The sequence below is a fragment of the Electrona antarctica genome (genome assembly GCF_951216825.1).
Source record: "Electrona antarctica genome assembly, chromosome: 23".
NCBI classification, from domain to species: Eukaryota; Metazoa; Chordata; class Actinopteri; order Myctophiformes; family Myctophidae; genus Electrona; species Electrona antarctica.
In genome coordinates this window covers 25,884,913-26,027,196 of record NC_136804.1, presented here as the reverse complement: position 1 = coordinate 26,027,196, position 142,284 = coordinate 25,884,913, and the positions used below count along the sequence as shown (strand labels likewise).

Below are 142,284 nucleotides of genomic sequence, written 5' to 3'. Positions count from 1 at the left end.
GGCTCCGTGGCGTGGAAACCAAACTAGTGAAAATAGCAGATCTACAAGCTCACGACGTGTCGCTTCTCGACACGTTGTGAGCTTGTAGATCTTGCTATTTTCACTCCTTCTTAAACCTTTTGTTTTCTAATTTATGGAATTTCTTAGATTTTTCTTTTATTTATTCATGGAATTATTTATTATTATTATGTTTTAATTCAAAACAAAATATAGGAGGGAAACAAAAAAAAAGAGACACATAAAAATGTGTCCGTGACCCACAAATGGGTCCCGACCCAGTGTTTGGCAACCAGTGCTCTATCCACAAGTCTCAGACATAAAGAGACAATACATTATCTATTCATTCTACACAACAGCAGCACACTAATACAAGCACACAAACCACCGTAGAAATGTTGACACATTAAATCCCAATTCATCACACGGTGGTGTTGCTCACCGAAATGAAATGATGACGCCACGTCGTAAGCTTGAATATCAGTCACATTCGACATGCAACACCGTCGTCATCTCTGTAGGACGAATCAGGCTTTACGGCCATGATGTCCTCATGTTTGTTAGAAACATAATTTCTAAACAAACACCAGATTACTTCTTCAAACAGTTAATTAAAATCAAGTGACAGACATAATCATAACACCAGAACTGCCAGCCTCGGTCATTTAACACTCCCTGCTCCAAAAACGAACCTCCTTAAACAAACAGTTATGTATCGATCAATATCATTTTGGAACATGTTACCACCTCACATTAATATAACACAAAATAAATTATCTTTCAAATATGCTTTAAAGGATCACTTGTTACAGCTGACCACATGACCATAATGTTATTCTTATGTTGCATTTAATTTTATAGAATACATTGTAATTATGTATTTTCATGTATTTAATCTTGTTGAATGTATTTGTAATTATGTATTTATGTACGGAGTCAGCTAATGGGGATCCATTCAATAAACAATAAACAATTTCATTATGTTCAAAGTTATTACCACTATTATGGGACATAATATATGTATATACTGTTAGGCTTTACGCCATGATGTCCTCAAAGATACCAACACTATTATGGGATAAACGGACTGTAGGAACAGGGGAAAGGAAAACAAAGCAAAGATCGAGGCGTGCGATGCATATTATCTAAGACGCCACACTGGTTATCATAGCACCTGTGGTGACTGGTGACCACAGGTAGACTATAAATACATCTAAATGTACATCCTTTGTATTAACACATCTTGTGCCCAAGACGTCTGTGGACGTCCTGGGTATTGCGCAACGTGCATAGCCCAAGACGTCTGTGGACGTCTTGGAAAAAAAAAAAAAAAAAAAAAAGTTTTTATTTTTTATTTTTTTTTATTATTTTTTTTATTAAAAAAAATCAGAAAAATCAAAACACTTTTTTTTTTTAAACACGTGGTGCCAAAGTTTGTTTTTTTCGCCATTGAGAATGCATTTGGCGTTTAAATTAAATAACTCAGAAACTATAAAACATTTCAAAGTAAAAAGTTCCAGCATGTGTCTCCACAGTCAGCTGAATTATAAAAAATGTGAATGGATTTTCTAGGTGAAAGTGATTTTGGGCAGTTAAGCGTGGGCTCTCAATGTGTTAAGTGAGTGAATACACCTCCAGGTTCAGTATTGGCACAAAAGCTGCAAGCAAAGACGGGAGACTGTGTAAGTCTGCTTTCCGTCAGATATAATACTGATATATATAATTATGCTCCATTCATTCGGCTATTTACTGGGTTGTGCGGCCGAGCTATTACGCTTATTTTATCAGGTCAGGCCATTTTCCAATACACCATGATAGAATGGTTTCTGAGAATGGTTAATAACTGGTTTGGCTCCCTTTGTCTGGGCATGGTTTAAACCATTCAGGGTGGGAACCCCTTTTGGTGTTTTAAGCATTGAAAAATAGCAGATCTACAAGCTCATAGTGCGGCACCGAGTGCCACGTCAAATCTTTGATATTCTTTCACGGTGAACATTTGTAACTCAAATCTTTGCTTCTGGGGGGGTCCCTGGAACAACATATTTTCAGACGGGGGTCCGCGGCCAATTACATATAATTCTGGAGGTCCTTGACATGAGATAGTTTGAGAACAACTAACATGGGTTTTTAAAAGAGGTTTAGAAAAGATTTAGAAGGCATTTGTAGAGTCGGCCTCAGGTCTTATCAGGTCAGGCCCTTTTCCGATGCACCATATGATAGAATGGTTTCCAAGAATGGTTAATAACTGGTTTGGCTCCCTTTGTCTGGGCATGGTTTAAACCGGCACAGATGGCCTCAGGAACCTCATTCAAAGGACATGTTATATAACAGTTAAACATGCAATACTATTGAGGTTCTTGCAAATGTGCACACATTAATTACAGCAGTGGTTCCCAAAGTGGGGTCCGGGGACACCCAGGGGTCCTTGAGGGAGTGCCAGGTGGTCCCCAGCTAAATGATAGTTTGGAACCAAATGGACCCTTATGGGTCTGTAACTACAAACGGAACCATTTGTACACTCTCAGAGTTAAAGGAGCATTCAGTGATTTGGGGGGAAAAAAACGGTCCGCCCCGGTAACAAGATGTGCACATGCACGCACTACTGTGGGGGGACACGCGACAGGCCAACAGCACGCACACCAAGGCACCCCCCACTCAATCATGATTGGTGGAAGGCCCCTCTCTATCCTGATTGGATGAAGGCTGGGCCACCTAGCCAAAAACGAAACCTAAGGTTTTTTGACCACAGGGGTTAACTGGGGACAGGGAGGAACTATACTTATATGGTCAGCACACTCTATAGTAGGGAGGATTATCACAACAAAACAAAAGAAGTGAAATCTCTGAATATACCTTTAAATTAACATTGATTTTACAATATAAATTGGGGTCAATTTGGGGGTCCTTGACATGAAAAAGTTTGGGAACCACTGAATTACACAAAAACATGCAGGCATATGGGGAGTGAGACACACACACACACACACACACACACACACACACACACACACACACACACACACACACACACACACACACACACACACACACACACACACACACACACACACACACACACACACACACACACACACAGTACTCAGGTGTTAGAGCACATCACTGCATCATGTCTGGCTGACTGACATCTCACGGTGGATGTCCTCTCACCACCTCAAGCTGAACCCAGACAACACTGAGCTTCTCTTCTTCCCAGCTAAGTCCTGCCCCACACAGGATCTAACCATTTTCTTAAGCCTCTATATTTTCACATGTCTCCTGTCGGTCTGTCCAAATCCATTTCTGGCCTGGCAAAAATCCATACAATGAGAAAAAAAGAGGACAAAAACAAGACCTGAGAACTATTAATGGACAGCTGATTGGCCGTTGCTGATTGGAATGTAAATGCATGCCTTTCAGCCTTTGTATCCTACTCGTCTGGCAGGTATATCTCTTTGAAAACCTTTAGTGCTACGATTGTGCGCGGGGAGACGACAATTAACACATCTTGTCTGCCCAAAACGTAATTCCTGGATACGCCACTGACACACACACACACACACACACACACACACACACACACACACACACACACACACACACACACACACACACACACACACACACACACACACACACACACACACACACACACACACACACACACACACACACACACACACACACACACACACACACACACACACACACACACACACACACACACACACACACCAGAGTACAGGCCAGGTGCTCTGCAGGAAGAAGGCCCCCAGATGATAGAATAGTCTATGCACAGTCAGAAGGGATATTACATGGCTGTGACACTGATGGACATACTGTGAGGACAGACAGAGACTCTAATCAGGCCATCTGGCACCCGCAGTCTGATAAAGCAAACCTCACTAACATTCTTTTCTGAAACAAAGAGATAAGAAAGGAACTCGTGAGTCGTGAGCCGTCAGTAGCGGGTGTGCTTGATCTACGGTTTATTATAATGACATTCTTGTAGACATTACGTAAGCAGTGAGGTCAAATTGCGCACGCACGCACGCACGCACGCACGCACACACGCACACACACACACAGGCATGGTGCAACACGTTTGAAACTGCAACTGACTGTCAAATATCACAACCCTTCCCTGTTCTGGTAAGCTGCTGCTGCAGTTAAGTTGATGTATCAGCATGTCTGTAGTGTATATGTGTACTGTATACCAAAACAACATCTCTGATATGCTATAGTTATACATCCTATCCATCTGAAGGAATTCATTTCAGCCCTCATCATCCATATAATAATATCTTTCATCTTTGAATCCAGTCAACAATCTTATGTTCAGAATGCCATGTCCTGACAACATTGTCATGAGACAGTTCCTGGGCATGAGAAATGGGTAAGGCAACTCATTGGCAGGAAAGGTGGCTCTTCGTATCTCTCTGAAATAAACAACTCATGACATGTGACCACCAGGTCAAAGTCTGCACATGAACAGAAGTTAAGGTGCAGAAGTATATGATGCTGATTGCATGTGACTCCTCAGGGCAATAACCATGTTTCATAGCTTCGTGTCATTCCCCAAAGAGAGAGCTAAAAGGGCTGCTGCATATATAAACAGAATGATTTAGACCAGTGGTCTTCAACCAGTGATCCAGGGACCACCAGTGGGCTTTGAGGGGGTTCCAGGAGGTCCCCAGCTAAATGATGGGGAGTTGGTAACCAAATGGACCCTTATAGATCTTTAACTCTTGAGAGCTAATTTATTGTTAAACATCTGCATTAGTTCATTTACAAGAAGTCTACACAATTAGAGAATGTAGAAGAATTGTTATTTTGATCAACATTTGCCTGTTATCTCTCCTAATGGTACCAACAGCAATACAGCATGGAATTGTGGACAAAGTCTTATCCAACGATAAGATCTGAGAGGCTAAATGTCATCAAATGGTGGTCCGTGGCTCAAATGCTGAATAAATAATGGGCCTTGATATGAAACGGGTTGAAAACCTGCACTGTAGACAAACACAAATAAACACAGACAGTGGTGCTTCAGACATCGATAAAGTATACAAACAAGTTTTACCTCTGTCACATGAATGAGTGGAATGGTGCTGACGTGCTTCCTCATCTCTCCTCTTCCTCAGAGCCTGAGGACATCAGCCACCTTCATAAGACTCCTCCACGTCAGGGAGCGCTCTTGCTCTGTTTAGGGGCTACCCTCTAAGAGAGTTGTGCGTGTGTGTGTGTGTGTAAGACAGAGAAAGCGCAACCCTGTTGCTGTGTTGTCAGAGGCTTCCCTTCCTGCAAGTGGAGATAAGTGTTAGCTGCCACCTCGCTCAACTCACACCCCACCCCCATACGCTCCCACACCATAACTCCCTGTCCAGAGTTTGAGTACACTTACATCCCATCCTATAATTCCACCTTGTCCCGACCTAAGCAGTGTTCCCCGGCTGCTCCGCTCTGTACTTTTTCTTAAAGTGCTCTGCCTCCTTTTGCAGGGGAATTGGGCGGTACCGCCTTATAAGGCATGAAGCTGCCCTGGGGCTGAGCTTTCAGATCCTTATCAGCCACCCTCTCCACTGGTCCCTGGCACGCTACACCACAGCAACGCCACCACTCAATCATTTACGACCTCCTTGGCCAATCGGGGGAGAGGGGCATTAAGTAAGGTGTCAAGAAGGTACTGAGAAAGACGGGGAGGCGAAGAGGGAGGCACCGAGGAAAAAGGAAATAAATAAGTCCATGACAGGATACAGGAATCTCTTCCCAGACTCCCTGCCTGGAGGGAATACTCTACAGAGCACTCTGACCGCACTGTTCCTCTGCTCTGCCAGATAACAGCCTCTCAGGAACTGTGTTCCTACTCCCACACACACAAACATCATGTGGATTACCCACATGGGTACTCCTCAATGGTACTTGTACTAAGATCTGCCACATTTGATCAACTCTCTTCCCTCACTGAGAGCTGTGTGGGGGTGCTTAGACGCACATGAGGAGTATGCACCGCATAATTGGGCTTCTGGTATTGTTACTGCACAATCCCTCTGAAAGGGGCTGGAAATCATCAATGTAGCAACGCAGTCATCTATTATAAGTCAAATTAATATATGAAAAGCGGCCAGCCATGAATAATGCAAGATAAGAAGAGAGGTAAGAGAAGAGAGAGTGAAACACTTACACAAGACACTGATGTTAAGGGGAGAAGACAGAGGAGGTTTAGGAGTTGGCAGGTGGCAAGGAGATGAAGTGAAGCAGAATGTTGTACAGAAAAGGTGAGTTCCTATCCAAGATAACGCTCTTCTGCCTTTCTCTGGTCTCTGGTGCCCTGCTGACATCACTAGCAGAGCCGGCTGACACTATTACAGTATAGCATTGTCAACAAAAAAAGAGAAGGGAGGGGGGCCACAAGAGAGATCATCTCCACTCCATGTGCACTGTAAAATTAATCAGACTGCGAATGTGATATACTGTATAGAACAAGCCTAAGGCAGTGCAACACAGAAACTACCACTCACAGTAATTGAAAAATGTGGATCGGAGCACAGTAAAACTAAAACTACATTATTTTAAAAGGTATGGACAAAAGAATATACGGCCTTTCCAATGTTAAGTCCCAACTGGTTTCTATAAAGATGGTCATTTAGAAAGCAAAGTGTTTGGCAAATATTTAAATGCTGCTTTAAGAGAATACCAAAGTCCTTTCATGACTTTGGATCATAATGGAACAGGGGTGGCACCACAAAAGGAAACAATGCCCCCTTTTGGTCACTTCAGAAAATGCAACAACAGGCAAAACAATGGAGCCTCCAGCAAAACTGCTGCCCCATCTGGCGGAGTCAGGTTAGCAAAACAGTGCAAGCCCAGCACAGAACAGAACATTGCCTACACAGCGTATTATCAGCAGTTTTCATTTAAAACTTTTAAAAATAGAAAATTCACATACCAGATTATTCATCATCAGTTATAGGGCTTCCTTCTGCAGCAACTTAACACAATACCATAGTTTCTAACAGCTAACATAAATGAAAACATGTTCGACAAACACCATCTTGGACATGGCTCTGCAATCAATCATTGATCAAGAAATCAACAGTGTCAACTCACATAGATGAAAGTGTCGGTCTAATTTAGGACTAGTCATCCTCCCTAGTGTTGTTGAATTGGTCCAGCAGCCGGTCGGTCCTATGGACTACACTCACACTGATGCCTTGAACATCTGACATGGAGTCAGCACTAAAACACCCAGAGCACCTAGGTGTGAAATACTGCAAGTTGCAACTGTCTCAGCTCAGCATAATCCTACTAAGTGTGTGTGGGTGTGAGTGCACGCGCGTGCGTGTGTGTTAAGACTTACCTTGTACCCTGAACTTCAGGCTCGCTGTAACACAAAGGCTAGAAGAACCTATGGTGACAGTCATAACAAATATATGTCGTGCAAACAAAATAGCAATACATCATTCAAACGGTCAGTTATTAACCCATTCTGGACGGGAACCCATTTTGGGGTTCTGTAGTGTACAGTATGTACAGTATTGAAAAAAAGAAAAAGAAAAAAAAAGCTTAGGTCAGGGTTTAGAAGGCGTTTTTAGAATCCGCATCATGCCATGCATTGGGTAATTAGGAAATACGTGGCCACAGGAGTTTGACAAAATGGACTCTGTAAACAATCAGAATCATCTGTACAGATTTTATTAAGGTTACAAGTTGGTACAGGAGCGGGATATTATAATTTACAGTGAGGGAATTAATTGTCACAATATGTGGCAGTCTCAGTGAGGTCATTGGGCTTCAGCTTTGGGAGGAACCCATTCATGGATCTTCTTGCGTGTGGTGGAGTACGGCACATACTGCTGGGCTGAGCCACTGACGTTGAACTGGTGGATCTCTGCGAGGAACTTCTTGGGATCAGGGGGATGTGTGGTTGGTGGGTCATCTGTCATGCAATGCAGCCAGCGATGCCTGATGGAAACATCATGAAATGAGTGACCGCCGACCGGCTTGACAGATTTAAACCCTCTCCATGGTGATCCACTTAATTTAAAACATTTAGTTTTTATTGTAACACACAAAACATTATGATTATTGTGTAGATTCATTTTGTGAATAGAGGGTATGCGCATGCATAAAGTGAAAAAGTTAGTTTAATGAGGACTTTTCTATTTGTATGTATGGGCTGTCAAGGCTAGAAAGTTGTTTGTGTTCCCGCATAACATCCGGGTATGATGTAGCCTCGCGTTGCGATAGGTATAATGATGTCACGCACATTCCCTCCTCCATTTAGTGCATTCACCTTGTTTATAGGCTGCCAATACTACACAATATCTATAGTACTCGCAAACATCAACATCATCATCATCATCATACTATAATTCTGACAATGTCTGAATGTGTGTCTGTCAGAAACACCGCCGTATCTCCTCAATGCCTGCACCAATCACTCCCACTTTTCACACAGGCATTGACCATACTAATATGGAGGTCTTAACGAAGCCCTTTTTTGATTTTACACATTGATTAATAATGAATTTATTAGTGAATTAAAAATGCGCTCAGGGCGCAGTACCCCCGGGGGGGGGGGGGGGGGGGGGCAATATCTCACAACGGGTAAGGGCTAGTTATAAAAATAGACTATTGGGATAGAGGACAATACTAGCCTAAGATTTTTACTCTCGTAGATGTATTTATCGATTCTGACATCTTCGATAAATACATCTACGAGAGTCTAAATCTTAGGCTAAGACAATACCTGCTATGTATGAAATTACACTTTGGTAGGTTTGGATTGTGTTGCGCACCATGTCATGCTATGCCAGATGTTTTGTTGCTCTCTTGATTAGTAACGGATATTACAATATAGCCAAAGCTTTTATTTCTGAATAACCTCTCTCTTTACGACAAACGCCATACTAATTTCTGGAAGTTTCAGCCAATCTATGATAGAAGGTGTGAGTGCAAATAAAAGGGTGTCACTTCCCCCAGATATGTACTTGTTTCAAAACATTCCAATTAATATTCACACACACACACACACACACACACACACACACACACACACACACACACACACACACACACACACACACACACACACACACACACACACACACACACACACACACACACACACACACACACACACACACACACACACACACACACACACACACACACACACACACACACACACACACACACACACACACAAGGTTTAAGCGGTTAATAGTGATTTAAGCTGTAAGTATTGCTCTCTCATTCTCTTTCCGACTAACATAAGGCATGATTACATCAAATGTAGCTGCTGGCTATATCGTGTGTGTGTGTGTGTACATGACCAAAGGAATACAAGAACGCGCGCCCCAAAACACGCTCACCCGGGTCAAACCACGGAACGGTCACCAGCAACACCAGGTATTTCTAAATGTAACATTTATAGGTTTAAGCAGAGTTAAACTATGCCTAAACCTCACCTTATTCGGAAAGTATATCTAAACCTAACCTCAGTAAAGCGATGCCTAAACATAACCATATTCTTCATCCTAACCTCAGTTAAACTATGCCAGCCTAACTAAACCTAACCTCAGTAAAACAAATACAAGAATACAAGAACCGCTGGGGGCGAACGGTCCACGGAAAAAAATGGGGGCGAGTGTGTTTTGGGATGAGCCTTCTGGTTACTCTATAAAGTAGTTGAAGTACCATTCAGCAGGCACCATGCTGCCATCCACTTCCCACATCGTGTTCTTCCCATTCATCTCAGTGGTGTAAAGCACCCAGCGGTGTCGTCCTGAAAACACAGAATACACACCTTAACACTGAACTCCATTCATTTTTTTTTATTCAGCTGACTGTGGAGACACATGTTGGAACTTTTTACTTTGAAATGTTTTATAGTTTCTGAGTTATTTAATTTAAACGCCCAATGCATTCTCAATGGCGAAAACACAAACTTTGGCACCACGTATTAAAAAAAACCAAAAACATTGTTATGATTTTTTATATACCAAATACGTCCACAGACGTCTTGGGCACAAAATGTGTCACGGAGACAGAGTAGCTCTCAGTGGATATAAACACTAAAGACAAATGAAAAGCAGTGCTGCGGTGCTTGACGTAAATCACTTTACATGTCTACACACACACACACACACACACACACACACACACACACACACACACACACACACACACACACACACACACACACACACACACACACACACACACACACACACACACACACACACACACACACACACACACACACACACACACACACACACACACACACACACACACACTTTACAAGAAATTCTTGAACACAAACAATAGTGGATGCGCAAACTTCAAAACTCTACAGGTGCTTCAGGATACAGATCACGGCCGGGTACAGAAAGCATCACCTTCTCCATATATGGCGACTGCCAATTATTGCAGACACTGAACAGAATTTTGCCGATGCCTTAGCTCTTGGTTTGGGCATGCCTGCAATCTGCAGGTCCCTCACGACTGATTTATGGACTTTACAGAGGCTTCCAAATATGAACACAAGTAGTTTACATTTGTAGCCAAGCTGTATAATAGCATCCTTAAGACGCTGGCACCTTGGTAAGGAATGCCTCTTCCAGACTGTGGTAAAAAATGCCCCTTCCAAAATGGTCACTCTACTGTCCTCATCAACAACAATATCTATTAGCTGTGACATCTGAACACACACACACACACACACACACACACACACACACACACCTCAAGTATGTTATTCTAATTTCTGCGAGTCCTTACCAAAGAAATAGCGCTTGTCCTCAAAGTATTTGTTTCCATACTTATCCACACCAACCAATGGTCCAGTCTTAATATCATTTGCCCTGTCAACGTGAACGTAGTGATAATAATGTTAGATCATGGTAATATAACAAACAAACACATTGTCGCCTGCGCTGAGCTTCTACAAGGTATTTGGGGTTCGTGAAACAAGTCAGGATAGGAAGAATGACGCTCTATCAGAACCATCTAAATAAAACATGTTATGAAGTCTCATAATCATAAACTTTGTTTTAATACTAGTCAACATTGACAAAGCATCCTGTTTTGCTAGTAAACAGCTAATCCGAACTCCGAAGTACTTGGCAAGGCAGCATACTGTTTTGCTCATTAAATCAACACACACAAAACGTTGTTCTACACCGACAGGCCAATCACTTAATATATTATGTATATATATTTTAACAACAAACTAACCTGAAGAACTGAACGAGAAGGCCACGCAGGCCACCGTGACCTCCTATTTGCCCGAAAGCCCTTCGGACGATATTCACATACTCCGCCATCTTCACGACGGAACTATTATCAGGACGGACTGTTCTCCAAGTAAATCTGTCCCGAGTATCGGAATAACCTATGGGAATAATAGTTCCGTCCGTGGTTTGATTGATTGATTGAAATATGTATTAACAGTTTGCAGAATTACAGTACATTTCAAGCACAAACTCAATACAAAGGCTGTTAATTGTGAGTGGACGACCCAATTAAGCATTACACTTGTTTACAAGAGGGTCCACCATGTTCAATTCATCAAAATGGTCTGTGTACTGTTAGTCTGTTATATATTATAATCAGTATAATAATTATAGTAGGCTATTGCTTGTTATTTATTTTATTTTTCATTTTTACAAATTACAAAACATTTAGCCATTTAATTGTCTCTAAAACCACAAATCAGTATTTTCAGCAAAGTGAGACCCTCTACTCTGCCTGCAGGGAGAAATGACTGTAAAATAGCAATTTGTGCTTCTTTCTTATGTTATTTGACCATTTGGCCAATCATGTTTGGAAAATGTTAAATCGTGTGGGGACCCCCCTGGTGGTCCCGACTCCGGGCTCAATCCGGGGTTAGGGTTTCAGTGAATGCAGTTCTGTCAATGCAGGCTCCAAATGATCCACACCATCCCCCTATTCAATCAAGCTTCACTTTACAATTCTCTACATAAAAATCACCCCTTGACGATACAAAGAGGAGATCATAATAAAACACAGGAGGCAAAGTTATTGTACTTTTTAAAATATTTTATTAAAAACTGTTGCCTGACAGTTCAGAATAAAACTTTACAGCTGACTCTATAACTCTGAAATGGAGTGGAGGTTTTTAAAGGATTTTAGTGTACAATCACTGCACATTAAAAAAAAATCATACATGCCTGCTAGCCCCTGGCTAGCAATTCTGCCCTGTCCAGGCTAATGCAACAATAATCACCTGCCAAAATTAAAGAGATTAAAAGAAACCATAACATGGTATAATATCTCCACATTACGGAGATCAGATGGCAGCCAATAGTCTTTATTAGACTAGCAGCTGATGTTTTGCCTTGGCCATAATGGGATAGTGCAATCTATGGCGACAACATTGGTGGTAGGCCTACAACTGCAATACACTGAAGAAATGGACTATAATGGATATTTACTGGATAGCTAAATGTCCTTATTCGAATCAACAATTTCAATCAATGCACCAATCACTTTTGGAAATGTATCTGATAACTGGAGGCACATTGTGAGTTAAAACTGTTAAAACTGTTCGAATTATCATTTTAATTATCTTTTTTTTCCTTTTCGTTTTTTTTTAACATTTCATGAGATATATAGATACTTCATGTATACTTTACACGGAAAATCAAATGCTCGTTTTGTAAACACTTTCAGTCTAATTAAATACAATTAAAAAAAAGAACGAATGGTCTTGATAAAAAAAAATCTATGCTGCAGTTACAAAACAAGTGGCAACCTGTGCTTTTAAAACCGCTGTATCAAATAAAATAAAACTACTCCTCCATATTCAAAAGTATTATACAATTCCATATAAATATTAGCTCTCGGCTTTGACAAAAAAGGGTTGAATGTTGCTCTTCCAATTGCATATACACAGTATTACCAATGGGCCACTTCTTATGTGGCTAAAGCAAACAAAAATACCTGTAGTGAAATAACTACATTTCTGACATTTCCAGTTTTCTCCAGTATATTGTTTTAGCCATGATTTGTGTGTCATGTCAATCGATCCTACATTTTTAAAGATACTGTATATATGAACAAATGTCTCTCTCATTCAGAGATATAAACCTCCAGACTATAATCTACTTCCTCTGTCTTTGCAGAAGCCTGTTTTTCACAGTAAAAACAAAAACACAACCTTGATATATCGCTCAACACATAAAAAGATACTTTCAATAGTTCAGACAAAACATCTCGTCATTTTGAATTATATTTTACAAGGTTGCGAATTTGGTTTTCATCTTGGGGAAAAAGAGAAGCAAAACAAATGAACAATGGAAGTATTAATATGCTAATACTTGAATGTACTGATAGAATGATCTAGCTTGGGCAGTTACCATGACATGATTGTTTTGCACAAATGTGATTCCTTCATTCATTCTCAGATTAATTACATTTCTATGTCCCAGATATTCTCGGGTTTCCAGTTACTTTAAAGCTGCAATCCCGGATTTATTTGAATAGGCCTACTATTTAGAGAGGACATAAAAAACATACTGATTGCAGCTTTAAATGATCCTGACATCTTTACGCAGTGACACTTCCACACACATGCTTCTGGACTTGACCTTTGACTTGCATCTGAAATACAGAACAGTCTCACTGAAACACACAAATCTGCAGATCCACCATAATGAGGGCAAGAAATCCCCCATTGGTTCATAAACTCCACTCCACAGAGCATTAGTGGCCTTATCCACCGGGGCCTTGCAGATAGAAATATGTCTCAAACAGCACAACCAATCCATTGTTCCTCTGAGGAAAACAGTATGATCCTGACATCAATGTAATTTTGACAGGGCGAACGGATATGTTTGTAGGCTAGACGGGACCATCTGGAGTCTTTCCTGAGCTGGTGACCTTTGATCTGTGACCAGGGGTCATGAGTCTACAAACAACTGACTCCAGATAACGACCGGCAGCTTCACTGCAACTGATACGGGGATTATTGTTCAAGAATCATGGCCTCCTGGAAGGCTTCAATCCATCTGAAGAAACAACAACAGAGAGACATTAGCCACGGTTACAAAAAATACATCAAATGGAAGCAACTTCAAGAATTAAGTAAATGTTCATAAATAGCACACTTTGCCAACACCTGTAAGAACTTGTAAAAAGGACACTATTATTTTCTTCTTTCTGTTTTTTTTTTTTAAATATATTTTTGGGGCTCAGAGATGGGGAGTGACGGGCAGCAAAGGTTGTCGGGGATCGGGATTCGAACCCTCGACATGCTGTCAGACTGGATTAACTAGGTGCCCGGACGTCCACGGCAGACGTCCGGGCCACTATTATTCTCATTTAATTAAATAGCAGCAAGTCCTGTCAGCTTCACTGACTGGCTTGCCAACGTAAGTGGCAGCGTGTCAAGACAAACAATGACTACATCAAGTAAAGCGGCGGCGTGCGAGTATTACCGACATTGGTGACATGCATCGTTCCCGAGTAGGTTATACCAGGGGTTCTCAACGTTTTTGGCCGGGGACCCCCGGAAATGCTTTGGCAATGTCTCGGGACCCCCGCCCCGCCCCCTCCCGACCCCCAATATAAATTGACTGCTACAATAACCTTAAACCATTTTGGGCGGGAACCCCTTTTGGTGTTTTAAGCATTGTTATAATTTAGCTATTGAAAAATAGCAGATCTACAAGCTCATAGCGCGCCACCGAGTGGCGCGCTACGAGCTTGTAGGTCTGCTATTTTTGAAAAATCGTGAAAATAAATTTAAAAAAATATCTTTTTTTTTTTTTTTTAATAATTTGGGGACCCCCTAAAATAATTTGGCGACCCCCCGAGGGGTCGCGACCCACGGGTTGAGAACCCCTGGGTTATACAACACTAGAGAGTACAGATTGTAATACCTCTGTGCAGTGGGGATGTCATCTGCCTTAAACATGTAGAACAGGGTGTTTTTGTGGTACAGTTTGAACTGCAGCTTCTGAGCGGGTCCATACTTCTCTTCTCTCAGGAAGAAACCCAACAGTGGCTGACTCTCCAGCGCCGCGACATCCTGAAAAAAAACAATCACACCCGTGTGAAGTGAGGGGCACTCTTATCATCGTACATAATCATGACGTAAAATAGACACTGCTTATTTGCTCAGACACTATGACATAGAATTCTCCATTCATTGTCAATGGGAATTTAATGTTTGTGTAAGACAAAAATAGCCGATTTGCTCAGACACTATGATGTAAAATTCTCCATTCATTGTCAATGGGAATTTAATGTTTGTGTAAGACTAACATCTACACCAATAGCTGAATATAGTGACCACTGAATGAAAGCATCGTTAGACCAATTCAAATACACACTTGAATGTAACAGCTTTGAGTGAAAAGGATTTGGGTGCAACATTGTGGGAGCGTGATACCTCGCTGGCGGCGTAGGTGTACAGGACTTTATTCTTGATGACGAACCACAGCCTCTTCCACTGCTTCTTGTTGCCTTTAGACCTGTTCAAGTAGCCACTCATGGAGGAGTTCTCTGTGTTGGCGGACACCTGATGAGGATCATGGGTGAAATAACATGTCAAAACAACCGCATCATATGTACCTGCTAGCTGAAGTGGTTCTTTAGTTAGAAGGGAAGAAACGGTAATGTCACTGTGATGTGATGAGTTGGGACAGGGCTGAGCCTGAGGGTTGAGTGGATAACACTCTGCTCTTGAGCATATTAACCTGTTTATTTCAAAAAGCTGTTTATTTGTCCACAAATCCTCTCACTGTAAAATCGCTCCAGTCCTGCAGTTGAAAACTGAGGTCACTAACAATATCATCTAATGCTCCCCACCTCTTTCAGCGCAGCAGGAATCTTCTTGTGTTTCCTTGAAAATGAAAAGGCTCCTGATTTCCCAATAGGTGAAACTGATGTTGAGGCACAGCGGTCGCCTGGAAAAAAAACACGTTCAAGTAATTTAGCGCCATAAATGATATTCTGATACACAATCTTCTTCACGTAAAAGTGAACAACATTATACAAAGTATTTATTTCTTGTTGACTCAAGTGATATAACAGATATTACACTGGGGACTTACTGTTCTCCTGTAGCTTGGAAAAACAGTGGTCACACACACGGGCTGGCTGGTTCTTGAGGTACTCCAGATAGTACTTATTGGACGAACACGCCTGACACACCACCTACCACATAGACACAACTATGGTGAGATCAGGGCTACATGGCATGGTGTTAATGCATTGAGAACATCTGTGAACGTGTTAAAAGGACCTTGCCACAGGCACGACAGTGATGTCTCCTCCAGGTTAGAGTGAATTCACAGGTGCAGATCATGCACATGGTGGCCCTCAGGTCTGGGATCCAGATCGGAGCCTTCGATCCCAATGGCGCGCCGCTGTCCACAAGACCATCAGGCTAAGTTGAGAGAGTGAGGGAAAAAAGGTGCAAATATGTATAACGACAGCATCATTGCCAGAACAGAAGACATTGGCTTTAAAAACAACTAGGCAAATGAAATACAGTACATCAATAGGTTGGAGCACTTATACAGCTAAATCAGCTAAAGACATAAAAAGGGTAATTCTTACCTCCTCCTGACTACGACTTGATATAAAACTTGTCTTCTTCTTCGTGTAGTCATCTATGGCCTTGGCGATGGCCTCCAGCCACTCGTCTCTCTCTGTGGCAGAGCTGCAAGCATCGAAAACAATTAGAACGCACAGAAACCCAATAGCAGCCAGCCTGAATCAAATAATAAGCTTCACACACAGTTAATGCTCATATTGTGCAGAATGACATATGTGTGCATGTGGTTGTCCGTTTGCTAAAGCTAGGTACTGACCTGGCTGACAAGATAAAAGAACGCTCAACGCTCTCAATGTTTATCTCATTCTGATAGGCCTCCTGGCTGGGTTTGCTCACCTGCAACGCACCGAACACAGCAACTCAGTTTATCGACGACCACTCAGTTTATCAATGGCTGCTCGATCACACTGTTCAGCACATGGTTTTGTGGTGTTTTACAATTCACATGATGATCCCACTCACCTTCATCCCAGCCAATGACAGCATGCTGTTGAGTTTATACTGGCCAGACTGCACCGGCGTGGTGTACATGAGTGCATCGTTAAACTGGGGAGGACAAAGACAACGGAAATGTTACCACGTTGAAACTAGGGTTCGGTATCGTTTAGGTTTTATCCAATACCGATGTTAAGTTTTTGTTTTTTTCTTACATTTTTATCCCACGATTTTGCAACCCAGTTTTTTCACCCAGTGCCAATTATCTAATGTAATCCTGGGCGCTACACTTCCTCTGCCAACCTGGGGGGGCAGCGGACTGACCTCATGCCTCCTTCTATGCATGAGGAGTCCAAGCTGCTTCTTTTCACCTGACAGGGGGGAATTTCCCTGGCCGGACGTAGCGCGTGGAAGGAACACGTTATTCCGACCAGTTCCTTTCCCCTCCATCAGGCGCCCCGGCTGGCCAGGGGGAGGTAGTTTTAGAGACCAGGATTAATGCATGTTTTTGTGAGGGTACCTACCCTAGGAGACACGGGGAGAACATGCAAACTCCACACAGAAAGGCCCTTTCGCCAACCCCACCTCGGGTATGGGCACTGATGACGAGGAGGGAACACGCCCCCAGCGCCCACAGTGTCCCCAGCGGGAATCGAACCTAATGTTAAGTTAAACCAGTGCAGTCAACTCTGTGTATTGCTGTGCTTTCCATTTTTGAGGGACACTAGCCCTCCTATGCACAGCTTTGTGTGTTTGTGTGCATGAGCCGTGTTTGTAGCACGGAATGTGATGATTTGATTGGTTGAGCACGGAATGTGATGTGTAATGAGACCCTTGTATGATAAGAGCGCCCCGCACTTCACACGAGTGTGATTTGTTTTATTCTGCGCAAAAAGTAGTCTCTGTGACACATCTAGGGGCCGCAATCTGCATTCAAAGATGTTCCTAGAAGCTTTGTCATTGGTCGACAAAAACCCGGTCGCAATGACTAACCAATCAGGAAGCAGACAGGCAAATCGACCAATGACAAAGCTTCTAGGAAAATATTTGAATGCAGATAGCCCCTAGATGTGTTACAGAGACTCAATTTTCTGTGGGAGCATTCTATCCATCGCTGGCTATCTGAATACGATCTGGTATAGCATTGTGTGGACTGATGTGAAGTGCAGCTTCAACTGTGTCATAGACAAATCACACCCGTGTGAAGTGAGGGGCTGTTTGTGTAAGATGAAAATCTTCACTATAGCTGAATATAGGACTCAATTCTTCAAGCTTGTGTGTGTGGGTGAGCATGCGTGGTACGAGCACGAATGTTATTATGTCACGGTACGGCGCCCACTTGTAGTTCGGCCTGTCAGATTGCTCGCACCTGGAAATTAATTTCCAGGTGCGCCAGCTTGCTTGTTGAACTAACCGTAGCCTACAAGCTGCTGTCAGAGCAGGTGTCATCACTCACCAGGAAGAACATCCGTGGCTGCATGACTTTCCTGGACAGCTTCATCAGTGTGCCTTCCTTCAGGAACACCTAGAAGAGTTCGTGGAGAAGTAAGAGAGATTACGGTACAACGGGTTTAGGGGTCTTTTTGACACTTGTCGGGTTTGGTTCAAATGGACTTGTTCAGGACTGAAATAAAGTGACACTAGGGCTGGGCAATTCATGGAGTTGCTACCCACCCTGCCTGGCTGAACAATCTCGTGGTGGCCGTTCAGACTGTATTGAATGTGCATCAGCTTTTGAAAGTTATCCTGAAACAATATGAGGAGAAAGAAACATGAGCCTACAGTAGATGTATTTTCTTTTTATTGTGATGCTCGGAGAAAAAACAAGGTGTTTATCTCTTACCCCTTGTTTCATGATATCGTTAGCATGGTTAGCCACTTCCTTCACTATGCCCAGAGCGGCTGCATGGATAAGAATTAAATATTAGCTACCGTGTGTGATTTCTCTTCATGTTCAGTATAACGTAATTAACATGCCAATGTCTTACCCTGTGTGTCCTTATAATCTTCAGAGTCCTCAGGCAGGTTCTTCAGATAATCTGTTGGGGGAGGGTGGAGGGGGGTGCTCTTACTATGGTAGCTGAAATCATGTGTTACTTACTTGTGTGTTCATACAATCACTACAATGTGACCTTTAGGAAAGATAATGGCATTCCACAGGTCTATGTTACCACGTTTGTCCACTAGGTGTCAGCGGATTACTGACAAACGGCATCTAGGCCAAAATGGAACAACCACACTTGTGCTGAGCTTGCATCCACGCGCTGCCAATAAACAGTGGCATGATTCAATCAACTCTGACCCGTAGTGTGCATTGGTAGGAGAGACAGGCACAGGGACAGGAAAATAAAGAGACATCAGAGTGTGTGTGTGTGTGTGTGTGTGTGTGTGTGTGTGTGTGTGTGTGTGTGTGTGTGTGTGTGTGTGTGTGTGTGTGTGACTGTGTGTGTTACCTGTAAGTAGCAGCTGATACTGTGGGATCCTCTGGACTGGTTTCAGCAGGTAGTGCTTCAGAGCCAAGCTGGCACATCTTGGACTCATCTGAGACAAAATAAAAAAGACAAAGCTGTCATTCACACAGTCATGCAAACACACACACACAGCAACAAAGCACTCTCAAACGTGTGCACTCGAGGCAGACAGTCCATGTTTATATATTAACAACCACACTTTCAACCAAGTATAACGTAAAACCACACTGTCTGTGCAACTCGTTTAAATGACGACTGTTTCACCAATGCACAAATGCAAGCAGGCCTACTGCACCACCTACCTCAAATTCCCGGACGACAGCAGAGAAGCCGGGGTTCTTTCTGCACTGCTCGTCCAACAGGGCTACGTTGTTGTCAAACTGGCGAATGTAGGTGGAGTACATCTTCAGATAAGGTCCCTTCTGGACGAAAATGTCCGACAGTCTCTGGTGATCGCTCCTGTGAAGCAGACGGAGGAGAGAGAAGCGTTTATTTACAATTACACCACACGTCTTCATTTTAAACCAACGTGTGACAGAGCTACGGATTGCATGAATACTCCCTGGAGGAATGGAGGTTCTCCATTAGAGCTACGGATTGCATGAATACTCCCTGGAGGAATGGAGGTTCTCCATGAATACTCCCTGGAGGAATGGAGGTTCTCCATTCTATACATGTTTGTATTGAAAGAACAGTCTTCTTTTTCTCCTTCTGAAATGTACACTCTGAAGCGATATTGCCCTTTGCCCCTGTTAAGTGTTGACTTGATGCCATATGTGGTCCTGAAGAAAGCAAGGATGTTACAGAGACACTGGAGATGGAGTCACTTGGAGGGGGGAGGGAGGGAAGAGGGGTGAAAAAAAATCCTGGGAACTGCACTTGTGTCCTATGTATGCATAGAAATGCTGTTATTGTACTGCTTTTTCCAAATAAAATAAATATTATATAAAAAAAAGAAAGAACAGTCTGAAGGGTGCGTTAATCCATTTAGACGTCTGAGTACGATTATACAAATGTCTTCTAAATCCTGTCTAAATTCTATGTCAGTGCTCAACCTTTTTCATGTCAAGGACCCCCAGAATTATCTGGATTTGGCCACGGACCCCCATCTGAAAATATGTTGTTCCAGGGACCCCCCCCCCCCCCCCCCCCCCATATATTCAAAGATTTGCGCCACATTTTCACGATTTAAAAAAAAAATAGCAGATCTACAGTGTAAAGTGAGCTAAAGTGTAACATAATGCTAAAAATCACACCCGTGTGAACTGAGTGGTGTAAGGTTTTATATAGCATGATCAGCTGTGGTCTGACGTAATGAAATCACACCCGGATGTGATTTCACAACTGGCTTTTTCTGCGCAGAGAAAATGACCACGGTTGCTACGGTCATCCAGTTCACCCGGGTGTGATTTAATTACGTCAGAAATTATTTTTAACATAGCAACCATGGTCATTTTTTTATGCACACAAAAGCCAGTTATAGGAGTGGTTTACACCACTCAAAAAACACCAAAAGGGGTTCCCGTCCTGAATGGGTTTTCACAATTCCGGTTTAGCCGCTTTCTTACCGTAATGTAATTACATTAAATCCAATAACGAGTGGTACAGGTGAAAAATTACATAAATATCACACCCGTGTGAAGTGAGGGGCGCTCTTCTTATCATCATACATCATCTCATTCCGGCCAATCACAATTTACGTCCTCACCTTCGTCTTCAATGTTTGTGTTTACGTAATGTTTGTGTTTACACAAACGCTCAAAACTGGCCATTCATTGTCAATGGCATTCAATGTTTGTGTTAGGACAATGTTTGTGTTCATTTGCACCCTCAAAGCTGGACATAGGAGGGGCTAGCACCCCTCAAAAACAAACATCCAGAGCGCAGCTCCGATTGTGCGTGCGTGCGGGGTCTTAGGCTAAATCGCTTATTTTGATCGCTCGAACATTATTATTATTTTTTTCACATCTGACTTTCATAATGACCAAAAGGCCTTCTGTATCAAGGCGAACGAGCCTAAGACCCAGCGCGCATGCCTGGTCCAGAATTTTAGTGTCATTCTAACCATAATTTCATACTTTTTTTGTGAAATATTTGTGTGAAAATGTGTGCAAAACATTTTGAACTCAAATCTTTCCCTCCCTGGAACAAAATATTTTGTTCACGGCCCAAATACATATAGTTTTGGGTGGTCCTTGACGTGAAAAAGTTTGAGCACCACTGAGTCACAGAAACGTAGATTTTTCAGAAGCTTTAGAGGATTTAGAACACATTTGTTTTAATCGGCCACTCCTCAGGTCTTAATGAGTAAAGTATAACACATACCAATGAGCCACTCTCTCCTCCAGCTCCCTCAACAGATCTCGGTTCAGCTGGTAGAGCTGAGGCAGGTAGTAGAGGATCTGGCTCAGAACACGCTCCTCCACCACCGGCTTCCCGTTCTGACGAGTCGCCTTGGCAACCGCATCCCGGAAATCCTGCAGCAGGGACACAGAGTTGTTGAAGGTGACAAATTGCAGGAGTATGGGTGGGGGATCTAATAAGGAACAGAAACATAGACATACAGCCAGCAACTATCTATTATTTTGGGGCGCCCACTGGCCAAGTGGTCCAGGCGCATGCCACATATAGGCTTTGGCCTGACAGCGCGTCGCGTGTTTGAGTCCCGCTCATGACGACCTTTGCTGCATGTCTTTCCCCGTCTCTCTCTCCCTCTTTCCTGTCAGTCTTCACTTGTATCTATCAATAAAGGCAAAAATCTTAAAAAAAAAACAAACTATCTATTATTATCTTATCGATTACTTTTTCAATTAATCGATGAATCGGTTAACCACTTAAGCGTTATGTTATACTTTGAATCGTTGCACAACTGTGTCATGCAAAACTAGTGAAGATAGTAGATCTACAAGCTCACAACACATCACATCGCAGTGCGGTATGAGCTTGTAGATTACTCTAACTATTTTTTTAATGTTCTGAATTGTTTTGAATACACTGATGACGTGCCAAAAATAGGGATAGATTTTGGTGAATCAATTATGTTATTAAATGATCTACTATCTATATTTCTTTTAACTGTAGCCTATATACATGATACAACATAGAGACACGTCCATCCCACAGGCGAGCGCGTGCGCGCACGTGCACACACACACAGCTGGGCAGGGTGCGCTGACACATGACAGAACAGGAACACCTGCTTATCACCTCATAAACATGCCTCCCAACTCTCTGCTACCTCGCAGCACACGCACGCACACGCACACGCACACACACACACAGACACACACACACACACACACACACACACACACACACACACACACACACACACACACACACACACACACACACACACACACACACACACACACACACACACACACAGCTGAGTCAGCGGCAGCGTTCTCACACTGCCCTGTGTGCCAACACACACATCCACCTGGAAGGAAGTAGAGAAAGGAGGCAGGATCCAACTGTCTTAGCCTACATACACTCACTCTCAAACCCCATACAGGCATAAACACACAGCACCAAAGCCCTCTCAAACATGTGCACTCGAGGCAGACAGTCTGTGTTTTGTTTATATATTAACAACCACAATTTCAACCAAGTATAAAGTCAAACCAAACTGTCTGCAACTCGTTGACAGTCGTCTGCAATGACGACTGTTTCACAAACACAAATGCAAGCACGCGTGCAGGCGATCGGGAAGGCCACCCGTGTGCGCGTGCACGCTCACACACACACACACGCACGCACGCAGACACACGCACGCACGCGCCACACACACACACGTATGAAAACAGCAACAAATGACAAAGGAGGGCGGAGGTCAAAGACAAATCTACTTGAATAAAGTGACACACCACAAACGTTCTCAAATATGGACACAGTGGACAATAAAAGACTATTGTCAAACGCAATTCAGTGGAACATTAATCAAAAATAATAATACCTAGTGACTGACAAGCACACACAAATCGTGCACAAACTTTTCCACCACCCACCCACACACACACAGGATTAGCTAAGGCATGTTGTGTATGTCTAGGGTCCACTCAGTGGCCTGAGGAAGCAGCTGCCATGTGTCCAGCGCCAGCCATGGAGAGAAGAATGTCATCTGACCCCCTCTCTTTCTTTCATAGGACGTCTCTGCCTCTCCCACCAGCGTTTTAAGCTAATCCTGCACTCGCTGCACTAAAGCCACATCAGAGACAGACAGACGGACGGACAGGTGGAGCCCTGGCCTTGACCTCCCGGCATGCTTTGGACGAACTCTCTCCACCTGAGATTCCCCAGTGGAGACACTCACTCTGTAGGAGGTATTCCCAGATATGACAATTAATCCACTGGTGTGCTATAATCATGTAATATATAAGGACACCAGCAGTTACACCGGCACAGACCACACATAAGTAAATAAAGACAAGAAGCCGGTAGGGCTTATTTTTGAATGTCACAGGGAAACTCTGGTGTTAAGCTCAACTTTATCAAGTTGAGTTATCATTTATTTGATAGTTACCCGTGAAGAAATGTGTCCGCAGGCCCTAGTTCTAGATCTAAAGAAAGCCACCAGTGCCCCGGCAGGAGTACATCTCCAATATATGCATGCATTCGCATGGGAGGCAATCTGAGCATTTGGAGGAAAGCTAGGTGAACATGGGGAGAATATATATACCGGTATGTGTAATTATATAAATACTGACCGAGACAATACCCAAGACAGGTTCGAATCCAGGACCTTCTTGCTGTGAGCCACTGTGCCACCCATATCTTTGTTAACTGAAATGAACGCTAGTATATGCTATAAGTAATTGCTGATTCAAATATTTACAAATTAATTTCACAACATGGATTTAAGATGAAAAATAAAACGGCTAAGCATTAACAAAAACTCATCAACTCGGTACAAGCCCCGACAGTATCCAGGCATCAGACTGCCAGCTAAGAGTTCACCAGGTAACCTGGCTGCACAGCTCACCTCCCCAGAACAAAGCCAAGACTTAACTATCAACTGTTATGAGCTGGGAGGCAAAACTGATATACTCCCGTCTGCCGCACACACAGCTTCTCCCTCGCAATCACATGAATGCATACACAGATTACGCACGCACGCACACAGACACACACAGACACGCACGCACGCACACAGACACACACAGACACAGACACGCACGCGCCGTCAAAAGTGACCTTCTGTCAGTGTCCATATACTACTAATGAATGGAATGATGTGATAGATCAAAGAACTTAAGCTTAGTTGCAACCATGGGCTGGCTACCTGACCAGAATGGCCCCAGGAAACTACAGTACCGTCCAGCACAGCATGTTTAAAGATCAACAACATTACTCAACTCCTTAGAAAGCTCTTCAGGAGAGAGCCCACACAACCCAACTGCTCCTTCATTTATCTCCATCCAACACTTTGATCGCTGTTCAATACAAGCGAAGTGCCAGGGGGAATATAAGACAAACAAACAAACTTTGTTAGGTCTGTGGAACAAACCCCAAGTGATCAAACTTTCATTAAAACAACCACACCAGGGGCACCCGCGGGCCTAGTGGTCCAGGCGCATGCCACATATAGGCTCTGGTCCCGTTCATGACGACCTTTGCTGCATGTCTCTCCCCTTCTCTCTCTCTCCCTCTTTCCTTTCTGTCTTACCTGCAACTACCAATAAAGGCACAAAAGCCAAAAGCAAATCTTCAAAAACAAAAACAAAACAACACACCAACTGTTCGTTCAGGAGAAAAGAATAAGCAGTTTACAACCGATGGTTTAGAACATTAGACACTTACTATGTGAAGCAGCTTCAGGACATCCACAAACCTGTTTGAGAAGGCAGAGGTACGTGTGTCAGTCACAGTCCAAAATAAAACAAATGTCTTGACTATTATTATGGCACACATGCACGCATGGAGCCGTTGGTGGGGGCTAGCTTGCTACATTGCTAAAACACTCACACTTTCTCAGAACTCATGATCTCCTGGGCTATGTGCACCACCTTCTTCCTCTTCATCTCGTCCTCCTGCTGAGGAAGGAATCGGACAACACAGTCAGGCAATGTTAGTGCAAGTATGTGCAGTGTGTACGTTCGGTGTGTGCAACTGTGTCAAACATAATGTCCACGATTACGGCTACAGTAGATGTTAGGATTACAGGATCATTACAATTTATTAGCCATGACTCGGGTTGAAAAATGGGTTTCACACACCATCTGAAAATCCAAATTATTTCCTCCTTCAGCATGCAACCCTTGTTAATGCCACACGAGACATCAGAGCACTATTATTCACGGGGACACACAAGACGACATTCACTTACAGCGTCACTGCAAACCACCATGATCAGCCTCAGTCTTGCTTAACTGTTTAAAAACATGGATCCGGTCATTTCACCTCCCAGACAAAAGCTCAGTCGGATATGGTGTCTGAAAGCAGAACACCAGCTCTACACTCTGCCCTTCGCCTGCTCTCCTCTCCAATTGTGTGTGTTGTGGAATGGTAATGGGGGGCGGTCTCTCGCTTTCTTAATTTGGACAGCAGCCTGGCCCCCTGGTTGACTGAAAGGGCCTCCTGCTCCTAATTGTGCATGCACGTGAGTGTGCGTGGGGAGGGAGTGCATGACAGACATAAGCTGTTTGAGGGTATCACAGACGTGTGCGCCGATAGCATCACACGGGTCAGACAGGACAAAGCCATTTTAGGAACAGGTCCTAAACACTTTTTTCCCATACATCTCCATATCGCACACACCCACACATTCACACGCAGTGTGTTAACTACGACAGTGACAGCTCACTTCCTGGCAGTGACATTGCTCTGTCCCTCGCCCTTCAGCACAGAGCCTCATACCAGACAAATAAACTGAAGGCTCGACTATCAAGGCATTACTTATTATTAGCAAACCTCACACGCTTGCTGTGCATTCCAGATATTGAATTACCGCTTTGATTTTACAGTATGTTAATGTTTTAGCGCTCTCTCTCTCTCTCTGCGCGCGCACACACGCGCGCACGCACGCGTGTGTGTGTGTGAGTGTGTGTGTGTGTGTGTGGTGGTAAATAAATGGTAAATGGTGCATTTATATAGCGCCTTTATCCAAGGCGCTTTACATAGATTGTGCATTACATTCACCCATTCACACACATTCATACACAGATTGCGGCGGAAGCCGTGCAAGATACCAATCAGCACATCGGGAGCAATTTGGGGTTCAGTGTCTTGCCCAAGGACACTTCGACATGTAGACAGGAGGAGCCGGGATTCGAACCGCCGACCCATGGATCATTGGAGTGTGTGTGTGTCTGTGTGTGTGTGTGTGTCAGTTACCTGTCTGTCCTCTGCCAGGTCCAGGTGCTCCTTGCTTGAGGTGGAGCTGTCGTCCTCTTCATCAGAGCTGTGAACCTCCTCCTCTTCAGAGTGAAGATCCAGCCTCATCCAGTCCCTGGCCAGGAAGACACCGACAGACGCCATCATTCAATAATAAAACATGCCATGAAATAATGTGATGGAAAGTAAGGTATACTGGCCTTTTGAACAGATCTAGGTAGGTAGGTATGCAATTCAAATGCGTGCATTAATGTGTGGAAAATGAATGAATTCCAATATTCCATGCATATTTAAAACAAAAACAACAGCATGTGTGGGAAAATTTGACGGAGTGTAAAGATTACATGGCTGGCCTGGTAAACAATCCCAACAATCCCAGTCACGTGAATTCACATTATCCATCAGCGTGATTGACAGACCGGTCTTCTGAAGACAGAAGACATATAATGTGAATTCACGCAACAGTTATGGTTTACCAGGCTACATTTTCAACCAACTTGAAAATTCACATAGATTTTCCCCAAAGCCCATCCATGCTAAAGGCAATAATGCACATCTCTGCTTAAAATACCTAAAATGCCTGTCTAGTCTATCTTGACAAGTTGACATTATGATACAGCATTACACTCTGTTGTTTGTCTGTCACTGCTAGACTGAGGTCTAGTCTGCTGGCAGGATCACAACATAGTTCTACTGGCTCTAGTCTGTGCTACCCTGATAGTTTTATCTGCCAGACTAGCTACAAGTAGCAACATGTGTATTGTTTGTCACCAGCGATTTGATCTGGGCCTCTGACTTTCCCATGCTAGGATGCAATTGCTATGATTTGCTACAAGGATCACAAATGCAGAGTCAAGCTGCAATTTCTTATCTATCCATGTTTTTATTACATCTTCGTGTCTGTCAGACACTATACCTAGCTGTGACACTATACCTGGCTGTAGCTACTAGCTAGTAGCTACTATAACTTAGTTACAGGTTATTGTAATAACCTTCGGGAATCTCAGCATCATCATCTTGTGTGTAGACCATTTTTGTTAATCTTTTTACATTTTGGAAGAAAAAAAAAGACAATTTGATATTAAGGTGCCCACAATGTTTATGAGCTGCCTACTCTTCCTGATATCATGCCTGATAGTTCTCTCCTGACAGGTTAGTCTTTAGTCTACTTTCTCAACCTCCTCGTTTTGCCTGTTTCTTTCTCACCTAAACCTGACGACCCCACCTCTCTCTCACTCACACACACACACACACACACACACACACACACACACACACACACACACACACACACACACACACACACACACACACACACACACACACACACACACACACACACACACACACACACACACACACACACACACACACACACACACACACACACACACACACACACACACGGACGTGCACAAGCACACACTTCTTCTTGCCTATTCTCAAACTGTCTCTCCCCTTTTCTATAGACAAGCATTCCAGCACACTGGGTCAGGCACAGAGCGCCACTTGTTTACTGCCCAAGGCTGGTTACATAAACTTAACAGGCTTAGATGCCTGGGAAACACTGCAGATTCACTCACTCAACTCACTCACACTCTGCCTGGGAAACACTGTAGATTCACTCACTCACCTCACTGGGAAACACTGCAGATTCACTCACTCAACTCACACTGGGAAACACTGCAGATTCACTCACTCAACTCACACACACTGGGAAACACTGCAGATTCACTCACTCACACTGGGAAACACTGCAGATTCACTCACTCAACTCACTCACACTGGGAAACACTGCAGATTCACTCACTCACACTCTCTCACTCTCTCACACACACGCACGCACACACACACACACACACACACACACACACGCACGCACGCACGCACGCACGCACGCACGCACGCACGCACGCACGCACGGACGCACGCAATAACAAACCACTTTGCATACCAGACAGATTTAAGAAGCAAGCAAGGTCCTCTTCATTGCTTTACTTGCCAATTTTTCACCAGTGTTCCTGGACAATACCTAAAGCCTGAATAATTGTGTGTGTGTGTGTGTGTGTGTGTGTGTGTGTGTGTGTGTGTGTGTGTGTGTGTGTGTGTGTGTGTGTGCAGTTCAACACGAAAAAAAGTTTTACTTTTTTCCAGTTGAACACCACTCTGTTGAGCGACACGTCATATGACACTTTGTTGCTGGAGCATATCAAGCTTCGCTTGGCCTTGAACTCAATAAAACCAGTGAATAACAACAGATCACTGTCAGACATGTGACTAAAGCCAACATTTAAGTTGGCATTCGTTCAATGACCCCAGAACCACCCCCCCCCCTCCCCCAGGCAGACTCATTAATGTACCTGGATGGAATAGACGAGGGGTCATTAGCTTTCTCTCTTTCACAGGGAGAAAGAGAGAGGGGGAAAAATAGAAAGATGAGGTTAAGATGAGGCCGGACACACAGAGAGGGCGGGAGTCCGGAGCAACGGACTCCCGTTAGTGGTTGGATGGTGGAAGGTTTATTTTCTCTGTTCTAGAGTGCTGTGTGGCGTTTCTGCGATTCTCAGACATTTCCTGCCCTGGCCACTGAAAATAACCCACAGGAAAACAGCCCAACCTGCTGCCGCACATCAATGCTCTATTCAACATTCTATGCTGCTAGCTTATGGGCTAACTTTCACCCTCCACTTAAAGTACCACCCACACTAAAGCCAATATAGCACACAATGGTTCCCACACTGTAGTTACAGGATACCTGGAATCACTGGGTAATAACACGGTTTGGGCGGTGAATAGAGGCCAGGCCTCGGCCGACATTAACCCAACCACAGGTTAAAGTACAAAACGCACACACAGCGTGCACAATACACCAACCTATATCAATGTGGTATTGTTCTAGAAATACGTCTCTCGCTTTCCCAGGAAAACAAATTCATAAAGGTCATTAGTCAGACGACATACTCTCAGTCTGGGACTCTTGGTCTGTGGTAACAATAAGTAACAAAGTGATGGCATGACTGAGTTATTTGCTTTAGGCGACAAATTGTTGGGAGGATGCGTTGATCTCTAAGGCTACATCCTCTTTGAAACCTGTCACCATCAACACAAGACACAATGCTACAAAACAAGATACAAACGCAATGTTGTGATCTTAGCCAGGCTTATTTTCCCCCCCTTATGAGTAATTGTTAATTGAAAAGGAAAAGAAAGAGTAGCAGGGTGTCTGGGGAAGACATTTACATGAAAAGTTAAACATGCACACATTCCAAATATGCCTTAAACACCATACCCATCATATTCATTGCCCAGGGATCGCCGATAGGGGTCTTGCACCTCATAGATGTCTGCGTCATTTAGGCCATTAGGCCAGCCGGGTCGTGCACCGTGAAATGGCAGGTTCATATACTCCGGTATCTCCTCATACAGTGGCACGTTCTCGTACTCCACAGATTCCTCCCCACCCTCCCCACAGCTGTTATCGTCACCGGTGCTGCAAGAAGTTCGGTCCGGGTTTTTATCCCCCGTGCTCGACTCTACGCTGGTGCAGTCCAGAGACTGACCTCCCTTGGCCAACAACTTTGGTAGCACCTTGACTGACAGCCTGAGTTCCAGCAGCTTCCGGAAGGAGAGACTCCTCTTCTGATGCTCGCCACGGATCGCCAGGTCGGCCGCAGAGAAGGACTGCGCCCTCTGCTTGTTCCCCAGAAGTGGGGCTCTGCCCTGGGGAGGGACGCTGCTCCTGGATGGAATCTGCCTGCTGAAGAACGTCACGCAAGGCTTACGGAAGCGCCATGATGTTCTCTCCTGGGGCGGCGCGGGAAGATCCCGCATGGGAGTGCTGGCATGCGGTGGTGCAGGGGGGTACATGAAATGTGGAGGGGGGGCCGGCAGGCTATGCCTCTGGGGTTTCCTGGGTGGTGCCCTGGGCGACTGCTCCTCAGCAGAGAAGGCCTTCCTGGTGTTGGCCAACGGTGGGTGGCAGGCCAGTTTGATCTGTTTGGGGAGGCTATGCGCGATAGGGTAGCGCTCGAAATCCCCATAACCGTCCTCTTCGTAATCCTCCACCCTCTGCTCTGCCCCTTCTTTTTTGAGGGTCAGAGCATCAGGTTCTGGTCGAGAGAGCAGGTCCAGCGAGTGGGAGGCGTTCCTGTTGAGGGAGGGGGATGTGTAGGGCATTCTGTGAAGGCGGGGCGAGAGGGAAGTCTGTCGAGGAGGGGGCACTGGGGCATCGGGCTCGTCCTCCTCCAGGCCTGGAGCTTGTGGCGGTTCAGGGCTATCAACAGAGGTTACAGAACCCTGGCTGAGCTCCTCTCTCTTTGAACCGAGAGACAGACCAGCGAAAGCTGACGTCCCCTCAACCTCCTCAGCCTCGGGTCCCTGTGTACGCTCCTCTGCCACCCCCTCCTGGGCACTGCCCTCCAGGCCATCCTGCCGGACCAGAGCCGGTTTCCTGGGTTTACGTGGATGAGGGACTGGCAGAGGCTTACACGGGGCTGCAGGGACCTGCACATCAGTGGGTGCCCTAGTGAAAGGTGTACTGTCTATGTGGGGATCGCAGCAGTCAGGCTCACTAGTGTATACCTGAGAGGATTCAGAGGAGGTCGGCGGGAGAGTCAGTTGTGAACGAGGCCGAATTGGGGAGGTGACGTCGCCATCTGCAGCAAAGCAGGCTGCTTTAGAGTCTTGGGTTGTTGTTTCCGTGACTGAGGCATCTGTTTGCAGGTCACATTTTGTAATCTCAGGCTTTGCACCCTTAAATGACTGACCTGTAGTATTTTCACTGTATCCGAATACCTCTGATGCTTTCATCTTCTGCTGAGCCTCGGTCCCGAGCACCTCCCTATTCGCCTGTCCTCTGTCGATGTGTTTCTGTCTCTGGGGTTTGTCTTTATGCTTAGGGAGGCGGTTGTTGGTCACACCTCCACCTCCCTCCAAACCCCCTTTCTCTTCCCGGCCATCTGATTTCTCACAAGGCTGAGTCACAAGTCCACAGTCTTCCGTAGAATTCCCATTCTGCAAGGGTTTGCTGTGCAGGTCGTTCCCAAGATCTGTGACATTCCCGTTGCCCATGTGTTGACACTGGGAGCAATCCTGGAGCCCACACGAGCAGGTGGGGATGACATAGTCTAAATCGCAAGTTTCAGGTTCAAATAAAATCCCATTTTTGGAGTTGAGGAGGGACAGACTGTCACCTGGAGCATCCAGGTGCTCCTGAGATGTGATGTTGGGGACACTGGGTTTGGTGGGTGGGAATGAAAGAGACAGGAGTGAGGCAGAAGGCTTGGGGATGCATGGTTTGGGTGCAAGAGCAGGTTTCTCTCTCTTCTGAGCAGCAGGGGAAGGCTGTGACACAATGGAGGGCTGAGGGAAAAGGCCTGGCTTGGGGGCAATGGGAGGGGGTAAGGGTTTGGTGGCAGCAGGGAGTTTAGGTTTGGGAGCCAATGGAGGCTTCTTCACACCTGCAGGAAACAGAGAAGACATTTACAATCAGAATCTGTGGATTGGCCAAGTATGTTCACATGCAAGGAAGTTGAATCAGCACATTGCTGTCCAACACATGAATGAAAAAAGAAAATAGCACAGCAGCAAAACAATATAACATATAAGACAGTAATATATACAGTATCTGCATGGAAGCTGTGTGTGTGTGTGGCTATAATTTAAATCACAACACTTCACGGAGTCTGACGGAGAATGTAAACTGATTTGTAAAGCATCAACATCATTTCCTTGAGCGGTACTTCCGCCTAAAATCCCGCAACTACCACCCAAAAGAATGATAGCGTCTACAGCTTAGGTATTGCCCAGTGTGTGTACCGGAGGGACATGGGCTCTCAACGGGCATGTCCCAATGGGCATCATCACCCTAGTATACTTTATTAGAGATCAGAGAATAGAAAACAGCCATGTGCACAGCCACACACATTCTGAACGCAGCACAAGAAGTGCATGAAAGCACTGACTGTCTGACCCTCCCCTGGTATAACTATAGACAGCTGCAAGATGTCATTCAGACTAGGGTCAAAGGGTGATTCTTAGGGTCACATGGGACAAATGTAGCAAAAAAGAGAAATACAAAGGCAATGGGAATTTGTGCATATTATTCACATTCTGAACAAGTTAGGTTGTGGATACAAATCAAATATCCAGAGAATGTGCTATCGAATTATGTGCTGTCGAATTAATGCTAACTTTGTAAATGTGAGCCTACTACTAGAGCCTACTACTAGAGATTCATATAACCACTTTGATTCAGTATATAATGAAATTAGTCTATGAATGCCTTGCCCAGTTGAGTATTGGGTGGTGCAGTAAGCATCTTTCGATGGAAGCAGGATTCACACTATATTCGGGGATAACTGGATTACAAACGCAGATTGAGCAAGCATTCACACTATTTAGGAGTGCTGGATATGAATTACAGTCAGATGCAACATCGAATTCACCTGCCAACTGTTGAAGTGACTGCATACCACATTGGCATGTCTGATATGGTGTGTACTGTGTAGTTTACAGGAGATTATTCATGAAGTATGGATGGCATTCACCATTCATATTCTCTCGGTTCATTAATATGATGCAAAAGTTATGACAAGTTTATGGCAGGCATGGCCTGGTGGAGTCATATTTTAGGCCTTTTCCGTTATTATACAAACACAGTAAAATCCCTGCCAGTACTGTAACTCTTTAGTGTATATCTAGGCAAATTGTTACATCTGTACACTCTCGGAGTCAAATATTAACACCGAGGATTTTACTGTGTACACTGACTGGAGTCACTGGACTGCATGGATCAAACTGTCGTCTCGTCGACAGCACGAGAAGCGGAGTCATCGAGCGGATGTTCCCGTAACCTGAATGACACAAAAACGCTCATGCCCCATGGAAAAAAAATAACTGTGTAAAACGGTGCATGCATACATAGGCTACATAAACACTCACTCAATGAAACAACCCCGCTTCAGCCAGATAAACGTTCATTATAACACTGTTGCGACTGCGAGATGTTATGATCGAGAGTTGGTTTATAACTTTTGTGTGTTGCATCAACAGCAGGGCAGATGTTTTAAAGACAAAGGAAACATCTCCCCCCCTTTGCCCCCTGACACTGGCTGCAAAGGGGTATATGAAAACGGAATCAAATTCATTGTGTTGATTATTTTTAGTATTTTTAGTACCGAGATTGAGGTCAGCTCATCCTCTCTCTTGGATGTATTTTGAAAGCTATCATTAAGAAAAACAGTAATTAACTCTGGTTATAACTAAGAAGGAAAAAAATAGACACAAAAGTTAACGTCGGGCTAGAATTTAGTGTAGCTTTTTTCCCCTTCATTTTCTGTAAAACACGCCAAAATGCAAACAATATTGTCGTTATAATAATCACACAAAACACACTTTGCAAAGCACGATTTCGCTAACTTAGCAGCACCCCCCAGCCCCAGGAAACAAACCTGTGCTCATGACTCCCGACTTGCTCCGTTCTCCATGAGTAAAATTTACTTTCAATGGAAAGGCAAGGAATTCGGTGTTTTTTCCCTCTTCGACAGCATTGTCAGTCAGTGGAACACACCACCACCGCGACGTGATCTTACTTATCCACAGCGGTTTCCCCTCATTTCGACGACGGATGCATGAATCAAGCCTATACGCGTGTTACTTTTTCCCATTTTCCCCAAGTTTTTCCAGCCACGGCGCTGCTTCCTTTCCTTTCCCTCTGGCTCTTCGGTCGGTGGTGGTGGGACCCCGGCACTCCCCCTCTTCGACCACCAGGGGCGCGCTCTGCTTGCTTGTTGTCAGTTACCATGCCAGAATTCACCCTTCGAGGAAGGACGAGGATAGGGGGGGGGGGGGATTCTGGGAAGTGTAGTTTTTCCCAGCCACCGTGCTCCTGCTGCTTTCTTTACTGGCTCTTCGATGGGACCATAGATGGTTCCCAAAGTGGGGTCCGGTGACCCCCAGGGGTCCTTGAGGGAGATCCAGGAGGCCCCCAGCTAAATGATATTTAGGAACCAAATGGACCCTTATGGGTCTGTAACTCAGAGAGTGTACAAATGGAACCAAATGGACCCATTTGTACACTCTCAGAGTTAAATTACGGTAAGTTTGATTTTACCATATGTATTGCTGTATTGGGGTCCCAGAGATAGAATGCCATAGGGGCCCGTAGCCTAATTCAGGTCAAACCGGGGCCCCTAGAGCCATAAAAATCTTCTCATGTGGGGGTCATTGGCATGTATTTCCAAATGGGGGGTCCGCAGGCTAATGAGTATCATTTTGGGGGTCCTTGACATGAAAAAGTTTGGGAACCATTGGACTATGGATGGGAGCGGCTGAGCAGCAATGGCCACTAGGGGCGCCCCTGCTCGTCACCATATTTCTCCCGGGGGGGTTGTGGGAATTGTAGTTTAACATTAGCATCTGTCCTGTATGTTTAAACACAGCTAGCAACTGTAGCTAGCAGCAGCAAGCTCCAAGCCTCCAACTTGTTATTCTATCGACTACAGAATGCCAGAACAGTAGTGTGTCTAGATGGCGCAGAGCAATGACTGAGGAGTTTGATGAAGATGTGGTATTTGAGGTTCGTGTTACAACCACGGGTGTTGATTTGAGCATGTTTGTCATTGTGTGCACTTGTTATAGCATGTTAATAGCACTGTGTCACTGTCTGGTTGCTGGTTGTTGAAATGACATCTTGTGGCTGTGCTGAATGAGGCAGCTAAACCCAGGTAGCTTAGCAGACACAATAGCCTTCCCGTACGGTTCTGTTTGGCTTGTTGCACTGTGTTGATGATACACACACATGTGGCACAAATGTGTCTGGTTCCTTTTTTTTTGCTTTGGTGGCATTGAGGTTGACTGGGCTGTGGCTGCGTGTTGTGTTGTCGGGTGTTTCATCATCATCATCAGCATCATCATCATCAGAGGCTGAGCTGTGTGGGGTGGGGACCAATGGGTCCTCTGCGTCGTTTTTTCAGAAAAAAAGAAATAACATAATATCTGAACAGTGACAAGATGCTGTCTGATTTCGTCCGACAATGGAAGTGAGTAATCATCAGCTTTACTGCAGCAATGCCGTGCATAAGGTATCCGTCTACTTACTACTACTACTTGTACAGCTGTCCAGATGCAAACACAGCTGTTTTCTCAGCCACGAAGATTCAGCATCTGCCATCTGGCAAAGATCGATCTCGGTCAGACATCATTCGGTCAAATTGGAACAACTTGTAATGCTTCTTCTATTTGGCTATTTATAATTTAGTATGACACTCGGCTGCTTGCTTACTGAGCCTTCTCTGTTCAATCTATAATGTGTTCAATGGACAAAATGCTGCAGCTGTCTCAAACTAGCTGGAAACGGACACTGTATGTGTCTTTTGCTTTCTCAAAAAATAATGTAACTGTAATTAGATTAGATGCCTGGCGGAACGAAAGAAGCAATGGCGGGTTGTAGAAGCAAGGCAGGGCAGAAAACACAGTCTTGGCAAAATGTGTGTCTGAGACTGTGTGCCAGTTGTTATACATGAACATCACAAGCGAAGCATGTGAGAGACAGTGGAGATTTGATATCGGCTGATGGCTGCTTATACTTTGAACCTGTGTGCATTTGTAGTGGGACTGGCAGCACTCTAATCTCCACATTTTCTCTCTCCACACCACACCCTCCATCCATCTGGCACAATCATCCCCACTTCTGCTTATGTCCTCCATCTCTGTCTGTCCATCTCTCTCCTCCCTCTCTTGTCCATCTGTATTTTTTTTTCACCGTTGCTCCCGTTTCTCTGTCTCTCCATCTCTGCAGAACTCTCCTCTTTTCCACTACCTGCACGATCTAGGTCACACAGACTTTGAGGCATGTCCAACTTCACAGGAGGAGGAAGACCAAACTTCTCATCACGATGCTCCCCCCAAAACCTCAGTGAGTTCCACTCCATAACACCCCCACCCCACCTCTCGCCATACCCAAGCTTTCGCTAATTTACAGTGCTGCCTCCCAAACAGCCAGTCCAAGAAACAAAACAATAAAAAAGAAAGATAAAAACAAAGATCATTTAAGGTTCATATATATCCAAAATTCGTCCCATGTCTCTTTCGTTTTACTTTCCCCATTCACCCTGCCCAACATATATTCATATGATGTGATTTTAATAATTTCCTCATTCCATTCTTTGAGCCCAGGTGTTCTAGGGACCTTCCAATTACGCAGCAGTAGTATTTAAATGAGTTATTGATGAATCAGCACATCTGTACTAAACAATGCACACTAGTGTACATGCTTGACTTCCATCAGTGGACACGAGGCTGGATGGCAGCGATGGCACAGATTAAGATATTTTGCTGTAGATTTGATCAACCGCATGTTCTTTTCTCCTTATCGATCGCACAATGATCGACAAGTAGTACGATCGTTTCAATAGATTGAGCAGACATTGCATTTGACCAAGAACATAACTAATTCTTCCGTAGCAAAGAATATACCCCAGACCCAATTCCACCCATATCATGTCTGTCTTTCACATGATGCACCTTAATTAATAACGTTGATGGGTTATTTTGTGGTGGTGGTGGTACTGTTTGGGTTTTTCTTTTTTTAACTTTGTTTATTGGTTTTTTCACAGAAGCATTATTTAAATACTGGAGTTGAGAAATAATAAGTGGTGGCATTAACAGCTTCTCTTAATAAACCCCACAAATATAATGCTTTGAATTTTCACCCCAAAGAAAAAGGACAACAGAAAACAAAACAAAAAACCTTAAATACAGGATCAATAAAAGTTGAAAAAAAGGTCTGTTTGGGTTTTGAGCTGTTCAATGCATGTGCAATTTGGTTCAGGATGTGTGCTGCGCCTCTGTAGTTAAAGTCTTGTACGTGCCAGTGTTAAATTAACACTAATGACCTATAGCTGTGCAACAATAACTAAAATCTGACTCTGTCCTCAACTCAAAAGCCGGTCTCTAAATTCTTCTCTAAATGCAATCTCTAGAAGAGACTGGTGACAAGCAAGCAGCCTTTGTTGCTGAAAATGTGTGGAAACTGAAAAATCTGTTGATTAAGTCCCAGGGCGACTGTGGCTCAGGAGGTAGAGCAGGTCATCCAATGATCCATGGGTCGGCGGTTCGAATCCCGGCTCCTCCTGTCTACATGTCGAAGTGTCCTTGGGCAAGACACTGAACCCCAAATTGCTCCCGATGTGCTGGTTGGTACCTTGCATGGCTTCCGCCGCAATCGGTGTATGAATGGGTGAATGTAATGCACAATCTATGTAAAGCGCCTTGGATAAAGGCGCTATATAAATGCACCATTTACCATTTATTTTATTTTAAGGCTTGCAAAGACTTAAGGGCAGTCTTTCATATTGGGGTTCAGGATTGTTGGGCTTGGCGTAGGTTTTCTAGCGAACGTTCTCACACGCAGTTTGAACTTAGATGTCCCCACCAGACGCCAGGCGGAGATTTCCGATGATCTGGCCACGACGAACTCTATCCAGACAAGGAATTGTCCCGATGATCATGAGTTCACTATTACCCCACCACCGCCACCATACACAAACCACCTTCAACAGGAAATAATGTTGCATTGGCTTCGTTCAGGAACTTTCCGCATATCTGTGTGTCATACTTCCTCTCTGTGAGCCTGTTTTTCTGAGGAGTGTTTGAGGATTTGGGATTTCTATGAGACAGGAAAGCTTTTGGTTCGTCCCTCTGTGTCTAACTTCCTGAAAACAAGATTGTGTGTGTGTGGATTTCCAGGCAACCAGTACAACACTGGTTATCTTCACATTTATTGTTGAACACAATTTACGTGGGCCATCTGAAATGCAGCTGTGTGTGAGTGCATGCATGTGTGCACGTATTTGTGCTTTGATAGTATTATGTCGATTTGACTGTGCAGAATTTGAGCCACAGTCAGCGTTTAGGTCTGCTTATATTCCTAGTAAGAATTGCTTAATACATGCTGTCTGCTGCCACCAACCCCCCCCCCACCCCACCCATCCCCTGATATTGTATACTGTATATATTATATTCATTACAATAATGTTTTACAACATGACCTCATTATGTGAACTTGTACAGTGTTCGTCAACCGACAAACTGCATTACGGTCTCTCTCTCAATCTATCTTTTCACATAATGGCCGTAACAACATGGCCATGGGCCCGTACGGACATACTTTCACTTGTGAAGATCTTGGCCAGGTGTTTCCATTCTCTCACTGTTATGCACCTGGCCTAGGGGGTGCCAAGGTACACAACAAAAAACAGGGGAGATGCAGTTTAATTAAATAATCAAAAATAAGAAATCAAGGAATAAATCATAAATACCCAGATGAGGTGTGGAAGTCAGTAGTGTAGTGTGTGTCTATGTATGAGTGAAGTGTGTGTTGCATGTATTAACCAAAATGTTAAAGGGTGCATGGTGGGAGAGGTGCAAAAAGGCAACTGAAAAGAACAGAACTGGGGAAGGATGAGAGCCACTCATTGGCTGATCATCATGATTAGGTTCTGCTCCCCAATCCTATTGGACAAAAGAGAACAGAAGTTACTATAGGGCAAAACACAACATAAACCATAACCATATATATATACAGGGAACCGTCACACTCACATAGCAGCCATCACACAAAGACAGTCTGGGGTGTTCCCTGTGCCACAGCAGCAGAATACCAAAGAGCAGGACGGGAGCACCAACCACTTTGTGTGTGTGCGTGCCTGCCTGTGTGTGTCTGTGTGTCCTGCCATTTGTGTTTTATATCAAGTCTAAGCTTTTGACACGTTGATATTTTAGAGAGAAGAATGACCACTTACTACAAGGGCATGCACACACCCAACAACTGTTGTTGATGTCGATGGTCATTGTTTGTTTTGTTGATGCTAGTTCTGCATCATAGCCACCATCTGTAATCAATATGGTTGCAGCCTTTAGAGTCTTGACTAATGAACCCCCCCCTAAGAGAAGGGTCATTGTGCAGACTGCCAAGTCTGGATCAATAAGATAGCCCTCCCTCCTCCTCCTGTAGGCTGTAACACACACACACACACACACACACACACACACACACATGCACATGCACACGCACACGCGCACACACACTACAGAGGCAGACAGAAACAGGATGTTATGATGCAGCTGCCATAGTAGTCTAACGTTCCTTTTAAACAAGATGTATCATACTTGTGGAGAAACACTTTAAGCAGATTAGTGAGTGGGCCCATTTGGGATTACAACAGACTGCTTGGGGATATTTTTGCATAACCACTTGCATCATTTCGAATAGCCTTATTACATGTATGCCCGGAATGCGTTTAAATGGCTGTGGATTATCAAAAGCAGCGCTCCCGATTGGTCTGTGTGTTGGTGTTTAGAGAGTCTGTCCGTAATGTTTAGACTAGAGTACAGTGAGTCTCTTCTGCTGGGACAACCTGGAAAACTGTGAAGCAAGACTGTGTAGCACAGTAGCACTGCTCTTATATGAAATTGTCATCTCCTAGACAACGTTTTTCATTTTAATTTCCTTCTTTCTTTTCATGACGTTAGAGACATGCTTTGAAATGGAGAAAATTGGTTTGTTTAACCATAAACAATAACCATAATGCCAGTCCCTCTCTGTGATTGTCAGGGAGGACGGCTACGAAGACTGGCCGATGCCCTGTGGCGGTGGATCCCGATTCCCCAGGCTGCCCCATCTCCTAAACTGGAGCAGCAGCTGGTAAGTTTTACTATTGAATTGACACTGGGGTGTCAGAAAAGCATCGGTATCATGAAATTGCAACATTGTTTCATATGAAATCAACCAACCCCATATGATTTAAATCTGCTGTATGAACATGGGCATCTTGACTGTTCAAATCCTCTTCCCTCCTCATAGGACAGTGTGTTTGGTCAGTATTCGGTGAGGTGTATCCTGGACCAGGATGTATTGCTGCAGGAGGATGTGGAGCTGATAGAGTTGTTGGACCCCAGCCTACTGACCCTGGGATCCTCAACCTCTTGCTCTCCCAGTCGCCCAAGTGCCCTGCCCAGACCTAGCCTTCTGGCAAACCCCTCACTATGGTACGAACGGATCCACTTTAACCCATATGCTTTGTCATACAACATCTAACAAAATAATTGCTGATCTACAAGTACCACAATGAGCTTGTACTTCTCACTATTTCATAAACATTTTAAACTTTTTTTCAAAATAGGGCGGATGCCAGGGATAATGTGGTTAAGAAAGTTATACGTACATAAGACAGAGAGAGAAAGACACACACCGTTCACATACACACAAACATTCACACATGAGGTGTCACTGCTGTATTATCGGATAACATCCTCACCAGGTGAGTTAAATCACCTGGTGAGTTAAATCTAACCTGTTTGTCATGCCTGTACTCTATAGACAGACTAGCCTCTGTCCAAATTCACTGCCTCTGAATAAAGTGATTATAAACAAAAAAACATTCCCTTCTCTGTCCTTTACTTATTCAGGGACATGGCTGGTCTGGTGGGCCTGGCTGCGGTGTTGCTGGGCCTGTGCTCTGCCTCTGAGGGCTTGTGGTCCCTGGCTGCGCCCCCCTGGGGAATCGCCGTGCTGGGCTGGATGGGTCTGAGGGGTGTCAGTCTGTGGAGACAGGGACGCATGCAGAGGACTGTCCACACACGGGCCACAGAAATCCAGACACTGGTCCAGAACAGCAAGGCTCTGACTGGCCTGTCACGCAAAGCCTTGCGTCTGGTGCAGGAGACCGAGGTCATCTCCAGGGGCTTCACCCTGTAAGTATGCTGCTCCGTTTCAATGTGATTATTTATTATTATTTGTTTTTCTTTTTTTCCCTTAGAAACAAATATTAAAATTAATATAATTTCATAATATGAAAAGTAATTGAGAAAACACACCCCCCTCACCTATTAGGAGGGCAGCATGGGTCCCCACAATCAAGGACAGGTGTTATCGATGAATCTAACATGGTTAAAATGGAATTTGAGGTTACAATTGGGTTTGTCTGATAAAATGAATATCAAATATCTAAATACTAAATCAAGCATCTTAAAAACTGTCCAGGGTGTTCCCAAACGGAGGCCACGATACGATATGTTCTAATCTAGACACCTATTTGACTAATATATTGTCAGAAACGTTTCCAAATCAATTTGAAAATGTTGGTTGACAACATTTGAACCAAAAGCAAGGAAATAAATACAAGTAGAAATAAACAATGTTTTGATTGATGGATAAATGCAAAAGATTTTATCATCAGTATGGCAGGCACGTCACCACCATTCACTTACGTTGTGACACTCTCACAGATAGGTGATTTCACCCCCCCACACTTTTGAACACCCGACTGACTGTTTTTTTTCTTCTCCACTTCAGCACTTCAGCAACACTCAGCAACAACTAGCAGGGAATTTTGGCTGGGAATAGGCTAAAAATAGAACAAAAAAAAAAATTATACGCTCACCCCCCCCCCCCCCCACCTTCAGATACCCTGTGACACCCCTGCAGTATCGTCACTGTCGGGCAAAAACTGATTTTTCTGAATCAGTGAGATTTTTCTCTCTTTAAAGCTGCGTCACACACAGCATTTCCTGCCGTATCGACATGGTAGCCTCTGTATCCATACGATTATCGGCAAGGATTGTGATACGATTATTGCAGAATCAATTAATTGAACACACCCCTTGACCACCATGTGTTTTTATCATTTGCCTTTTACTCATCAAGTTTTAGTTCGTTTTTATGTAAAGCATTTTCGTAACATAATTAATTTGAATAATAATAATTAATTACGTTTATATAATTTTGTTTGTCTGCTTGTTGAGTTTAAAAAGTGCCCACGTAATTCTGTTCACATAAAACAGTTTTGAGTACAGGCCAGTCGCACGGGCACACCTGTTGCATGTTAAAGCGTCACCGCAAATGGCTTGTATTTCGTCTCTAGTGTTGTGTTCGGTGTTGTGTGTGTTTCTCTGCCTCTCTGGGACGTCTGCACAGTTGTATCACATTTCACTTGTCAAGTTTGCTCGACAGGGTGAGTGCGGCCAGCTCCTTTAGCAGGGCCGGGCCCGGGGCGGTGCCACGGGGTCAGCAGCTGATCGGGCTCAGGAAGGCCCTGTACCGGGCTCTCCGCTCGGCCTTCAGAGCCTCACGCAGAGCCACCTGTCACATGCTCAAGGCATATCCTTTACCTTGACCTTACTGGAGAGACACGACTGGATGTAAAGGAATCAGACATACTCTAGGCCTAGGCAGGGAGAGATATTGGTGGAACGCGCTTCAGTGTGTATACAGTTTACATTGTCCATTAGGGGTGCAATAGTTAATTGAACCAATTAATTTAATCGATTGTAAAAAGCTATCTACAAGCTCACAACCTGATGTGATGTGGTGTGATGTGGTGTGATGTGGCGTGTTGTGAGCTTGCATATACGCTATTTTTAAGATTTCTTTGCACAACACTGTTATGCGACAAAGTATAACGTGGTTTAAAGTGGTTTAATAGATAATAATTTTCTCAGTGATTAGCCACAAACATTTTATCCATTTTGCTTATTAGGCGTTGGGTTTCCCACCCCTGAGTGTACTGTATACTGTATGTACATCATAGAATGTTACTGTACCCTCGGGGGGTTTCAAGAGTAAAATGTCGTTTGAATATGGTAAATGTGTCTAGACGACCGCATGTGAGAGCACAGCAATAGTTCTATGAGCTAAAGAAAATCTCTGTGTTGTGAAGATTTGTACACATTCCTGTCACAGAAAGCGATGAGTCCTTAACTCCTCTCCACATTCCCGCTGAACTCTGAGATTGACAACGTGTACAACTATGTGTCTGCAGTGCCTCTGAAGGAGCTAGGGCTAGGCCTAGGGGTGGAGCATCTGGGTGACGAACAGGCCCAGGAGCTGACCGATGACTATAGCCTCCCCGCCCTGAAAGTAAGGATCACTGAGGCATTAACCTAAAGGAAAACAGAAGAGTACAGAGGGAGAGGCTTTGAAAGCTAATAGCACATTTCAAAGGCAATGCCATTAGAAATAGAATGGGGGAAAAAGGCATGGATATCATCGCTGTCAGGCGGAAACCCTGTATGTCCAAAACCATTACTTTTCAATAAATAAATAAAATAGCCTGTGTTTTTTAACTTTTTTTTAATGGATCCAATGTAGTTTTTATTTATAATAGTCACAAACTGTTGTTAATACTTTTCATTGGTTAAATATATATGAAAACCCACAGACAGACCTTCACCCTGGCGCCCCTATCTTGGGCAAGTGATTATATGTGTCATTTAAAAATAATGTTATGTTATCGCTATAACACTGTTATACAACAAAGTACAACATCGGGCACAAGGTTTCACAAGGTTTCTGCCCGACAGCGGCGATGTGTAGAAAATGCAGGACATGTAAACAAAGCTCGGCAGAGAGAGGTGGTGGTTCAGTCACTTGCCTTCCTGTAGGTGCTGTTCCAACTGTGGGTGGGGCAAAGCTCCGAGTGCTTCCGTCGACTGGCCCTGTTGCTGTCGCCGCATCGCCTGGAGGAGCCGTTGGAGGGTGCGGCCGATGGCGAGGCCCCTCTTCAAAGTGTACTGTACAGTTCCATCGCAACAGTGACTGAGCCCCTCCATCTTGCCCTGGCCGGTTGCCTGAGCGAGGTACAGCGTAGCTACGACTTCCACCGCTACTTCGAGACCCAGCCGCGCGCTCAGGGCTCCGACAGGGTAGGCGGTGCCAGGGAGAAGTGCCGAGAGCTCAACACCTTGCACACGTCCATCCGTAGCCTGCAGCTGCATCTGAAGGCGTTGCTCAGCGAGTGAGTCCCTAACACTCTCAACGCGCACCCAATGTCAGACCTAATTTACACATCCTATAGTCCGGCAGCTGAGGTGGACGGGTGGTTAATTTGGTATATAGTCTTTTTTTATTGGCCTGAAATATTGTCTATATTCATGAAACCACTTGCTGACCGGCAGTTAGTATTGGGCAATTATTTTTATAGGGGTTTCTTGTGACCCTACCATTAACATCCTATGGCAGGCAAAAATGTCAAACTTTCCTTATGCTTTAAGTAGCATGTGACATGTCAAAATAGGGGGTTTTCATGATTCTGAATCCATTACAAGCATTAGTTTTGCACAAAAAACAGCCATAGCCACAATGTGCTGATCTCATCACATTTGTCATGACGTCTATGGCCATTTTTAGCCCAAGGAGTGTTTTTTGTGCAAAACTAATGCTTGAAATGGATTCAGAATCATGAAAACCCCCTAGTTTTACATCACACATGCTACTTAAAGCATAAGGAAAGTTTGACAGTTTTGCCTGCCATAGGATGTTAATGGTAGGGTCACAAGAAACCCCTATAAAAAAAATTGCCCAATACTAACAGCCGGTCAGCAAGTGGATTCATGAATGTATGTATATAGACAATATTTAAAAAAAGACTATATACCAAATTTCCCTCTTGAAACAAAAGAAGCCTGTCGGCTGCCGGACTATTACCTGGCTCGCATTTTTCCCCCCATTCTGAATTCCCATAGACTTTTTTTTTGAGTGGTGCAGCCACTCCATTGCCCAGCAACGTGTGTGTGTCCCTGGCTGGCTGGGTCCGTCCGAGCACGGAAATAGCATACAGCACCACTCAGTTCAGACGGGTCTGATTTGATTTTTTTATATTGTGTCAAATAAGAACTGTGTTCCAAACATAAACAAATGATCCCGGCAGTTTGACTCATGCATATGAAGAATCAACTGATGAGAAAATGCTAATGTTACTGCTGCGAATTAGTAATATTTTCACTAGAAACGGAATATCAAATTTGAGTGACTCACTAGTGTAATTGTAAACGATACAGATCCACCTCCCCGACTACATCGCCAAGACGCTATGTTTATTTTTGGACCACAATGCTTCTATGAGACGTTGTTTTTCTAAGATCACCCAATGTTATTATTAATAGAGTAAACCTTCCGCGACCCAGGGAATGAACATGTGACGTCAGGACTTCGGTACTCCATACTGTACTTCCATAAAAAAAATTGAAAAAAGAAAAGTACGACGACAAAAATGCATTTTCTCATGAACATTGTTCCACCGGTCAGGATGATCATCATGGAGGATGACCTGGAGAAGCTGATGGTGTCCAAGCAGCCAGTGGAGCTGACGTGCGAGGGCTATCTGGAGCTGAGTAAACGTTTGCATCACCTTCAGCCGCACATGCAGGCCAGTGCCAGCTGCTGGGACGATTCCATGTGCCAGGTGGACCGCATGCTGAAACGGGCCAGCTCCTGTCCAGGTGGGCAGCGGTTCTCAAACCTTTGAATTGTACGGACCCCCGTTTTGATGCCCATTAGGCCATTGACCCCCAATTGTATATCTCGGGGACCCCAATCTACGTTATTTTGACTCGGAGACTGTACAAATGGAACCAAATGGAACCGTGATTTGTACAGTCTTTGAACTCCTCGGGGACCGCTGGGGGTCCCTTGACCTCACTTTGAGAACCACTACTAAATAGTACGAGCATGCACATTGCACACAACCCTGCCATGCAGCACCGTTATGTTTCAGTGGGCCATTCAAGCCATGTTGTGTGCATGTATATTAAACGTGGAACGTCTTTATACATACAATGCATGAAAACGGAAAACTATCAATTTATGTTTTTTTCTTCTTTTTGTTTTGTACATACCATCCACCCCCCACCTCTCCTCCCAGTCTGTACATTTCCATGGTTACAGTGAGGTTATTTTTAGCATAGACTTCCTTCTTCCTGCCTTGAGACTATTCCCAGTCATGGAGGAAGTAGCTCCTTCAGAATATATAGGACAAGAAACCGACGAGAGAAAGATAGAGGGACACAATATACTATGACCTACTTTCAGTAAAGAAAATAATAATAATAATTATAACCATATTATGTTGTCCTGCAGGTACAGAAGAGGAGCACTGTGCCGCTCCTATGGCCAATGTTCCGACCCCTACACCATCATACCCCTTGATCTTGGACAAGGACCTTGTGCCTGAGGAGCTGGTGAGAGAAAGCGTTCCTCCTGTGTCTTTCTGTATCTGTGTAACATACGATAGGCCATTGTCATAATCGACCTCCCTGCCTGCCCCTTGTGTTTAACCAGGAGTTGGAGGCCTACGTGTCAGACTCTGAATCAGAGGGTGAAAGGCGAGAATCGTGGTGTGACATGCTGTCACCGGAGGAACGAGAACGGCAGAAGCGTGAGAGAGAGGAGTCTGGTCGTGTCCTGTCAGAGCTCAAAGCTGTGCTGGGCTTCCGGGCGTCCGAGGGGGAGAGGATGAAGTGGAAACAGCTGCTATTCAACGACCAAGGTCTGCATTGACCCATAATGCATCTCTCTCTCATACTGTGATAATACTCCTCCTTCGTAAAGTTGACATACGCCTTCCTCTGTCCCTCTAGCTGCTGTGAAGCCTTTGGGTAAGGACAGTTCAGACCCTCAGACTCCCTCTGAACCATTGGACACTCCAGCCTCTGAGGGTGTGACAGGAACAGGCGCCGAGGATGGAAACCACCTATTGGAATCCACCCAGGGAAACGAGAGGGAAGAGGACGAAGCAAGGGCGAGGGCTGACCTCTCCCCGACAGAGACGGAGAGCGACGCGGAGCCGTTGACCGAGTTCTGCTGCGGCCTGGAGGAGGTGAGAGATGAGGCAGGAGGTGCTTTGCTTACAGACCGCGAGGGGAGAGCCGAGCTCTACCAATTTGACGGGCTCTCTGAACAGGGCGCTGAGCAGAATGGGCTAGACTGTCTCCTGAAACTCCGGATCCCCGCCGTCTCTGTGATGGACAGGCTGACGGAACTCCACGGCTCAGAAACGCTCAGCTTCAGCTCCTCCCTAGCCGCCCAGGTGGTGGCTCGCTCGCACTCTCTCGCCAACATGGAAGAGCAGACGTTCGGTGACGATGGGGATGATGAAGAGGAGGCAGATGAAGAGGAGAGTGGCAGCAGACAGAATCCTGAGAACTAGAACCTAAAAGAAATGCTGCTTTAACCAAGCAATGAACAGTGGCCCTCCCCAACAGTGTGTTCAGCTTAATTTAAACTTTGTAATATGACCACTCGCTGACAAGAACCGATTTCAATTAAATGGTAAATGATTTGCATTTCTGTAGCGACTTTATCCAAAGCACTTTATTGTGCATTACATTCACCCATTCACATTCACATATCGACGGTGGAGGCAACCATACAAGGCACCGACCTGCTCGTAGGGAGCAGTTAGCGGCTCAATATCTTGCTCAAGGACACTTCGACATGAAACCAGTAGTAGCCGAGATCGGGATCAAACCGGGAACCTTCTGGTAACCAGACCTCCTGTGCCAGTGACGCATAGTACGCCTAAGTATAAATTGGGCTTTAGGCCATAGTATTTATGTGTGATTGTCCGGGAGTCTCTTGATGGTTAACACCTGTTACATCTCTATAACAGTTTGCTGTGCAGGAGAATGATTTCATTGTTCTCCTTCACCCATCCGTCCAAATCGCCTGCACTCTGTACAATTCTTACCGCTCTCTCGCTGATTCTACTCAGGTATCAGAGCCACTTAGCAGAATATGACCTTACAGTGATAATATATGACCTTACAATCATAAGATCCCAAGTTCAGGATGTCTACAGTTTACCTGTTTAATCACCCACATACTGTATATTGTTCACACCTTTACACAGTATCTGTGTTGAAGCAAAGAGATTTGATCGTAAGCAAGCACCTGTGTTTTCCAAATGATTGGCTTTTATAGGTAAGATGCTTTTTATTTTATTTTATTCCAATTGGTTATTACTGCCCATGCGGATCCCTAAATATAATTATTATATTTTTGGACATATCAGTCCAAGCCCAGAGTGGAGATTTGTGGGCTGTACTGGTGTGTGTGTGTCCAACACAATTCAACCCAGCTGACCATAGTCACAGAGAGAGATAGAGAAAGGGGGTAAGGATTAGATTAAAAGGTAGTGGAATGCTATTTTTGCTACAACTGTTTTATTTTTTGTCAGGCTGTTGTTTCTGCTGTCTGCCTCCCTGTTCAAACATTGAGGCAGAGAGACAGTGGTGTGAACTTAGTAACCATCCATCCATACACACATGATTGTATTTGAAAATGAAATCGTGGCATTAGCTTTATCTGAACACCATTGTCTTGTAACTATGGCAAATCTGTGGAGACCCCAACACGCCTACTGTATGTCCTGTTATCTGTGTTTACAAGGGAGCACTCATCTGACTGTTCAGGATTAGGACTGCAACAGTTAATCAAACTCATCGATTTAATCGATTATAAAAAAACGAATCAATAATTGATAAAAGAAAATACAATGCATTGTGGTGCGACACATTGGCAGCTTGTAGATATTCTATTTTTTGTAAAACACACCTCAATTATTCAATTAATTGAAAAAGTAATCAATAGAATAATTGCTATGAAAATAATCGATAGTTGCAGCCCCATTCATGATGCCTCCCTTTTCAACTTCAGCACCTAATGGGACCTGATGGTTGCCTTGGGTATGGCTTGAAGAAACTGCACTTGTACAAGGCTTACGGTTAAATGCCATACCTGTTTGGTATGTTATTAGATGTTTGGTGGATGAATGAACGTATCTTGTGCTGGGTTGATCGAAACCCTACTGTTTCAAATGAAGTTGCTCACAAAAGTATGCCCCCATCCCACCCCATCCCTGTCACCATGCTCTGGCCCCACCTGCATCATCCCTGGGGGTGAGGTCTACCATTCATTTCATGTGTGAAATAAAATGCTGTTCCGGAACTGTATGGGTGTTCTGTGTCTACTTCAGTCGCCTTTGACCTAAGAGTCTCATATTACAGAGACTAACCGTGACCCTTGGAGGAAGAGAAGCGATAGAGTGGCCTTGCAGAGGTGAGGGTCTGACCCGAGTAAGTGTTACTTGATATCTTTTGTGGAGTTCTGCATGTCAGACTCACAACAGCTGGTGCCGCACCCATATGTTCTATCCCTCTCTGGCTCACTAGCTGCAGTGCACTAATTATGTGAAATCCTGGTTGTACAGTAGCTTATCCTGGGCGTCTGTGGAACCCTCAATTTTAATATTGGGCAGCATGAGGAAAAAAAGTGCCTGGCGTTTGATGAACAGCATCTTAACAGATGATTATTAAGATAAGAACGATTGGTTCATATCGCATAGAGTAGTGGTGCTGCCATCTAGGGGTCCATTCAGTAGCTGTCATTGCAAATCAAAAAGACCACCCTGTTGACGGAGGGTCGGTATCATTCGGAAATGCGCACCGGGAGCTCACTGATCGCCTATTATTATTTATTTATTTTTGTATTAACAAATCTTTGTAACAGTCATTACAGTCAAATTGACAATACATTACAATAGGCTACAAGACAAACAACAAAGTTTTGAATACAACAATACAACATCAGACCCAGGGGGGATTACAAAAAACATTAAGAGTGAACACAAAGCAACAGTGCTCGCAGCTTTCTTATTTTTTGAGTTATAAATTGTTTTAATGTACTGCTTGGCCTAAATCTCAAATACAATGAAAGGTTTGGAATGACTACATTTGGATTTATGTACCGGTATATGACATTTAGCTAGAATAATGATCAAATTAATTTTGTAAGTCAGAGTCAGATGATGTGGTCCTGATGGCACCATCGGTCCAAGACCTTCAGCTCTCACTGGACCGGTTCGCAGCCGAGTGTACGGCGGCTGGGATGAGGATCAGTGTCTCCAAATCTGAGGCCATGGTTCTCAGCAGGAAACCGGTGGATTGTGCAGTCCGGGTAGGGAATGAGGCATTACCCCAGGTGAAGGAGTTCAAGTATCTCGGGGTCTTGTTCACGAGTGAGGGGAGGACGAAGAAGGAGATCAGCCGGAGAATCGGAGCGGCAGGGGCGTTATTGCAGTCGCTGTACCGCACTGTTGTGACGAAAAGAGAGTTGAGCCAGAAGGCAAAGCTCTCTGTCTACCGAGCAATCTTCGTTCCTACTCTCACCTATGGTCATGAAGTGTGGGTCATGACCGAAATAATAAGGTTGCGAATACAAGCGGCCGAAATGAGTTTTCTTCGACGGGTGGCTGGCATCTCCCTTAGAGATAGGGTGAGAAGTTCAGTCACACGAGAGAGACTCGGAGTAGAACCGCTGCTCCTTCGCCTGGAAAGGAGTCAGCTGAGGTCGTTCGGGCATCTGTTTAGGATGCCTCTCGGGCGCCTCCCTAGGGAGGTCCTTGACGCACGTCCCACTGGGAGGAGACCCCGGGGCAGACCAAGGCGCAGTTGGAGGAAATACATCGACTCACTGGCCTTGGAACGTCACTAATGTTGCTCTGGAGAGGGAAGTCTGGAGCACTCTGGTGGAGCTGTTGCCCCCGCGACCCGACTACGGATAAGCAGTTGAAGATGGATGGATGGATGGAAGTCAGAGTCAATATTATCAACAATATACCGAGATACATCCTTCCAAAACGTGTTAGTGTGGGCATGCAGTTCCAAAATAAGTGCAGCATTGTCTCTGGATTATGATACATTTCACACAATGAAGAAGATAAGAAGATAATTGACTTGTAGGATAATCTCTCCCTCCCATTTCCTGTCACCTTAACGCCCAAATATTAAAATAAATAAATAAAACAATACAATATATAGATGTATATTTTTAATTCATTGTGGATTTATTTAATTGACCATGCACCCCCAGTCCCCCGGCCCCAACCCAAACACCTCAGCTGACCTCGCGTGACTCGCGTCACCAGGCTTTCCGCGGTACATGTGGAAATCGTGATTTTCATTTCCTAACGTCTGATCGGTGGTGTAGAGCCCCGCCTACCGTATCCGGTAATTTGCACGCTCACATCACATGCACGCATCGTTTCCGTATCCGCTCCTGACCCAGACCGGATTAGCAACCATGCAAAGTGACTTCGAGCCCAGCCTACTCTCAGCTGAATCGGCAAGTTTCCCCCAGACACTGCGCCCCCATAAACCATTGCGCTTCCTTTTCCTTAGCGCCTGCGAACATGGCGGATGTGGTACAGGAGCAGGCACCGGACCAGAAGCCCGACGAGGACTTGGTCCTGAACGGCGAGGCCGACGAGAAGGAGGACGCCGAACCGGCCGAGGAGACAGCCAAGAAGAAGAGGAAAAAGAAGAAGAAGAGCAAGTCTGCAACAGCAGGCAAGAGGCTCAAGAGCTCATAGTAGTAGCTGACAGTCTGACTCTATGCTAGCTAACTAGCTTGGCTACTTCCATGCGGGGTTGAGGGGAGAGTACAGTCAGTGTGCTTTATTATGAGGCCTTATTATGAAACACACATAAATGCATGAATGCAAAACACAGGCATGACAAGAAAAGCCGTAGTAGCAGAGATCCACACGGTTTAGGGTTTAGCCTGTCTGGTCTCCGTGGCAGTGCCAGTGGCGCTGTTCCTCAGCCAAGTTTTCAAGTTTCATAATGCGGGCTCATTACCAGTTACACAATAACAATAATGTCATGTCATGTAATTATGTCATTAAATACGCCCCAAATATTTAGATAACACAACCGCCGGAGAGCAAACGAGCTTGTGTGAAATGCACTGAATCGGCGTTTGTATAAGCCAGATCTTGGCATATCCCAAGCTCGCAGTCTATAAGTGAAGCGTAAGTAAATGGGAATTAACGTTGCATTACTGTGACGGACAGACTGTACAGTTAACTGGGCTGCTCCATGCGCCCTGTCCCCTCACTTTATTCTGTAACAGTTAACAGTAACACAATGACTTAAGTTATTGCCCAACTTATTTGAATGCATGTGTGATTTAATCACTCATGCTTATATTGTGTGTGTGTGTGTGTGTGTATAAGGTGTTGCAGCTACTGAGGGAGATGGAGTGGCCAATGTTACCAAGCAGTTGGAGCAGCAGGCACTAGATGACAAGGAGAAAGAGGAGGACGGAGAGGATGGTAATTGACCTGTTAACATACAGTACACACAGTACACAACAAAACACACAACAGTACACACAGCATCATATATGATCAACTAAGGGGCTGTGTCCACCAATATGTTTACCTGAGTGCACTCACTGCACTGTAGCACATGTTTTTAGTTGGGATCAATGGGATCACTGTGTTTTTTGGAAACGCCAGCAGCCCTAGTTGCTGAGCGTTTATTTTGCGCTGCCCGTTAACATCTGGCGTTTTCATCCGGGCATTTGGAAGCGTTTATAGCAGAGTGATTTGCGTTTTCAGCTGGGATAAAAGTATACTACACCACCGCTCATCCGTCAAAAACACTTGGGTGAGGTGCTGTAGCTGAACATTAGCATGGTGAACATTAACAAAAGAGAACGGCAACCGCACGCACACTCACTACCTGCAAGTATCCATAAAATGCTTTGGCGGACACACAGCCTGCGATGACAAGGAACACATGACATGTCCTAGATGAGGTACAGACCTCGTATAAAGGTGTTGCTGTGTTACAAATGTTTTCTTAAATTCTATAACACCCTCAGATGGAGATGATGGTGAAAATTCGGCAGGGAAGAAGAAGAAGAAGAAAAAGAAGAAGAAAGGACGTGAGTTGGCCAAACATTATTTTTTGTTGAAGCTGCAAGTCATAATGTTAAAAGCTAGGATTAAGAGCATTCTGCTGAATGACTTGATGGGCACTAAAATTGAATAAGTGCCCTTATCAGATGTACATATAGCCTGATCAATAAGTTGCAAATGACTGGCTTTCTGCCACACTGCTGCACTCTTGATTGCAATTATTCTACAAAACCCACCACTGACTCACACACATACCCACACATATTTTCTTGCCATCTACGCTTATATACGTAGCTAGGCTATTGGGACCTATCTATGCCAGCTACGCTTATAAGCGTAGACAACCGCTTAATCCATATATGAACGTGCCGAACGTTTGTTTACCTTTTTGCATTTCTCCGGGTAGAATAGCCCTCCTCGTCACCACCAGTGATGCGATTTCTAAATCCAGCTCCGTTGAGCCTCCATTATAACCCAATTTTCAAAGCGCTGTATCTCCAAAGGTTAGAGAGCTGTCCATGGTGAGCCAGCACGCACCCGACGATCGTAAATCATTTGTGATTTTTGTATCGCATCGCTGAGAAAATGTAGCTGGTTGTTCTGCTAGCTAAAGGCTGTGGGCTGTGTTGTGTGGTGTCGTTCCACTTCCGGAAGCCCCCACCTTCCTGTTTAACCCGGAAGGACAACAAGCTCCATAGAGTGGGCCTGGACGGGCTGCTCCTGGGGCAGTACAACCATGCTAACACTAAGGGCAGTTAATGGTTCAGGCCTACGTTTAATTGTGATCTATGACATTGACTTGATTACAAACCTTTATAATCGGATTACCCTGAATGCTAGTTGATGTTAATTATCTATTTTCCCCCAGCTAAAACTCAGACTGACCCCCCATCTGTGCCAATCTGTGAGTTGTTCCCAAATGGAGTATTCCCTATTGGACAGGAGTGTGAATACCCCCCCTTGCACGATGGGTAAGAAATGTATATACACACACACACCAACAAAATGTTTGTCTGGTCTGGTAGCAAAGTGAATTTGCATGTTCTGCTTCCCATTGAGTTAAACTTCGAGTTGTCTTCTCTCACTAGGAAAGCCATATGCAATGACGGCCAATAATCATAACCACTGAAACGAACTGCAAGCCAGCAAACTGATTTTTGCATGCGTCATCATATCGCACTGCCTACATTCAGCACAACAAGATAACAATTGTTTCTCCTGCATTCGCTCATGTGTCAGCCATGTGCCCCCATTTATGTGTAAATCCTGTGTCGTTTCTCAGTCGTAGCGCGGCATGGCGCACCACCAGTGAGGAGAAGCGTGTGCTGGATAAGTCCAATGAGGAGGTGTGGAGTGACTTCAGACAGGCTGCCGAGGCCCACAGACAGGTCCGCCAGCATGTCCGAAGCTTCATCAAACCTGGACTAACCATGATCGAAATCTGGTGAGACTTATATATATATATATATATATATAATGTCACTATCCGAGAGGGTAAGAGAATGTAACCTGACTCCGCCAGATTGCGGCAGTATTGAGTTCACAAGTTCCCTCCTCCTACCTGCATCTGGTCTCTCAAGCAGAAACGATGAACCCGAAGCAGCGGGACAAAAATCTGATCTCTCCATAATCATTTTGAGTTGTAGTCTTGTTAGGTTGTGTAAACTTGTGTTTACATGTGCGCTGTGGCACAGCTTCAATACGTCATCAGTCTCGCGTTGATCCCGCCTCTAGCGGCCGTATATCGCTACGATCAGCACTGGTTTGGATTACATCATCTCTGCCCGAGAGAGACTAGATGGAAGCAGGAGGAGGAACTCACTACTGCCACCATCTGGCGGCGTCAGTTTAAAGAGAATGACCCTAGCCCGATAAACTTATTTGACCGGAGTCCTCCAGGGGTCTGTACTAGTAGTAATATTGTGCATGATCATGGGCAATGATTTGCATGATTCAGCTGGAGCATTCTGATCTCTTAATTCTGTTTTCTCATACTGATACTGTATTTTCATGTCATTGTATTCCTCTGTGTATCCCTAATAAAGTGAGCGGTTGGAGACCTGTTCTCGCAAGCTGATCAAGGAAAACGGACTGAATGCAGGCCTGGCTTTCCCTACGGGCTGCTCTCTGAACCATTGTGCTGCCCACTACACTCCCAACGCAGGAGACGCCACTGTCCTGCAGTACGATGATGTCTGCAAGATAGACTTCGGCACGCACATCAACGGTGCGACTGAACACACACCCACACATACTCCGAAATGTTGCGTGTTGGCATGCAGAATCCGATAAACGGTCTCAACAGCTAATACTAAAACCTGTGTTGTGCTTTTGTGATGCTGGTTGTTTGCAGGGCGGATCATCGACTGTGCCTTCACCGTCACTTTTAACCCAAGATACGACAAGCTGCTGGAGGCTGTGAGAGACGCCACCAATACTGGAATCAAAGTATGGTGGCCAGAAGCACACCCACGCAATGCATACATAAATGTGACCTGATATTGTTACTGATCTGTGGAATGCATAACGTTGTTTTGTTTTGTTTTACAGAACGCTGGAATTGATGTGCGTCTGTGTGATGTCGGAGAGGCAATTCAAGAAGTGATGGAATCGTATGAGGTTGAGCTCGATGGGAAAACGTATCAAGGTGCGTTTCTATATACATGTACATCCACTGCAGGAACCACTGTCAGGTGGCCTATAGAGCGTCGCAGTCCCGCCCCCTTTCATGACAACGAGAGACCCGGAAAAGAATTCCCTGTTCATTTTCCTCATAGACTTTTCAAAAAGTATTTATTTAAAGACGTTTACGCCACGGACAAAACCAACTCGAGTTGTGACAAATCATGACAATAAACACAATGTTTGGGGCCGGTCAAATAATTTGTAAGAAGAAAAACAAAACAAAGTGTTGTATCCTGCCTTTTTCCCCCCTTCTTTCTAATTATTTGATCAGCCCAAAATGATTTGATTTGTCATGATTTGTCACAACTCGAGTTGGCTTTGTCCGCGGCGTAAACGTCTTTATATAAATACTTTTTGAAAAGTCTATGAGGAAAATGAACGGGAGTTCTTTTCCGGGTCTCTCGAGGGGGCAGGACTGCGACGCTCTATACATCAAGGATGCAAACGCATTGAAGCTTTTATGTAAATATATATGTAGGTTAACCAAATACCCACACGATATAAGGATGGTTTGCATAAGCTAATGTTTAAAACTTGATATTGCTGTTTAGTATGTAGCACTATTTTCTAACTACTGTACATGAAATGAAAAGAAAGTGATGAAAATAAAGTGATCAAGACAAAAACATCATAAACCAGATTAATTTCTTCAGCTATTATGGTTTTGTTGAAACAACTGTCACCATGTTTCCCTGTTCACATAGTATAATTTGATTTATCTTTTCATCTGAGCTTCTGATCACAATAGTACTTGACAGCTAACCGCACATTAATCAATTAGATTAGTAAATGTATCCAATTCCTTCTATTTGCAGTGAAGCCCATCCGAAATCTGAATGGTCATTCAATTGGCCAGTACAGAATACATGCTGGTAAGACTGTACCAATTGTTAAGGGAGGAGAAGCAACAAGGATGGAGGTGTGTTTAATTGAGCTAATTTAGACCCAACTATTTCTACACTGTAAATGCAACAAGCAACACGTATATTCATACAAAGTTAATTTAATGCAGACCAGTTTTTTTTAACCCTGTGTCACCCTTTGTACCTTCCGCCCAGGAAGGAGAGGTGTATGCTATCGAGACGTTTGGTAGCACAGGAAAGGGCATGGTGCACGATGACATGGAATGTTCTCACTACATGAAGAATTTTGATGTTGGACATGTCCCCATCAGGTATTTGTCAGCAAAATAGTTTTTGACTGTGCTCTGTACCGGGCTGGCTGTGTTAAGATTACATTTGTGGACTGTATTTTGATTTAATAATAAATAATTGGGAGGAACTGTGGAAGGGCACACGTCTACTCTAAACTAATCGATCTCATCAGCAATCAGTGTTTTTCACTATGGTCATGTTATGTCTTACTTCCATTTCCCCCTCTCTTCTCCAGGCTCCCTAGAGCGAAGCACATGCTGAACGTGGTCAACGAGAACTTTGGCACACTGGCCTTCTGCCGCCGCTGGCTCGACCGTCTCGGCGAGACCAAGTACCTGATGGCACTGAAGAACCTGTGTGACCTGGGCATCGTGGACCCCTACCCACCCCTATGTGACACCAAGGGCTGCTACACTGCTCAGTTTGAGCACACCATCTTGCTCAGGCCCACCTGCAAAGAGGTGGTGAGCCGGGGTGATGACTACTGAGGCCCCCCCCCCCCCCCCCCCCACACACACACACACCCCCCACACACACACACACACAACCCACTCCCACCCTGCCTCCTGACACACACACACACACACACCGCCTCCAAACCCCAACTACTACTACTCCAGAAAATAAAACTCACCAACATGGGCCTGCACTCTCTGGAACAAGAGACATGGTTTTAAAAACAGGAAACTGTTCGCCTCTGCACCTTCTGTCAAATGGAAACCGTACAAGATACCAAATGCCACTGAGTACACTAAAGTACTCACAATGCATTTTTCAGCACCACTTCACAGCTAGCGGCAAAGAGGGGGACATGGCTTTCTTGGTGGTGGCTGAATTTTGTATCATTTGTTTTTCAGGTGTCAAGCGAATGTTAAAAACAATTGAAAAGAGATAATAAAAGTAAACAAGCTTCTGCTGGAGGAAGCATTTCAAAATGCTTGTTTCCACCAGCATGGATACAGGTGTGTCCCACCAACCAGTCTGCAGTGGACCTCACGTTACTACATGATCTTACAATTAACTGTTAAACAGTTTCACATATAAAAGTTGCTCGGATATCTCATTTTGATATTTTTCTTTTAAGTCTGATTCCTTGGAACCACTCTAAGCCCACCGTACCCAGTGCTAAGTACCATTGGGTGTAGGATGTGGTCAGGCCAAATGTTTCAGGCGTTTTCAAGTTTCTCCCATCTTTATAAAAACACCATGCATCTACGGCTGTACTGTACGTTTGGCTTCTATTGCAACAGGAGAGCACTCCAGCCCTCCCAGTACTTGTTTCTTTGATATTTGTAAAATATCCTTGAAAAGGCTGCCGTCACCATATGTTTCTGATGTACTACTACTTCATTTTCAAATCCCTAAAATGTTTTTGTAAGGAAAAAGTGATTAAAAATAATCTTGCTCTCTTTCCGGGTCTTATGTGAAATACTTTCTGTTGGTGGGTGTCTCAATATGCAGTATGCCAAACAATTTGATAACCAACAGAACATTAAAGGTATATTCAGTGATTAATTCAAATATCGCACCATATAAGGAGTTTCTCCCTGTCCCCAGTTAACCCTTGGGGGTCACAAAACCTTAGGTTTCGTTTTTGGCTAGGTGGCCCAGCCTTCATCCAATCAGGATGGAGAGGGGCCTTCCATGCGGGCATGTGCACATCTTGTTACCGGGGCGGAACGTTTTTTTTCTCCAAATCACCCAAATCACTGAATGCTCTTTTTAAGTGAAACATTTGAGTACTTTTTCCACCACTGCTTTTAAATCTTTTAAAACCACAGGGAGAAAAACAAACGGGGGGGGCTGGGGGGGTGCAGTGACCGGTGTCAAGCCCGTCCGATCGCCGGTTGTCCAGAACCAGCACAAAAGCCTCTGCCCAGTCTCCGGACAGGTCCCAAATCCAGATCACCCTTTAATAGATCTCCATATATGGAACTGGTCTGTTCTGACATCACAATGATGTGCAACATTGCCCTCTATTAGCCAATTGATCACACCTAATCCATCCCCCAGTGGGCTCTGTTATAGTACCTAATAATAATTAATTTAAAAAAGCCCCCCCCCCCCCCCCAGTTCAAATATTATTTTGGGGCGTTTCCAGTTTAAATATTTTTTTTGGTGGGTCCCCAGTTCCAATATGATTATTTTGGGGGGTCATGCGGCCTTAAACGGTTGAGAACTACTGGAACAAACAACTTTTTATGTAGTTCATTATAGTTTTGCCATAGTAGGCTACAGGGCTTAGTCCTAGTTCTCAGTCCTGGGGATGGATTTCAGTCCTGAGGATTTCATAGAGGTCATTTAATGAGATTTTGCAAAAAATCATTTTCAGTCTTGGGATTTTTTTTGGCTTTAAGCCCTGCATAGTAAAAGGAGTTTATGAAAAGATATGAGGTGAACTAAGTAAAAGGTTCTGAATTTTAGTGGATCTCATATTTTTCCATTATAGGCTATGCTACTGTATATTAATGGAGCACTTCGCCCACACTGTCTCATTGGTGGGCTACAGACAGTTAAGAAAACTGCCTGCAAAATGTGCAAATGACATCGTTGGGGATTCTGAGCTATCAGAAACTACAGCCTCTCTCTTCCTGTAAAATTAGCGTGCTAAAATAGAATCCGTTGCAAAGAAAAAGAAAAAAAGTGGCTCACAACCTCAGCCTGATGGCCTATAATATAGGCCATCAGGCTGAGGTTGTGGGCGCCCTTAGACTTTTATATAGGCCCTATATAAAAGTCTAAGGGCGCCCTTTGACCTCAAAGTAGAGGCAAAGAAATATTGGCAGTGTACTAATTTACTAGACATCTGAAATACATGCTAGCAGTAAGACTGTCAGTATTCTTGGAAACAAGTGTAATGCTTTATGGTGTCGTCCACTCACAGTTAACAGTTTTTGTATTAAATTGTGAAATGTAACTGTAATTCTGCAAACTGTTTATACTTCAATCATTCAAAAAACTCACTACTGGTGGTGTAACCACCACTAGAGGGAAGTGTTTGCCTACAAGCGATGTTTAGTCAATGGGTTTAGTCCTAAAAGTTATCTTGTTGGAAACTGGCTTTCTAAAGTTATTGAGTACAGAGTAATTTCCTGGAGGAAATGTTGTACAGTATTGTGAGCTTAAAACCCTCAGGCATAATAAACAATAATCGGTAACACTTGCAGATAAGGTTCTGAAATAATGATCAACTATTAAATGATTAACTAATAGTTAAGCATTAGTTAATCATTATTTCATGAACCTTATCTGCAAGTACTACCCAATAATCTAACAGGGCCTTTGATCTGGACCCTTGATTTAGGATTCAAACTGACAAAATACTGAAGATAGTAGGCTACTTGTTTTTTTTATTAATAAACACTGGTCCTTGGCGAAGTTGGTGTAAAACAAAAACATGGAAATAAGTAAAAAACTAAAAATACCTAATTAAACAGAAATAACTCCATAAAACAAGCTAATTTTTTTATTTTTTATTATTTAAGTACAAATACAATACAATACAAAAACTGCTACTTTGTGGACCATGAAAAGCACAAGACTATTGTTTACATCATGGTCCACCATTTTCAATTCATCACAAGGGCAGGGTTATGTAGCCTATACTACACCTACACCACACTACTCATACTATGCTGTACAGTAGCCTACTGTATTTATTATTTACTAAAGTAAAGTTCCATGTGATGTAGCCTGCTGTATTTATTATTTACTACTGCAGTAAAGTTCCATGTGATGTAGGCTACTTAGTGTGCAAATGTGCAATAAACCCATTGCCTTCCTTGTACTTGCAGTATGTACTATGTTTGTTACAGTAAACTATGCTGCCTATAATACACTATTACTATACTATAATACAAAGTTGTCTAGGTTTGCATAAAATGCTTCAGGGGAGGGAAACCAACGTCATTATGTATTTATTAACATAATAAAGGAACCACACAACCTCTCAGCACAACATCAACAACAACGTCACTGAACGAGGACGCGCTCGAGCCAACACCACGCGACAAGGACCGACAAGATGGCGATCATTTCACGAACAGAGGAGTAAGTGCCGTGAAGGATAGGCTAGGTATGGACAATGCTTCATTTTGTATTTACAACACGTTCCTTAAATGTATCGTGCGAGTGGCTTGTTCTTTTTTTTCTAAACACACAAATGTGTGTTAATTTATCAGGAGTGCGACGCCTCGCCAGCACAAGAACTTGTCGGGATTACCGTAGTTAGCTTAGCCTGCAGCTATGCTAATGTTAGCAACAAGGACGTGCTAATCTCTTGCCGTATATGTTCATGTCACACTCATATATATATATATATATATATATATATCATATATATATATATATATATATATATATATATATATATATATATATATATATATATATATATATAAAAAAAGCGTCTGTTTTTGAAAAGTGAGTTACAATTTAGAGTCAACGTAGGTAACTATGCAGTGAGTTAAACTGCGCGTGACATGTTAAATTAATATTCAGGTGTCAAGTGTGTTTGAATCCTCAATTACAGGCTAGCTGCCTTAATGACAAGTTTTCTGTTTACGTAGTAGTTACACCATTTAGCCGGACACATTGTAATTTTGATGTTTATTTATTTTTTGCGCAATGAGAGCCCATGCTTGGTGACTGAGGAGTGTCTTGAGTGAGGATCTTGTCCAGCCTCGTACCCACCATTACAGTCACAAGGACACCCTGGGCAAAGGAGCGATCACTGGCTGATAAGATTCTAGGAATGTGGAAATCCTTAAATTAGTAAAATTACATGCACTGTATTAGTGATTTCAAGTACATTTTGATAAGCATTTGGCCACGGACCCCCATTTGATACGATGTTTTACCTCGGGGACCCTAATCTACAAATGATCATGTGAACAAATTGAACCAAATGGACTCTTATTATAAGAGTAGGTAAATTTGCTCAATTTATTTCCATTTGTACAAACTGAGTTACAGACCAGTAAGGGTCCATTTGGTTCCCGATTATCAACCATTTAGCTGGGCCTGGGACCCCCCCCAGGACCCCTGGTCACCCGGACCAAAGTGGACTGTGACATTGACACATGACAAAACAAACTGCAATCAAAGCAGAATACCATAATGGAAACAAATCTGTGACGTCACCTTTTTAATAATGGTCACCTTTTGTGTTATGTGCTCTTGTTAAACTCACTAAATTAAATCACTTTCAGTCTTGGCCTGGGAAATACATGTTTTACACATGTATGATGATCTGTATTTAACATTTATGTAAAGCTATCAAGATGAGGATAATCTCAGTAGTGTAATCTTCTATTGAGATTGTTGTGACAGACATTACAATGCGACTGTACCACATTACTTACTTACTTAGGCCTTTGTATTCCTTTCGGAACATAGGCCATTGATGAGTATAGAAGTGTCTATTTGTATGTCTCTAAATGTTTTGATGAATTGAACAAGGTGGACCCTCTTGTAAACAAGTGTAATGCTTAATTGGGTTGTCCACTCACAGTTAACAGTCTTTGTATTGAGTTTGTGCTTGAAATGTACTGTAATTCTGCAAACTGTTAATAAATATTTCAATCATTCAATCAATCAAACCACATTGCTCTCTAGTAATCATCAAAAATTGCTCAACGTGAAACAAAATAAATTATAGTTTCCTCCATTTGGCTTGTTGTGATATGATCTAGTTATCAAATTACAAACGTCTGGTTATTTGCTGGGGCCGGACTTGGGCCCGTCAGAGGAATGAAGATTTATTTATAACACAGGAGCAGCAGTCTGGAATGGCAACACATACTCGTAAACACACCCACAACTGTGCAGTGTGCATTATGCCCACCTGCATTAGCCAAAATGCTTTTGTTCACACACACACACACACACACACACACACACATCATGTATCGCTGTTGATAGTGATGTCACTGTGACACACTGTGGTTGTAGCGCTGTGAAAGATAAATCATTCTGACTGGAAATTTCTTAATGTAGGAGCCTTGATCAACCTGGCTTCCTTGCCTACATGTCTCACCATCTATCAACACTTTCTCTTCCCGTTATCTGGACCATTTTCTAGCTGTCTTATCCTCTCCTCATAATACCCTTCTAAACTCTCTCTGCAAAAAAGAGGTAGTCCAGTACACAAACACAGGGAACTCAGCCCTGTTTTTAATGGCCAAGCTTAAGTACTCTTATTTATGTGTTTTTTTTGGTGGCTTTCGCCTTTATTTTATATTTTTTTTATAGAGGGACAGATAGTAGTACTCTTGGGGGTGGTGGTGGGGGTTAACTTGATAGGGTTCAGTCCACTCAAGGACCCCTAGTTTCTCAGCTGTGGTGCCACACCAATTGAAGAAGGGATAAAAAGGAGATGCTGAATATCATAAAATGTATTTATTCCAGTCATATAATAGAACCTATGCTTAATGCTTTTCCAAGGAAAAAGCCCCCCATGATTAAATAAGATTATACTGCTACTAGTACTCTTCAGGGAGTACTAGTAGTTATTTTGAAGCAGCTCTCTTTAAGTTAAAAAGAAGTAAAGAACAAGATCAATTATGCTGTTAAGGAGAAAAGCCCAGAACTGCTCTCATGATAATGCTTTAGTTTTGTGTGTGCAATGTGCATGCATGCAGTGCGTTTATTCCACTTTGTAAAGAGTAAAGTCTGAATGTGTCTCTGTTGATAACTTCACCCAACACCCTGGCATACATGTATCACACTGCCCACAAACAAAGATCACGGTTTACTGTTGGTGGAAAAGCTCTTGTGAAACTCTTGTGAAAAAGATCACACCCGTGTAAAGTGAGGGGCACACTTATCAGCGTGCATCATTATCGCCTACTTGTCTTCTTACTGAGAGTTGAAAGCCTCATAATTACATTTTCATTTATATAATCTGTTAACTTGTAATACATTTTGAGTCACTTACAAAACACTCAAGTCCCTCTTCCATTCCTTAACAATGAAATCACATTGTCTAACCCATACCCCTCTCTCTCTCTCTCTCTCTCTCTCTCTAGATAAAGCCATGCCTCGGTAGGATCCACTTTCTTAGCTCGCCATGGTCCCCATGGTGATCTGAAGCCACTGTGAAACGTGGACACTCAAACCTGGTCACTTATTGACTGAACTGTTGGCTAGGCAGGCGTGTGTGTAAATGGACAGGTGTAAACATGTGGGCCGGCTGCGGCTGGCCCCAGACCACTCCATTCTCAACCCGCAGAAGTGGCACTGTGCAGACTGCAACACCACAGAGTCTGTATGGGCATGCTTAGGCTGTGCCCACGTGGCGTGTGGGCGCTACATCGAGGAACATGCCCTGCAACACTTCCACCAACAGCGCCACCCGCTGGCCATTGAGGTCAACGAACTGTATGTTTTCTGTTACTTGTGTGATGAATATGTACTCAACGACAACGCCACTGGTGACCTCAAGCTGCTTCGCAGCACACTCGCTGCCATTCAGAGCCAACACTACGAAGTCACCACCCGCAGTGGGCGCATCCTCCGCTCTGCGAGTGCTGCCGCGGACACCACCATGCCCTGTGGCGCGGGCGAACTGCAACTGCGGGACGAGGATAGGATGTTCACTGCCCTATGGCATCGGCGTAGATCACTTATGGGTCGCGTCTTCCACTGCTGGTTCGGACTCACCGAGGGTGGGAAGAAAAGGGAGGAAGCGGAGGAACGGAAAAAGGAGCTGATGGAGAGGAAGCACGCTTTGAAGAGGCAGCAGCAGCACAATTTGGAGAGTGCCCCTCCAAGGAAGAGCCGGCGGTTGTGCCGGAAGAGCGAGAAGGCTGCCGAAGCAGCGGCAGCTGCCGAAGCAGGTCAAAGAAGTGTTCGCCTTGCTTCGCGTCAGGCAGGTATTAAAGATACCTGCCTGACGCGCAGCAAGGCGAACACTTCTTTGACCACATGCAGACCCAGAACTCAAAAACCAGCTCCGCCTCCTCCTCCCGCTCCGAAGAAATTGGGACGAACCAGAACGGCCCAAATCCCCACTCCGAAGACTCGCACCCCTTCCTCCTCCACCGCTAAATCCAAGGTCAGAACCTCCTCAGCACTCCCCCGTACTGCCCCTACCCCAACACCTGTCCGCCGCAAGCCAAGCGCCAAACAGGGTGACTCGCCCGCAAAGCGGAATCCCACGGTCACTCCTGGTGTGACGGGTTTGAGGAACCTGGGTAACACCTGCTACATGAACTCCATCCTGCAGGTGCTCAGCCACTTGCACGTCTTCAGGGAGTGCTTCCTGCGCCTGGACCTGACCCAGGCACTGGAGCTGCTGGCTTCTGCTGTCCATGGCCAACTGACGGGGAAAGCCTCTTCCCAGTCTCCCATGGCTCAACGGAAGGGGCTCCAGGCCAGCTCAGGCTCTGGGGCTGGGCTAAGTGGGGGGGCCTCACGGGCTCGCAGCATGGAGCTGATCCAATCCAAAGAGCCCAGTTCCAAGCACATTTCACTTTGCCACGAACTGCACACCTTGTTCCAAGTGATGTGGTCGGGCAAGTGGGCGCTGGTATCGCCTTTTGCCATGCTCCATTCTGTGTGGCAGCTGATTCCCGCTTTCCGAGGCTACGCCCAGCAGGACGCCCAGGAGTTCCTGTGCGAGCTGCTGGACAAGGTGCAGCATGAACTGGAGAGCACCGGTAAGCACACGCCCACTGCAGGAGTGCCCCAGACGCAGAAACGACTCATCAGGCAGGTTCTCAGTGTTGTCAACACCATCTTCCATGGCCAGCTACTCAGCCAGGTATGATAAAACACATACTGTAGGCTCTCTACCATGACTGTGGAATCCTTAGTGCTGTCTGGCTTGTTCAACACACACGCGCACGCACACACCATATCTGCCTACCAACACAATTTCAATTCAAGGGCTTTATTGGCATGAGAAAACATACATTTACATTGCCAAAGCAAACACACTCATGATCATAGCATATTATGAGTGCTTCTTGATTGTATTTCCTGGCTGAATTTGCTCTGTTACTGAATTGACTGTCAATTAATAACATTTGTAGTGAAGCTCAATCATGCCAGGTGGTGTGCTGGGATTTTGGGAGTAAGGCTGCCTGCCATCACCAGTTTTGAAGCCTCTGTGTAATTTGTAGTTATTTGTTTTTACTAGTAGGTCTTGTAAATAGATTAAAAATGAAATCATGGTCTGAAAACATTGTTTGTAGTTGTGTACACATTTATAAACCAGTGGAAGTCAAATTATTATAGTCTAAATGAGGACTGTGGGCCCTGTGAATGAAGAGAGGACAAGCGACTTAGTGTCTACTTTGAGAGGCTGAGTGCAAAACACTCACACCTGCTTCCACTGAATAAGTGGCTGTGTGTGCTTACTGTGCTTGTGTTTTGGCGGTATATATGAGCCCTGTGCTTAGGGCATCATGGCATTGACTCGGCTGCTTTTGGGTTTGCCACTAACAATGATGATCATCATAGCCCTTTCTTTTTCATTGCTATTTTTATAGAGTTGTCTCGATACCATTTTTTCAGAACGAGTATGAGTACTTAATTTTTAGTTTAGTACTCGCCAATACCAAGTACCGATACGATTAAGAGTACTTTTTATTTTTGTTGAGTAACCACTTATTTGACCCCCTTTTTCTCATCTATGCAGATGTATCTTTGATCTACCCTTGTCATTTATGCTTGTAGATCGGCTGTTTTTGGCGATTTGCTGCAGTGTTGGGGGTCAGATTTGCTGCCGTTGCATTCGTTCAGCCTAGTGTCAATTGGATGTTTTTGTACTCGGGTCAGAGTATCGGGGCCGGTTCCGAGTACTTGAGGGTGGTATCGGCCCGAGTACCCGATACCAGTATCGGTATCGGAACAACACAACTATTTTATATAAAATTGTCTGGGAGGGAAACGGGATGAGACATGAACAATGTGTCCTCCCTGCCCAATCTGTAGCTATCGATTAGTTATTTACTATGTGTGCAATTTGTGGACGAAGCCACCCAATTTGCTGCACTATATAAGCTGGCTGCGGCTATACAAGCCGACTGTGCATGCTGGGTCACAGGCTAAATCGTGTATTTTGATCTGATAATGTTTTCAGCCTTAGCCACACAACGTCTCTCGTGTATGTTTGTGTCTGAACACAAACATTAAATGCCATTGACAATGAATTGAGAATTTGCATCATATGTGTCTGAGCAAATCGGCTGGGTTGTATGTCGGTGGCACCCCTTGGCCAATTAGGGACCACCATTCTTGATGATTATGTACGATCACAGGTGTGATTTTTTTTTTCTAATACACATCTGTCTTTCATAATGACCAAAGACGTTGCACAGTATTTTGTCCCAAAGGGGCTTGTAGATCTGCTATTTTTCAACAGCTAAAGCATAACATAATGCTTGAAACACCAAAAGGGGTTGCCCCCCCGGAACGGGTTAAAAATGGTAGAAATAGTAAGACTACTACACTGTCTCTCCAGGCGACTTCTCATCTCTCTTTCTTGTGTACATCCAGGTGACGTGCATGGCATGTGACCATCGCTCCAACACTGTGGAGTCCTTCTGGGACCTGTCCCTGGAGTTTCCAGAGCGCTACCACAGCAGGGAGTCGGCCGCACAGATGTCGTGCAAGCTGACAGAGATGCTGGCCAAGTTCACGGAGACGGAAGCCTTGGAAGGCAGCATCTATGCCTGTGACGAGTGCAACGGTGAGTTGAACACACAAGGACGTGCACGCACACACACACAAACGCACAGACAGACGGATGCATTTTCTCTCAATAGAAACTACCTCAGATTGCAATAAGTGTTGAGAGTGGAAATTAACATTGTGAATTGACATGTTTCCTCCTGATTGTGCAGCCAAGCGCAGACGGCTGTCCTCCAAAGTAATCCTGACCGAAGCAAAGAAACGGCTGATGGTGCACAAACTGCCTCAGGTCCTCCGTCTGCACCTTAAACGCTTCAGGTATGCCAACATTACACCAAAGCCTGTGATCCTATTGAGGAGTTCATTTTGATATGAGTCATCAATATATCATAAAAAAGCCTGACCTAGTGACTTAGCGACACAGGCAATGGAAGGATGTGCCTATTAGTGCTTGACAACGTGGCAGAGTGGTGCGACACAGCTGGTGTTTTTTGTTACAGCGGAAGTGGTAGAAAAGGTATATGACATGGGGGCGATTGGGTAGCCACCATGGAGAGTAGGGATTTGAATCTTTGCGGTGCATCTGGCTCGGCCAGGCGTCCATACGAACACAATTGGCCGCGTTTTATGGGAGGGAAGCCAGTCGAGGTCAAGGCTCAGTTGCAAACCCCTACAGTTTGCTGAATTTTTATGTAAATATTTTAAAAAGAACGATGGAAGTAGAGCTGCACGGTTATAGCTAAAATAATAATCACATATTGATTTCTGTCCAACAGCAGTGTATGTTTTGAATGTTTACAATGGGAGCTTGGGGATGAATAGTTGCTGAACCCCCTTTAGTGTTGGGGATTGTGCCGGTATCGAAAAACCGAAATTCTATTAATCACGCAGCACTAGATGGAAGACTGCTCTGTCTTATGTCTTTATAAACTAAAAATGTATTATTTTGCGCTACCAGTATGGGTGCTTCGTACGTCAACATATACATGTTAACATTGAAACAAACCAATGCTGATACGGTTTATCATCTGCCGAAGATAAAAAATAGTCCTGCAAATTAACTCCATAGACTGCATCGCTGCCCAAAAAGAACAGATCTACCAGCTATCTTTGCCTTGCAATTCAACTTGTTGATACCTTGTAGATTTTGCTGTTTTCAAGCAAGCAACACCATTGTGCAAGTATAAATTAAATTGAGCTTAATGTTAAATAAATAAATAATTGAATTGGAATGTGCAAGGAAACGTCTGTAAATAATAATTTGGAAATGTCTTAATAATGATCTTGCAGACTGTACAAAACCTCAGTATTACCCATGTGCTGTTTTGCCTGGAGGCGGTCCACAGGGCCACCGGGACTCTGCGACACCAGACTTCTTATTTTGAGCACAAACATAAAAAAAAAATATAAATGTATTGGCCACCATTGCCACTGCTACATCCTAGGGGAAACACTGGTATTGCTGTGATGGCCTAATGAACCACCTCAAGGTGATCTGAGGTAGCAAGTAAAGCACACGGATAACAGCTGCCGCTTGTTTTTGTGGTTGGTTACAGGTGGTCTGGACGGAACCACCGAGAGAAGATCGGCGTACATGTCCGCTTTGACCAGCTTCTCAACATGGAGCCTTACTGCTGCCGTGAGGCCCGTGACCCCTCCTCACCCAAAAGTGGTACTAGCAGCCCCACAGATTCACTGAGGCCCAAAGACTTTATGTACGAACTCTCTGCAGTGGTGATGCATCATGGGAAGGGCTTTGGTTCTGGCCACTATACTGCCTACTGCCGTAACACAGAGGGGGGTGAGTACGTTCATTCGTTGTTGTTGCTCTTGATGGTTTGTGTAATATGTTTTTTGGTCTGTATTTTTCCTTTTCCGCTTAAATTTAGTGCTGCAGTGATGTAAATAGGTTTTCTGTATATAAAGTAAATTAAATCGCACCAACATAAATAAAGTGAAATGAAAATAAGTAAATAAAATACTTTGTGGCTCACTCAGTGAGCTAAATAAAGTGTGTGGTGCATTTATGCACAGCTCAAGTCTCTCATTGTCATGATGTCATGTCACAGAAGGGAGACGTCTCGTTTCACTGCTCTGCTGTTATGCTCAATCAAGTGACCATACAGAATTTGGTCTGAGAGTGCGCAAAATGGCGCCGCCCGGATGTTATCATTTAGATTGTGTTTCTATGACGAATATCTATGTGGATTTTATTGTTCATATCGTAGGATGAAGTCGGATGCAGCCATTTGCAAAGAAAAAAGTTTAACCTCTCAATCGAGTGCGTATGTGACGCAGGGATATGACTCCCGGACAAATTGTTTCCCAGTATCATTCCTTGAGAATTTGGTTGAAAATGATATCATTCTATGTATGGACTAGTTGGAAACGGGTTTCCATATAATCGTTTGTTTAATTATGCTTTTCAGTGTTGCACCTCCACCACCATTAGTTTACTAAGTGATGGACAGGAGATGATTCTTTACCTTTGAGGACCTATCTTTCTCTATAGAGCGTCGCAGTCCCGCCCCTTACCATGGACCAGGAAATTATTCTCCGTTCATTTTCCTCCTAGACATTTCAGAAAGTATTTATTTAAAGACGTTTACGCCGCGGACAAAGCCAACTTGAGTCGTGACAAATCATGACAACAAACACAATTTTTGGGGCCGAAAAAATAATTAGAAAGAAGAAAAAAAACGGCAGGTTACAACACTTTTTGTTGTTTTTCTTCTTTGTAATTATTTGTTTGGTCCAAAATATTGTTTGTGTTATGAGTTGTCACGACTCGAGTTGGCTTTGTCCGTGGCGTAACCGCCTTTAAATAAATACTTTATGAAATGTCTATGGGAAAAATGCATTGGGTTTCATTTCCTGGTCCATGGTAGGAGGCGGGACTGCGACGCTCTATTCTCTTATCTTTGGACCAATTATACAAAGATATGATGAATGGTTGAAGTCGTCCTATAACATAACCTTCAATTTCACATTCTTAATGCAGATATTCAACACGACATTTTTGCCAGAGCATGCAGGGGGGGGGGGGGGGGATTTGAATTTAATTTTGGCCATGTTTGTGCATGCCTAAATATAATATCAATCATATTGTGGAGCTCTAAGTTATGTATTGCCCAGCCCCACTTGATCTTCAACTGTCTTAATTGTAGATAAGTGCATTTAAAGTTTAAATGTATCTTCTTGATTCTCTTGCAGGCTTCTGGGTTCACTGTAATGACTCTAAGATGAACGTGTGCTCTGTGGAGGAGGTGTGCCGTGCCCAGGCTTACATCCTCTTCTACACACAACGTGTCACTCAGGACAAAGACAGGCCGCCATAGGACCACAATCCACTGACCGCCTCCTCTCCTCGCTGTATCTTGGCAACCCAGTGAGCACCACCTCGCTTGCTTGTGACTCCTCCCTCCATTTCTTTGGGCATTTTATATCCTGGGAGGATTTTTTATTTTTTTATTTTGGTTTATTTTTTCATGGGGGGTGAGGGGGCAAACCTTAGGACTCCATTTAAAAATGCAGTTCTGCTTTGTGAACTGTTGTATATGGTGTTTATATGTTGGTGTTTGTTATTATGGTAAATAATGGTGAAAAAATTGTTTGATAGTGTAAAGCTGTATTTTATAAAGAGTATCAGCGACAGTGTTTCAGTAGCAGCCAACAGACTTTGGCCAGGTGTGATAATGTACAGGTGTCCTCTATCGAGTAATGGAGGTGTATTCATAGCATTAAACATCCCGATCACAAACCGGTGCATGGCCAACGGGCTGTCCGAATTCATATTGTATGGCAAAAGACAAAATGACAATACTATGAATGGAGGTATGAGGTTAGTGCCTCGTTGAGTGTAAATACTGTTAATCAGTTTTAATCAAGTGAACATGTTCTCAGTCACTTTAGTTTGGCAACGCCAGACTGGATGTAGATGTAATTGACTATGGCCGAGTTTAGAAGTGGTCTCCCTGTGCCATAGACATTAGTGGGTGATGGCTATAGCTTGGCCTCTGTTGGGTTATTGCTGTAAGAGCTATCATGTTATCCCATCCGTCTAGATACCCACTAAATCAGGGGTCTTCAACAGGGGGTCCTCAGAGTTGCTACAGGGGGTTCGCCAAATCTTGTTTGAGGGGTGCTAGCCCTTCCTATATTCAGCTATTGGTGTAGATTTTCATCTTACACAAACATTAAATTCCCATCGACAACGGATGGAGAATTTACGTCATGTGTCTGAGCAAATCGACATGTTGCGTCATGATGTACGATGATCACCCCTCACTTCACACGAGTGATTTTTTTTTAACATTAACCACTTGAACCCTAGCATTGATATTCTGAGGGGAACATTAGCTGAAAATAGCTGATCTACAAGCTCACAACACCTTGGGCATTGTGAGCTTGTAGATCAGCTATTTTTGGCTAATATTTTCAGATGTGATAAAGAAAAGAAAAGAAGAAAAATAAATTACACAACACTTATGATAGTTTTAGTTTACGAAGCTATCTTTGAAATTTTGAACTAGTTTAATCTGCAACACAATTTTATACTAGTGGGGGTCCCTGCTTCATCTCCCTCAGCTAAGGGGTCCTTGACCTGAAAAACGTTGAAGACCCCCACACTAAATGACTATGGAGTAGGTAGCATTTCTGCTCCGACCCAGCAGTGTTTGCCCACCCCTTCCCCCTCTCTAGTACTGTCTGGTCTGTCAGTTAACATTTTGCGATTGGTTACTGACCTCAAGCCAAAGCACAGGGGAAATAATTGGAATCGCTCTTCAGTTTTCCCCCTAATGTTTTAACTTGTGCTGGGAGTGCTTTGTTTGTTTTATTTTCCATCCTTGACTGGTGGATGAAAAAATGTTTTAAACATTTCCAAAGGGATCTTTTTTTTTTTTTTTTTTTTTAATGCTGCCACCTACCTTCCTCAGAATGTAACAAATGTAATGTTTTTTCTTACCAGAGGGGAGGGTATATTCATGATCTCTTAACGGATACTAGTGTTCTAGAAAAGTGCCCTTGTTGTAAAAGTAAATCTATTTTTGTAGTTTTTTTTTGTTTGTTTTTTTACTCTGAAAAGTTTTCATATCAGTTCATGATGGTGGTAAGCTGCACATTTTCAGTCTCACCTAGGCCAGGATTTAGAGTGAATGTATTTTTATACAATCTTTTCCCAGAGTTGTCCAACCCCCCCCCTCCCTCCCTCCTTACATTTTCTTTTTTTGTTTTTAAGATATTCTTTTGGCTTTTTCTGCCTTTATTGATAGGATGAAAGTAGATTGAAAGAAAATGGGGAGAGAGATGGGGGGGGGGAAGACACGCGGCAAAGGCCGTCGGGATCGGGAGTCGAACCCGCGGCACGCTGTCAGGCTGGCTCAGCAGCCTAGGTGCCCAGACGGTTGAGCTAACCGTCCGGACTCCCCCTACATTTTCTCCTCTAGTTATTTAGTTATTGCCAATTCCCCATGTGTACATTGGTCCCTGTTGCCTCCAACCTCCTCGCTGTTGGGCAGAGGAGGGTGTAGACTACCAGCCTGGGTGTCACTGATAAACATAGAGTTGCCAGTCACGTCTTTTCACTTGAGGGCAATGAAGAATGTAATGTATAGAACCATCACCCTAGAGCAGTGGTTCCAACAGTGGGGTCTGGGGACGCCTAGGGGTCCTTGCGGGAGTTCCAGGGGGTCCCCAGCTAAATGGTAGTTAGAAACCAAATGAACCCTAATGGGTCTGTAACTCAAGAGTGTACAAATGGAACCAAATGGACCCCTCAGTTAAATTAACTTTGATTTTACAAGGGGGGACCGTAGCCTCATTCAGGTCAAACCGAGGGTCCTTGAAATGAAAATGGTTGAAAATCACTGCTAGTGCCGTAAAAATCATGGGTGTCCTTGGCATATATTGTCTAATGGGGGGGGGTCCACAGGCTAACGAGTGTCAATTTGGGGGTCTTTGACATGAAAAAGTTTGGGAACCACTGCCCTAGAGATGCCCTCCTGGCTGACCAGCAGGGATCAATAGTGCAGTGATGAGGACACAATCCCTCACTGGTTTCCTCACCAGCAAAAATGTGCCAGTTGTGTTGAAATGCCCGGCAAACCCGGAGGTATTTCTGCCAGCAGGTCTCTGCGGTAGTGGGTGTCCTAGAGTTGTTTTTGTTTTTAAATAAAAGAAGCCAGTTTTAATGGTTTTTATATAGTTTTATACTGGGTGGTCCACGGTGGTGGGCGTCCCAGAGGTTTTAAAGTATTAGAAAGGACTATTTTGTCCTCACTGAATTTTCAAACTCACCACCAGCAGTTTTGACAGGACTTAACAAGAGATTTCAAAGTTTTCCCTTGTGTGTAACTTTGTCTACCAGTGAATGTGTGTGCATACTGTATTTGGTTCTGTGCACCCCTTTAAGTAAACTAGCCAGACAGATATAACAAGATTACTTGTTACATGTTTGTGTGATAATGGTTATCTCCATAATGGAGAAAAGTGTAGAAAAAAAATGCTTCACTGCCTCAGTCTGGTTCTTTTGGTTTATCTACCAGAGGGGAATTCAAAGCACATTTCATGTTTTCCCCTGTTGTCGGACATTGTGACATGGTGTATGTTCATGTTCATTACAAAATGTATGGAAGTGATACTATGCAAATTGTTACCTCAAAAATTTCTAGAGAGAATTACCTCAATAAAAATGAGAATATTTTTTCATTTTTCTAAGAAAGTGCTGTGTATTTTCTCATTTCAAGATAATGCAAGTTGTGGACCAACCTAATATGGCACTGCAACTGCCCTTTTATTTTTATTTTTTTATCCCACGATTTTGTAACCCATTTTTCACCCCTGTGTCAATTATCTAATGTGATCCTGGGCTCTACACACCCTCCGCCAACCTAGTCCCCATATATGGAGACATGGTGAGAGCAACGGACTTGAACTCATGCTTCCTTCATGCCTGAGTGTCCAAGTTGCTCCTTTACACCTGACGGGGGAGTTTCCCTGGTTGGACGTAGCGCGTGGAAGGAACACGTTATTCCAACCAGTTCCTTTCCCCTCCATCAGGTGCCCCGGCTTGCCTGGGGGAGGCAGTTTATAGACCAGGATTACTGCATGTTTTTGGTGGGGGTACCTACCCTAGGGGACATGGGGAGAACATGCAAACAGAAGGGCCCTTCTGTGCAAACACACAGAAGGGCCCTTTCGCCAACTCCGCCTCGGGTATGGGCACTGATGACGCGGGGGAGGAGGAGGCACGCCGCCAGCACCCACAGCGTCCCGAGCGGGAATCGAACCCAGGACCTTCTAACTGTGAGGCGACAGCACTACCAACTGCCACCGTGCCCCCACGACTGCCCTTTTAACAGACAAAAATATACATACATTACTTAGTACTGCACTTTATGCTGCTAGTTTGTAGGGCAGCAACGATCTCCACTCGTCTGTTCTGGGCCAGCGTCTGTAGAACCCCAGATGTGATATAGGGACATCGGCTCTCCTTCTTGACTCGGCCTAAAGATGAAATGCCGTGATCCCCCCCCCCACCCCCTAAAACACGATCATCAGGTACTGTAATTATACTAGCCTGTGCAGCATTCCATTTCGGGTTTATGATCCGGTCCTGAGCGGATGGTAACTTTCGTCATGTTGTCATCTGGCAGGAAACTAAAAGGCGGATTCAGTACTATGAATGGGTACTTCTTATTCCGCCTTGTGGTTTCCTGCCTGATGACTACAAATCAGTGACTACAACATGACGTAAGTGTTAAAATTATGTTTTTATGGCCCGGACGGTTAGCTCAACCGACCACTCTACAACAAAGGTATGGCCATGACAGCAATGGTTAAAAAAAAACGTATGAAAGAGGGAGATACAGCTATTGATATAGGATTCCCATGTAATTCCCAAAGTGAACTGTGCGTGCGGGGCGGCAGTAATTCGCCTAGATGCGTTTTTCTTTTCCACATTATGTTATGAAGAAGTTAATACCGACCGGAAGCAGATGTGTTGTTGAAATCCTGTCGGAGCGGGAGAGAAGGAAGGAACGCAGACAGACAGCGTGCAAACATGGACTGGTAACGTAACAAAACACTTAAATATCATCACTGTCAAAAACAACTGTAAATGGTTTTATACCTAACGTATGTGCCCCTGGTCGGTGTTTGTGCTCGTCGTCTGCTAGACATGTCACATGCATGGCTACTGCTAAGTGGTGCTATCCAAATAGCATAGATAGCATGACTGATGCTAACTGGCGACTGGCTCACCTGTCAGCCGGTACAGCAGTGGTTCCCAAACTTTTTCATGTCAAGCCAAGGACCCCCAAATTGACACTAATTAGCCCCGCGTAGCGGACCCCCATTTGAAAAGATGCCAGGGACCCCCATAAGAGAAGATTTGTATTATGGTTCTAGCAGTGATTCTCAACCATTTTCATTTCAAGGAGGACCCTCAGTTTGACATGCATTAGTCTACAGACCCCCATTTAATGGCACTTCTATCTCTGGGACCCCCAATTTCTATTGTAAAATCAATGTTGATTTAACTCTTGAGAGTGTACAAATGCAACCAAATGGACCCTAACGGGGCCATTTGGTTCCATTTGTACACTCAGTTAGACCCATAAGGGTCCATTTGGTTCTGAACTATCATTTAGCTGGGGACCCCTGGTCGGAACTCCCTCAAGGACCCCTGGGGGTCTGGGAACCACTGGCATAGATAGCATGACTGATGCTAACTGGCTCACCTGTCAGCCTGTATTATAATCATTATTGCAAATAATAATAACCTGTGTGATTTTGTGAAACATAAAATGGTATTCCGCAAAGACAGTTAATCAACCAAGTTTGACATCAGGCTGTTTATTATGCTTATTATCAGTGTTGTACTGTTGTCATTATGTCAGTCTGGACAGGAGGCATACATAAATTAATGCTTGTTTGCATAGAACATGGATCTATCACATCATATGAGTAGAGTTTCAGAAAGTACATTTATTGGAGTGGTTTGCACCACTCAAAAATATTGCCTAACGATGATGTCACTGGTGGACGGGTTTCTGAAATGCCCACAGACTGAGTGAGTAGGGAAACAAATGGTGCTATTTTATCATGAACATTAGGGAGGACCAATTATATGAAGATAGGTTGTGAAGTGGTCCTTTAACTTGACATTGTCATATTGCATTTTCTAATGTTATTTACCTGAAAATGTAGCTTATGTTCTGTTCTAGAGAGCTGGATAGACCCCTGTTATAAATCAAGCATAAGAATTGCATTGATTTCCAGGACAAGGGACACCGTCATTAAATGTGCTTCTTCCAAAAAAATACCTCGACAAGCAACTCGACAACTGCACATCTGTTTAAAAGAACTCTGTCTTCTCTTATCTGCCTGCAGGCAGCATATTGCTGCATGTTGCTTTGTGTGTGTGTATGTTGGGTTGTTGGTGTGGGTGTGGGTCCGTGTGTGTGTGGGAGTGAGAGCGAGAAAGAGACGGCTAGAGATGAAGCGAGAGTGGGATAGACGGCGAGCGAGAAAGTTTGAAATGGAAATGAACGAGAAAGAGGCGAGACAGGCACAGCTGAGACAGAGAGCAAAAGAGGGACAGAGAGAGACACAGACAGAAAGACATGGAGAGACAGAGAGAGAGACTCACATGGTCTTGATGTGAGTGTGAGATACAGGTTGATGTGTAGGCTACAGTATAATATCCTAAACCTTTTAATTACGGTAAGTGTTTGGTTCGATGCCGTGTCTTTAGTTCGACGGCTCATTGTTCTGAAGGTGTGTTGGTCCGAATCGTGCATTACTAATCATATCACTATCCCTAACCCTAAACCTAACCTCATTACTTTACTAAACCCTAAGCCTAAACCTTACCTAACCTCATTACTTGTAACTTTACTAAACCCTAACCCTAAACCTAACCTCATTGCATTACTAAATCCTAACCCTAAACCTAACCGCATGCAGAAGCGATGTATGTTCGGAGCTTCGGACTAACAGGATTTTGGAGTTATGGGCAGTCCCCATTTGGCTCTGAGCTTATGTTGTTGTGCTAATTATGTAACTATGTATAAAGGTGTCAGCTTTGGGATTTTGTTTAATATTTTCAGATGCATTTTCATCATTCTTGAATAAATGCCAGTTGAACATCTTGCAACGCTAGATTATTTTTTAATGTGTTGATGAATCTAGAGTTGCAACACCAACATTGCAGCTGTACAGAAAGCTTGAATTATATCCTTTCCATCTGCAAAGTGTTTGTTTCATAAAAGTCCACCGTAGACGACTAGACATTGTTATGAGCTACTTTCTGTGTTGGCTTTTGGAAGCTGCTCGTCGGAAATCACTGACCTTCGTACCTGTTCCGAATTTGCCCACATTGCAGGAGGACGTTGCGTTCCTGAAAACAAGTGCTTCCAAGCTCCAACACCTGTACGGAATGTCTTGACAGAAAGTAGATTATAACATGTCTGATTGATTTTTATGAAACCAACACTAGAAAGAGGTTGGTGAGAGATGGCTTTGAAATGGTAGCCAATACCAGTAACAACCCAACTTTAGTAGATTTACCAAGTTATATCTATTAAACTGATAAAAAGAAAATATCTATCAGTTAGTTTAACTTTGTTTAATACAATCAGATAGGATTTTCTGTTTGGGTGTGTGGGCTGTCAAATTTGTCAATGGTTGATGTTGCAACTCTATAAAAATCTAGTGTTGGAAGTTGTGGCTATGATGAACAATTCACTTGGTCAAAAATTACAGATTTCATTGGGGACCATACAATTTACCTGGGACCCATATACGACCACCCTTGGGTCCCATTAGGACCCATAACATTGAAAACCTAGCTCTTGATAGCCTTGCAGGGAGTAAGACAAAGTACACTTTTTTTCTAGTCCAGTTTATAATTATAAAGAGCCTATTGGTATCGACTACTTTTACTTTGCTTTTGAAATGAACATTAGGGCCAGAATCAATTGTTACGGTAGCTATGAATGTAGTAGTATGAAAGTATTATTTGTGTTATGTTGGCATCTATACTGTAAATGGTCAATGGTGCATTAAGCGCCTTTATCCAAGGCGCTTTACATAGATTGTGCATTACATTCACCCATTCACACACACACATTTCATACACTGATGGCGACGGAAACCATGCAAGGCACCAACCAGCACATCAGGAGCAATTAGGTGTTCAGTGTCTTGCTCAAGGGCAATTAGACACTAACTCAGGCGGAGTCCGGGTTCGAACTGGCAAACCTTGCGGTTACCATCCGGCCACTCTACCCCTGAGCCGCCGCCGCCATACTACTGTAGACAGAGACCTGTTCTGGTCTCTGTCTACCCTGTTGAGTCATGAACCTGCAATGCTAGTTGTGTTAATATTATATTATCATGCGTTTATTCTCTGTAGGGGAGAAGATGTGTTGCTGTCTCCGGTGGCCAGGGACACTGACGTCACAAGAGCAGCTCGCAGACGCAGCTACAAAAAAGTTGCATGTATCCTTAGTTTGTGTGTGTGTGTTTGTGTCAGAGTGAGAGAGAGAATTAACATTTATTTTCCAATTTAAAATGTATTCATTTTTCAAGAACAAACAAAACAAAAACACACGAACAAACAAACACATACATATAAAGTGGGAATAGTAAAGGTTCTGAAACTTAACTTTGGTCGATTATGTCTCCCCTTCAATAATCCCAGTTGGTATTTTTTTTATCGTCCTTTACGACGAGGTATAACTTGTAAGGATAGTGGAATGGGCAACACAGCAAAACGTGTGGGTAGCGTCTCCTTCACTGCCGTAAAGGAGAACGGACTCTACCGTTGCATAGAAGAAGCTGAGTTTGATTTGATCGGGCGGGTGGTTGGAGTTCCATACACTGGATATGCTGTTCAGGGCCCTCATGCAAGTGCCTTTAAGATTTTGCTCTGTTGAGTTGACACATGGCCATGAGCCCAGGTCCATGAAGTCTTTGACTTCTTATAGGTGATAACTGGCATCCAGATAACTGGCATCCAGCCGGAAGCCAGCCTTGGCCCACTCTGACTCCACTCTGTTTAGGAGCTCCTGAGCTTGTTCCACGTGGTCGAAGTCAAGAGCAGGCTGATGTCGTCTGCATAGTCCAGGTCTGTCAGGACTACTATTGCACAGGCATTAACCTGAAGGGACAAACAAGGCATCTTTCATGGTTTCAGTGTTGCTGCTTGGAGCACATACAAACTCAACAAGGTTGCAGGACTCATACTACCCAGTCACACACATGCTGCTGGCAGGTCACTGAAAACAAGAGCAAAATACCAGCAGAACCATATTGGGGGGATTTGGGGAAATTTTGAGCTGTGTTGCTCATTCCACGATTGCACAATCATTACAGTTATACCTCGTAAAGGTAAACGAGAAAAACTCGTACAATCATTTTCAGAATTTCTTTATGATGAGTTTTACTTTTCTTACTCGCGAGTCGCGACCCAGTCTTTCCCACAATGGTTGCCAAGTAAATATCCCCCAAACGCCTACAATTCCTATTTCAGAAGATACAAAAATTTAAATAGCTTATATACAAGTTCACAATATGTTGTGAGCTCGTAGATCAGCTATTTTCACTGTATACCAGTTAAATATGTACTATATAAAAATGACAAGTGGTTAATACATATTATAATGTATTTGTTTAAGGTTGGTTCACCGGCGGAGACCAAATGTAACTTTTGGGTCTTGAGCTGAAAAGGATTTAAAGCCATAATTTTGTTTTCCTGAGCCCTGCTGTTCAGTCCCATCACCTGACAACCTCAGCCCAGGCCTATCCACGGTAACACCAGCCCGGAACCTCAGACTAAACAGTAACACTCCAGGATCTCTGTTCAGACAAGCTGGTAACTCATGTGCACCATTTTGCTTTGTTCCTTTTGCTTTGTTCATCAACATTTTAGGCAGCGGTTTTATAAAGGCAATTTGTACATCTTTTGGGCCATTTTTAACCCTAGTAATCCTTTAAACCCGAAAATAGCAGATCTGCTGTGAGCTTGTAGGTCGTCGTGTCAAAGTATAAATCAGACATAACTAATCCTACTAACACCCTGCTGTAAATGTCTAATCCTAACCCTGACCCCAACACAATATGTCTAAGCCTAACTCTAAAAATCATCATTGTTAAACCATAAAACAACCATTTATCTTGTGAGGACCAGGAACATAGTCCTCCTATGTTTCCTTTTGGTGTTTTTGGCCCTCACAAGTATAGTAATGCAGGCACGTGCGCGCACACACACTGTCTTAAGTCAAAATTTCTGTCAGTCACCCCCAGGAATAGGAATCCAGACGTGTCGTCCATTATAGCAACAGGAGGCAGAACTCCCAGATTCATTAATACACCGGGAGCTAGCATGGTAACTCTCTCACACACACACACACACACACACATATATATATATATATATATATATATATATATATATATATATATATATACACACACACACACACACACACACACATATTAATCTGTGTACGGTTTGTGTAGCTTCTAGATGACAGTGATTGGACAAACAGTCTTTACCCCTCCCCTCTATCTGGGTTGGTTGATGCCAGCTTCACTGATGACATCGGCAACCTCAACTCCGCCCTTCTGAAGGATGACGACCCAGGAGAGGCCGGTAAACTAAACCAGCGGTTCTCAGACATTCTCATGTCAACGACCCCCAAATTGTATTTGCCTGCGGACCCCTATCTGAAAGTATTTTGCGCCAGGGGCAGGGGCCGGTGTACAGTTGGGTGCCACCGATATTGTCCCTTATCATTTGACCCATTTAGGCCTGACCTCAAAATTTAAAAAAATCCTTCTAAATCCTCCAGTTTTCTGAAATAAATATTTTCACGATTTTTCAAAAATAGCAGACCTACAAGCTCGTAGCGCGCCACTCGGTGGCGCGCTATGAGCTTGTAGATCTGCTATTTTTCAATAGCTAAATTATAACATGTTTAAAACACAAAGGGGTTCCCGCCCAAAATGGGTTAACTGTCCTTTTGTGCAGATCACGCAAACCTCAGCAAAAATAAAAGGACAATATCGATGGCCTCCAACTGTATGTTGGAAGATTCTTCTGAAACATCTGCTGATTCAAATATCTACAGATATAGATCTACAAGCTTGTGGACCGGCTGTTTTCAAATAGCTGATGTATATAGGGTTAAAGTTGTTAAATATATTTTGATGCTATATTAACAAATGTTAAGGACCGCTGGGGTCCCTGGACCTCTGAACTAAACGACACGCTGTAAGTAACAAATACAATTTCCACAGCCTGTAGAGCTACCACAGATGTATTGTATTTGCAAACGTTCGCTTGTGTTTAAAGGAACCCCAAAAACACATCTCAGGGGCTTTATGCTTCTAACAAAGGTACTACATGTGACAAATACAACTTAGTACCAGACTTCAATCTAATTCAGTTGTTTGGGACTGTCTACTCTTCACAGCCTGAGGTCCAAACCTGGATGTTACATCCAATTGTTCTACCACACTGGTTCTTGGGAGACTAATATCTCCTCTTCTCTCCTTTAGCTGCGGCTAGTCTTTTCCCAGAATTCCTTGCTTCCTTTGTGAAATTTTCATCTTCTGCGGTATTTGATCTGTTGGAGGACTACCAGGACCTCTGCCAGGACAAGGTGCAACATTCAAGAACTTGCTATGAAAACAAAACTTATGTAACCAATAATTTAACTGAATGGAGGGGGAAACGATCGTGGATTAATTCACAGAGTCTACATTTCTTAACCACTTAGACCCTATACTTAGTTGATATGAAGGGCTTAATTTTGTATTTGTGTGTGTGCGGGTGTGTAGGTAGCTACTCTGGAGCATGTGGTTCTGAGGTCCGGTCAGCTCAGTAAGACAGCTGGGGTTAAATGGATTCTACAGCAGGAACACAACACATGGAGACTGATCAACTCACTGTACAGGTACCTGTCTCTCTGCCTACATGTCTCTCTTGTCGGAACATCAATATGATGTGGAAATAAAGTGTTCAGTTCCCATGGGAACCAACATCTTTCTGTTTGTCTCCAGGGATCGTGTTCAGTCAGAGATCGGAGATGACGTCATGATGGACCTGTCTGTAAGAGAGATAGAGACACACACACACACACAAACAGACTAATAAACAACAGTGTGTTAATATATTTTGAAATTTCCACATCCTTAATGAAACATCTCTTTGCTTGTGTACCGGGCAGGTCCCCTGTGAGAGTGAGAAGTTAGTTGTGGATCAGCTGTTCCAACGGGATGCAGTCGTCAGACAGAGCCAGGTAACACAAACACACACACACACACACACATTCTTATTCAGAATAAGTAATACAAACGTTTTGTAGCCCTGTTTTGGATCAAGTTCTAATTTACTGGTGGTCCAGATGCCATATTGTGAGGGTCTGTGTTGCACTGTAATTTGTTAATTGGATGTCAAGGGACCGCCATCTTGATGAACAAAATCATCTGGTTTACACTTCTTCCCATTTTGTCTCTAGTTGTTATTCATTGGTTGACACATTGGTCTTCCTGTTTGTTTCTAGCTGGTTGTTGATTGGTTGGAGAGCATTGCCAGAGATCAGATTGGAGACTTTGCGGACAACATCGAATACTACGCCAAGAATGTCTACTGGTCAGTACCTGTCTGTCTCAGTCTGCGTCATGGAGTACATTGTGGTGCAACATTTACAACATCAATTTACAATGTAGGCATTAATCCAGAGCAATTTACAGTAAGCAAGAACAACACAAGGTAATGCATCAAATGCATAGAAATAGAAGTCATCTAGGATCATAAGTAAACCAAGAACCTATCATCAGTCTAACAGTAGAATATCCGTACATTGAAACTATAAACACTATTGTGTGTGTGTGTGTGTGTGTGTGTGTGTGTGTGTGTGTGTGTGTGTGTGTGTGTGTGTGTGTGTGTGTGTGTGTGTGTGTGTGTGTGTGTGTGTGTGTGTGTGTGTGTGTGTGTGTGTGTGTGTGTGTGTGTGTGTGTGTGTGTGTGTGTGTGTGTGTGTGTGTGTGTGTGTGTGTGTGTGTGTGTGTGTGTGTGTGTGTGTGTGTGTGTGTGTGTGTGTGTGTGTGTGTGTGTGTGTGTGTGTGTGTGTGTGTGTTGCAGGGAGAACACCCTCCATGCTTTGAAGATGAGAAGAGCTGGAAGTACTGGAGTGACAACAGCCCTGGTCACTGAACTGGTGAGAGCCCCACTGGTCCTTCTGCTCCCGATGGAGATGTTAAGCAGCGCCTCCCAACCTTATCTGGAAGAACGGGGAAATCTCAAAAGCGTTTGTGGTCCACCCATCTGACCGCTTAAAAGATGGGTCGGACGGGTGGACCGCGTGCATTTTCAGAGCATTCAGAGTTTATTTTAATGATCAATCGACTGTGTTCTGGCTTGGATCAATAGAACTAACGCAGTGTAGTTTTAAGTTCCTTTTTTTTTCCCCCTTTTAATTTTTTATTTTTTTGCATAGTTTTTTATACAGCTTTTTGTCCTAACTCGTGTCACGTTTGCCATTGACAATGAAAGGAGAATGTACGTCATGTGTCTGAGCAAATCCTTGATCGACATGTTGCGTCATGATGATGTACGATGATAAGAGCACCCCTCACTTCACACAGGTGTGATTTTTAATATTAATGCTATATTATGATTAAAATTGTAGGGCTTTGGTAAATATTTGGGGAGCCCACCTTTGGGCCCCAGCCCACAGGTTGGGAAACCACTGATCTACCTGTCTCTCTCTCTCTACTTATCCCTCTCTGCCTGTATGTCTCTCTACCTCTCTGCCTGTCCCTGTCTTGTCTTTATATACCTGTATCTCTCTCTGTACCTGTCTTTGTCTCTGTGGTAGGACCCAGATGCTCCAGTGAGACAGCAGCGCCCTCTGGTGGACCTGGACAGAGAAGACGAAAACAGACTCCTGAAGAACCTGTTCACCCTCATCAGAGCTGGAATGATAGAACAGGTATGTATCGTCTCCTTTCCACCTATGAACCTTCCAGAACCAGTGGAGTTCTGTCACGTTTTGTTTTTGTGTAAATCAGTGGTTCCCAAACGTATTCATGTCAAGGACCCCCAAACTGACACTCATTAGCCCGCGGACCCCCCATTTGAAAATGTATGCCAAAAGAGAAGATTTTCACGGTTCTAGCAGTGATTTTACAACCATTTTCTTTTCAAGGACCCCCACTTTGACCTGAATTAGGCTACGGTCCCCCATTTCTATCTCTGGGACCCCAATGTATATTGTAAAATCAAAGTTAATTTAACTCTGAGGGTGTACACTCTGAGTTACAGACCCATAAGGGTCCATTTGGTTCCTAACTATCATTTTGCTGGGGACCCCCTGAAACTCCCTCAAGGACCTCTAGGGGTCCCCGGACCCCACTTTGGGAACCATTGTTGTACATTAGTGTACACTATAGTGTACACTGACACGTTATCTCGCTATTTTAGGTTTGGTTTTGTCAAAAGTATCATTTCCGAGTTCTCGGTTGGAACTTTGAATTTGTACTACCTTCATAGCTGGACCCAAATTAGTTTCTGACGAACTTACGTATGTGAAACTCAGTAGTTTATGGATAAGCTCGGCATTATCCATAAACCGTGAAAAGGTTTGTTCACATATTGTAATCGAAAAGATCCATTAGATGGCACATGATCAGTAAGCTTGGTGGGAAATGGGAATGATCAGTAGGTTGCCCTGAAGAAATGATTATCTTTTTGCTGACTGATGCCAGATGTTTGGGTGTGATCCAGAGAGTCCTAGTACTCCTAGATCACCAGTTACCAATGTTTTGACCGATGGCTTGTCCAAATGTGCAACATTTTCTAATCGGTTTGAGAAAAACGTAGATCTTTATTAAAGGAACGTTTAGATTATAAGCAAATGCATAAATACTATATATGAAAAAGTCATAACATAATTTTCATTCTATAATGAACAAGAAATGCACTCTGTCGAGGTTCCAACTTGCGCCTTGCACACAAGTAGGCCATACATTGCCTACTTGTGCGTAAGAAGAGTGCGTAAGCAGAGCGCGCAAGTACTGCTTCTAACTAATGTCTATTACAACTGCTCTAAATCCTTTAGACCTGTTATTGACCTTATACCAACCTTAAAACGTACCTTAGTTACGTCAACAGCCAAAAAGGGACCACCATTCTTACCCAGACATGCATACATACCCAGCCAATCACCAAACGTAACTTAGTTACGTCATCAAGAATGGTGGTCCCTGATTGGCCGACAGACAACGGGTACAGGCTCTGGTTCTGACATACAATTGGTCCGACTGTCATTTGAACAACCTCCCCCTGTCAGGTGTAAAGGAGCAACATGGACACTCAGGCATGAAGGAAGCATGAGTTCAAGTCCGTTGCTCCCCCCCATGTCCCCCATATATGGGGACTAGGTTGGCGGAGGGTGTGTAGAGCCCAGGAGCACATTAGATAATTGACACAGGGGTGAAAAATAGGTTACAAAATTGTGGGATAAAAATATATAATATAATAATACCCTAACCTAACCATAACCTCAAGCACGGGAGCAGCGCATGTTCGACCGCATGTCCGACAGTTGTTTCCACACCTTTGGTGTGTCGGATCTGCGTGTGCATCCCACGGACAACACCGACATATCCAGCCGATTACAAATGGTAAATGGTGCATTTATATAGCGCCTTTATCCAAGGCGCTTTACATAGTGCATTACATTCACCCATTCACACACATTCATACACCGATTGCGGCGGAAGCCATGCAAGGTACCAACCAGCACATCGGGAGCAATTTGGGGTTCAGTGTCTTGCCCAAGGACACTTCGACATGTAGACAGGAGGAGCCGGGATTCGAACCGCCGACCCATGGATCATTGGACGACCTGCTCTACCTCTTGAGCCACAGTCGCCCCAGCACAGTCGCCCCAGATTACAGTACGCTCTGCTTGCGCAAGTAACAAGCAAACTTGCATTGTGTCATTTGTGTGTGTGTGTCTGTGTGTCTGTCTAGGCTCAGAGGCTATGTAAACGTTGTGGTCAGGCCTGGAGAGCAGCGACTCTGGAGGGATGGAAGCTTTACCATGACCCAAACATCAACTCAGGTACCGTTACTATGACAACCACACGGTTATCGTCATGACAACCTCAACTGCTAACGTGACATCTTTTTTGCCCTGTAATTATTGTTTTCGTTTTGATTAGAATTGCTTCTAATAATAGTATTTCATCAGGCTCTGTGGAGCTGCTGCCGGTTGAAGGAAACCCAAATAGAGGAATCTGGAAAAGCTGTTGTTGGAGAATGGCTGAAGAGGTATTTATACACACAGAATAGTACTAATACTACAACAACCACTTTAACCCTAGTGTCCCTGTTCTGGGTATGTCATATTGGCCACCAAACCATGTAAAATAGAACACCATTCCATGTAAAAATAGATCTACAAACTCGGCATAGGAAAGGTAGCTCAGACTGTTCGGTGTGCATGAGATGGAGAGCGATAAAAGAGACTGATGTGTCTACACAATGCACACACATGATGACATGCGTATCCTTAAATTCGGTCATACAGTAGTAGTAGGGACCGATGAATCACCCAAATACATTTTATTTTCAAATCTAGCATGCTTGGCCCCTTTGGCTCCATGTCTTCTGTGGCATGTGTGAAGTCAAGAGGGTGCTGTGTTAGGCTATAGCATTTTCTAAGTATCTGCGTCAAAGAGCCTAAAGATTGACCCAAGACCAACTGCGTTGAATGTACGACATTAGGACTGAAGGTTCTGGGGTATGTTGACACATTTATAAAAGGTTCATCTAATGCTGTCGACTGTCGTATTTGCATTTGCGTCTTCTATTTGCTACTTACGGTACCAGAATACTAGTACATCACAAGGTTTAAGGGTTCTTTATTCTTCAATGTATGGGTAAAAATGTTTATGATGTTTCCTCAGACATTGCAATAAAATTATTATTATGTAAGATTCCAAAATGGCCATCCTAATGGCTTCAATTGGCCATGTGAGTGTGTGTGTGTAATGTTTATGTATTGTGTCTTTCAGGAGCAGTTAAACAGATATGAGAGAGCAATCTATGCCGTCCTCAGTGGAAACTTCAGGCCGGTACGTTAACCTGCACAGAATCATAAAATGTTTTCCTGACCATTTCTAAATGTTTTTTCATCCATCTCTGCCTCAGTGCCTCAATATGTTCTCAATTTGATAGAGCATCTTCTGTCCTGTAACGTGTGTGTGTGGTGTGTGTGTCTTTTCAGTTGTTGCCAGTGTGCGAGTCATGGGAGGATTGTGTTTGGGCGTACTTCAAAGTGATGGTCGACTCGTTGGTGGAACAGGAAGTGATGTCATCAGGCATGGCCCACCAGGACATTGACACTCTGCCACGAGAGTATCTAGAAGCCAAGTAATGCATACCACACCACGCATACCAACACACACAGCACAAACAAACACATTTTTAAATTACCTAAATGATCTTACAGTACCAGAAGTAGTATTCTTTTGGCTGAATGTTATTTCAATTGTCTGTACTGTCTACCTCTGAATCGTCTTTCTCTTGTCAGCTGGACAATGGAGAAAGTGTTTGAAGAGCTCCAAGCAACAGAGTCTAAGGTAGAGCTCACGTACAAATATACAGTATATTAGGGACATTATTTTTTGAGGGGCGCTAGCCCCTCCTACGTCCAGCTTTCCGGTTTTGTGTGAACACAAACATTGGCTGATGATTGGCTGATCACGCCATAGCGATGATTTAGTTGGCTGAGCAAAGTACATATTGAAGATAAAAGTGAGGGCAGAAAAGTGAAGACGCCAAAAGTGATTGGCCGGAATGACATTCGTGATGATTTGAATGGTTGAGCACGGAATGTGATGGTATGATGAGCACGGAATGTGATGGTATGATGATGTATGATAAGAGTGCCCCTCATTTCACACAAGTGTGATTTTTTTAATTGCATATTAGCACTGAAATTGAGACCAGCTTGATTCAAGAGGTTTTATAATCATACACATGAAATGTTGATTGGTTTCATGCATAAAATGGTCAAGTTTTGCTGGACTATTTGTTCTCTATGGGTTGGTGATGGATTAATAGCATTATCACAATGTGTCTCTGGATTTTAATTAGTAGTGTTTGTGTTTCAGAGGGTGTTGGAAGAGACCAGAGAACATTATCATGTGATCCAGAAGGCTGTCATACTAGGAGACCTGGACGGTATGACCTATGACCTTTACAGTCCATTTAACCCCTGACTTGTTTCCCCCATCATATTTTGGTCACATAGTTTTAGGTGCTTTCACATGGAATAACTGATTGGCCGATATTTACTTTAAACCAGACACGTCACATACACACTATAACGAATGAAGATGAAGCAGGCACCCCCACTACATATTGTATAGTTTTGTTGCAGATTCAACTTTTTTATACATTTCATAGACATGTTTGACAGAACTGTCATGGTGTAGCGTAGTGTTGGATCCATGCTAATGTGTATTTTCAGACGGTTACCCACTTAAACCCTCCTACACCAAACCTTTTTCCCGGAAATGGCTGATCTACAAGCCCACACAACGCCTCGCAGAGCTTGTAGATCTGCTATTTTCGGCTAATGTTCCCTTCAGAATGGGTATTCTCGGGTTCAAGTGTTTAAGCAATGAATGGTCTGTGTCTCTTTCTCAGGTCTTCTGGAGGACTTCGGTGTTTGGCTGACAGGTCCCAAGCCTCTCCCATCTCACCTGCTGCGCTTCATGTCTCACCTGGTGTTGTTCTACCGCTCTCTGGGCATGGCACTAAAAGTACATGCACACATACACAACACTACACATAGTACATAGTTCTATGTTCATACAGTACAGTGGTTCCCAAACCTTTTTATGTCAAGGACCCCCAAATTGACACTAATTAGCCCGCCGACCCCCATTTGAAGAGACATGCCAGGGACCCCCATAAGAGCCGATTTGTACGGCTCTAGCAGTGATTCTCAACCCGTTTAATTTCAAGGACCCCCATTTTGACGTGCATTAGTCTACGGACCCCCATTGAATGATATTTCTATCTCTGAGACCCCGATTTATATTGTAACATCAATGTTAAAGGAGCATTCAGTGATTTGGGTGATTTGGAAAACCACCCGGTCCACCCCGGTAACAAAATGTGCACATGCACGCTCTACAGTGGGGGGAAGTGCAACAGGCCAACAGCATGTGCACCAAGGCCCGCCCCCACTCGATCATGATTGGAGGAAGGCCCCTCTCATCCTGATTGGATGAAGGCTTTGCCACCCGCCACCAAAACTGAAACTAGGCTTTTTTGACCCCAGGGGCTCCCTGGGGACAGGGAGGAACTCCTTATATGGTCAGCACACTATAGTAGGGAGGATTATCCAGAAAAAAATAAGTGATATTTGAATTAAGTCAAATCACTGAATATACCTTTAATTTAACTCTGAGTGTGTACAAATTTAACTCAGAGTGTACCAAATGGACCCTAACGGGTCCATTTGGTTCCACATTCTGTGTGGTGTGAAACCAAAGTGGAACCCACTTTGGGAACCACTGATATGGTACGCAGGGGCGTGGAGATTTCGGCATATTGTGAATGTGTATGGCTGCATGTCATATATTGGCATATTAATCAAAGACTGTTACTGTTACTGTGTACGACACACTGATAAAGCATTGCACTTGTTTACAACAGGGTTCACCTTTTCAATTCATCAGAACATGTTAATAGATCCTGGAATTCTAAATGAGGGTACAGATAGGGTAAAGTTTGAGATCCCATAAAGCTAATTTAGGAACATTTTGGGGGTGGGTAGATACAGATATAGTCAGATATGCATACTGCAGATATATAGATAGATAAAATGACACATCTGCTTTCCCGGTTTTAATGGCTTAACTGAGTTACAAATGGATACGTCCTTGTTTTCTGTGATTAACTACCATGTTTCTTTGTACAGGAGGACGTGTGTGTGGACATACTGCAGACCTACCATGACTACCATGTTTCTTTGTACAGGAGGACGTGTGTGTGGACATACTGCAGACCTACATCAGCGTGTTGATCAAAGAGCATCAGTGGGAACTCATCGCCAGCTACGTCAGCCAACTTCCTGTCGGCACAGCGACCGTACAGTATGCCAACTTCCTGGAGACCATTAGCCAGTCGGAACAGAGGAAGAGGTGTCTGCAGCTGGCGAATGATTCTGGTAAAACTATGATCAGTCATCTGAAGCTAATTCACCTTTAGTTTTATATTCATTAGAGGTGTGGAAAATAATCAATTCTAAGATGCATGATTACACTGATACTGATGATGCAGTGACATCATTGATTATAGCCTATGAACGTTGATATCCAATTACTTCTGGAGGCAACATTGCATTGATCTGTCTGTGATGCTTTGTTTTTGAAGACTGAGCATCATTCTCACAGTAGGTAGGCTAAGCCTATACATTTATTTATTTGAAATGTAATTTCATGTTGAGATATGTTTCAAGGAGTTCATAATATGTCTACGTATATGACTTGTTTATATTTACTGATGAAAAGTATCCATTGGCAGAAACATAGAAAATTGAAATGCATTGTCGAAATCGAATCATGAGACCAATCAAGATTCACACCTCCTTATATTCATTCACCGTATTCACAGTACAGCTTCTGTACGTGGCAGTTAAAGTTTAATTCCGGACCAGTGCTTTTCTTACCGTAATCTGATCTTACTATATCCAACAACCACTGGTAGAGGTCGGGAAAGAAAGGAAAAATAATTCAGAGGGGACTGCAGCTCAGCATGTGCGCTGGTTCTTAGGCTCGCTCATCCATGTTGCACATCCATGGCAATCATTCAGCATTCGGCACCAGATGCACCGCGGAGGATTCAAACTCCTAGACTCTTTGATCGTTGCTAGTAGTGAAAACTGTGCTTAGCTAAAAAGAAATAGCCCTGTTTGAATAAATGGCATCTGCCACTTAAGAAGATACATCAGATAGATGTCAGAAAAAGCAAATGTTTAAACATTTTGAGGTCACATGCCTGACATTAAGTGTGTGTGTGCGTAGATCTAGATATAGCAGCGATCACCAAGCTGGTGGTGGAGACGGTTAGAGACAGAGACGGCACCGAGTTCACGCACCACAACACCCTGGATACTGCCACTACAGAGGTACACACACACACACTCTGACACTGCTACCACACATACACACACACACGCTGCTACTAATACTACACTGGTACACAGTACACACACATACTGCATGTGTGAATTCCCTGTTTGTTGTGTTCTCTGATGATAGGAGGACCAGAAGAAGATTGACGTCATTGATTGGCTGCTGTTTGACCCCGCCCACCGAGCAGAAGCTCTCAAGCAGTCCAATGCCATCATGAGGAAGTTCTTGGGTACCTTTCTCTCTGTCTACTGTACTTGTCTGTCTGCTGTTACAGATGAAAAGACTCCCATACCCAGTCCTGAGGCTGATTTATTTTATTTTTTTTAAGGTTTCAGTTTGTTTTCTGAACAAACTGTGTTTCTATGTCACTCATTCTCAAAATATTCTCAAATCTGAAAATATGTTGTTCCAGGGACCCCCCAGAAGCAAAGATTTGAGTTAAAAACGTTCGCTCTGAAACAATATATATTCAAAGATTTGCGCCACATTTTAACGATTTTTAAATTGCAGATCTACAAGCTCATATGAGCTTGTAGATCTGTTATTTTTCAATAGCTAAAGTAACATAATGCTTAAAACACCAAAAGGGGTTCCTGTCCTGAATGGGTTAAAAACATAATTCCCATTGCATTTCTTAATTGCACGAAGACTGCACAGGAGTATACTGGTCGGCCCTTGCTCTTCTCTGACGCTCCTGTTTTTGTCTGCATTTATGTCCCATTATAAAACGAGGCGACTATTCTTTTCAATTCACCTTGTTTCACTTTGTCCTGATGTGTTTGGCCCTGTCCAGTGTAACTGGACAGGGCCATCACTTGGGGGCCCCGTAGTTGGCAATTGCCACCTCGCATTGGGCATTTAACATCATTCTGTTCTTTTATGCACATTATACCCCCCTTTTTATTTTTTTCTGAAATGACTGGAACGGGACCCGACTGTAGGGTTCGACTTTGCTTTCTCTTCTACCTGTCTGCCTTTTTTCAGCTCTTCAGAAACTAGATGTCACTGTGACCATGTCTGTCTGTCTGTTGTCTGTAGCTGTTCAGAAACTGGATGCTGTGAAGGCCGTGTTCTCCAAGCTGCCCGAAGATTCTATGAGGGAGATTTATCGTCAGTGGGAGGGTCTTAGCCAGGATACGCCTCTTCCTGCCGAGGACGAGAACGCCGTCAGAGAGCACCTGTGCATCAGAGCTTACCTGGTCAGGCATCACCTAACATCTACCTATCATTCTCTATCTAGACGCATTGCATATAGATTAAGATGTAATATTGTCTATGTTGGGTGGAAACCTCATATTATGTCCAAAACTGTTACGTTTCAGAATTTGAATTAAAAAACGACACAAGTAGCAGATCTACAAGCTGCTACTTTGCTGATCATATTAGTCACATGCTTTCATGTGACTAGTATGATCACGTAGGGCATTCATTTACGAAAATACACAAAAAAGGTTACAATATGGAAATAAGAGGTTTCTGACTGATGCCAACGATATACTGTACATATTGGGGCTACCGCTACACAATACCTGTATATCAAAAGTGTATTGTGAATCAACATTCACAATATACTGTGCATATCACAAAAGCTATATATGTATATAACAATCCATTTATAAAGGATGTTTTTTGTTTGGGTTAGAAGAAATTGTTTTAAGGGGATCAGTGCGAACGGTATTGTTGGTGGTTTATAACAGCTAGGTGCTGGGGGGGGTTTTCTCAGTAAAACCATGTTGTTGGAATTATGGAAATACACAGTAATCCATTTTTCTTATTTTTCACGTACAGTAGGCTTTTCATTCTCTCTTTTCATCGGTAGAATGAATATTTGTTTACTTATCAAGACGAGTCATATCGCAATATTCAATAATGTTTTTGCATGTTTTCCTAATATTGAGTAACCCTAACACACACACACACACTACTTAATAATATGTATTTAATCTCTTAACAGGAAGCCCATGAGGCGTTTAATGATTGGTTCAGCCACAGTAACTCCGCCCCTCAGAAGCCAGAACCCGCCCCACAGGCCAAGTTCACTGAGAGAGTAGCCAATGAGATGAGAGAGAAGGAATACCAGGTATCAACGTTTTTATTTTATTTTTTCACTGCAAAAAAAAATCCTATTGAGCTAATTCATGGAACGCAACCCTATGCAGATACATTAATATTACATTAACGTGTGTGTGTGTGTGTGTGTGTGTGTGTGTGTGTGTGCGTGCGTGCGTGTAGAGTGATTATGCCAGGTGGGAGGCGGGCGTTGAAGCTTTGACTGTCGACGTTAAAGAAAGAATCTACAACGTTCTGCTGTTTGTTGATGGAGGATGGATGGTCGACAACAGACAGGTCAGTGTTTGTTGATGGTGCACGTGCTGTTGGCCTGTTGTCATCCCCCCCCCCCCCCCCCCACTGTAGAGCGTGTGCATGTGCACATCTTGTTTCCGGGGGCGGACCGGGTTTCCAAATCACCCGAATCACTGAATGCTCCTGTTAATGTGTTGTCTCAGGATGCTTTGGAGGACGTTGAGCGCAGCCACCAGATGGCGATGCTGCGCTCCCTGTGTCTCCCCAGACTGAGCGTGTTGTTGCTGAACGTGCTGCAGCGCTCCAACCAACACCAGGAGGCGCTGCGCCTCGCTGACATCATCGCCTCTGACCAGCACAGGCTGTATGAGGTGGGTCTGGCGTCACTGGCTGCCTGTTGTTGTCAGTGGTGTAAAAAGTACTCAAAACCCCTTTTGGTGTTTTAAGCATTATGTTATGCTTTAGCTGTTGAAAAATAGCAGATCTACAAGCTCATAGCGTGGCACCGAGTGCCGCGCTATGAACTTGTAGGTCTGCTATTTTTGAAAAATTGTGAAAATGTGCGCAAATCTTTGCATATATGTTCTTTCAGAGTGAAAGTTTTTAACTCAAATCTTTGCTTCTGGGGGGGTCCCTGGAACAGCATATTTTCAGATGGGGGTCCGCAGCCAAATACAGATAATTCTGGGCGTCCTTGACATGAAATATTGAGAACCACTGATATAGAAACATATCATTTCATTTTTCAGAAAACTGTCATGATTTAGAAGACATTTTTTTAATTTTGACGTCGGGCCTAAATGGTTAAGTATCAATACTGCAATTTAGAATTACTCTGTAAAGTAAAAGTGCGGAATTCAAAATGTACTTGGGTAAAAGTACAAAAGTATCGGCATCAAAATGTACTTGAAGTACCAAAAGTAAAAGTACTCATTATGCAGAATGTCCCATTTCACAAGTTTTCAAAAGTGTCAAAATCTTTTGAAAATGGCAGATCTACAAGCTCACAATGCATCGCATCGCCTACGAGCTCGTCTATTTTCAAATGGCCGAAATGTGTGTATATATGTAGGGCTGAAGTGATTAATTAATGTATATCTGTAATAATAATCAACTAGTAACTAAAGTTTGCAAATATATGTCTCTCCAGGTGTTTTCTAAAGAGGAACTGAGTCGGTTCCTTCAGAGGTTCCGAGATTCGTCCCTGCTGCTCTTGGACAGTGGACTGGACGCACTGGGATACCAGTTACAAGCATAATCAGATAGTCCTGGGATCACACACACACACACACACACACACACACACACACACACACAGAGTAGCAGTGTTTGTTTCATTTATATTGTTGGCTGACTCAGCTTTTGGATTTCTGAAGAAGAATTATTTGTCCATACTTGCGTTTTGTATTGAATTATAAAAAATAAAATATGTTTTTGTAAATTTCAGTTGTTTTTTTCTGTGATTTGTTGAAGTTTACTTTCACCCAATTAGCCCACCAAACATTTAATATAGTCCTGGGACCATTGCCCACCTTCGTTAGGGCCGCTAACTAATTGAATCCATTCCAAGTATTTTTGCTATAAGATGAGGCCGCATAGGCCGAAACGTTGCTGTTTCCCTATTAAAAGTTGGTTCAATGCATTTGAAGATAGTGTGTGGGTGTTTGTTCCTTTTTATTTTTAGTTGTTAAAATAGGAATATAATGTATCAGTAGATAAACCTATCCCTTCTGTGATGACAATGAACCACTTAAACCCTATTTACTTAGTTCACCGGGGTCCCTCCGGGTGGGGGTCCTTGAGGGAGTTCCAGGGGGTCCCCAGCTAAATGATACTTAGGAACCAAATGGACCCTTATGGTCTGTTACTCAGAGTGTACAAATGGACCCATTTGTACACATTTGTACAGCTTTCGGTCGATCCACTGACGACCTTCAGGCATCAGATCTCAGAGTTAAATTCACTTTTATTTTACAACATACACTGGGGTCCCAGAGATGGAAATGCCATTAAATAGGGGACCGTACTGCCTAATTCAGGTCAAACCGTAGGGGCCCTTGAAATGAAAATGGTTGAAAATCACTGTTAAAGCCGCAAAAAATCTAATGAATATAATTTTGGGGGTCCTTAGGCCCATCTTGGAATGCAAGGGTTCATGTGGTTTATGAGCAAATTCAGGAATAGGCTAAGGCCATAGCATCGGCTAAACAAGTGGGGGTTTGTCCTGCAATCTTTCATTACATTTAGAGATCTTTTGGGACAAGCCTAAGTGGACATTTTAACCCCAACGTGTTTTCAAGCCTTGTATATGAATGCCTTGTTTGTAAACCTTTTTAATGCAATTTCTTTTTACAAGGTTATTGTTATGAAATTATCATGAATGTCTTGATTGAATTATTAGTGGTTGTCAAACCTTTCATTTCAAGGTGCCCCATAACGCTTGAGAGAGAGAGAGAGGTAAGGTTCAGTTTACAATTAGTACAGACAGAGGTACGATTTACAAGTATTGTTAAAAGGATAGTCTCGCATAGCCAGATGACTATTCCACAATCTTCAAATGCTATATAGAGTCTGGAACTACACATAGAAGCCCTGGGCTTGTTTTAATTTGGGTCCATTTGGAACCCCTTCAAGGAACTCGTGAGGGTCCCACTCCCTGGACGGCTGGACGCCACTTTTACTTAATATTTTTGTTAGAAATGTGTTACAGCTTGTAACATTTCTTCTACATGTAATTTAGTAAAACTCCAGCAGGTGGCGCGCTCCCTCTGACACGATGGTTTACTTCCGCGCTACAGATCACAGAGGAAGCTCTGTTCTCATGTGACGTCACAAGACACTGTCAAGTCAACAACAGCTAAAGGCACTACAGCCGGAGGTTGGCGGATTTTGCTTTTAAAATAAAAGCACAAAGATTGTCCGCGTTTTGGGGAAAATATAATGTAAATCACAGGCTGTTTCTGAAATGCAATGCATCAAAGGCATTTCAGAAACAGCCTGTGATTTGTGATGGCAGATGCTTGAGCCCACAATCAATCAATCAATTAAACCAGTGGTTTTCAAACAGTGGTCCGGGGACCACCAGTGGTCCTTGAGAGGGTTCCAGGTGGTCCCCACTCCCCAGCTAAATGATGGAGCGTTGGTAACCAAATGGATCTTTAACTCCTGAGAGTGTAAAATGAAACCAAATGGACCCTTTTGGGTCCATTTGGTTTCATTTTACACTCTCAAGAGTTACATCTGCATTAGGCTACTAAGTTAATTTACAAGACATCTACACAATTAGAGAATGTCAATTTCAAATCATTATTATTTTGATCAACGTCGTTTGTCTGTTATTTCTCATCAAATGGACCACCATTTGATGGCTCAAATGCCAAATAAATAATGGGCCTTGATATGAAAATGGTTGAAAACCACTGAATTAAACAAAAACAAATACGAACCTATAGCTAGTTGCAAACGTTTATTGTGAAGTTTGCCATCGGAATTGTAACTGGCTCAAATAACGGAATTGACACACTGGCAAAAGTGTGTTGAACTGAGGTGATCAAACAACAAACGTGTGTCTGTTCAGTGTTCATTAACCAACCGACAACGCTCTTCAGACAGGAATAACAGGGCGAGTCTTCGGAGACAAACTTTGCCAGCGGAGCCTAGAGGACAGTCTTCATATAAAGACCCAGGAATGAGAAGCGGACAGCCGGGAGACTGGGAGAGAGACGAGAGAGACATAGAACACTTGAGTATAAACTTCGGCTGTTCTGTTGCTGTTGCGTGGCAGAAATACATGAGGACATAAAAGAGCCAGACAGACAGTATACATACATACAGACAGACAGGCAGACAGACAGAGAGTGCACTATAGAGACAGACAGACAACACTATAGAGACAGACAGACATAAAACAAGACCCTAAAAGATAGACAGAGGACATAACGAAATACAGAGAGGACATTCCCCCCCCCCCCCCCCCCAGTGTTTTCATTGACATGGCAATTAGACTATAATCCTGTTAATTTAGTTTTCTTTCTTTTTTAAAAAGAAACTTAACAGACTTTTTTTTCTCCCTGGAAATAAAAACGTCTGGGTTTCCGAGGCTACTTGTTGAATGACAACCTCAAATATTCAGTTGACAACCTAAAAGACTTGTTCATCTGAAAATTACCTGTATTGACCATACAGCACCTGCAGATATCTCATCACTTTTATGGAGTCCTTTTGTAATTAAATGAACAGATTTCATCTTCATACACAGGATGTCTGCTCTGTCCCTGTTGCTATCGAACCGCCGCCTTGTCTCCGGTCTACTGGTCAATTTGTTATCGTCCATATGCATCGTCTTCATCAACAAGTGGATTTACGTCCACTACGGATTTCCCAACATGACTCTGACTCTGATCCACTTCATAGTGACATGGCTGGGCCTCTACTGCTGCCAGAGGATGGACATGTTTGCTCCCAAGAGTCTCCCGCTGAGGAAGATCTCGTTGCTGGCTCTGAGTTTCTGTGGGTTTGTGGTTTTTACCAATTTATCTCTCCAGAATAACAGCATAGGGACATATCAGCTGGCCAAGACCATGACCACCCCGGTCATCATCCTAATCCAGACAGGATACTACCAGAAGACCTTCTCTACCAAGATTAAACTCACAGTGGTAGGTCACTCTCTCTAGGTCGTCCTCAGACGAGCCCTCCATCGTCGCTTCCAGTCATCCCGGTTCTCCATACATCTGGCCAGTTCGTTGGTACTTTGTGCTGCAGCATCGTTCTTGAGTACATCCACGTATGTTAGTGTGGAACGTCCTCGTGATCGATGCCCGTGTATTGGACTTGGTTCCCAGAGCACCAGTTTGCTGGCTGGCAGTTCTTGATGCCTTTGGCAGTGTCCTGCTAGTTTAATTCTCCAGAGTGCTATTTTATGGCTCACCCTTGGTGTTCCCTCACACAGAGTCTTGTTAGTAATATATGTACAGCTTTGCTGATGTTAAGTACTGCACGCAGCATTCTGGTATAGAAGCTGAGTTTGGTTTGACGGGGAAGATTGAAGTTCCATACACTGGTAGCCGGGGGGCCAGCACCAAAAATTTGAGAGGACCTGTGATGTCATGACATACTTTTAATTTGTGTTTTTTATATTCACTTGGTCATTAAGGTCCACAGAATGAGAGGTCTGCTCTGCCGGAAGTATTGCGAAAAAAAGTTATGGCCATTTTTGTATACCCCACCAAAGACAACAAATTTAAGGAAAATTTCATCATACTTTAAGTAGCATGTGACATGTAAAACTAGGGGGTTTTCATGATTCTGAATCCATTCCAAGCATTAGTTTTGCACGAAAAACACTCCTTGGCCTAAAAACGGCTATAGCCATCACAAATGTGAGGTGAAGTGGATATGGCCAAAGGTAGGCTAAGGAGTTTTTTTGTTGTCTTTGGTGTGGTATAGAAAAATGGCCATAACATATTTCTCCGCAATATTTCCGGCAGAGCAGACCTCTCATTCTGTAGACCTTAATGACCAAGTGAATAGAAAAAACACAAATAAAAAGCATGACATCACATGTTAATCCTTAACCGTTGAGCTGTTGGGCCTGTGGCTCCCCGGCTATGGTCATGCCATTCAGGGCCCTCCATGCAGAAAAAAGAAAAAACATGTTTCAAACCTATATGCTGGACCTGACTGCAAATGAAAAATGTGTTTTGATTTATTTACACATTTGTAACCTTTATTTACCTAGGGTAGGTACCATGCTGCTGACAGTGCTGAGCAGTGGTGTTTTTCCAGCAACGCCCTGCACAATCTCACAGATAAACGCACAAAGTAAAACCTGGGATCTGACCAGCACAGCCACAGCCTTTATACTGTTGGCCACCAAGCAGCTCCACTGGAGTAGTCTGGGGTTCAGTGCTCAAGGGCAGTGGTCTGGGGACCCCTAGGCGTCCTTGAGAGAGTTCCAGGAGGTCTTCAGCTAAAGGATAATTAGGAACCAAATGGACCCTTATGGGTCTGTAACTCTGAGAGTGTACAAATGGAACCAAATGGACCTGTTAGGGTCCATTTTAAATTAGCATTGATTTTACAATATACATTGGGGTCCCAGAGATAGAAATGCCATTAAATAGGGGTCCGTAGCCTAATTCAGTTCAAACTGGGGGTCCTTGAATTTAAAATGGTTGAGAATCACTGCTAGAGCTGTAAAACCGTGGGGTGATAAGTGTCGATTTGGGTGTCCTTGACATGAAAAAGTTTGGGAATCACTGCTCAAGGGAACTCCGGCGGGGTTGGGGGGGATAGGTGTTGGCTTTTCACGCCTGGGGGATGGAACCAGGCAAGAACCATTTTGCTCACAGTTTCACAAACACGCTTCTCTAACTTTTAAGTCAACCCTGCTTTGAGAAGTGGTTTAAAATATGAATTGTGAAATGACAACAGAAGTTTCACTACTCGGCTACTTAATTATTATATTATTGTTGTTTGTCTCTGTAGGACAAACTGTCTTTGCAGGAGAGAGTGACTCTGTTGAACAGTATGACAGACAGTGTCTGTCTGTCTGCATGACCAGACCATGTCTCTCTATCTTGTCTGACTTGTCCACACACACACACACACACACACACACACACACACACACACACACACACACACACACACACACACACACACACATACTTACACATGTGTATACTTAAGTGTGTCTCGCCCCTCTCTCTCCCATTAGGTTCCTATAACATTAGGTGTCATATTAAACTCCTACTATGACGTCAGGTTCAACCTGTTGGGGATGGTATTTGCATCGCTGGGTGTCCTGGTGACATCACTGTACCAAGTGGTGAGTAACACATTTATCCACTTTATTAATTATTGATACTCTACTTATAGATAGAACTTTGAACATAATTAATCTCCCTGTATCTATCTATCTCTCTCTCTTTATCTCATGGATTAAAGTTCTCAATCGGCACGACTGATTTCAGTCATTTGTACTGACTATCTACATTAAAGCTTACAGTGTGTCGCGCAGAGACGTGTTGTAAGCTTGTAGATAGCCTATTTTCGACGGCTATTAGATTTTATGAGATTAAAGAGTATTTTAAGTGGTCATACTACAGTAGCAATAGAATCCATGTTCAATCTTTTGGTCAGTAGGTCTTGGCCCAATAACATCTTTCAGTTATGAAATCAGATTTTTGCTTTAATTTATATCTCATGTCTCTGTCTCTCTCTGTATATCTCTCATCTCGCTGTATCTCTGTATCTCTGTATGTCTCTCTCTCTCTCTCTCTCTTTCTCTGTGTATCTTTGTCTGTATCTCTCATACAGTGGGTAGGAGCTAAACAACATGAACTCCAGGTGAACTCCATGCAGTTGTTGTATTACCAGGTATTACTATATCTACAGTAGTAGAGATATTAAGATTAGTACTGTTAACGGTACAAACAATAATGATAGTAGTATTTTCTATCGATTATTCCCCCCATGGAGACTTGGATTCATGGATATGTTTTTGTTCTGACAGACACCTGACAAAAAAAAGTGATCATTGTGAACATATCCCCCCCCCCCCAGGCTCCTTTGTCCAGTGCCTTTCTGGTTGGTGTGGTGCCTTGTTTTGAGAATCTGACTGGAGATGGGGGAATATTTGGACCCTGGTCCCTGGCTGCTATGGTACGGTACACACATGCGTACACATGGCACAAGCATAAGCACACACACAGCGAAAGAAGAGGGTGCGTCACAGCTTAATCACCAAGCTTGATGGATCATACCACCAACCACTAATGTTCCTGTAAACTAGAGCCCAAAAACGATGGAGATTCTTGGGTTCTGCTCCCGATTTTGTCGAGTCCTAGATCACAGATTACTGATGTTTTGACTAATTTTGTGCAACATTTTCTATTTTTTTTTTCTATTTGTGGACATTTAACTTGCAAACAAACAATTATAACGCATTTTACATCATTCATCATGTATTATATAAAACTAATGGGTAGGCTATGTCATTTTGAAGTAGGGCTAAGTCAGTCCTTAGTGTACATTTTTTAAGGTTTGTGGTGTTATTCTTTCCTATGGATGATGTGGATGGAAGGAATGTTTGGACCTCACTGTACTGTATATCGTATTAACCAGCAACAGGCATCTCATTTTATTTCACTTCCTGGAATGATGACACAGAATGTGTGTGTGTGTGTGTGTGTGTGTGAGTGTGTGAGTGTGTGAGTGTGTGAGTGTGTGAGTGTGTGTGTGTGAGTGTGTGAGTGTGTGAGTGTGTGTGTGTGTGAGTGTGTGAGTGTGTGAGTGTGTGAGTGTGTGAGTGTGTGAGTGTGTGAGTGTGTGAGTGTGTGAGAGAGTGTGAGTGAGAGAGAACGTCTTGTGGTGGGGGTCCCTGGCACAAAATCTATCCAGATGGGGTTCTTAGGCCAAAAATACATGTGAATTGGGGGGTCCTTGACATGAGAATGTTTGAGAAACACTGACCTAGGTGTCGTTGTCTCTGTTCACGTAGGTGATGGTGGCGTTATCAGGCATTGTGGCGTTCCTGGTCAACCTGTCAATCTACTGGATCATTGGGAACACCTCTGCTGTCACGTATCCTTTGACCCCTGACCCTGATCATTTAACCTCTGCTGGCAAAACGATCATGAATCAATCTGCACTCGCTCTCTCTATTTCTATTACACAACTGCGGGAGAAACGTTTAAAGCTGCTGCTGCGTTTTTGTGGCCGTTATGTGTTTCTCTTCCAACAGAGAAAGCTAAATGCTACGAATTCCTTAGACTTAGTAGTAGGGAGACCACCTCCATTCCTCCAACCAACCACTGCAGTTGTGCTAGTTGCTGTATTGTATATCAACATAATCTACCATACAGATTGGTTAAATAGCCTTTTATTCTCTAGTCTAAACCAATTCTTAAGGGTTTTACTTTAACACATTAATGATGACCGTCCTAAATAGAACACAATAGAATAGAAAACAACACAGCATATGGCCAGTACTACAATAATGCACTACGTGTATGATTTCCTTAGCCCTGGCCCTCTCAGGTACAATATGTTTGGCCATTTTAAATTCTGCATTACTCTGATTGGTGGATACCTCCTGTTCCACGATCCTCTGTCCTTCAACCAGGTGAGAACAGTTCAGTAGAATCATTGATTAGAAACGTTAACACTGAGCAAGAACGGTTGACTAGGCTCATAACTAGTGCGTCACTGTCGTCCTGGGTTTTCAGAAGGAGGCATACACACATATGACCTATACAGCAGGTTTCCGTTTTAAATCTTATTATTGTACGGTTATAGTATTGTATTTGAAGTGGTAAAACTAGCATGTGTGGCAATCAGCCAAAAATAAGTCTTTACATTCACTGACAGCTCGTACATCTGCTGTTTTTGAAAAATCTCGAAAATGTTTGAAAGATTTTGATTGAAAATTAGTTACTGCAAGCGTGAGGTCTAGCCAACACCAACTTTGAAGAAAACATTTTCAAATGAGGGTCCATGGCCAAATTCATGTCAATTTGGGGGCCCTTGGCACAAAACTCTACATTGTATCTACGGTAGCTGAAATGTGTGTGTGTATGTGTGTGTGTGTGTAGTTTCTAGGTATACTGGTGACTCTGTCTGGCATACTGGCCTACACTCACATCAAACTACTTGAACAGGAGGAGGGAAAGAGCCATCTGACACAGAGACCATAGGTTGAGCCGACTGTCAATCAACAACACATCTTCCTATTGGCTCTTTAATGATTGTACTTTTTCAGATTGTATTTATGTTGTCGGTGATTTTCTTTTTTTTTTATATATTTTTGTAATAGATTAATATCCTGAAATCTGCTCAAATGGTTTATTTTGCTTTTCATGGTACTGAACATGTATTTGTTTTTGTTCTTTTTTTTTGGGAAAACTGGTCCTTATGTTTCAATCTGACTGGTTTTCAAAGCTGAACTTGGTCCTGATAAAAAGGTGTGACAGTGTGCCTTCGAGTAGGGCCTTATCCAGACAGTTTTGGCTGGTTCCCAGCTATTGATGAACTGATAGATTAAAGCAGTGGTTCCCAAACTTTTTCATTTCAAGGACCCCCAAATTGACACTAATTGGCCCGTGGACCCCCCCCCCCCCCCCCCCCCCCCATTTTAAAAGATATGCCACGGACCCCCCCCCCCCCCCCCCATAGGAGAATATTCTCAACCTGTTTAATTTCAAGGACCCCCGGTTTGACATGCATTAGTCTACAGACCCCCGTTTAATGGCATTTCTATCTCTGGGTCCCCCAATTCATATTGTAAAATCAATGTTAATTTAACTCCGAGTGTACACACAAGGGTCCATTTGGTTCCAAACTATCATTTAGCTGGGGACCCCATGGAACTCTCTCAAGGACCCCTGGGGGTCCCCGGACCCCACTTTGGGAACCACTGGATTAAAGCTTCAATCCATAACTTTATGTTCTACCTGTATTCCACACGTGAACACCCAAATGTATACTGTTCTTCAGCTGTACGGGACTGCTGAGCTAGGCAAAATTGCCTTTTTTTATGCAATACCTCATGGCAACCAGTAGGGGTCTCCCTTGACCACATGATATGCATTTCTCAGTAGACGATCAGGTAGACCGCGACTACAACCAAAAACAGTTGTGCTGCTAGTTGTATTTTATTAACATTCTCTACCACAGTGGTTCTCTAACTTAATTACAAAGACCCCTATACAAATGGAGCCAAATCAATTTGGTTCCATTTGTACATTTCTCAGAGTTTACAGACCTGTAAGGGTGCATTTTGGATCGCAATCAAGGAACCCTGAGGGTCCCTGCCCCTTGGGCAAACTTAAAAACATTTTTTTAAACAATAGCTCGGATGGGAAGAAGGGATGAGGAGATGAAGAATGATAGGAAATGTCTGTACTGTAGTTGAGGAGAAAAGAGGAAGGAGAGGTGGGAGATGGAAATATTGTAGTTTATTCTGATTTGTAGCTTGTTATTAAAGATGTCCGAGCCATGAACAGTATACTGGTAACCATGGTTACCACATACACATCCAGTATGAGGTAGTGCCAATAGCAGTGTTGCCATGGTTACTAGCATGATCAATGTGTATTGCTATGGTTGCTCGTATGATTGAGTCTGACAGAGAAATAATTTGACAAATGCAATGATTTTTATACGATTCATGATTTATGTTGTTGGAAATTCCCTTTTTCATATACGTAGCATTTCAATAAAATGTCTTTTATTCAGAATGTATCATTTAAGTGTTTATTTTACACATTATTTAAACCATCAGATCTCAATTACCTTGTTTACACCAAGGACTTAAGGATGATTCATTGAGATGGGGTTGTAATCTCTGAAAGGAATCCCACACACTTAAATGCTCCTATACACTGTTAACGATACCACACATGACGAACAACGTTTCAATTCTTTAAGGATTCTTCACTTTCAGGTCATAATGGGTTCAGTTACAGTATTAATCCTCATTTTCAGTGAATGTATTGTGTGGCATGACTACACACTTTTAGTCTTTTCAATAACTTTATCACTCCATATACCTTCCTACACCTAACTGAGTAGGCACACAATCCACATGTTAGTCTCTAGTGCTGCTATCCATCGATCGGATTTAGGGTGTTAAATTTTGCCTGTCTGCAAAATAGTGCCAGTATTGAATTATAAGCATGTCAGTATGATATGGCACATAGATTTTCAACCAAAGACTTTATTAGTAGTTGTTAACTACTAAACTCTTTGGTTGAAAATCTGTCTGATCCTTAAAGCCCTAACCACACCAGAGGGTCGCCATGCAACTCCTTGCATAAATAAATAAATTAAATGTTTAACAATGTTTACACATTGTTAATTTATTTCTCCCTGTCTCTGGGTGGTTAGAAAGTGTAGCTGTTTCCACCATATATTGTGTGTGCAGTGGGTGCATTGTATGTCTTCCCTTGGGAACGGGATCTGTCTGTCTGTCTAATACAGAAAGTTTAGGTAATAGCCTAGCTCTGGTCCATAGCTAATGCGTTATGGATCAGAGCTAGGTAATAGCCTACATTTGGCCTTTGAAAAACAAAACAAAAATAATTAATTAATTAAATAATTAATTTTAATAGATGTGTTTCTAAGTGTCTAAAGTGGTCCATTAAGAAAGATGCTCTTAATTGCAGTATTTGTGCTGTAAAATGGACTTCTTAATCTTAAGTGTGAAGAAGAGGCAATGTTATCCTATTAGTGAATGAGTTACTGTATGAGCAAGCTTGGGCTACTCTAGCCTTGCATAGTAAGCGATACTATGCATTGCTTAAGGCAGATGAAGGCTGGCTATACGAGGCTAGGTCTACTCCAGACTAGTGGAGTTTAGTTCGACTAAACCCTGGGTGGTCTACTCTATAGTCTACTCTAGAGTAGACTATAATGGAGTTTAGTTCGACTTAGCCTCAGAGACCGGCGACCGAAGGGCGCAGGCGTTTCGTTACGTACTCTAGACTAGTGGAGATTAGTTAAACTATAGGGGACCACACCTCCATCAGTACATGTCATTATATTCACAGTTTCAACCATATGCAAACGTAGACACATGGCTTCAGTCTTATATTTTGCGTTTACATTTTCTCCATATTTCATGTAAATGTTACTGAACTTATTTTTGGTATCTGTATGGTCCCGGCAAAGGCCGTCCTGTCTGTCCATCCGTCCGTCCATCTGTCTTGTCTATTAGCGCGGGGCGCGGCCATGGCTGAATGGGTAGAGGTGCTGCCTGGCAAACAGAAGGTCCCACGGTTCAATTCCCTGTTCAATAAATATGATTGCTCGGTAGACAGACAAGGCTCCAGACCTCCCAAAACAAACTGGTCAGGCTCCTACTTGGCCTCACCCCCCGAACCCACCTCACCCCTGCCCACTTTGACAGACTGGAATGGCTAAGGAGTACACCATCTTGCAATGGGTCTGGTCCACAAGATTCGATACACCACCAAGATACCAATGTACCTGTCTAAATACTTCCTTAATGTTAACGAAGTCCACACCCATAACACCAGAGGGAGTGCAACAAACCATGTACAACCCAGATTCAGCACAAACAAGGGACTAAATTCTTTTCTCTCCTATGCCACCAAAATGTAGAATTCCATTAGGACATGCGAATCCCTTGACTCCTTCAAAACCGCTCTCAAAGGACACCTACGGACGGCTGCAATTCGAAACTGGCCCCCGTAAAATCGGAATCCCCACCCCCACTTCCCCTCACTGTATATGTTTCTTTTACCTTTTTACCTCCTTTATGATGAATTCCTGTTCTGTTCTTTGGCTATATAGAAGTGTCTATTTGTACGTCTCTAAATGTTTTGATGAATTGAACAAGGTTAATTAAATATTTCAATCAATCAGCTCTGGAGAGGGAAGTCTGGAGCTCTCTGGTGGAGCTGTTGCTCCCGTGACCCAACTACAGATAAGTAGTTGAAGATGGATGGATGGATGAATAAATATGTAGCAGCCATCAGCTAGGTTGAGGCTGAAATTGAATTCCCCCCATGGGGTTACTAGGGTCTACATTACATAATCTGTCTATCTATCTTACAATTCCAACTCTCCCAGTACAAGCAGTTGTGAGGCAAGTAGCGATGAGTATAGGGGCAGAAGAAGAGTAGGCGATGAAGAGGAAAATGGAGCCAGTGCAGCATTACCAGTACAATGGCTGGTTTACATGTTGGTTCATGTCCTGACATGTTATTCAGGTGTTCATGTCTGTTAGCTGAGTAACAGGGGAAGTGCTGTGAGTCACAACATTTACATTTCATGTGTCACAGACCTCGGTCACATGACCCAGGCTTGGCGGTCCCCCACGCAGTCAGACAGGCTGCTGTAGTAGCAGTGTGTTCTTCCACTAGCGAGAGAGAGAGAGAGACACACTGATGTCTGTGGCTGAAACTAAACACCTGTTGTCAGCCTGCCCTCAGTAAACTATTTTAAAGACAGTTGGCATTCCTGTGTTATCTTTTACACGTGCAAACCCTGTCTTGCACGCGCACACACACACACACACACACACAAACACACACACACACACACACACACACACACACACACACACACACACACACACACACACACACACACACACACACACACACACACACACACACACACACACACACACACACTTTGCAACTACTTTGTACAGCTGCTACATCCTGCTACCCTGAAGAGGGCTCCCTTGTAAAGAGATCTTGTATGTATCTTGAACCTGTATAAAGGTCAAATAAAATAAAACGCACGCACACGCACACACACACACACACACACACACACACACACACACACACACACACACACACACACACACACACACACACACACGGTCAGTGGTAAAGGCCTAATGCTTTCGTACTATTTGGTACTAACAGGATCACTGGAAAAGTCCAGGTTATATTTTTACCGGTATTTGAACAAATTCTCAACTTAAATGAGTCATGCAAAGATCAACAGGGTCATACGACTATTGATCAGAACATTCAGTAGATTAATCAATACTTAGGTAAGATTTCAGTAAACTGATGATTCAATCACTTGACTTCAATCATTGAAGTAAACAATTATCGACTTACTTGGTTATCAACATTTTAAGTAACTATTAATCGTTCTAAAGGGCATAATATAAAATACAAGATAAAGAATTTCAGAAAAAACAACTGAAACTGTATTTTCTTCACAGTTTTGTTTGTGTAGGCTACTTTTGTTTATTTCAATTACAATTATAAAGCAGTTATTTGACCCACTGTAGATCATATATAGCCTATATAATTTTGTTTTACACCATTATTTTACATCCACCATGATACAAATCAATCAATTTGAACTCTATCAATTTCTATGTTTGAACCTGTCGCCCCCACAACATGAGTTATTGAGCCGGCCCATACTATTATAAATATTCTTTATTGAGTAAGGGCACCAAGGGTAAGACTCTGACGTCATTAGGAAGTGTACTCCACTTCTCCATCCCACCCTTACTGAAACATTTCCGCATGACGTCAACGTCAAAGACGAATCCTTGAGGATCCTGATTACAGCCTAAACCAAAACAGATGCACGAACTGAGCCTCACGCGCGTTTAGCTGCTACTTTCTACAGGTTTGTTGTAAACTTATTATTATAGTTAGATAATTTCCTTATTAAAAGTATTGCATCGATTCGTGTACAGTTGCAGTATGTGGGGATTAGATGCGTAGCTCCGGTTCGTTTGTAAACGCGACTGAGGTGTTTGTAGAACGTTTCGTTTGTTTGTTTGCACTAGCCTGGGAACATGCTAGCAGGCCGCGGAGCCTCGTGTTTTCCCGAGTGAAGCGACCCGGAGAGGGAAGCGCCGTGGCTGGCGGGCAGACAGAGATACGCGGACAGAACGCACTGCTGCGCCGGGTGTAGTTGTTGCATTTCTTTCGGGTATTAACAGTCTCTTTTAAACTCTTTAGTCACTTTGCGCGACTAAATTAAATCTTTAAAAACGGATAAGTTCCGCATTTGTGTTAATTTGAGTTGACTGAAATCTCAAAAATGCGTTTTAGAAAACATTTTATTGCACTCCCTATTCAGAGGTAAATGTTACGTCCATTATCTTAATATCTTTGTCTGTCTGCACTTTGTTGGCTGTTAAAGAACACAGCGCACCCACAAGAACCTACTCCCTTCAAATCAAGCCCTGATATAACAACAACGTGCCAGTGCTGAGTGCTGTGCAAGACTGCAAGTAGACTGGAGGTGGAGGGAGGCCGAGTTTGGTTATGCATCGTGTCCTCCCGAGTCGGCCCCAACGCACGAAAATAGCAGACCTACAAGCTCAGTGCGTGTACAGCGCAACGCGCCCTGAGCTTGCAGACCTGCTGTTTACTTTACGGCGTGACGCACCGCGCACGTGCGAAATGTATATGCAGGACAAGCCCGGGCATATCTTTCGTTCTCGCTGACTGTCTCTCGTTTGTGTCGCAGCTGCGTTCACACTGTCGCTGTTGATGTCAAGCGTGTAGAAACAAACATACAACAAATTACAAACACAAAACACACACAGGGAAATAAGTCCGGGGTTCAAAATACAATCCAATTCCATTACCAGTAGGAAGGAGAGAGAGAGGGGGTGAGTGGAATACACACTTTGGTCGTAGAAGCATTCTAGATGTAGTGCCTAGCGGCTACAAAACGTCGCATTGCTTTCTTCGTGTCGCTGGCTTCAATTGAACTGGTAGCTTGCTTCAGTGTGAACGCACTGACTCAGCATGTGTTTACATTATTCCAGTAACCACTAGTTGAGTCAGCGAGTTCACCCAGATGCGTAGTTAATATAACTTATATCCCACTCGTTGGGCTGTAGTTGAGCTAAAAACAAACTATTGTCTCTCTTCATGTAATGCCAAGGCTGAATGCAATATATTAGTAATCTACATTACGTCACGTGTTATTTGAGGTTTAATCTTTTACACATACCGGTAGCGGTTGAGGAAATGCACATAGTTTACCAATTTAAACCCGGACTTCCTATTTTTGGGAAACTCATGAAAGTTTCGAAAATAGCTTAACAATATGTTTATTTTCCCTTTTTACCTCCCATGATGATTTATTTTTGACTATATAGTTGTGTATATTCGTACGTCTCTATATATTCTCTATATGTATATTCTTGTACTTGAAATGTAATTCTGCAAACTGTTAATAAATCAATCACTATATATATATATAATATCTATGGTATAATATCTTTATGGTTCTTGTGACTGAGCTTACATATATTACATAAACTGATGACATAGTATGACTCATAGCAAACTAGCCACGACATGTCTAGACATATTGTATAATGTAGTTATTATACAATTTTATTATATTAAACAATTATATTATACAGTTATAGTATCAATAAACATTTAGTAAGTTTGGAGTTGACTAAACATCCAACAGTGACTAAGCCTTAACATCTAACAGTGACTGTGTGTGTGTGTGTGTGTGTGTGTGTGTGTGTGTGTGTGTGTGTGTGTGTGTGTGTGTGTGTGTGTGTGTGTGTGTGTGTGTGTGTGTGTGTGTGTGTGTGTGTGTGTGTTGTCCTGACATGTCTTGTCAGTGCTACAGACAGTATATAAGCACAGAGCCTTTTAGTCTGTCTCACACTGCTGCACTTTATGTACAGAACTCAGCATGTCTAGGATTTAAGGATTTTTAAGGATGTCTATTTATTTAAACATACTATAGGTAAGAAACCTGTTTGTTTTTGGATGGAGAGGCTATTATTATTTAAGTGCATTTGTTATAACGGTTTCTTTGGGGTTGTTGCTTTTAAAGTGTCTAATTTAATGACTGTGTGAGCTTGACATGATCAGTCCGTTCATCTGATGACTCCTATGCTAAAATCTTTATTTTAATGATTGTATCATTATTGAAGAAAGGACTCCTGCACACAGTGTCTTGTGTTTTTCTTTATTTTGAGTTAAATATATTGATTGGGAACAACAAGGACAACATTTTGCTGCACAGACCTTCATTTGGTTATCTTTCTGACATAATGAAGTCCTATTCTTCCTGTTCCCAACACATTTTTCTTTCTTGGCTAGAGATTAAAATAGGGTGCATTTTGGATCCCAAAACGTAGTTTATAGTTAATAAAACAACGACCTCTGCATCCCCGGGATGCACTACTGTACTACTTTTTATTCTAGTTTGTTTTGCTAGCTTTAGTTATAATAATCATTTCTTCTTCTGTTTTCTACACATTATAACCATATAAAATTAAATGGGAGTTAAATGCTTACTACATTTGTAAAAATGGCAAAATATGACTCCTAACGTTGTTGAAGTGGGAGTGCATCCCGGGACTCATTACATTGAAAACCTATTTACATCACTGCTTAGCAAGTAAAGAGGACGCAATTATTTTGCATATAATCCTCATCGTTTGCATGTTGAAGAATGTTCATCCCTTTTTAGAGGATCTCAATTATACAAGTTCTGCTCCTAATTGTAAAATCCTTTCCTCTGTGTCTTTGTAAGCTTTGATAAAGCATGTAGGCTGTTTAGTCCTAGCATATTAACATAATACATGGTTGTCATCAACAAATACGAATAACACATGTCATCAACAAATTCAAATAGCTATATTTAAAGGTAGTGTAAGTGATTTCCTTTGTTTAATATTAGTGTTCAAAAGTTCTATTGTCATAGTACTCATTGCTATATAGAGTGTTTGTTCAGTAACATTTTCAGGTTGGGATACCAATTTTATCAAATCAGGATAGAGAACTCAGTCAGGATACAGTTAAAACAAGGGGAATTGTAAGTGATGACACAAAGAAATGAGCAGACCAAATTGAAACTGGAACACTATAAAACATTAAGCTGATAATTGGCTACTTTCTCCTGATTGGCTAAATGTTGTCACCTACACAAATTTTCTGTTTATTAAAGAGCTGGAGAGACAGGGAGACCTGTTACTGAATAAACACTATATGATTACTATCAGAATATAGAGATTTAACCGTTTAACAAATAAAAAAAACACCTTTTTAAAGCATGAGGAAAAAAGGAAAAAACAGCAACGGTGTATGATGACCCCTAATGTCAATGGGAATTCATTTCTAACGCCACTTGTAGTTTCTTGATGGATGCTTTTCAGGCCAGTTTTGAAAGAAACCAGTGATTAAGCTATTGATCACAAGTCTCATCCAAGTCAATAAACGTCGGAGTGCCACCCACCACATCCGTGACACTGTTTAACTCTGTGAAATGTACATTTCCTTAAATAAATACAAACAACTATGAAGTGTAGCAGTCAATCATAAGCTAACATACCGGTAGTGTTTTTTATTTGTTTGCAGGTAATTGGAACAGGAAGAAATAAGAATGTCAACCAGCGAAGATCCCCGAAGTAGAGCCCTGAGTGAGGCGGACAGGCAAATGGTAAGTTACTGACTGTCAGTCTGTCCTCCAGAGATGGTGGGATGTTTATGTGTCTAATTTAGTAGTACTGTGTGTGTTAACCCATTTAGACCTGACGTCAGGGAAAAAAACCTATTCTAAATCCTGACAGTTTTCTGAAATACCTCATGTTTCTATATCAGTGGTGCTCAATATTTCATGTCAAGGACCCCAAAAAATACATGTAATTGGCCGCCGACCCCCATCTGAAAATATGTTATTCCAGGACCAGCTCAGAAGCAAAGATTTGAGTTAAAACCGTTATAATATTCAAAGATTTGTGCCGCGTTTTCACGATTTTTCAAAAATGGCTATGAGCTTGTAGATCTGCTATTTTTCAATAGCTAAAGTATATGCTTAAAACACCAAAAGGGGTTCCTGCCCAGAATGGGTTAACAGTGTTGTGTATGTACAGTATACATGAAGCTGTGTGTGAAATTTACTTTTGAGCTCTCCTTCCAAGCGGGGATTGGTTATTATAATGTATTATATGGATCAATCAGGGTGTCTGTTGAGGCAAAACGGAGTGGGAGACAGACGTTTATTATGAGGTCATGGGGGAGAAGTACATGATATACACAGGTTGTCAAGTAGTTATCTGACACAACTGTAAATCCAAAGCCAGCATGCAGTGGCATCTTAGTTCTATGATCTCTAGATGGTTGGGACAGAATCAAAAGGACAAAGATGAATAACACCCTCAGGTCAATTCTTGTCACAAGACAGCTTCTTACACATGATAACACATGACAACGAAACAGTAGGGTACTCTAGGGCTGGAGGTTATCGTCTCTTTTTGGTGGAAAAAAGTACTTGTCCAACACTGTTACTTTTCAGGATTCAAATTATTCTGTAATACATTATATGTATATTCTTCTTTGTAAATGAAAATACTTAAATATTGCCATGACCACTTTTTATGCCAATGCTAATATACCTGTAATTCGATATTATCAATATTTTCTCTTGAAATATTCTATAGAGAAAATTGTGAGTATTGCGATAGGGTTAGAGTAACAGTGTTGTGAGTAGGTTGTGTGTGTGCATATGTATATAAGTACTTTTATAGACTAACTATTGTGTGTGTGTGTAGGTCCGACCTACGGTAGAATTTAGTGCTCTGCTCAAACATGCGGGAGCTACTAAAGATATCCTCAGTTTCAGAGAGGTAAGGAAACAATCATTTAATCTCCTTGATTAATGATGGAAATACTCAAGTAAAGTAACCTAAAGTTGTGCAGATATAGCATAGCTGCTCAACTCCTCTCCTCCCCTCCCCTCTCCAGGTGATGTACTACCTGGGTCAGTATATAATGAAGAAGCAGCTTTATGACCAGACGGACCTGCACATTGTGCACTGTTCCCAGGATGCACTGGGGAAAGTCCTGGGCGTTGAGAGCTTCTCCGTGAAAGAAACAGGGTAACGCACGCACGCACACACACACACACACACACACACACACACAGTTATGGGCAGCATGTTTGGATATCTGCGTTTCATGGGTTGTGAACATAAATACTTGTTCTATTGCTGACCAATAATGTCTCTGGCTGGCATCATGATAATGTTCTGATCACAATAAATATTTTTTCAGGCCTCTGTATTCAATGATTACGAAGAACCTGGTGCTTGTCAGAACCCAAGGTAGCTCCTCTCCTCTCCTCTGCTCTTTGTACGTTCTATTTAAAACATTTAATTGAATGTGCATCTTTACATTCTACTAACTCTGTCTGTCTCTCTGTCAGAGCCTTCCAATGCCCCTCAACAACACAGCCACAGTCACCTTGACAGACCACCTGAAGTCAAAATCCAAGGTAGCTACTAACTCCTCTCCCCCATATTTAAAATATTGAGTTGAATGCACAGCTTTACATTCTTCTGTCTGTCTGTCTGTTAGAGTCTTCTTGTCCTGCCACTCAACAAAACAGCCACAGTCAGCCAGATAGACCACCTGAGGTGAGACACACACACGTGCGCACACACACATATTTGAGATGTTAGAAAATGTAATGCTGCCCTGAGTACACTTTCAACAAGTGCACTAATTATGACAACATGACATTCGTCTATCTATCTAGGACTCCGATGCAGACAGTACCCATTCCACTTCGGGCAGCAGGAGGCGATGGAGGAGTGAGCCAGGTCAGTTTATTGTCAGCGGTATTCATTCAGGTTGTGTTTAAACCGGATCCAGGTCAGTTGGTTCTCATATCACCACTGTCGGGCAGAAACCATTTAGGTCCATATTACGTTTTTGTGTGTTTTTTTTTGTAAATTAATGCCTTACTTCGTCATACTAAAGTATCACCCAAAAATAGCCGATGCAAGCTCACAAGGTGATGGGTCATTGAATATTTAACCAATGGAATGTGTTAATAAAAGCTTGTGAGTCACTAAATAGTAACTATATTTGATCCATTGGAACACAGATTTATTCCCCCCCCATTTCCTGAAAAGTAAGGTTTCCCACCCGACAGTGACAATATTCAGTCATTCGTGTTGATGTGTTCATCAGGTCCATCTCAACGTGGTGATGATGACGACAGTGGTGAAGACGAAGAAAGTGACATGAAGAGGAGGAGAGCTGACAGTTACTCCTTGACATTCGACCACAGTATGTCCTGGTGTGTGATAGAGGAGTTGAGGAACGGACAAGACCGAGTCCGACACAGCAGCCAGTCTTCTGAGGCCCACAGCTATGTAGTGAGTCACACACACACACACACAAATGAGAACATTAAATTAATTTAATAGATTAATCAATTAGGAACCGCCTACTAATTTAGCTTATAACATTACTTCCACAGTCGGTACGACACGTCTTGGTTGACATTTGTTCCTCCGGATTTATTGACTGATAGACAAGCACATAGATAGATCAATAGATACATGCCACTAAAGCTATAAGAAGAAGAAAGAGCAATTCCATTGTGTGTGTGTGCGTGTGTGTGTGTGTGTGTGTGTGTAGTCGAACAGGTCAGACAGGTCAGACCACTTCAGTGTGGAGTTTGAGGTCGAGTCCAACGACACTGATGATGTTGATGATGACGACGTTGATGAAGACACGTCACTCTCCGATGATGACCAGGTACACACACACACACACACACACACACACACACACACTACAAGATAACCACTTTGAGTGGTTATGTTAAAGAATAACAGCACTTAATTGTGTTCTGTTGTGGTGTTGTTATGTTGGTACTGTGTTCAGTGTAGTGTAGTTACTTTGTAATTACATTGTGGATTACATTGTGTTATATTCGCCATGCCACTTACTTACACTTACTTACTTTTCTGTCAGGTGTATGAGGTGACCATCTATGAGGAGGACACTGATGAAGACACAGAAATCACAGAAGCAGTAAGTATGCACACACACGCACACACACACACACACACACACACACACACACACACACACACACACACACACACACACACACACACACACACACACACACACACACACACACACACAAACACACATGGTGCATAATAATGATAAACCATAAATGATTAATACAAACATAACACACCCATAGAGATATGTTTCTTAAAAGTAGATGATTATTTCTGATTAAAGGCAGAGTAAGTGATGTTCTTTGTTAAAACAGAAAGTGTTTTGTTAAACGGTTAAAGCTCCATATTGTGATGGTAATTAATCACTGCTATAGAGTTTTGTTCAGTAAGAGGGGTCTTCTGTCTCTAAAGCTCTAACAGAAAATACTTAAAAAAAAAAAAACTCAAATCTATGCTTCTGGGGGGTCCCTGAAACAACATTTTCAGATGGGGGTCGGCGGCCAATTTCATATCATTTTTGGGGTTGACATGAACTGGTTTGAAAACCACTGACAGAAAAATGGGTTTTTCAGAAAATGTCATGATTTAGAAATCTGTCCTAAATGGGTTAATCACTTCTAATTTCACTTGTTTATCCTTCATCCTGTATGAGTTCTCTCTCCTTCCTGATTGAATAACATTGTAATCCTGACCCTGAAAATGCATTTTCTGTTTATTAAAGTGCTGAAGAGATGGGGAAACTCCTGTTACTGAACAAACACTCTATACTAATAACAGAATATTGAGCTATATAACACTAAGTTTAACAAAAGAAAATAACTTACTTTGCCTTAATTGGAGCAGGTCGCTTCTACATGTGGCTCTGTGGGTGTTTGTATGTATGTGTATGCATGAGTACGGCATAAACGGCTGTGACTGACACAAATCTGCAGCTAATTACATTAAACACACACAGGAGGCACAGTGCACCATGCGTTACTCCTCCTTTCTGCACAAGAGTTGATCCAAGACCCGGTTCGGATGTGCTGTGATTGGCCAGTAGTCGCTTTGTTTTGTTTGTTTTGCCTAATCTTAATCTTAACCATAACCTGAATAAAACTATGCCTAGCGTTAACCCTTAACCTGAGCAAAACTATGCCTAACCATAACCTAAGATTAGGATTACTAACCTTAACCTGAGTGTCCAGGTGGCCCTTGCCTTTGAGATACAAGGCAAGGGCACCACCAACTGGGCGTATGTGTAGCATGGCTTGGAATTACTGGGAGCGGGCGCAGTACTTAGTTCAGACTAGTCATTGTTCGCTAACCTTAACGCATGTTCGCCAACCATAATCCCGTCATTTTCTGCACGTCGGACTATTGACATGTCGGAAAAGCGTACACACCCCCTGGGGGCTCATATTATAGGAGTGGTGCGCCGCCTCAGCAATTTATCTCCCAGGGGTCTATCGCATTGTAATGGGGATAGAGTTCTGCGTTCTCAGATGATGCAGACGATAAGCCTCTCCGACCTACTTGCTTAACCTTAAAACTAACTTTAATCGTAACCTTAACACCAGTAAAATTATAACTACCCCTTAATCCTAATTTAACCTCAGTAAAACTATGCCTAACATTAATCCTAACCTTAACCTCAGTGAAACTATGCCTAACCTTAATCCTACTTATTTGTAGGAAGGGGACAGTGCCCTTCCTGCATTCAGCCAATCACAAGCGGGTAGGGGTATTGCTTGGTATAACACTGGTGTCAGAGTAATCTAGTAAGAGTGGCGACACGCTTTGATCTCACCGCAAAGCGGGGTGCTATGGGCTATAGTTCCAAACATTGGAACTATCCCATTGAGATAGAATGAGCACTTCCGCATTCCGTTGTTACAATGGGAGTCAACGCTAGTGTCGCCACTCTCCTACTAGATTACTCTGGTGTAGGCTAAAATGATGCATGAACCACACATCACACACACGCTCCTCAGACACGCTTTGTGTAGTGTACACACACACACACACACACACACACACAGGGGTGTATGGGAGGATATTATGCATGTTGGAATGTTCTTTTTTTACATTTATAATATAGGATTTTATATTATTATAGGATGTTGGGACCTACATTGATTTTATAGTATGTTAGGATGATTCTACATTTATATTTTATTGTATGTTTACATTATAGTATGATGTTATGATTATACATTGATATTATGGGATGTTTATACATTTATATTATAGGATGGTTTGTTTTACTTTGCTATTGTGGGGTGGGTTTACGTTGATGACACAATGTAATCCGGCACACACATCAAAGGCACCGCTTACTTCATACTGAGTGATTTTAAATATTTATTACATATGTTTCTTAGAAATGTAATAAAATATGCTACTTAAATATACTGTATATAAGCTTCGGTGATCTCTGCATCGCAGTGAAATTAAATCAATGAATGATCATATAGACAGCAGGGCTGTATTTTACTCAGGATTTAACTGATTCGAATCGGATTCAGGATTTTAAGTCTGAATGTTAATAGATCTACATATATGACAATTTATTTCAATTGACGATAATCCATCAGACTGCATGTGTAGTGCTGTCAGTTCTGAGCAAAGAGACACTACCCTTACGCTAGAGCATGGTTTCCATGTCATAAATATGAACTTGGGGCCCGGGCGGCTGGCGTAGCCGTCTGGGCACCTTGGCTGGTAATCCAGTCTGGCAGTGTGCCGCAGGTTCAACTCCCGATCCCGACGGCCTTTACTGTGTGTCAATCCCCCATCTCTCTCCCCATTTCCTGTCAGCCTACTGTATACGGTAACAAGACAACTCACCCCTAAACTCACTTTTGGTGAGTTGTCCAGACAACTCACCCCTAAACGTGAAGACATCTCACCCCTGCTTTTTTAGGGGTGAGATGTCTTCACTTTCTGGGGTGAGATGTCTTCACTTTTGGCCACTTTCGGGGTGAGATGTCTTCACGTTTAGGGGTGAGTTGTCAGGACAACTCACCAAAAGTCTGACTGAATATGTAGCCTTTGAGCTATACTTTACTGAATATTTCACAAGAATATAACACAAGAGTCAAATGTAATGTAGTTTATTTAAATATAGAAACATTGTAAACAAAGTTCAAACAGCAGTTTGTACAAAAAATATAAAAAAAGGTAAACATCAAAAGTTTAGAAAAACATCAGTTTGTACAAAAAAATATAGAAAAAAGTTAAGTATAGAAAAAATGTAAACTAAAAAATATAGTAAAAAGTTGTCATAAAAAAAAAAAAACATCAGTTTGCTACAAAAACACTAAAAAGTTGTCATATCTACAAAAAGAAAGAAAAAAGTTGTGCTGTGTGCAGTGCAGTGTGCTGAACCATTTTGGTCAAAAGTTGTGCACTAAAAAGTTGTCATATCTACAAAAAGAAAGAAAAAAGTTGTGCTGTGTGCAGTGTGCTGTCCCATTTTGGTCAAAAGTTGTGCACTAAAAAGTTGTCATATCTACAAAAAGAAAGAAAAAAGTTGTGCAGTGCAGTGTGCAGTGTGCTGTCCCATTTTGGTCAAAAGTTGTGCAGTGCAGTGTGCTCATCTCCACACTGGGGCATTCAATTCAGATGTAATTCAGTCAGTATAGGCCTATTAGAACTGTGATTGATTGATCATGCGTCCGTTGTGCGTCTAATTAGCAACTTTGTACAGCCGTCAGACTCTGCCTTTGAAGCGCAAACATTATCCACAAACGACCCCCCCCCCCTCAATGCTGCATAGAGAGAGAGAGAGAGAGAGAGAGAGACGCTCTACTCCTTACAAGTGTTTCACCGGATTTTACTGTTAAATAAATAAATAATTAGCCGTGACTGCGCACGTCTGTAGGAACCGATAGTTAGATCCGAAATTGAATTATGCCTACTGTAATGGGTGCCACGGAAAGTACAGACAACTCACCCCGCAATGTCAGAAAGTGAAGACAGCTCACCCCGGAAAGTAAAGACATCTCACCGGGGTGAGATGTCTTCACTTTCCGGGGTGAGCTGTCTTCACTTTCCGGGGTGAGCTGTCCGGGGTGAGCTGTCCGGACAACTCACCCCGACATGTCAAAAAGTGAAGACAACTCACCGGGGTGAGATGTCTCGTATTCCTGTATACCTATCCCTCCAATAAAATGGTGAAAGCCACAAAAAATATCTTAAAAAACAAACAACAAACAAACAAATATATGAACTTTGATCAAAATCTTGCGTTTAATCCATATGCGTTTTTTTGAAAAACAGCAGAGACACCAGAGCTAACTGACGCTATAGTAGGAAGAAATCAACAGGCAAAACCAACAAATGAATCAAATAAGACAATGGCGCCTTTGACTGACTATACACATTTTGTGTGAATGTGCGTGTGTGTGTGAATGTCAGGACTATTGGAGGTGTCTTAAATGTGAAGAGCTGAATCCACCATTGCCGAGAAATTGTAACCGTTGCTGGTCTTTACGTCAGGATTGGCTGCGAGAGGTGTTACCCCGTGCAACTCCCAGCACTAACCCCAGTCCCCTGCCCCCCACACCCTCCCCTGGACCCCCCAAATCGGCATCAGCAGAATGTCCAGGTAACAAATGTGTGATATTTAATATTGTCGCTGTCGGGACAAAACCTTGTATCCCCATATTTCAACTTGGAATGTTTCTTCCATCATTTTCTTCGCTGACCATTTGGTTGCCCGGCGCGTATGTTTGTGCTGAACTCAAGCTTGTGACTAAATGATGACAACATTGGATCCATTGGAACTTTTTAAAGTAACGCTTGTGGACATATGAGGTTTCTGCCCGACAGCAACGGTATTCATTGTGTTCTCAATATTGGACAGGAATTAAACTTGTGAATAGCAGGTTTTCAATTTAAGTCCTAAAAGTACGGTAGGTATTGTATAACATTCATAGACAGCTGATTTATTTAATTTTGTGTGCCATTTGATTACAGCCTATTTCATCGGGGAGGAGTAGTATATTTTCATTATTACAGCTTAATTTCATATAATGGTTTGCCCACACAACGCAACATCGCCGTCATCCAAAGTGGTCCACCTCCATTTTAATGGATGGGATCAAAAATCTTAAAACGTGAATAACTCTTAATCTAAATCAATGATTCCAATTCTAACAAAAGATTATGTTTTTGACGGCCCATCGCGGTCCCGTCGTGTTAGAAGTAATCATACCTCCGTGGTTGTCGATCCTCCCGCGGGTGTTTTGGCTTCATGCTATATTATATCTAGCACAAACAAAGATGGTGTCGTGTCACCTTGAAAACTTGGAGTTTTCCACATTTCGCCAGTAGGTAGTGGCATCTTCAACGTTGGATAGCCTTACTGGGGGCTTGCCTATAATCGGTGGCTTAATGTATCAAAATGTAGCAACCTTTAGCTTGTTTGGCTAACGGCCGATGTAATCTACCTAAAACCGGCCGGGCCCCCTGTCAGGTGAAAAGAAGCAGCTTGGACTTCTCATGCATAGAAGGAAGCATGAGGTCAGTCCGCTGATTAACTAGAAAAAATTATAATTGCTTTCCGTCCTTTCTCCTCTAGGTGTTGAGGATGAGGGAATTGATGTCCCTGACGGGAGGAGAACCTGCACTCCCCTCCCTCCACGTGAGACTCCATCCCCCGGTCCGTCGTCCCAGGAGTTTTCACAGACCTCCATTTCACAGACCTCACAGGCCTCGACCATCTCTGCTCCTCCTTCCCTGAACCCCTCCATCCCACCCCCCTCCTCTCTTACCTCTCTTGCCGCAGATCCCGGCTCGGACCTGTGTGTGATATGCCAGTCCGAGCCCAAAAACGGCTGCATAGTCCACGGAAAGACTGGACATCTGATGGCCTGCTTCAAGTGTGCGAGGAAGCTGAAGAGGCGCAACAAAGTGTGCCCGGTCTGCCGGGAGCCAATTCAGATGGTGGTCAAAACATTCTTCTGTTGATCTCATCAGAAGCAGAACTCCTTGGAGGCAGAGGTGGACATTTACTTAAGTAAATCTGTTCTTAGGTACAAATGTTGTACTCAAGTCAGTACTTAAGTACACATTTTGTACTTAAGTACAGTACTTAAAAGTAGAAATTCTGTACTTAACTGTCCACCTCTGCTTGGAGGAGAGTAATATTGATGTAAGAGTAACTAGTTCCATTTTAGTTACTCTTAGTTTGTTTTTCTACAAGAGACGTAGGAAAATCGAGATTTGCTGTTTTTGCAGTTTTCTTGTTCAACTGTTTTTGGCAGTTTTATTTTGTTTTGAATTGGGCTGGGTATATATATAATTATATATATATATATCGACTACATCGATATTTGATATGAGACTTTTTTTATTTACGAGAAATTTTATTTGGGGGGGGTTTAATCACTGGCCATGGTTTTATACTTGGTGTAATTGTACAAGAAATTGTGAAAATAGCCGATCTACAAGCTCCCAATGCATCACATCATCGACGTGTGAGCTTGTAGATCAGCTATTTTAACTTTTTCTTTTTTTGAAAATTTAAATAAATGTCACAATACAATGGGTAATATCAATGTTGAGTTCTTTAATTTAAAAAAAAATGTTTGTCCATATCGCCCCAGCCCTGTTGTACAGTTTGTACATTGTACACACAGTTTGTGTGATGTTTAAATGTATATTTGTTTTTGAAGAGTTTTTTTTATTTATTGTATATTTAAAGTATATTTAAAGTAGTAGTTCACCCAAAAAATTGCCTATTTTCTATCAATTACAAACCCCATGAAGCCTTGAAATGCCTTGAGTTTTTTTGGAATGTGACAAAAAGATTAAGATCTCCATGAATTCAAGACTTCTTGGGGTGTGTTATTGTTAAAAGAATAAGTGATATTTTGAGTGAACTACTACTTCAAAGTTCCGAAATTTATATAAAAAATAAAAGTTCAAAGTTAAAGTTCCCAAATCTCTTTATTGAATTTATTTAAATAAAATGGAGATGCACATCGAGACTGGCATAGAGGAGTAATGGAAGAACCTAGAAGATTTGCACGTACTGTGACATGATATGAGAATGAGTTCCATCTTATTTTCTACTATCTTAAATGAGCTGAGGCAAACTTTATTTAATAGATGCAAAAACATGGTAGGGAAATGGGTAGGTAAAAGAAACATTTAGGCAAAGTCAAATGACTCCCCAGGGACCGTAATGTATTTGTTTTGGAATAACGCATAATGCTGGTAAGTCTGGTAATGAATTCCTTAATACAATTCTTCACCAATGTGTTTGTAAAGGTGTCTCACAAAGCCTCACAAAGTGTCTCCCTATGCCTAGGGGAATCTGTGACAGCTACTGAAAGTTGGGTATGCAGGCATTAGGCAAAATATATTTCTGCTTGAAGTAGCATGTGAGGGGTCATAGTTTTATTCATGATTCTGAATCCATTGCAAGCATTTGTTTTGCATGAAAAACACTCCTTGGGCTAAAAACAGCCATATCCACTTTTCATGTGATCCCATATGTGATGACTGCTACTAGCCGTTTTTAGCCCAATGAGTGTTTTTCGTGCAAAACAAATGCTGGAACCAGTTGTTAAAAGTGATTCCCATTTCCCAGGTAACACTATATGGCAGTTACAAGTGTAGTCCACTAGATGGCAGCCCTACTCCATCAATAATGTTATTGTCAGCCCTTGGTTCCATTTGTACACTCGAATTTTACAAGATAGATTGGGGTCCTAGGAGTATTATTATTAATAATTAATAATAATTAGTATTACATCAAAATAAAAGTTATATTTGTTGCACACGCTTATTTTAGGATTTAAACTCGCTAGATTAGCTAGACCAGTGGTTCCCAAAGTGGGGTCCGGGGACCGCAAGGGGTCCTTGATGGAGTTCCAGGGGGTCCCCAGCTAAATTATAGTTAGGAACCAAATTGACCCTTATGGGTCTGTAACTCTTAAGAGTGTGCAAATGGAACCAAATGTACCCTAACGTATCCATTTGGTTCCATTTGTACACTGAGTTAAAATTTACATTGATTTTACAATATAAATTGGGGATCCCAGAGATAGAAATGCCATTAAATGGGGGTCCATAGACTAATGCATGTCAAACTGGGGGTCCTTGAAATTAAACGGGTTGAGATTGAGAATCACTGCTAGATCCGTAAAAAAAATCTTCTCTTATGGGGGTCCCTGGCATATCTCTTCAAATGGGGAGCCGTGAGCTAATTAGTGTCAATTTGGGCTAGAGAGAGTTTAAATCTTAAGCCACCTAGGGCCTATGTAACCTCGCCTCACCAGGCTTTCCACCACCTCGGAGGAAAAGGGCCTGTGTGTCTCAGCTCAGTGGTCTGGTGGTGGTGGTCCCCGGACCAGAAGTTGAGAAACTGGTGGTCCGCCTCGCGATAACAGCCAATGAGAATTACACCCGGAAGGAAGTTCCTCTCGACCATAGGTTCTCGACCATTTCTCGACTCCAACGAGCCACCACGTGAATCAAACAGTCATTTAACATAACAACAAGCATGCCTCCCCCAGCAGGACTCAACAGACCCAAGACAGTAAGTATTAAAGAGATGAAATACTATAATAAACAATGAAATAAAGTTAGGCCAATACGTTAATGACGAATACATGTAACGCTACATTATATTACTGATGGTATTTGATGAGACTGAGCCTGAATAAACTCCTGATGGTTAGCTGTTAGCATCCATGCTAGCTCTAGCTCAGTGGTTCTTAGCTCTGGTCCATAGCTCTAATGCAGTTCAACGGCATTAGAGCTATGGATCAGAGCTAAGTGGTAACCAAACTTTTTCATGTCAAGGACCCCCAAATTGACACTAATTAACCCGCGCACCCCCATTTGAAGAGTTATGTCAAGGACCCAATAAGAGAAGATCGTTTACTGCGGATCTAGCAGTGATTCTCAACCCGTTTTATTTCAAGGACCCCCCCAGTTTGACATGCATTAGTCTACGGACCCCCATTTAATGGCATTTCTATCTCTGGGACCCCCAATTTATATTGAAAAATCAATGTTAATTTAACTCTGAGAGTGTACAAATGGACCCTGGTCCATTTGGTTCCATTTGTACACTCAAATGAGTTACAAATGAGTTACAGACCCATAAGGGTGCATTTGGTTAGCTGGGGACCCCCTGGAACTCCCTCAAGGACCTGGGGTCATCAACTCTATGGGGCACATAACCAAAACATTTTTGGCACCTCCATGTTTTTACAATTATTATTATTTTTCATCAGTGATTGATTGAAGTATTTATTAACAGTTTGCAGAATTACAGTACATTTCAAGTACAACTCAATACAAAAACTGTCAACTGTGAGTGGACGACACCATAAAGTATTACAGTTGTTTACAAGAGGGTCCACCATTTTCAATTCATAACAGTTAGAGATGTACACTTCCATATAGCCAAAAACAGGAAATCATCATAGAGGAGAGAAAAAGGAGGGGAAAAAATATACAGTGAGGGGAAAAGGGGGTGGGTGGGGGATTCAGAATTTACGGGGGCCAGTTTCGAATTGCAGCCGTCCGTCTGTAGGTGCCCTTTGAGAGCGGTTTTGAAGGAGTCAAGGGATTCGCATGTCTTAATGACTGTTGGTAGGGCGTTCCACATTTTGGTGGCATAGGAGCGAAATTAATTTAGTCCCTTGTTTGTGCCGAATCTGGGTTGCACATGGTTTGTTGAACTCCCTCTGGTGTTGTGGGTGTGGACTTCGTTAACATTAAGGAAGTATCTAGACAGGTACACAGGTATCTTGGTGGTGTATCGAATCTTGTGGACCAGACCCATTGCAAGATGCTGTACTCTGTCGTCAACCCTAAGCCATTCCAGCCTGTCAAAGGCTGGAATGGAATGGCAGGGGTGAGGTGGGTTCGGGAGTGAGGCCAAGTAGTAACCTGACCATTTTTTTTGAGTTTTTGTGCCACGTCATACACAAAATGTCAGACTCGATAAACCGATTGTTTTAGCCTCGCAGACACACAACTTTATTGTCGTTGGGTAAGATTTTGTCCACAATTCTATTCTGTATTAATCATGTGGTACCACAGATAACAGGCAAACAATCATTGATCAAAATGTTTTTTTTTTTTTTACATTCTTCAATTGTGTAGAATTAAGTAATGTGCTCTTGAGTCTTGAGAGTATAAAAATAAACAGTTTGATTTTACACTCTCAAGAGTTAAAGATCTATAAGGGTCCATATGGTTACCAACTTTCCATCATTTACCTGCGGACCACCTTGAACCCCCTCAAGGACCACTGGTTGAAAACCACTGTAATGAAGTATTCAATCAATCAGTCAAAGTGACATAAGGACCGTTATTACATTACACAAAAAAATCACTTGCAAAATCGTGGGATAAAGAAATTATAAAGAATCAGACCCGTCTGAAGTGAGTGGTGCTGTACTGTACAAGCCCTCCTCCCTGGCCTTTGTGTGTCTGTGTGTTAGGCTGTGCAACAGTGACACTTGGTGGTAAACACTAAACAGACGCTATAACGTTATTTTCGTGCTTGGACAGACAGACCCAGTCACCCAGGGACACACATAGTTGTCTATAGGAGTGGTTGCACCACTCAAAAACAACCAACCAAAAACAACTTCTATACCAATCACATTGGCCGGAGCGAGTCTCGGTGGCCACCATGGCGAGTAAAAACAGAGAGAAGGGGCTGGGGAGAGCGGTGGTTTGCTCTTCACTGCGGCTAATAGGCCTTTAAAAGGCGACTTATTTTTTGACACCCCCTATTTCTTTTCTGAAAAGATTCCTCTGGGTTGTCAGAGAACATGTTTGAGAAGCACATCATGTGTACATCTTCTATGTTCTTGCAGGAGCTGGGCAAGAATCTGTTCAAGCGGCGGAGAGTGCTGAGCAAACAGAAGAGGAGGAATAAACAGATAGTTGGAGCTGTGATTGACAAGGGCCTGATCACTGTTCCCCATCTGAAGAAAAGATTGTACGTAATGCTGACATCTTACTGAATGCTGAACAAAATGCATACAGTGTACACACACACACACACAAACACAAACACACACACCACTGGCGGCTGTGGATCAGGAGGTAGAGCAGGTCGTCCAATGATCGGCGGTTCGAATCCCGGCTCCTCCTGTCCACATGTCGAAGTGTCCTTGGGCAAGACACTGAACCCTACATTGCCTCCAATGAGTTTGTCGGTGTGAGCTCGCCACCATTGGTGTGGGAAGTGAGGACGCTGGCGTCGACTGTTCGCCGCTTCACCTCCCAATGTATGAATGAATTAACCATTGTAAAGCGCTTTGAGCACTTGGAAAAGTGCTATAAAAATGCAATTCATTATTATTATTATTATTATTACACACATGGGAATGATTGCCATGCACAATATTAATTCAGATATATTACATTATTATATTTATATTGAAGTCATTGCTGAATGGTGAAAAGTAGATGGTACGACCCCTCCCCACTAACAGCTGGTGCTCTTAAAGAGGCAGACTGGCTGCTCTGAGAACTACAAAGCCATTGACAGTCACATTATTATTGCATCATCAATGTCGGTAAAAAATAATCAGGATTATTTTTTAGATCGGTTTGATACCAATGTGGCATTGATAGATTATATCAGTGTTGTACCCCGGTTCCATCACGGGTGTCCAGTGAATGGCCAAGAGCCTCTTGTGGGTCACGACCAGTAAAACAAAATAGTGAAATGTCATTTTTCTCTGTAGTAGTATTTTCGTCCAGTGTTTTCCTACAGGAACACAATGGATCAAAACACTGAAATTTTCTGCTTTTGCCCAATATTGGAATGTGCTCTCTTGAAAAATGTTGTCGGGAAATGTTGGTGGGTGTGTCGTCGTGTCCCCCCCCCCTTTATTATTGATGGTTAACAGTGAGTAGACTGACAGGAAATGGGGAGAAAGAGAAGGGGAGTGACACTCGACAAAGGTCGTCGGGATTGGGCCTAGCTGCCTGGACCGCTACACTAGCTGCCCGGGCCCATATTGTTCATATTTGACCTGACTCCTATACGGTAGCCTAACAGTGTGTGTTGTGTTTCGCCCTCAGAACTAGTCCAAGAGCCAACATCACCTTATCTGGGAAGAAGAGAAACAAGCTTCTTAAGCAGCTGCGCCACATGGAATCGGATAAGGAAAAGTCAACTATCGACGGTAAGGAAGAGCCAGTGGATTCCCAAAATTGTTTCCATCCAGTTTTAGCAATGCAAACTGGCTGGATTGTCCTCATGCCAAATTCACTCCTATTTAGCAGCACGAATGTAGTTATAAATGGCCGCTGCTAGTGTTTAGAGATTTGACTTGTGCCTGGCTGCACACTAATTCACACTCTATTTATTATTTTTTTCTTTCTGCTTTCTGTCTTCATAGCTCCCTCCATAGCTGAGCCAGTAATGCAACCAAAGAAAGAGGCCTCTTCATCTGTGCCAGCCAAAAAGAAGAAAGGGGTTGGATCCCAGGTGGATGTGGAAATGGCAGATGTGGAATGAGAGTAGGGTGATAAAAATGATCCAATTTTGGCTCTCAGCCACGTGGGACAATATCCAGTATTTGAACTGGAGAGGGGCACACGCACACAGGTGTTTTTTTTGCCATCTAATGGAGAACTGAACGGGGAATATGATCTACAGGATGTCCTGAAAAGTCTGGAATCACAATGATAAATATTAATAACACAACATAGTTTGGATTGGAGTGGGCTCCACCGTGCCACTGAGAATCTTTTTCCATTTAGCTGCTGGTGTCTGCTTGAAAAAATATTTGGAGAATGTCATCTGCTAGCCGTGAATTACCAACTGAGATGTGCATTGTCACAACCTCACCTACTGGTAAGGTGCATGGTGATAGAAATAGGCTCTTATTTACTGCAGTAAATAAAGTGTGCCTCTTCCTTACCAATTATACTAACTAGGCTCTGATCCATTTAGTGTAGCACAATGGTTCTCAAAGTTTTGAACCCCTACAACTCTGAGTGTACAAATGGAACCAAATTGACCCCGGCTCATTTGGTTCCATTTGAGTCCTACATGGCAGTTACAAAACTGTCAACTCCTGAGTGTACTTACATGGCAGTTACAACTGTAGTCCACTATGTGGCAGCCTCATGCCATCAATACAGTTATTGTCAGGCCTCTGAAATCTCCAGTGAGCAGGCCATCATCACATGAACTATTCATAAATTGATAACAATCATAGTTATGGGTCCATTTAGTTCCATTTGTAAACTCAGAGTTAAGGGGCCATCCTCAAAAACCATACCTGTACCACACTTTGAGACCCACTGGTGTAGCACAGTGTTTCCAGTGAGCCATCATGCACAATGTCAGCACCCTGACTGACCAGAATGGAACAGAGCCTTTATTATTTTGTATCATTGGTAACAACTGTGAAGGAAGTAAGGGATTACTTTCCAATATGGCTGAGCCTATTGCATAGAGCCTATTGTTCTGGTGCAGGATTAGATTCCAGACACACTTGCAGTACTGGAAACAAAGAACTGATGATTTTAAGCACGTGAGCTTCATCAGGGTTAAAATAGATTGTGTACGATCACATGTTCACAATGGAACAACCATTATCAAATTAGTCTTGCACTGCCGGATGATCAGAGATCTCTGCGATCTCTGATCGCCTGGAAGCGCAAGACTATTATCAAATCTACAAATTCAATGAAGGGAAAAATGAAAGACAATGGGCTAAATAGATCAGATATCTGCATATATAAGACATCAATATAAAATGTTGTGAAGTCGGTGTTGGCTATTATGTGCAGTCTCACTGTAGTGACTGTTTTTCCGTAACCACTTCAGTCTGCTAGCGTCCTAACAGTCCTTGTTCTAGGCCTGTCATAATGGGCAAACCAAACAACAAGGGAAACTTCACCCTTTTTACAAAAAAATAGGAAGGAAGTGAGCCCAGTGTCGATGACAGACACTGGGCAGTGGGTGCACTGCTAAAATCTAAAATATCTAAAACCACAAAGTGTTCTACATCTTCTAAGCGTCATTAACATATATGTTTTTGCAAAAAGGGTGAAGTGTCCCTTTAAGCGAAAGAGCACATCTACAAGCTTGGAACCTTGTGAGCTTGTAGATCTGCTATTTTAAGCAACGAGATTTAATGTAGCTAGATGTGAGTGGGCCAAGGATTGACCCCTTGGGCACGCCAGGCCAGTGGTTATTAATATTCCAGACTTTTCAGAAACCAGATCAATTATCTGAGAGTACAGTACACAAGTAGAATGGTTGCCAATTGTTTTATTGTATTTATATTTTCTGTTAAGACCTACCGAGTTGTTTCAAGCCGTTATTTTATATATTTATATATAAATATTAGCAGAAGACAATTGCTTGAAGAAATATAGTAATACAACTGGGTGTAAAATGTAAACATTTGACTGAAATGTTGTACAGTAGGGTTTGTGATCCTGTGTGTGTGTGTGTGAAAGGTCCACAGACAGGCATTCCTTCTATACTATCATCAACCAGTTTGTTTATTTTGTGGTCTGCAATTATTATGGATGTAATTAAAGGCTATTTCAACTGTTATGCATCTGACTTGTATTTATTTTCTGTATTTCATTATATTAGGTAGGCCTATTTTGTTCAGATTTGGTTTCGATTGAGAACCTTAAAGCCCAAGTCACTTCATTAACAATGTATAAACAAATTATTTAATTCACAGCAATATTCTACAGTAAGCCTTCACTGTTGCTGTTTTCAGTGTCCTGATAACACTGGTAGGACTGAAAACAAATTGGTGCAAGTTCATTCACATAGTTTGGGACATACGTGTGTTTATTCTTCTAACAACGAATCCTATGTTTCTATCTGTTTCTGTTCTGTGCATCTTCGGTCACTCCAGCCACCTGCATGTCCTCTCGCTGCATCCATAAACCTCATTAGGCCTTCCCCTTCATCTACCTCTCCTCAGGTATGGGGTACCTCATCTCTCCTCTGCACAAAACATCTCAACCTCGTCCGTCTTGTCTTATTCTTTTTATCATGTCATTTCTGATCCTGTCAATCCTTGTCACTCCTAATGACAATTGTCAGCTCCTGTGTCTTCGTCAGTACCACTGTTTCCAAGCCGTACAGCATGGCTGTTCTCACATCTGTCTGTCTTATATCTTCACTCTTGCTGGTACCCTTCTGTCACAATTCACAAATCACTCACTCCATACATACCTGTGACCTTGGCGTTATTAGCACCACAATCTAACCAACTGAAACTGTGTGTGTGAGTGTGTGGCAATCAGCTGCAGGGGTCAATGGGTCGTACTCACTACTCGGACAGGGTTCAATGGGTCGTACTCAGACCGACATACACACAAAGCCGCTCAAAAATGTGAGTACTTCTTCCCCCACTTCTGATATCCTCCAAGTATGAACGAGGCCTCACTCCATCTTGTGCTGCAGCCTGAGACCCAGTGCTGCTTTGCCGTGGAACTCTCCCACCCAGACCAGTCCCTGTGTGTCTGTGAACACTCCATCTCCTTCCAACCTGAAACATGGAACAATTCATGATTTGCAACCTGCTGTGGCCTGGCCTGGCCCCACTGGTGAAGTTATTGCAAGTGGGCCCCCAAATAATTGGCAAAACACTACGATTTTAATTAACGTTAAAAATGTAAAAAATAATGTACAAAAGTGTTTTCATAGTGATACCAAATGAATACTACTAGTATACTGTTTGTTCCATTGATCCAAGCCAGAACACAATCTGTTGATTGATCATTAAATTAAATTCTCTGAAAATGCACACGGCCCCAGGTGGCCCACCCATTTGGCCACTTAACACGGCAGATAGGTGCCGTATTTGGCCTCTTTAACATTGCAGATAAGGCTGCAGTGTAAAGAAAAGGTTACTGTCACAGTCCCAGGCAGGGCTGTGTTTTCCTTGTTCGTCTTTGTCTTACAGTTTATTGGCCAAACATAATCTGTTCACCCCTCACCTGTTCTTGCTGAACTGGCCCGTGTACTTGGAACCATCAGGGAAGGTGTAGGTCCCCGTGCCGTGGTACATGTTGTCCTTGAAGTCCCCTTCGTAAGCCCCTCCAGAGGGGTGTTTCTGGGTCCCTCTGCCGTGCATCTGCATGGGACAGAGCTGAACGTCAGGTTGAAATTGGTCGAATCAGTGCTGGACTGTGGCCCACTGGTTGTGATAATGTAATGTATAAATTATTATACAAAAAATAAAATAATGTAACCTTGGAAAAACAAGTTTTCACTGTGTTAAAGACAAATTAGGAATGTACAGTATACTATTGTTTTCCATTGATTGTTTGGAACACAATCGATTGATTGAATGATTATGCGTTAAAGGGGCATTCCACTCATTTTCAACATTTTACTAATATAATAATAAACACATCTTGATGATGTCATCAAGATGTGTTTCACCATGTTTTTCATAATTACAGTTCTAGGAAACACAAAATGGGGGGACATTTTATTATTTCCACACAACAGCTCTAAGGTATATTAATGACATAGTAAAATGTTGAAAATGGGTGGTTTTCCCCTTTAAGTGGTCAGATGGGTGGGCCACAGAGATTTTCAAGTGCATGGACCGGTCCAAGTCCATGCACTATATGTTCCCCACCCCGCAAAAAAAGGTTCTTAGTTCCTCGCTTACAACAATAACCCTAACCCAGACCTAACCCTAACACCGAACCCTGAGGTAAATGGGGAACATAGAACCTGGGGAACATAGAACCTGGGGAACATAGAACCTGGAGAACATAGAACCTGGAGAACATAGAACCTGGAGAACATAGGGATGACCCTCATGGAACCTCTCTAATGGTGTCAATGAACTGACCTTGTCGTCGTGCCACTCTCCGTTGTACACGGTGCCACTGGCTGAGATCTGCTGGCCTGATCCACTCCTCACCAGCACTCCTGACTCAGACCTGCTGCACTCACCCTCTGTCTCAGGACACGTACGGCACCAGTTACATCGCATGGTTCGGGATGTAGGGTCAGGAGGACAAATTTGGGGTTCACGGACCAATTTGTATGGGTCGCGAATAGGCCTATAGGGCTAAATATCTAACGTTTTTTATGTTTAATAATACCTACAATTCTTGCGAGGAACATAAAAGAGAACAAAGCATACTTTCCCCATAACAATTACAATATTTTGCAATAGAATTTCATACATAAAAAACTATAATAATCTTTTTATTAAAATGTTTTAAAGAAATTGTGAAAATAGCAAATCCTAACTCAGCTATTTCCCCCAGTACCAACACTTACATACATGGTCTTATCAGGTTGATTCATAATAAACTTTTTTTTTTTAAGTCTCTGTCTCAGGGACACACCAGCTGAAAAGTCTGGGAACCCCTGAGTTAGATTTTACGTACTTGCCGACAAGAACTGATCGTGTTGGCAAGGAGGAGTATAAATTAAGCTTCAGGTATAAGATAAGGACACAGGTCTATCACTTTGTGATTGTGAACCAAGCACTAAATACAAAACAAAATCATTATTTCCTCATCAGTTCACTCACCATATCTGGATCCATCTGGGAAAATATAGCATACTTTCAGTAGGCCTAATTCTTCCCCTAATAAACAGACAAACAAAGTTAAATAAATACATACAAATAATAGTCTTATAGCCTGTACATAATGTACATTATAGTCTGTCTGTGTAAAAGTTGACATAACAGTGAAAGTATTGGTTTATACAACTCTAACCATTGACATTACATTGCTTACACACACACACACACACACACACACACACATACACAAACACACACACACACACACACACACACACACGTTGGTTTGTGTTTGTGCGAGACACCGAGCTGAATTAATTTGAATCAGATTTAACTATTTAAAGTAATTCAAACAAAAGATAAATAAATGGAGTTAATCAATGTACGTATGAATGATGAATGTATCATCACAGCTCACCTGTCATCCTAGAAACAGATTTCCACTGCCTCTCGGGTGTGATAAGTCTACTTACTCATCAGACAGAACTGAAAATGTGAACAAAACAGAACAATTTCGGACACAATGATGCACAATAGCTACTCGACCTGCAAATGATCAGTGAATCATGATGTTACGTTGTTAATGGGTCTATGGTTCTACTACCCATGGAAGCATTACAATAATAACTATGGCTCTCTACTTCCCCAAACAGTCGGTTGCTATAGTGACACATTTTCCGGGTACAGCACTAGGTGGCACCAGAGTGGTGTATTGTGAAGTTTAAACTAACTAAGGTTCTTAATGTTACAGTAGCAGCCTATATGTAAGTTAAATAAGTTAATCAAACTTTAACCATACCGAATGAAACCTCTGCTGTTGTCATTCAAATACCTCATATATATACTCAGTTGTGTCTATATAATGCACCTCTCTCTCTCTCTCTCTCTCTCTATATATATATATATATATACACACACACATACGCCAAAAAAAAGAGGACTCCTGCACATAAAAATAATCACACCCGTGTGAACTGAGTGGTGTAAGGTCTTATATAGACTGATCAGCTGTGGTCTGACGTAATGTCTGACGTAATGAAATCACACCCGTGTGAACTGGGTGACCATAGCAACCATGCTAATTTTTTTGGTACGGACAGACACATAAACTAACAAAGCCAGTTGTAGGAGTGGTTTACACCACTCAAAAACATAGGATGTGGAAGTCTATAGTCATCAGCAGGCATATAAACTGTAAAAAAAGAAAGAAAAGGGGATGGATCTTCCTGCATGTCACCATGTGATATATACTCTAAGGACTGCACACTCCAGGGAACAGAGATGGACAACTTACTGCTGCATAAAGTGATTAATTGCACGACACGTTTCTGCATGTGAGCTCCGTCAGTGCTATGAGCACAAGATTCTATGGAATTCTTCTCCGCCATCAGACTCATGAACAAACACTGAACACTACAAGGCCCGGACTACATGGCCATATGTCTAAGGCCTTCTGCATTTTTGCACCTGAGATCTCGCACTTTCAGTAGTACTTTAGAGATGTTAGTTTTAACCTGCACTTAGTTCTTTATACAGATTATTTTACACTAGACTGTAGCTGTTGTATGGTCTTTTAACGCACAATGAATTTCACGTGCCTTTTACCCTGTAACTGGTATTGTTGACAATAAAGTTGAACCTTGAACCTTGAAGATTCAGATTCAGCTGGAGGGACGCCATTCACGCCAAAAAGGAATGCTGTAAGGCCCTAGTAAGATATTTCGGAAAGCAACAACAACAACACATCACCAGAAGTGGTATTTATTAAATGTAAAATACGTTACATAATACATAAGTGTTGGCCCCTGACACACATATTTAACAGTGTTTGGAGAAGCTGTCAAAAATATATGGCAAACAAAAGTGTTTAAAAAAGAAATTAAACCTATATTCTTAATCATTGCTAATATCGTTTGCTCTGTAACAGTGGTCTCCCTGTCTCTGCCGCTCTTTAGGCAACAGACATGACAGTTCTCTCTCCTGATTGGATGAAATTCATGTTATCCTGACCTGAAAATGTATTTTCTGTTTAATGAAGAGCTGGAGAGACTGCATGGGAGATCCCTGTTATTGATGCTCTATTAAAATATCACTTACACTACCCTACATTCTTACAACATACATTAATAACATACAAAACCTCCTGAGTCTCTGCTGCTTACGGAGATTTGCAAATTTAAAGTGTCTCAAAACAAAACTGCACTGATGGTGAATGTTATTGCGAAATGATCCCTTCCAGGTACTATTACAATAGGTGTCCTTCCTGGAACATTTACACATGTGCATGATGACACAGTGCTTTTACAGGTACAAGAAGAGAAAATGAAAGTGGTCTTTTTACTATGGGTAGGAAACTACAGTAGCTACTTATAGGAAAATACATATAATATACAGAAGACAGCTGGCCAAGCCTTAAACACTAGACGTTATTAAGTTACAAAGCCCAGGTAGAAAACCACATCTTTGGACATGCCAAACTGTTAAAAACACAGTGGTCAGAATGAAAATGAAAGTAAACTAGTTAAATTAATTTAGTTAATTTATAGAATTGATGCATTCAATTTGTAGCCCTTTACTCAACAACATACAATTCTAGGTGGGTTACACATTTCATTCAATCAGGACAAAGAACTTGACAATTTATCAACTTGAGTTCCTGTTACTTTGTATGCTTCCAATTCCACTTGTTTATGCTGTATATTCTGTATGAGTTCTCTCTGGATGAAATTGTTGTCCTGAATGTATCTTCTGCTTACTAAGAGTTGCATGGACAGACAGGGAGATGATGGAATCTATCCAAAATATGACAGCAAAAAGTGTTGAATAGTAGTAGGTGCAGAAGCCGATTATTATTACAAAATTTACATTAACCACTTCAGCCCTATACATTTCGGCCATTTGAAAATAGCCCACCTGCTATTTTCAAAGGTTTTTTATACATTTGAAAATACCAGACTAGTACATTTTGAATACCAGACTTTTACTTATAACTTCTACTTTTTCCACCACTGCCAGGATAGAGTCACTCCACAACAACAGAACAATATTGTGCGCTTTAAATTTTCATGGATATTACGAAATGATCCATTCCAGGTACAAGAAGAGAAAATGAAAGTGGCTTTGTGTTATGAATAAGAGTGAAACTACAGGCCAGCTCTGTCGTAAATACATTTAAGACGGCTGGCCATGCCTTAAACACTGAAGTTACAAAAAGCAAGCCCAGATAGAAGACCATATCTTTGGACATGCCAAATTGTTAAAACACATGATTGAATTTGTTCAATCATTTGGTTAATTTATAGAATTGCTGCGTTCAATTTTCTTTAATGCAATTGAATCCTCACATTTGTCATCCACACAGGGGGTTTCTTGGGCCCTTTGAGTCTGTGCTGAGGCCTGAGGGGTAAATGCGGTCATAACCTGAAACAGTTTACATGGAGAACTGTTCATCAACTTAAGGAGATTCCTCCTGAACCTCCCTCCTACACAGAAATACAGGAGGGGGTTGAGGCAGCCGTGAGAGTAAGCAATGGCCTCTGTGATTTGTAAAGTCAATCTGATTGCCTTGCTGCTGTTACATTCTGTATAAACATCAAGCAACTCCAAGGCTTTGAAGAATGAAGCAATATTATAGGGCGTCCAGCAGCAGAAAAACGCAGCTACAAGCACAAGAACCAATCGGATTGCGCTATGTCTCACGGGTGTTTGGCTCCGTCGGAGCACACAAATTGTCCTGGTGTAGCAAAAACCCATGATGGCTATCGGAATCAGCAAGCCTAGAATGTTCATTTTGAAAAGGCCGAAGATAGCCCAGAAGTGCCTTGGTACCTTTTCAGAGGTGTATAAGGGAGCACAGAATGAACGATCTTTGCTCGAATATGGTAACTTCTGTACCTGATGAAAAATCAGTTCTGGAAAAGAGGCGAGCAATCCAGCAACCCATATAACAGCAGCTACAATCTTTCCAACAGAACGTGTTCGTGTTTCATGTGAAGAAAATACATGCACTATAGCCAGATACCAGTCAACACTCATCACGATGATGAAAAATATCCCGCAGTAAAAGCCAATAAGGTAAACACCGAGTACCACTTTGCACATAGCTTCGCCAAACAGCCACTGGTCCCATGCTTGGTGGGCTAGGAAGGGAAGGGAGCACACTAGGAGAAGGTCAGCAAAGGCCAGGTTGAGGAGGCACACATCAGTCATGGTACGGATCCGCTCCCCAAATATTTTGACCCAGAGGACAAACACATTCCCTAGAATTCCCAGGACAAAGAAGAGAGAATAGAGCACTGGAAGAAAGTAGGATCCATGATCTCCATATTCACACGGGTCATAGTTGCCCACCAAGCCTTCTGGGTAGTCGATGGTAGAGGATACTTCGGGTGCCATAGGTGATCTAAAGAGTAATTGCAGGAAAAGAGAAGGTATTAGGTGCATTTCATAATTAAGTATATTAAGTACACTGTAACCTATAGGCTTGCATCACACCAGCTGTCAAACAAACGTTATTACAAGTTTTGTAGCTATATAAGCAATATTTCAAAAAATATAAAGAAAAACATAAAGTGAAAAAGACACAATTTGGTCAAATCAGACAAGACTAGCTCCACCTCCATTCAACCTACAGTAAGTTTCACATAAACAAATACACATAGTTATTTATCAGACAGAGAGAGAGAGAGAGAGAATTGAGAGAGACACAAACATACACACACACACACGCATGCACCGCGTGCGCGCGCACACACACACACACACGCATGCACCGCGCACGCGCACACACACACACACACACACACACACACACACACACACACACACACACACACACACACACACACACACACACACACACACACACACACACACACGACTAGAATTCTTTACAAAATCAATCAGAATACATTTGCCACTAAGTTCACATGAGCTCATAAAATTGATGTGGGCATGTGGTAATTGTGGTTCTCAAAGTGGGGTCAGGAGACCACCAGGCTTCCGTGAGGGGGTTCCAAATGGACCCTTACAAGTCTATAAATCCTAGAATGAAGGGGTCCTTTAAATAAAAAGGTTTGAGAACCACAAATCTAGTGCAATGGTATATATTAAACAAGAAGACAGCTTTACCCGTTAAATACAGCAAAAATCCATAATACTTCTCAAGTATACTGCTATATACAGTCGTATGGTCCAGATACACAAACGGAAATTAGCCCATTCAATTAGGAGTGTCCAGCATGAAGCTGTGCTCACAGCAATCTGAGGGTTTATTCGAGGGAGCAGTTAGTTATAGGGCATCATCTAAAAACGTAAATGTCATAATACCAAACCAAATAAGGTATCACAGTCCGGATAAACATGAATCACAAGCAAGCCTATTTGTTAGTAACAATATTAACAATTGGTCCCTATAGGCTACTCAATTCTGGAACGCTCACATCCCGTATAATAAGCTCAAGGCCGCTTCTCTTTCCCAGGGTCAGTGACCCTGGGGAAAACCATGACAGTTATAAGAAGAATGAAGACCAATTGTTCAAACGAGGCAGAAATCTGAGGGACTCACTTGTCCATTCAGATCTCCCCCCTCCTAAAGTAGTGTCTCAGCGCACTTTGACCCCCATCCCACAGGGAAACTACAAATGTGGTGCCTGTGCCCAGTGCAACAGCACTGTAAATTGCACAAGTTTCAAGCACCCACATTCAGGTAAAAGCATTCCCATCAAAAGTATTATCACATGTACTACACAAGGTCACTCTAACAGGCCAATGTGAAAAGGGTGGGATATATTCCTCAGCCTATTAGGAAGGTCCGTGAAAGATTTCACATAAATTGCACGCTGCGTTCATGATTTGAGGCTTTTTGTTCAAAACGGGCCAATCCTGTCAACTTTGAAGGCCAATTTTAGCCAATTAGGATGGAATATGAAATATCGGACAGATCCGGCTTGAACACATGACTATAGAGATAGTGTGTAACGATTTGTGGGACTTTTGCATGGTGGAGACAAAAAACAATAGTGGAATTAAAGTCTCACCTGACACAGCGCTGCTGCTGCGAGCTCGTGGTCTTGTCCTGGGATGGAAGCCCGGTTCCGAATTGTCCCGAAGATCAGTAATAGGTTATCCTATTACTATCCTATCTAGCTTATCCTACCATGAAGTCTATAGCAGATCTGAGAATTAAGTAATTTAACCAAATCACTATTATCTAATATCTATAGAATTCAATTGAGTTGAGTTGTGTTGTATTCAGTTAAGTTGATACATTAGTCGGAATCGGATTCGTTTTCTCAGGCAGCTGTTCACAATGAATTCCTCAGTCACTGTGGATAGAAGACAGGGTTGCGCTAGCTATATAGAGACAGACAGACAAGCAGGAATCAGTAAACACACCCCACATGCTCTCACAACCTCAGGTCAGTTCAGATGTGACTCACACTCAAAACACTTACCTGCCTAACATGTTCCACTTCCAGGCAAGGCTATATATTCCCCCCCCCCCCCCTCCCGCTGACCCGATTTAAAACCACATAGGCCTACTGTTCTGTACTACTACTACGACAAGCCTATACTGGCAGGCGAGGGAGGCATGGGAGGGATAGATGAAATGAGAGCCTGAGGCAAACTGGATCCAGATATTCCATGGAATGCATTGAAGAGTGCAGTCAACACACTACAGATATACTGAGAGTGGCGTATATAGAGTCTAGGGATAATTGCCCCCATTTCCTGTAAATTACATGACATTTCCTGGAGCCATTTCCGTTGACGTTGATTCCAAACAAACCAGATGAAACTTGAAAGCATCACCTCTCGCACCCCTCAAGTAGTAGCCTGACCAGTTTGTTTTGGGAAGTTTAGAGACTTGTTTAAAGGGCCTTTGAGGTGCTGTGGTACCAAGAGGTGCATGCATAGTCGAAGAAACCTTGTACGAGGGTTCAAGGTGTGTTTGTTGACCAGTGATGAGATCCTGTATAGGAATGTTGTTCATTGGTTGACTTTTTTGATTACGTTGGTGGCCATTTTATCACCGGAAAGATTTGCCTCCAGGATGGAGCCTAGGAAGGGGGGGGGGGGGGGGGGGGGGGGGTGCAGTCTTCCGTTCACCTCCACCATCTGTTCTCTCCCCTCCTGGTATAGGACTGCATCCAGCTCACTGATGTGCTATCACCAGTGGTGGTATAAAGTAGACCTTTAAGCAGTACCATTAATTAACAGAGTGTGCACCCTAGCTGCATGTGCTCAAGCAAGGTCACAGAGCGACAGAAAGATTTCTATATAGGGTCTGAGAAAGTAGAGACACGTCAGAATTCTCCATGACAGAACAAGCCTTCTGTCCTGCTTCCAGGGGCCCCGACCGTCGAGCTGATATGGAGCGAATATGATTCGCGAAATAACAGGTCGTATATATGTTACTCATATTCAAATGCTGTTCTTATTCATCTTAGGGGAGTGCCCCCATGTAACCAATAAATATATGCCAGTGTGGGGCTAATTGGTAACACTGAGTTCTGCCTTTCATTGTACGGTGGGATGATTTAGAAGATCAAAGCTTTGGGTAGTGGGCAATCTCTGTGTGTGTATTTGCCCCCGGACCTCAGGATAAACAGAGCACTCTCACACCGTGTAGCGTCAGCGTGGTGACCGTCTGACGTCGACCATATCCCGTCTTCGGGCTTTTTATACAACAGAGATAAACCAACCCAAAAGACCAAACAGCCGTTTTCCTGCAAAAACTTGGGTGTGGCACTCCTTGGGGTCCCATAAAAAACTATGCTTATTATAGGCGGAGTGCACCACCTTAAAGCTACTTGTAGGAGAACTAAATTAAACTAAATTTAGGCCAAAACCATTCATGAGATAGAAGAGGAAACAATAAAGGTGTACATATTATGTGATTTGAATGGGGAACAGCAGTTGAATAGCATTTACTGTATATATAATTAAGTTGTATATTAAGTTTTATGTCCGTAGGAGGCATAACATACACTCCCACTCATGGGAGTTCGGGGTCGATCAGTTTAATTATCTCAGTGGCCCTCAGCCCTTCTGGTGGTTTATCAGACTAAACCAGAGGTGGGGGGGCCACTGGAGTATCTGATAGGCTAGTGTATGAT

The 142,284-nt window shown here is 42.9% G+C and overlaps 12 protein-coding genes across 18 annotated transcripts in view; 7 read left to right on the top strand and 5 right to left on the bottom strand.

Annotated features, from left to right (window-relative positions):
* Positions 1-5,204, bottom strand: part of tmcc3 (transmembrane and coiled-coil domain family 3) — a gene marked incomplete at its 3' end in the record, with an annotated part of 47,152 nt that extends 41,948 nt beyond the window's left edge. The window contains exon 1 of the mRNA XM_079494905.1: positions 5,078-5,204. Within this exon, the coding sequence (XP_079351031.1) occupies positions 5,078-5,122 (45 nt within the window). The 5' untranslated portion in view covers positions 5,123-5,204. The remainder of the gene's footprint in view (positions 1-5,077) is intronic.
* Positions 5,205-7,673: 2,469 nt separating this feature from the next.
* Positions 7,674-11,390, bottom strand: ndufa12 (NADH:ubiquinone oxidoreductase subunit A12). The gene is made up of 4 exons (XM_079494917.1): positions 11,239-11,390; positions 10,783-10,865; positions 9,697-9,784; positions 7,674-7,959 (listed from the first exon to the last, which is right to left on the bottom strand). Exons 1-4 carry the CDS (start codon positions 11,325-11,327, stop codon positions 7,779-7,781), a joined length of 441 nt encoding a protein of 146 aa, XP_079351043.1. The 5' UTR covers positions 11,328-11,390; the 3' UTR covers positions 7,674-7,778.
* A 658-nt stretch (positions 11,391-12,048) lies between these two features.
* On the bottom strand, positions 12,049-34,559 carry fgd6 (FYVE, RhoGEF and PH domain containing 6). The gene is made up of 21 exons (XM_079494891.1): positions 34,281-34,559; positions 30,119-32,288; positions 26,830-26,944; positions 25,462-25,529; positions 25,297-25,327; positions 21,820-21,971; positions 19,797-19,953; positions 19,477-19,564; positions 19,012-19,062; positions 18,867-18,925; positions 18,698-18,769; positions 18,480-18,548; positions 17,051-17,134; positions 16,845-16,924; positions 16,591-16,693; positions 16,274-16,417; positions 16,083-16,185; positions 15,838-15,935; positions 15,419-15,547; positions 14,907-15,055; positions 12,049-14,033 (listed from the first exon to the last, which is right to left on the bottom strand). Exons 1-21 carry the CDS (start codon positions 34,288-34,290, stop codon positions 13,991-13,993), a joined length of 3,975 nt encoding a protein of 1,324 aa, XP_079351017.1. The 5' UTR covers positions 34,291-34,559; the 3' UTR covers positions 12,049-13,990.
* Positions 34,560-35,238: 679 nt separating this feature from the next.
* On the top strand, positions 35,239-49,616 carry vezt (vezatin, adherens junctions transmembrane protein). Its single transcript, XM_079494895.1, has 12 exons — positions 35,239-35,407; positions 36,629-36,745; positions 40,445-40,534; positions 40,694-40,878; positions 41,299-41,583; positions 42,842-42,990; positions 43,602-43,747; positions 44,272-44,624; positions 45,914-46,107; positions 46,745-46,845; positions 46,946-47,153; positions 47,245-49,616. The coding sequence occupies exons 1-12, from the start codon at positions 35,372-35,374 to the stop codon at positions 47,811-47,813; spliced, it is 2,433 nt and encodes an 810-aa protein (XP_079351021.1). The 5' UTR covers positions 35,239-35,371; the 3' UTR covers positions 47,814-49,616.
* Positions 49,617-51,805: 2,189 nt separating this feature from the next.
* On the top strand, positions 51,806-58,619 carry LOC306916844 (methionine aminopeptidase 2-like). Its single transcript, XM_079494911.1, has 11 exons — positions 51,806-52,011; positions 52,680-52,778; positions 53,333-53,395; positions 54,238-54,340; positions 54,652-54,813; positions 55,415-55,596; positions 55,723-55,817; positions 55,920-56,016; positions 56,870-56,973; positions 57,113-57,228; positions 57,444-58,619. The coding sequence occupies exons 1-11, from the start codon at positions 51,855-51,857 to the stop codon at positions 57,694-57,696; spliced, it is 1,431 nt and encodes a 476-aa protein (XP_079351037.1). The 5' UTR covers positions 51,806-51,854; the 3' UTR covers positions 57,697-58,619.
* A 2,542-nt stretch (positions 58,620-61,161) lies between these two features.
* On the top strand, positions 61,162-72,899 carry usp44 (ubiquitin specific peptidase 44). Of its 2 annotated transcripts, none has more exons than XM_079494896.1 (6): positions 61,162-61,283; positions 64,237-65,972; positions 67,712-67,904; positions 68,059-68,164; positions 69,403-69,647; positions 71,060-72,899. In XM_079494896.1, exons 2-6 carry the CDS (start codon positions 64,374-64,376, stop codon positions 71,182-71,184), a joined length of 2,268 nt encoding a protein of 755 aa, XP_079351022.1. In that variant the 5' UTR covers positions 61,162-61,283; positions 64,237-64,373; the 3' UTR covers positions 71,185-72,899. The 2 variants fall into 2 exon arrangements, with proteins under 2 accessions (XP_079351022.1, XP_079351023.1); XM_079494897.1 differs by having other exon boundaries at positions 61,179-61,258.
* A 2,862-nt stretch (positions 72,900-75,761) lies between these two features.
* On the top strand, positions 75,762-95,830 carry nup107 (nucleoporin 107). Its single transcript, XM_079494894.1, has 27 exons — positions 75,762-75,916; positions 79,266-79,351; positions 80,625-80,726; positions 81,148-81,239; positions 81,374-81,506; positions 82,415-82,518; positions 82,697-82,812; positions 82,919-82,967; positions 83,086-83,157; positions 83,422-83,510; positions 84,003-84,078; positions 84,739-84,852; positions 86,898-86,988; positions 87,118-87,197; positions 87,944-88,003; positions 88,156-88,301; positions 88,462-88,510; positions 89,045-89,114; positions 89,583-89,698; positions 90,924-91,113; positions 91,970-92,073; positions 92,207-92,309; positions 93,119-93,279; positions 94,035-94,160; positions 94,313-94,426; positions 94,588-94,755; positions 95,535-95,830. Exons 1-27 carry the CDS (start codon positions 75,909-75,911, stop codon positions 95,640-95,642), a joined length of 2,727 nt encoding a protein of 908 aa, XP_079351020.1. The 5' UTR covers positions 75,762-75,908; the 3' UTR covers positions 95,643-95,830.
* A 2,030-nt stretch (positions 95,831-97,860) lies between these two features.
* slc35e3 (solute carrier family 35 member E3) lies at positions 97,861-105,631 on the top strand. 2 transcript variants are annotated; one of them, XM_079494915.1, is made up of 8 exons: positions 97,861-98,130; positions 98,643-99,042; positions 101,106-101,216; positions 101,708-101,767; positions 101,954-102,052; positions 102,891-102,973; positions 103,430-103,514; positions 103,984-105,631. In XM_079494915.1, the coding sequence occupies exons 2-8, from the start codon at positions 98,644-98,646 to the stop codon at positions 104,083-104,085; spliced, it is 939 nt and encodes a 312-aa protein (XP_079351041.1). In that variant the 5' UTR covers positions 97,861-98,130; position 98,643; the 3' UTR covers positions 104,086-105,631. The 2 variants fall into 2 exon arrangements, with proteins under 2 accessions (XP_079351041.1, XP_079351040.1); XM_079494914.1 differs by having other exon boundaries at positions 97,863-99,042.
* Positions 105,632-109,408: 3,777 nt separating this feature from the next.
* mdm2 (MDM2 proto-oncogene) lies at positions 109,409-123,570 on the top strand. 4 transcript variants are annotated; one of them, XM_079494910.1, is made up of 13 exons: positions 109,409-109,519; positions 113,242-113,323; positions 114,435-114,509; positions 114,628-114,761; positions 114,937-114,986; positions 115,088-115,156; positions 115,240-115,298; positions 115,421-115,484; positions 115,858-116,045; positions 116,311-116,430; positions 116,650-116,709; positions 121,131-121,239; positions 122,215-123,570. In XM_079494910.1, exons 2-13 carry the CDS (start codon positions 113,267-113,269, stop codon positions 122,601-122,603), a joined length of 1,374 nt encoding a protein of 457 aa, XP_079351036.1. In that variant the 5' UTR covers positions 109,409-109,519; positions 113,242-113,266; the 3' UTR covers positions 122,604-123,570. The 4 variants fall into 4 exon arrangements, with proteins under 4 accessions (XP_079351036.1, XP_079351033.1, XP_079351035.1 ...); XM_079494907.1 differs by having other exon boundaries at positions 109,411-109,519; positions 121,050-121,239; XM_079494909.1 differs by lacking the exon at positions 109,409-109,519 and adding an exon at positions 109,665-109,828 and having other exon boundaries at positions 121,050-121,239.
* A 1,375-nt stretch (positions 123,571-124,945) lies between these two features.
* On the top strand, positions 124,946-131,199 carry c4h11orf98 (chromosome 4 C11orf98 homolog). Of its 2 annotated transcripts, none has more exons than XM_079494919.1 (4): positions 124,946-125,181; positions 127,484-127,608; positions 128,703-128,806; positions 129,035-131,199. In XM_079494919.1, exons 1-4 carry the CDS (start codon positions 125,146-125,148, stop codon positions 129,139-129,141), a joined length of 372 nt encoding a protein of 123 aa, XP_079351045.1. In that variant the 5' UTR covers positions 124,946-125,145; the 3' UTR covers positions 129,142-131,199. The 2 variants fall into 2 exon arrangements, with proteins under 2 accessions (XP_079351045.1, XP_079351044.1); XM_079494918.1 differs by having other exon boundaries at positions 124,949-125,181; positions 129,023-131,199.
* On the bottom strand, positions 130,685-134,254 carry morn2 (MORN repeat containing 2). Its single transcript, XM_079494920.1, has 4 exons — positions 134,168-134,254; positions 133,475-133,581; positions 132,606-132,742; positions 130,685-132,154 (listed from the first exon to the last, which is right to left on the bottom strand). The coding sequence occupies exons 3-4, from the start codon at positions 132,740-132,742 to the stop codon at positions 132,049-132,051; spliced, it is 243 nt and encodes an 80-aa protein (XP_079351046.1). The 5' UTR covers positions 133,475-133,581; positions 134,168-134,254; the 3' UTR covers positions 130,685-132,048.
* A 2,631-nt stretch (positions 134,255-136,885) lies between these two features.
* On the bottom strand, positions 136,886-138,521 carry LOC306916847 (C-C chemokine receptor type 4-like). The gene has a single exon (XM_079494916.1). The coding sequence runs from the start codon at positions 138,371-138,373 to the stop codon at positions 137,456-137,458; it is 918 nt and encodes a 305-aa protein (XP_079351042.1). The 5' UTR covers positions 138,374-138,521; the 3' UTR covers positions 136,886-137,455.
* Positions 138,522-142,284: the final 3,763 nt, after the last annotated feature.

What these genes read in the sequence shown, in the direction of transcription:
- ndufa12 (XM_079494917.1), bottom strand. Translation starts at nt 11,327, where the DNA reads ATGGCGGAGTATGTGAATATCGTCCGAAGGGCTTTCGGGCAAATAGGA. An exon ending in CTTCTCGTTCAGTTCTTCAG is followed by an intron (nt 10,866 to 11,238) that starts GTTAGTTTGTTG and finishes TCACGTTGACAG; the next exon opens with GGCAAATGATATTAAGACTG. An exon ending in GGACAAGCGCTATTTCTTTG is followed by an intron (nt 9,785 to 10,782) that starts GTAAGGACTCGC and finishes CTGTGTTTTCAG; the next exon opens with GACGACACCGCTGGGTGCTT.
- fgd6 (XM_079494891.1), bottom strand. An exon ending in GAGGAGAGAGTGGCTCATTG is followed by an intron (nt 19,954 to 21,819) that starts GTATGTGTTATA and finishes TCTGCTTCACAG; the next exon opens with GAGCGATCACCAGAGACTGT. An exon ending in CTGTCGTCCGGGAATTTGAG is followed by an intron (nt 19,565 to 19,796) that starts GTAGGTGGTGCA and finishes ATTTTGTCTCAG; the next exon opens with ATGAGTCCAAGATGTGCCAG.
- vezt (XM_079494895.1), top strand. Translation starts at nt 35,372, where the DNA reads ATGACTGAGGAGTTTGATGAAGATGTGGTATTTGAG. An exon ending in CTGAAGGCGTTGCTCAGCGA is followed by an intron (nt 44,625 to 45,913) that starts GTGAGTCCCTAA and finishes TCCACCGGTCAG; the next exon opens with GATGATCATCATGGAGGATG. An exon ending in ACGGGCCAGCTCCTGTCCAG is followed by an intron (nt 46,108 to 46,744) that starts GTGGGCAGCGGT and finishes GTTGTCCTGCAG; the next exon opens with GTACAGAAGAGGAGCACTGT.
- LOC306916844 (XM_079494911.1), top strand. Translation starts at nt 51,855, where the DNA reads ATGGCGGATGTGGTACAGGAGCAGGCACCGGACCAGAAGCCCGACGAG. An exon ending in AGAGGAGGACGGAGAGGATG is followed by an intron (nt 52,779 to 53,332) that starts GTAATTGACCTG and finishes TAACACCCTCAG; the next exon opens with ATGGAGATGATGGTGAAAAT. An exon ending in TACCCCCCCTTGCACGATGG is followed by an intron (nt 54,341 to 54,651) that starts GTAAGAAATGTA and finishes GTCGTTTCTCAG; the next exon opens with TCGTAGCGCGGCATGGCGCA.
- usp44 (XM_079494896.1), top strand. Translation starts at nt 64,374, where the DNA reads ATGGACAGGTGTAAACATGTGGGCCGGCTGCGGCTGGCCCCAGACCAC. An exon ending in CTGCACCTTAAACGCTTCAG is followed by an intron (nt 68,165 to 69,402) that starts GTATGCCAACAT and finishes GGTTGGTTACAG; the next exon opens with GTGGTCTGGACGGAACCACC. An exon ending in CTGCCGTAACACAGAGGGGG is followed by an intron (nt 69,648 to 71,059) that starts GTGAGTACGTTC and finishes ATTCTCTTGCAG; the next exon opens with GCTTCTGGGTTCACTGTAAT.
- nup107 (XM_079494894.1), top strand. An exon ending in CTCTGGGCATGGCACTAAAA is followed by an intron (nt 89,699 to 90,923) that starts GTACATGCACAC and finishes TTCTTTGTACAG; the next exon opens with GAGGACGTGTGTGTGGACAT. An exon ending in GCAGCTGGCGAATGATTCTG is followed by an intron (nt 91,114 to 91,969) that starts GTAAAACTATGA and finishes GTGTGTGCGTAG; the next exon opens with ATCTAGATATAGCAGCGATC.
- slc35e3 (XM_079494915.1), top strand. Translation starts at nt 98,644, where the DNA reads ATGTCTGCTCTGTCCCTGTTGCTATCGAACCGCCGCCTTGTCTCCGGT. An exon ending in TGCAGTTGTTGTATTACCAG is followed by an intron (nt 101,768 to 101,953) that starts GTATTACTATAT and finishes CCCCCCCCCCAG; the next exon opens with GCTCCTTTGTCCAGTGCCTT. An exon ending in ATCCTCTGTCCTTCAACCAG is followed by an intron (nt 103,515 to 103,983) that starts GTGAGAACAGTT and finishes GTGTGTGTGTAG; the next exon opens with TTTCTAGGTATACTGGTGAC.
- mdm2 (XM_079494907.1), top strand. Translation starts at nt 113,267, where the DNA reads ATGTCAACCAGCGAAGATCCCCGAAGTAGAGCCCTGAGTGAGGCGGAC. An exon ending in TTCTCCGTGAAAGAAACAGG is followed by an intron (nt 114,762 to 114,936) that starts GTAACGCACGCA and finishes ATATTTTTTCAG; the next exon opens with GCCTCTGTATTCAATGATTA. An exon ending in GCGATGGAGGAGTGAGCCAG is followed by an intron (nt 115,485 to 115,857) that starts GTCAGTTTATTG and finishes TGTGTTCATCAG; the next exon opens with GTCCATCTCAACGTGGTGAT.
- c4h11orf98 (XM_079494918.1), top strand. Translation starts at nt 125,146, where the DNA reads ATGCCTCCCCCAGCAGGACTCAACAGACCCAAGACA. An exon ending in GACTCAACAGACCCAAGACA is followed by an intron (nt 125,182 to 127,483) that starts GTAAGTATTAAA and finishes ATGTTCTTGCAG; the next exon opens with GAGCTGGGCAAGAATCTGTT. An exon ending in CCCCATCTGAAGAAAAGATT is followed by an intron (nt 127,609 to 128,702) that starts GTACGTAATGCT and finishes TTTCGCCCTCAG; the next exon opens with AACTAGTCCAAGAGCCAACA.
- morn2 (XM_079494920.1), bottom strand. Translation starts at nt 132,742, where the DNA reads ATGCACGGCAGAGGGACCCAGAAACACCCCTCTGGAGGGGCTTACGAA. An exon ending in GGCCAGTTCAGCAAGAACAG is followed by an intron (nt 132,155 to 132,605) that starts GTGAGGGGTGAA and finishes TCCATGTTTCAG; the next exon opens with GTTGGAAGGAGATGGAGTGT.
- LOC306916847 (XM_079494916.1), bottom strand. Translation starts at nt 138,373, where the DNA reads ATGACTGATGTGTGCCTCCTCAACCTGGCCTTTGCTGACCTTCTCCTA.